The sequence below is a fragment of the Homo sapiens genome, chromosome 8 (genome assembly GCF_000001405.40).
Source record: "Homo sapiens chromosome 8, GRCh38.p14 Primary Assembly".
Classification (NCBI taxonomy): Eukaryota; Metazoa; Chordata; class Mammalia; order Primates; family Hominidae; genus Homo; species Homo sapiens.
The window spans coordinates 79581531-79708774 of NC_000008.11; the positions used below are offsets into that span (position 1 = coordinate 79581531).

Below are 127244 nucleotides of genomic sequence, written 5' to 3' on the forward strand. Positions count from 1 at the left end.
GGAGGAAAGGTAAGTTACTGACATCCCAAGTTAGAATTCCAAATGTAATTTTTCAATAGAAGCAATAATATAAATAAAAAATAGATATTTAATGTTATTAGTATTGTTCTTCAGTTTCTTTCACTCATTTTATTAATTTATTGATTTAACAAAACATTTGCTTGTCTTCTGCATTCCAGGCACCACTCATGAGTCTGGGGATAAGATCATATGCAAACAGATAAAATTATGAATGTTTTATGGATTGGTTTTAATACATAAGCATGACATATAACATTGATTCTATAGGAAATTGTGATAACCAACTTACAACATATAAAAATCCTGTCAATTATTTGAGGAATTCATAGATATGTCCATATCTGTGCATATATAAATGCTAATTTCTCAGTCAACAATGTAATAGTCCATTCATTCATAGACATATAGATAAATATGCATCTATCCATATAGTACACCATAGGAACTGGTGTCCAGACCTCAAATCACTGGACATAACCTCATCTCATTTTTCTCCAAGACACCATATCAAATTTCTAAAATGTATTTTAAGTCTAAAATAAAGTTCCAAATCTAAATACTTTTTAGGTTTCTCTATGAATAATGCATAGTTACTAAAGGCATGTGCTTTAGAATCAGACAGACCTGGGTCCAAATCTTAGTATTTTTGTTACTTTGCACAAGTTATTAGACTCTCCCAAGCACTAAACTTCCACTTATTTATATTACCTACTAATGTTTGCCTATTAATATTAAGTATTCACCTATTAATATTAAATGGGAACAACAGTACCTATCTCATAAGGTTGACATGATAATTGAATCAAACCAAATATAAACATTACAAATGTGTATATCTTAAGCCACTAGTACAAGGTAAACATTTTAAAAAATTATACATATTTATATGAAATGGTTATACCTCACTTATTTGTGAGCCAAACATCAGAAAGAACTAATTGATTTGGAATCCAGTTGGAACAATAGGCTCTTCATCCTCTTCTAATGAAAGTACATAGGAACATGAAAGTAGATAAGTCCTATTTTGTAGTTAGGTAATTTTATTTTTCTTTACATCTCTAATTCTTACGATTTTATCATGCTTCATAATATGTGTTTAAATATTCCCTTTTACCAGGCTTGAAGGAGGCAAATATAGTAATTCCATGAATACACTGATATGGTTTGGCTCTGTATCCCCACCCAAATCCCACCTTGAATTGTAATAATCCCCATGTATCAAGGGCAGGACCAGGTGGAGGTAATTGGATCATGAGGGCAGTTTCCCCCATGCTGCTCTCATAATAAGTGAGTGAGTTCTCACAAGATATGATGGTTTTATAAGCAACTGGCATTTTTCCTGCTTGTACTCACTCCATTCTGCTGTACTGTGAAGACGGTGCCTCCTTCTCTTTTGCCTTCTGCCATGATTTTCCTGAGGCCTCCCCAGCAATGCAGAACTGTGAGTCAATTAAACCTTTTTCCTTTATAAATTACCCAGTCTCAGATATTTCTTCATAGCAGTGTGAAAACAGACTAATACAGTATATTGGTACCAGGAGTGGGACGCTCCTATAAGGATACCCAAAAATGCAGAAGCAACTTTGGAACTGGGTAACAGACAGAGGTTGGAAAAGTTTGGAGGGCTCAGAAGAAGACAAGAAAATATGGGAAAGTTGGAACTTCCTGGAAACTTGTTGAATGGTTTTGACCAAGACACTGATAGTTATATGGGCAATGAAGTCCAGGCTGAGGTAGTCTCAGATGGAGATGATGAACTTCTTGGGAACTGGAGTAAAAGTGACTCTTGCTATGCTTTAGCAAAGAGACTGGCAGCATTTTGCCCCTGCCTTAGCAATCTGTGGAACTTTGAACTTGAGAGAGATGATTTAGGGTATCTGGCAGAAGAAATTTCTAAGCAGCAAAGCATTCAAGAAGAAGAACAGAACAGAAAAGTTTGAAAAATTTTGCAACCTGACAATACAATAGAAAAGAAAAATCCATTTTTTGGGTAGAAATTCAAGCCCACTGCAGAAATTTGCATAAGTAATGAGAAACCAAATGTTAATCAACAGGACAATGGAGAAAATGTCTCCAGGGCATGTCAGAGAACATCACAGCAGCCTGGAGGCCTGGAGGGAAGGCTAGAAAAATGGAAGGAGGCCTAGGAAGAAAAAATGGTTTCCTAGGCCAGGCCCAGTTCCCACCTGCTCTGTGCAGCCTTGGAACATGGTGCCCTGCATCCTAGCTGCTTCAGCTCCAGCTCTGGCTAAATGGGGCCAATGTACAACTGGAGCCATCACTTCAGGGGGTGCAGGCCCCAAGCCTTGGGAGCTTACATGTGGTGTTGAGCCTGGATGTCCAGGCAAAAGTTTGCTGCCGGGATGAAGCCCTCATAGAGAACCTCTGCTAGGGCAGTGCAGAAGGAAAATGTGGGGTTGGAGTCCCCACACAGATTCCCCATTGGGGCATTGTCTAGTGGAGCTGTGAGAATATGGCCACCATCATCCAGATCCCAGAATGGTAGGTCCACTTACGGCTTGCATCGTGAACCTGAAAAAGCTGCAGACACTCAATGCCAGCCCATGGAAGCAGCTGGGAGGGGTCCTGGACCCTGCAAAGCCACAGGGGTGGAGCTGTCCAAGGTTGTGGGAGTCCTGAATGTGAGACATGGAATCAAAGGAGATCATTTAGGAATTTTAAGGTTTAATGAGGGCCCTATTGGATTCCAGACTTGATGGGACCTGTAGCCCCTTCATTTTGTCCAATTTATCCGATTTGGAATGGGTGTATTTACCCAATGCCTGTACTTCCATCGTATCTAGGAAGTAACTAACTTGCTTTTGATTTTACAGGCTAAAAGGCAGAAGGGACTTGTCTCAGATAAGACTTCGGACTTTGAGGTTGGGGCTAATACTGGAATGTTAAGACTTTGGGGGACTGTTGGAAGGGCATGATTGTGTTTTGAAATGTGAGGACATGAGATTTGGGAGGGACCAAAAGTGGAGTGATATGATTTGGTTCTGTGTTCCCACCCAAATCTCACCTTGAATTGTAATAATCCCCACATATCAAGGGCAGGGAGCAGGTGGAGGTAATTGAATCATGGGTGCAGTTTCCTCTATGCTGTTCTTGTGATAATAAGTGAGTCTTATGAGATCTAATGGTTTTATAAGCATCTGGCATTTCCCCTGCTTGCACTCACTTCATCCTGCTGCCCTGTGAAAAAAAGGTGCCTTCTTCTCCTTCCCCTTCCACCTGATTGTAAGTTTCCTGAGGCTTCCCTAGCAATGTGAAAATGTGAGTCAATTAAACCTCTTTCCTTTATAATTACCTAGTCTCTGGCATTTCTTCATAGCAGTGTGAGAACAGACTAATACACATACAGACCTGAGAATTCATATGAACACTCCATTCAAACTCCAAAAAAACAGCTAAAAGTCGTATTTTTTTCTTAATTAAATCTTTAAGTCCATTTGACCAAACCTAGGGGTCAGAAATGGATCAAAATGATATATGAATTGTCAAATAACCACTCCGACAAATGATCTCCTTACAGGATTTAGAAATGACATTGATTGAAAAATGGCATGCTATTTATCACATAAGGCTGTTAGCTAAGACATCTTTTTAACACAGCTTTCTAACACCTCTCTCCCCAGGGTAGCATTGCAACATACACCACTAGCCTAGGATTGAGATAGTTCTGAAGGAGAAATACGTTTGTCTGCCACTCTCCCTGAAAAGCTTCTGTGTTGAGGACACAAGTTCGTATGTCTTTGTCCCAGGAATCCGTCCTCTAGATCATTTCTTCAGCTTTTGACATCTGAGGAAAAGTTCTTGTCACTCAAACACCAAGCAGGAAAGAACCAAAACTGATGTTTAATTAACCTTCTTAGTGGAAAATTAAAACGACTCTTTTCCCAGTAATAAGAGTCTTTTTAAACCCTGAGAGAGGGAGCAGTGGAGTCAATTAAAATCAAAAACCTTAGGCAGAAGCAAGAATACCTAACCCCAGGGTTGAAAGTGTTCCATCTAATCTGGCATTGTCAATGCTGGAGGTGGTGATTCACCAAAGGGAGGAAACCTCTTCCTAAGTGGTTGAACTTTTAGGCACTAAATATAAAGAGAATTCAAAGTTTCTCTAATTTCACACAGTACCCTGGCCTTAAATGTGAAGGGCAGAATTCCTTCTTCACCAGAATTTTAAGAATTTATTATCCTTGTGCCCTGCCTTCTGCACAAGTAATTTTACCCCTCCATATTTGTATGTTGTGCTTAATCTACTCAGCTTGATTTGCTAGTCTTTTAGGTCTATCTTGAAAATAAGAATTAGGACAACGCTAATAATATCAAAGTGTAGACATAAAAGAAGCACAATCATTTTGTTTTACCTGCATAGTTTCTTCCATCTTGTTTTTGCAGAATCCATATCCATATATGTATCTTTGCAGATTCTGTGCATAAACCAATAATAACCTGTATATAGAAAAATACATTGAAATAATCTCATTGTATATCTCTTTCTCTCATTAAGCTATAAGATCCTAATTACAGAGTCTGTGTCTTATACATGTTTGTAGCATGACATATGATAATATCTGGAAATTTTACTTCTGTTTTTAATATATTTGCATTTAAATAAGAGCTACCATGAAATATTTATAGAAAATTCAAGGATGAGTTTGGGTTGACACTATTTAAAACGAAGGCAGTTCGTGTCTGTCAAATATTAAAAACAACATCTAGCTCTGATAACCGAAATGTTTGTATGAACTTTTGAACTTGAAAAGTACATCATTTTCTAGGACAGAAGTGGCATTCTAAATCAGTGAGGGAAACGTAGGCACAGTGGCATGCACCTGTAGTCCCAGCTACTCAGGAGGCTGAGGTAGGAGGATTCCTTCAGCCCAAGAATTTAAGGCCAGCCTGGGCAACTCAGTGAAACCCCATCTCAAAACAAAACAAAACAAAAATCAGTGAGTAAAAAATGGATGCTTTAAAATGATGCTTGAGAAAAAAAAGATAAAACTAAATCTTCATTTCAAACTGAAAACAAATAGATCAAAGATCAAAAATGTAAAAATTTTTAAAACCATACAATAGAAAAATAAATGAGAATAAATTTTTTTTATAACCTGAGAGTTGGAAATATATTCCTAGTTCAAAATTTAGAAGCAATAAAAGAAGTAAAGTCTGACTACACTAAATAAGAAATTAAAAATTGGTATAAAAAAAGATTATAAACAAAGACAAAGGACAAACTAAGAAAAAATACATGCAATTTATGTCACAGACAAAGGGATATTTCTATGGTACATAGAAACATGGGTAAAAGATGTGGACAAACAGAACACAGAAGAAATGGAACACATGAGAAGATAATCAACCTAACTCACAAATTAAAATTTAATTAAGAGATCACTTCGCACCTATAAGAATTGCAAAAATCCAAAAATTAGACAATATATTATTTAATTGTCATGGAGCAACCACATGAGTTGGAAATGCAAAAGTGTAATATAAATAGAGGGGGATTTGACAATATCTAGAAAAATTACTTATACATTCTCTTTTTGACTCAGCAATTTCATTTCTAGGAATCTGCCCAAAAAAAAGTAAAACTATGAAGTGTTTTATGCACAAGATTATTCACCATAGAATAATTTTAATACTTAACTGGAAATAATTCAAATGTCCATTAATAGAGACTGGCTAAATAAATTATGGTAAACTAATACTATATAGCCATAAAAAGGAATAAAGAAGAATGCTATACACTGATATGAAATATTCTCTAGGATATACTATTAAATGAAAAAATGCAGAATAGCTTATATAATGTGCTATCTTTATATAAGAAAAAGAATTTGCATTTATTTAGCAAATTACATTTGTAAAGGGAATTTTTTTACTAACCAACAACTGGTTATAAAAAATGAGTAGCTATAAAAAGAGAAAAGAAAGAGAATACAAGGAATTGCAATTGAACCAAAAGCCCTAAAATATGAAAACAAAGCAAAAACAAGCTAATTGTTTATCAAATTAGAGATATAAACACAAAAAAATTCTTTTTTTTATTATACTTTAAGTTTTAGGGTACATGTGCACATTGTGCAGGTTAGTTACATATGTATACATGTGCCATTCTCACTCATAGGTGGGAATTGAACAATGAGATCACATGGACACAGGAAGGGGAATATCACACTCTGGGGACTGTGGTGGGGTGGGGGGAGGGGGGAGGGATAGCACTGGGAGATATACCTAATGATAGATGACGAGTTAGTGGGTGCAGTGCACCAGCATGGCACAAAAAAATTCTTTACATAGTATTTCTATTTTTTATATTTAGTGGAATATAATATATTTCATAGAGTTTGCAAGAAATCTTAACAGCAGCCTAATCATTAATCATAACATTGTTAATTTTATTTTGATATTCTATACATATTAGAATAATGCAAATATATAATTAAATTTAATGTTAAGTAAAATTTGATTTCACCTAAAATTTAATCATTCCATTAATAATTTAATATTTGATTTCACCTAAATTTAATATTGTATTAAAATTAATATTTTAATATCATTACATAAATTAATATTACAAGTAAAACTTAATATTATTAAGCAATAAAATATCCATGTAAGAGAAAAGCAATAAAAGTATATAATCAAAAAGTTGAATTAATCATATCACCAGACCAGCATTATCCTAATACCAAAGCCAGAGAAAGACAGAAAAGAAAATTACAGACCAATATTCCTGATGATAAGCATAAATGCAAACATACTCAACAAAATACTAGCAAACCAAATTCAACAGCCCATAAAAGGATTATACACTCTGACCAAGTGGGACTTATTTCTGGGATGCAAGGATGGTACATGGTACAATGCATGCAAATCAATATATGTGATACACTATATTAATAGGATGAAGGACAAAAATCATATGATTATCTCAACAGACGCAGGAAAAGCATTTGACAAAACTCAACAGCCTTTCATGATGCAAACTGTCAACAAATTAGATATAGAAGGAGTGTTCCTGCATATATTAAAGCTACATATGACAAGCTCATAGCTATCATCAGAATCAGTGGCACAAAGTGGGAAGGTTTTCCTCTAATATCAGGAACAAGACAAGAATACTCACTCTCACCACTTCTATTTAACATAGTAGTGGAAGTCTTAGCCAGAATAAGGAAGCAAGAAAAAGATAAAATGCATCCAAATTGAAAGGAAATAAATAAAATTGTCTCTGTTTGGAAATGACATTATTTTATATATAGAAAATCCTAAAGACTTCACTGAAAAATTATTGGAACTAATAAACTAATTTTGTAAAGTTTTAATATACAAAATCAACACACAAAAAGTAGTAACATTTCTGTATACTAACAATCAACTATCCAAAAAAGAAATCAATAAAACAATTCAGTTTATAATAGCATCAAAAATAAAATAAAATACTTAGAAATGAATTTAACCAAGTAGATGAAACATCTATACACTGAAAACTACAAAACATTGATGAGAGAAATTGAAGAAGTAACAAAGGGAAAGTTATTTTGTGTTCATGATTAGAAGATTTAATATTGTTAAAATGTCTATACTGTAATTTTAATGTACAGATTCAATGCACTCCCTATCAAAAATTTTAATGGCATTTTTCACAGAAATAGAAAAAAAATTCTAATATTCATAGGGAGCCACAAAGGACTCTAAATAGTCAAAGCAAACTTGAGCAAAAATAACAACGCCAAAGGCATCACATTACCTGATTTCAAAATATACTTCAAAGCTACAGTAATCAAAAATACTGGCCTAAAAACAGACATGCAGACCAATGGAAAAATATAGAGACCCAAAAATAAACCCATGCATTAATGTTCAATTGATCTTGAACCAAGCTGCCACATGATGAAGCTTTATGGGAAAGAGACACACAATAGGGAAAGGATAGTCTCTTTCAAATGATGTTGGGAAAACTTAATATTCACATGCAGAAGAATGAACTTGGACCTTTATCTCACATCATCCACAAAAGTCAACTCAAAATGGATTAAAAATCTAAATATAAGACCTGAAACTATAAAACTACTGAAAGAAAACAAAGGGGAAATATTCCTTGACACAGGCCTAGTCAATGATGTTTTATAATATGACTACAAAAACAAAGGCAACAAAACAAAAATACACAAATAAGATTGCATCAAACCAAAATCCCGCAAAGCAAAGGAAATAATCAGTAAAGACAGTTGGAGAAAATATTGGATTTCCTATGGAATGAGAGAAAATATTACACACCATATATCTGATAACAAGTTAATACACAAAATATATAAATAACCAACTCAATAGCAAAAAAAGCAAATAACATGATTTTTTAAATGGGCAAGGAACCTTAAAAGGCATTTCTCAAAAAAAGACATACAAATGAACAGGGATATGAAAAAATGGTCAATATCAGTAAATACCAGGAAAATTATATCAAAAAACTGTGAGATATCATTTTACACTTGTTAGAATAGCTGTTATAAAAAAGATAAAAGATAACAAATATTGGCGAGCATGTGGAGAAAAGAGACCCCTTTTACACAGTTGGTGGAAATGTAAAATAGTACAATCACTAAGGAAAATAGTACAAATGTTTCTCAAAAAATTAAAAATAGAACTACCCTATGATCCAGCAATCCCACTACTGGGTATATATCCAAAGGAAATGGAATCAGTATATCAAACAAGTATCTGCACTCTCATGTTCATTATAGCATTATTCACGATAGCCAAGATATTGAATCAACCGAAGGGTACATAAATAAGTGGATATAGAAAACATATTGTATATATACAATGGAATATTATTCAGCCTTAGAAAATAAAGAAATCTTACCATTTGTGACAACATGGAGGAACCTAGACACCTTATGTCACCTGACATAAGCCAGGTACAGAAAAACAAATACTGCATGATCTCAGTTATATGTGGAATGTAAAAAAGTTGAATCCGCAGAATCAGAAAGTATTGGTGACTTTATCAGAATTGTTGCCAGGGGCTGGAGGTGGAGGGTTGGAATAGAGAGATGGTCAGATGGTACAAAGTTTCAGTTAGAATGAATAAGTTCTGGAGACCTATTGTACAGCATGGTGATGATACTTAATAATACTATATTATACACTTGAAAATTGCTAAGACGGCCGGGCGCGGTGGCTCACGCCTGTAATCCCAGCACTTTGGGAGGCCGAGGCGGGCGGATCACGAGGTCAGGAGATCGAGACCATCCCGGCTAAAACGGTGAAACCCCGTCTCTACTAAAAATACAAAAAATTAGCCGGGCGTAGTGGCGGGCGCCTGTAGTCCCAGCTACTTGGGAGGCTGAGGCAGGAGAATGGCGTGAACCCGGGAGGCGGAGCTTGCAGTGAGCCGAGGTCCCGCCACTGCACTCCAGCCTGGGCGACAGAGTAGACTCCGTCTCAAAAAAAAAAAAAAAAAAAAAAAAAAAAAGAAAATTGCTAAGACAGTAGATATTAAGTGTTCTCACCACAAAAAAGAAAGATAAGCATGTGAGGTGATGGATACGTTAAGTCGCTTGATTTAATAATTTTACAATATTCTTGGAATCTTCAAAAAGTTCATGGAAATGCATATTACAAAAAAACTAAGCATGGAAATGTTTATGTACCAAAATAAATTCGTACAAACTTGTTATAACTTGTCTGAATAAGCTCTAGTTCGAGGCAGTAAGAATAATTCATCAGTTGAAAAGAGCCCCTATCACAGCAATATGGATTCTGCTAAAATTAAAGTAAGAACAAACATCAAATTTGTGGTGAAGCTTGGGTGGGAGAATGATGAAATCACTGATGCTTTACAAAAAGTTTACAGAGACAACGCCTCAAAGAAATCAGCAGTTTACAAATGAATAACCTGTTTTAAGAAGAGACAAGATGATGAGGATGAAATCCGCAGTAGCAGAACATCCACATCCATTTGTGAGGAAAAACTTAATCTTGCTCATGCCCTAATTGAAAAGAATTGATGATTAATGCCAGAAAAAATAGCCAACACCACAGACATACCAGTTGGTTCAGCTTACACAATTCTGACTGAAAAATTGAAGTTGAGCAACATTTTCTTCACTGGGTGCCAAAACTGTTGCACCCAGATAGTTGCAGAAAAAAGCAGAACTTTCTACGGAAATTTTAAACAAGTGGGATTAAGATCCTGAAGCATTTAATTGAAGAATTGTAGCAAGAGATTAAACACTGCTTTACCAGTATGATCCTGAAGACAAAGCACAATCAAAGCAATGGCTACTAAGAGGTGGAAGTGGTCCAGTCAAAGCCAAAGAGGACCAGTCAAAAGCAAAGGCCATGGCAACAGTTTTTTGGAATGCTCAAGGCATTTTGCTTGCAGACTTTCTGGAGAGCTAAAGAATGTAACATCTGCTTATTATGAAAGTGTTTTGAGAAAGTTAGCCAAAGCTTTAGCTGAAAAATGCCTAGGAAAACTCCACCAGAGAGTTCTCCATCATGACACTGGTGCTCCTGCTCCTGCTCATTTCTCTCATCAGACAAGGGGGCTATGTTGCAAAAGTTTCATTGGGAAATTATTAGGTATCCACCTTACAGTCCTGATTTGACTCCTTCTAAATTCTTTTTGTTTCCTAATCTTAAAAAAATCTTCAACTGGCATCCATTTTCTGCAGTAAATAATGTGAAAAAGAATGCATTGATAATGCTAACTTCCCAGGACTCTCAGTCTTTAGGAATGGACTAAATAGCTGGTATCATTGCTTACAAAAGTGTCTTGAATTTGATAGAGCTTATGTTGAGAAGTAAGGTTTGCACTTTTTATTTTTATCTTTATCTTTTAATTTCATTTTCCACAAACTTTTAAAGTCCCCTCATACATATAATAGAACATCACATTGTACACCATAAATATATACAATGTTTATTTATCAATTATGATTTAATAAAGCTGGGAAAATTTTAATTTTACTTAAAATATTTTAATATTAATTCTGAATTTTAATTAATATTGAATTAATATTTGAATTTGAAATATCATTATAAATCCGTGATTTTTTTCTTTTTTTAGAAAATACAAATTTCCTAGCTCTGTCCACTGAAGAGGTCTAGAGGCCTCTTGAATGACAACCAAATAACACTAATTCTCTAAATACCATTCCCTACTAAAAGAATTCAGGGCCTTCAAAAAATAGTGGATTCTAAGTGTGTATCTGGAAATATACAAGATGAACATTTTGTTATCCCAAAAATCAAGTAAGTTATGAAGGTCAAAGGGTCATTTCCAAAGACAACACAAGCCAACATGAAAGAATGACCCTTGGGCAAATTTGAAATGATTTTAATATCAGAAATAATAATGAATGTAATAGTTTAAAACACATTGAATATAGATATGTTAAATGAGTAAATAATAATAATAAAGAGAGAAAGTAAAAAACAAAACCTACTTACTAAACAGCATTTTTAAATTTAAAAAACATCAATTAGAAGGATGAAATTAAGGGTCCATTCTTACTCTATTAACTATATTTCAGAGTAACAAAATAACTCTGCTTCATGAAGGACAATTCTTCTCTACGGATTGATGTGGGGGAAATTATAGAATTCTTAACACCACATTTTATTACTCCAAATAAAATAATCAATTCAATCATCATCAATAGATGAATCATTAGATTATGGGGAACTTTACAATGGAGGGATCAGGCCATCACCACCCATAACCTGCTGATCATTCTTAGCATCACAAAAATATGGACAATTCATGATTCTTAATTTGTTAATTTTTGCCAAAATTTTTGAAGGAATTATAATTAAGGATATGATACATTCTTGGCTTAACTAGAATAGAGATACTAAAAGCCACACTCCAGTAGCCACTATCTAGAAATTTATATACCACACATATTCTACAATCAACAAGATTTCTTGAAGATCCCATAAAACTGAAAATGCCTTCTCTGATAATTCCCAGTCAACTCCCAGACAGACAGCTCTCCCTGAGATTTTTCAGCCAAGAAGAAGAAAGGAAACTTTTTCATGAAAGAGTCCATACTCACCAAAGCAATCTACAGATTCAGTGCAATTCTTATCAAAATACCATCATCATTCTTCACAGAACCAGAAAACAACAATACTAAAATTCATACAGAACCAAAAAAGAGCACCCACAGCCAAACCAAACCTAAGCAAAAGGAACAAATCTGGAGGCATCACATTACCCAACTTCAAATTGTACTATCAGGTGGCCGGGCGCAGTGGCTCAAGCCTGTAATCCCAGCACTTTGGGAGGTCGAGGCGGGCGGATCACGAGGTCAGGAGATCGAGACCATCCTGGCTAACATGGTGAAACCCTGTCTCTACTAAAAATACAAAAAATTAGCCGGGCATGGTGGCGGGCACCTGTAGTCCCAGCTACTTGGGAGGCTGAGGCAGGAGACTGGCTGAACGGGAGGTAGAGCTTGCAGTGAACTGAGATCGCGCCACTGCACTCCAGCCTGGGAGACAGCGAGACTCTGTCTCAAAATAAATAAATAAATAAATAAATAAATAAATAAATAAATAAATAAATAAAACTACCAGGCTATTGTTGCCAAAACAACATGGTACTGGTATAAAAATAGGCACACAGACTAATGGAACAAGATAAAGAACCCAGTAAAGCCAAACACTTAACATTCAACTGATCTTCGACAAAGCATACAAAAACGTAAATTGGGGAAAGATTACCCTATTCAGAAAATGGTCCTGGGAAAACTGGCAAGCCACCTGTAAAAGAATGAAACTGGATCCTCATCTCCTTATACAAAAATCAACTCAAGATGGATCAAAGACTTAAATCTAACACCTGAAACCAAAAAATTATAGAAGATAACATTGGAAAAACTCTTCTAGACATTGTCATAGGCAAAGAATTCATGACTAAGACGCCAAAAGCAAATGCAACAAAAACAAAAATAAATAAGTGGGGCCTAATTAAACTAAAAAGCTTCTGCACAGCAAAAGAAATAATCGGCAGAGTAAATAGACAACCCACAGAGTGGGAGAAAATATTTGCAAACTATGCATTCAACAAAGGACTAATATCTAGAATCTACAAGGAACTCAGACAAATCAGCAAGTAAAAAACAAATAACTGCATCAAAAAGTGGTCAAAGGGCATGAATAGACAATTCTCAAAAGAAGATATACAGACAGCCAACAAACATATGAAAAAATGCTCAGCATCACTAATTATCAGGGAAATCCAAATTAAAACTACAATGAGATACTACCTTATTCCTGCAAGAACGGTCGTAATTAAAAACTTAAAAAACAATGGATGTTGGCATGAATGTAGTGGATAGGGAACACTTTTACACTGCTGGTGGGAATATAAATTAGTACGACTACTATGGAAAACAGTATGGAAATTCCTTAAAGAACTAAAATGATCTACCATTCGATCCAGCAATCCCACTACTGGGTATCTACCCAAAGGAAAAGAAGTCATTATATAAAAACCACACAGACACATGCATGTTTATAGCAGCACAATTTGCAATTGCAAAAGTATTGAACCAACATAAGTGCCTATCAACCAATGAGTAGATAAAGAAAATGTGGTATATATACACCATGGAATACTACAAAGCTATAAAAAGGAACAAAATAATGTCTTTTGCAGCAACTTGGATGGAGCTGGAGGCCATTATTCTAAGTGAAGTAACTCGGAAATGGAAAACCAAATATCGTATGTCCTCACTTATAAGTGGGAGCTAAGCTATGAGGATGCAAAGACATATGAATGATATAATAGACTTTGGGGACTCAAGGGGGAAGGTTAGGAGTGGAGAGAGGGATACAGGACTACATATTGGGTACAGTGTACGCTACTTGGGTGACAGGTGCACTAAAATCTCAGGAATCACTACTAAAGAACTTATAATCCAAAAACTATTGAAATAAAAATAAAATTTCCTAAAATAAAAAGATAGTTAAAAAATAAAAAAGAGCAAAAAGCAATAAAATATGATACAGAAAAACAGCAGAGAAAACCAACAAAACCAAACGCAAGAACTGTCAAGAAAAAGAGAACAGACACAAGGTACCAATGTCAAGAATGAAAGAGGAAACATAAATAGAAATCCTCTTACAGATATTACAAGGATAATAAGGAAGTAATATAAACATTTGCATCCTTGAAAAACAAATAACTCTATTTGTTGATAATTGTATGATTATGCTGGAAGGGGAATGCAGATGGAATATAACTAATTTGTTCTGGCTTTTCTGAAGCTTCATGATCTCCCATGAAATTTGAACTTTTTGACTGCATGATTTTTTCTCCTGTCTTCAGAAAAGAAATAGGGAATTCCACAGAAATACACAAAATAAGCCAAATTAAGGCATAAGGAAAGCTTTTAGTGTCAACAAAAATTTAAAGTTGAGCCCCTGGCTTGACTTAGGGAAGTCTACTGGAAAAGTACTAGAAAGCAGCATATAATGAAAGAGGGGGAAATCTCAATGTCTCTGGGAGTGTGATAAGGTTCTTCAACAGAGTGAGCAATGAGATATGTTTCAAACAAACACATTGCCATACCTTTGCCTATTCCAGAGAATATTAATAAATTATAAATTATCTCAAATTGAGAGGGGCGCCTATTATATGATTGGCTTCTAAAGCCCTTACGTAAACTAGCCTAGAGAAACAAAAACTCCAAGAAAGCAAAGTAGAAAATACTTTTAAAATCCTGGTTATTTAAGAACCGTAGGAACTAAAATTCATAGGAAGAAAAAGAAGGAGTTTGAGTTTTAACTGTGAATCCCACTAATGGGGATTTAGTTGCTAAGTCGCAATATAAAAAGAAAATAAATACCAGTTTATGTCAGGCTAACAAATTGTTTATCCTTTTTTCTAAGTAGAACTTTAGTTCTTTCATACTAAATTTAAATAACTTTTATTTTTGGACATATAAATACAGAAAAATTCCATTAGGGTATATTTGGGTAATATTCAAGCAAAAGTAAGTCCCACTAAAGTAATAAATAGTATATAGTAGTTCTCAATTATCTACTTTCCAGTTTTCTTTGTAAGTGGAAAGGATCAAAATTTACTTTTTTAAAAAAGTAGATATTAATAGAGATGATAGAGTAGTTACAAAGAATACCATAGTTGCATACTGTTATGTTAAATGGTGGATGTGTTTTATCTTCTTATCAAGGAAATAGATGCAATTGTATTAGAATGGCAAACTCAGTGATGTTATCAATTGCCCTGGACATGCCGATGAGGCTGCCGTTTTTTTAAAGTTCAAGTTAAACTCATAAGCAACTTTATGTAAATTTCTATATGCTTAATTTACTACAGAAAACAGCATATAATTGAAGAGGGAGACATCCTACATTTTGCATATTATTTATGCTTAAATGCATACATAAAAGGTTATCTTAATATTAAAGAAAGCTTTATATGTTAGTTCAGAAAAAGGTTGATCTTGAGTAGAACTTTTGTTATAATTCCAAATTGTTTTTTAAATTTTTTCTTTTATTTTCAATTGTGGCAAAATACACATAACAAATCAATTTTATTTTAAAATATTTGATTGACAAAATTATATATATTCAAAGTATACAATATGATATATTGATATAGCTATATATTGTATAATGATTACCATGATCAAATTAATTAACACATCCATCACTTTCCATAGTTACCACTTTGTGTTCGTGTGAGATGAGGACACTTAACATCTTTCCTCTTATCATATTTCAAGTAAACAATATAGTATTACTAACTATAGTCACCATGGTGTACATTAGATCCCCAGAACACATTCATTTTATAACTGAAAGTTTGTAGACTAACTTCTGACTAACGTTCTCCCCTTCCCCCACCTGTCTTCCCCTGAAAACACCCATTCTACTCCCTGATTCTACGAATTCGATTATTTTAGATTCCACATAAAAGTAAGATCATATAGTATTTATCTTTCTATGTCTGGTTTATTTCACTTAGGATAATGTCCTCCAGGTTCATAGATATTGTCACAAATGGCAGGATTTTTTTTATGGCTGATTAATATATTTGTGTGTGTGTGTGTGTGTAGAGAGAGAGAGAGAGAGATTTTTCAAAAGAAGATATACAAATGGTCAACAGGTATATGAAAATGTGCTCAATATCACTAATCACCAGTGAAATAAAAATCAAAACCACAATGAGATATCACCTTAGACCGGTTAAGATGGTTATTGTCAAAAAAATGAGAGATAAATTCTCAAAAAGGCAAGGATGTAGAGAAAAGGGAACTGTTGTACACTGTTAATGGGAATGTAGATTGGTACAGTCATTGTGGAAAACAGTATGAAGGTTCCTCAAAAATTTAAAAATAGAACTATCATGAAAAAAGTATATACACATATATCACTTCTGTGTATATATCCAAAGGAAATAAAATCAGCTTCTCAAATAGATATCTGCACCCCCATGTTCACTGCAGCATTATTCACAATAGGCAAGGTATGGAAACAACCTGCGTCCACCAATGGATGAATGGATAACTTAAATAATTTTTAATGAAAACTCTCTTTGTTTCTGAAAATGCTATTATTTCTAATATATGTTTGTACTCGCTATTGTGTTCATTTTAAACATATTGCCTTTTCAAAACCACGTAATAATTTCCTAGCTTCAGGCACCTCTGTCCTACGCTAATATAATGAGATTTCTCTGATACTGTCTTGCCTAAGTGTAGTCTCCAAATTCAGAATAATAAAACTCTTAAGATATCTTTTTAACTCAGGTAATCCTTGGTGCTTCTCAAATGGCCCACTTGGTTTACTTTTATACATTATAAGGGATGGATGCTGGAAATAATTAATATATTATATTCTTCATATATTAGTTATCTCACCATGAAAGATACTAAAATAAATAATCCAGAGACACCTGTTGGGCTCTAGTACCAAAAGAGTCCTCTCCTTTCTTAAGCAGGAATTACAATTCCTGAATTCCCCAGCTATGTAAAAACCCTTCTCATTATAGGTAAAAGAAAAAGCTATGATTTACGGTGCTTATCCCCCAAAGTGGAACCTTGTCATAAGCCCATTGCTTTTCTTAGCATGTCTCTTGACTCTGTTAATTCATGTTTGTTTGCACGTGGTAGTGGCAGCAGCTTAACTACTTGAAGCTTCAGTAGAAAGTGTTCTGGCCTCACCTCTCATACTATGACTCCCTAATAGAGTGCAAGCCTCATTACTTTAAAATAACATCCAACACCACCTAGCCAAACTTATTCCCACTTATAAAATTTTACTTTGCTGATTCCCATATAATAGTCAACTGCTGCTCCAATCTAAGGGCAGCTACCTTACTTCCTCTTCCTGGTAAAGATAAATTTCATGACTATTTAACAGTTTTTCATAATGCCCTATCCTGACTTGACTAATGTTTTCCTAAACACTTCAATATATTTTTGTTGATGACTCATGTCTTTACAATAGTCTATGTACATTTTGTGCTAGGCACTCTGTTACAGAAGCTCCCTTATTTAAAATTTTAAGTTAACATGCCTTGGAAGTTGTTCATGATTGCAGCTTTGTTGCAGGTTGGGTTCCCGAGAAACAAAATCTAAGACAGAGATTAGTTTGTGTAAGACATTTATCGGAGTGTACACTTGGGTTCAGCACCTCTGGAAGGGAAATGGAAAAAAGGCAAGATTGGACAGAGGATAAGATTGGGCCATGATGCATTCTTAAGCAAGACCTGAGGCAACCCTATGGAGAGCTCTGAAGCTGGGATGCCCTTTTAGAATTATTCCCCATTACAAAAAAAATCAGGCATTTTACTCAAAATCAATCAGTCACTGGATGTAGGCTTCCCCTGAAAAGAGAGCATGACCTTGGACAAAACAAGTAGAGAGAGCAATTTCTAAGAAGAGCTGATGGCTGAGGGCCTAGGTCCTTCAGTCCTAACGAGGAATGCAGCTGCCACATCGCAGTTTCTCCTATAGGCATGGCATAAAAACAAAGATATTTTCTAACTTCTTGAGATACCCCAATCAAACATAAGGAAAGAAATGACTTATTAGAGGCAGTTCTACATACAAAGGAAGTCTTAGATATCAATTAAAGCCCACACTTCTGATACTGAAGGGACTACTTTATCTGCAAACTACAATGCACAAAGCACTCCTGTGATGGTCAATGTTATGTGTCAATTTGACTGGGATACAGAGTCCCCAGATGTTTGGCTAAACATTATTCTGGATGTGTCTGTGAGGGTGTTTCTGGATAAGTATAACATTTTAATCTGTAGATGAAAGTAGAGCAGATTGCCCTCCCCAAAGTGGGTGGGAATCATCCAATCACTTGAAGGCCTAAATAGAACAAAAGGCTGAGCCCTCTCTGCCTTACGGTCTTCCAGCTGGGATGTCAGCCTTCTGTCTCCAAACTTGAACTAGAACTTACACCATCAGCTCTCTTGGTTCTCAAGCTTTTGAATTCAGACTGAAACTTACACCACTGACTCTCCTGCTCCTTAGGTCTTTGAACTGCAGAGCTTGGGTCCTCAGTCTCCATCATCATGTGAGCCAATTTCTTATCATAAATGAATGAATTAATTAATCATATTTTTAGATATGGATAGGAAAATATATATATATAACATATATGTGCTATTGGTTCTATTTCTCTAGAGAACTGTAATATAACTCCCTACTGATTTTTATATTCTTGGTGTTAAAAGCTTCTCCTCTAATTTCATGATTCCAGAAGTACTTATTCAAAAATAACAGTCTTTCCCTCCCGAAAAGAAATCTCAGCATTGTCTCATGAACAGTGATGAATTTGGACATTCCCAAGACATTTACTCAATGGCACCCAAGTATATGTCCAGCCCTTTGGTGCACATGCTACATGAAATACCCACAATGGCAAAAGCAAATTGGTTCAAACTTTTCAAAAATATTTATAAAGACATTTCCCTTGAAAGATTCACAAGTGGCAAAATCTTGCCTTTTCTGTAATTATCATAACACAGGAAAAACTACAAAGGTAGAACAAAACTCACAACTCCACTTCAAGGATAATTTGAGTATTTACAAATGGATTTATTTACTTGCCCAAATCACAAAGCCTTTAAGTAGGCTTTAAGTTTTATGGTTAGATTGAAGCTTTCCCTTGCTGAAAGTCTAACACTTAAACTTTGCAGGGAGAGAAAGGGAGTTGTGTACAGTTGTATACTTTACTTCCGTCTTTACAGGTGAAATGCTTAAGGGGCTACATAAGGTTTTTCCTTTAAAACAGAACCTTCATTGACTTTCACTCTCAAAGCCCTGAAAATGTAAAATGATATTTTTTATATAATCATTAAACAACTTTTAATGTTTTTTATATTTCTATTTTGAAAAAATCCAAATTTATAGGAAATTTATATGAGCAGTTTAATGAATTCTTATATGCCCTTCACCTACACTCACATTTGCACATTACTTTATATATTTCTCCTTTCTTTCTATATACATTCATATATTCATATAAATAATAAAGTTATTATTGCTAATGTTCATTGCCATTACCAACGGTTGCAAACGTCCCAGCCTTTATTCCTAAGTACTTCAGTGTTTATCTTCTCTAAGAATAGCAACATTTTCTTACATAAACCAACATAAAGTTATCAAATTCAGAAAATCTAATATTGATATAATATCATAATATAATATGCAGTTAGCATCCCAATTTCACCAATCATCCCCAAACAATCTTTACGTGGTTTCTTTTTCTTGATCCAGAATCCAACCCAGGATCATCTATTGCAAGTAGTTATCATCTCTCTTCAGTTTCCTTTAATCTGTAATAGTTCCTCACCTTTCTTTGCTTTTATGACATTGATATATTTGAAGAGTACAGGCTAGTTGTTTTGTGGACCTTCTCTCAATGTGAACTTCTCTGATGTTTTGTAACAATTCGCTTTTGCAAGTTTGGCAGGAATACCACACAACTAATATTGCTTCCTACTTGATGCACCTTAATACCGAGAGGTACATGATGTTAGTTTATCACATTACTAGTGATGCTAACTTCAATCACCTGGCTCAGATGGCATCCACAGGTTTCTCCATGTAAAATCACCAATATTTTCTTTGTAATTGATAAGTGATCTGTGGGGAAGTACCCTGAGACAATGTAATTATCTGTTTCCCATCAAACTTTCACACAGTAGTTTTAGCATTTATTAATGATTTTTTCCTGAGTCAATTATAATTATAATAGTTGCATAATTTTTTAACTATCTTTTCTTCTATGTTTATTATGTAACATTATATCATAATGAAGAATTTTTCCTTCTCTCCCATTTGTTTATTTAGCTTCAGCAGAAAGCTATAGATTCTTATTTTATTCAGTGGGTTACCAGACATTAGTTATATTTCTGCTGATGGTTAGATTGTCCTATAATAAATTTAGCCATCAAGAGCCCTTCAAGCTTGTTCTTGTGACCTTTAAATAATATCCATTTTTTTAGAAATTCCATACTTTTGGAAACAATAAAGTGCTTCAGACTCAGGTTGAGTTTTCTGTCTCAGCTCTGGATTCAGCCATGGCTTCAAACTATTCAGAAACCATTACGTGCTTTATTTATGTCTACCCAGAGTGTTTGTTCTCTACAGTTACATCAATAACTTTTGTCCCTTCAATATGCTCCCTTAGGAACTCTTTTTCCTGTGTAATTAGAAGGCTTTCCTATGCTGATCACATGAAAATGTGACCTATAGTTTGACAAGATCATCTTGCCTTTCCAACATTCATCTTGCCCTAGTTTCTTTTAGTGGAGAATGGTATTTCAAAAACAAAATCTGGGTGCCAGCTGTGCTCATTGTACCAAGGTGTAATTGCTTCTAAGCTCATTTAGTGAATAGAGCTAAGAAATATAGACTTTTATTATGAATAGGATATCCTTTAAATCATGAATTAAGAAATATATGTGTGTATTATTCTATCTCTAACTCCAGTCTAATGCCACAAGATTCTTTCCTACTTTCCCCAATTCCATATATGTAGTTCCTTCTTCCCCAGTGAGAACATTGGCTCCCAACAATGAGATTATGTTTACCCATTTTCTTAATCCCACTAGATACATAAAATAGTTCTAGAATTTCCACAGCCATGCTATACACACAAGAAACTATTAAAGAGTGTTCGAGATTTTTTTGCAGGTTTTTTCATCTTTAAGGATATGTAGCAAAGCGCTGTTTAAAAGTATAAACTAATAATATTTAAAATCATAACAGTTAATATTTACAGAAGAATTCAATATATCTTATCTAAAAGTTCCACCCTAGCCTTAATGATAATGTAATCTACATCACTAAATCCCCATAAATTCTCACTTTCCTTCTGACCACATTACCTTATTACATTCTGATCTTGTCAGGTGTTTTGAAAATCTAATGTCATACACAAGAGTCGTACCTAACAGGTACAAACTGCATTTCCTAAAGAGACACCAATGAATACAACCCTACAGAATACACAACCAGTAGACATTATATAGGAAAAGACACCAGTGAGAGTCAGCCTTAGAACTATATCGAAAAGGGCCATTTCAAGTGTTTCGAGCCGCTACTGCTGCTTGTAAACTCCAGAACACAGGACCCATGGACTTATACTTCTTAATGCAAACATATTAAGGATCTTACAACATGAATATCCATCCCCACTGGATATCTAACCCTGAGCTCACTAAAAGGCCTCCAAAAGTAAGAAACTTACAGAAGTAGATCATTGAAACAGACAGTTGCCACCGCTGCAGACACTGCCAATTGCACAATTTTTTATATGGCTCAGGCACATATAAAAAATATTAACTCAAACACATCTATTCCACATGCCTCAACTTAACTGTAGGTCCCTCCTCACAGTTGCTACTGTTACTTATATATCCAGAGCCTCAAAGTCACCTATGGGAGGTAAGGATAACAAGGAACACGTGACTAATAATGCAACTTATGATTGAACTGTTTTGTCATGAATTAATTCAGAAACTTCACGACTTGTTTAAATTTATGTAGAATGTTTGTTCTTTGCAATTAGACCAAATACATTTAGGTGGCAACTGATACCAACTGATTATTTTCATGTCCCTTCTATATTCACCCAAAAGATTATTTTTCCTATTTAATTAGATAGGCCTCTCATGCTAATGACATCAAAATGTGACCTATTCTTTGTCCAGATCATCTTTGTAAGGACTAAAAAAAAAATTCTACTATTTCTCATATTTTGTGGGGAGCCTGACATGGTAACTTACCAGAAAATATGCAAGACACCAAATATCAGTAGTGTTTTTTCTTTAGACTGAAATGTGTGATCCTCATTTTATAACTAGGACCAAAAAACAAATAAAGCAGCTCAAGTTTGAGAAGTCCAACCAACCAGCATAAATGTATTGGCTAGACTAATCTAGCTAATAAAATTTTTCCTGACTATTTACAGGTCAACCATCTATTGAGTCAATACAGTAACCAATACCTGGATAAACACTTCAGGAAAAGTGGAACCATTAATTTGATTTTTTTAAAAAAAGCATAAATAAGGTTGCCCAAACTGATCCATGGGACTTGTTCTCCTAGTTGGTTATAGGCCATTTCAAAACTAAATACAAGATGGGATTTCAAACGTTTCTTTTGACATTTATAATGGTCCTCATTTTCTTCTGAATGAGATGCAATTACTTTAAAAATTACTATAGTGCCATTATGCTAGGCTGACACTCAGCTATATCTGAATCCATATAGGCTGCTATGACAAAAATACCACAAACTCTTTAGCTTTTAGACAACAGAAATTTATTTCTCACAGTTCCGAAGGCTAAGAACTCCAAGATCAAGGTGCTGGCAGATTTGATTGCTGGCGAGGGCTCGTCTTCTGGCTCATACATGGCACCTTCTAGCTGTATCCTCACTTGTGATAGGAGCCAAGGCAGCTCTCTGGGGTCTTTTGTATAAGGTCACTAATCCCACTCATAAGTCACCCCCGCTCACGACTTTATCATCTCCCAAAGGTGCCACCTCCTAGTACCATCACCTTGGAGGTTAGGATTTCAGCATATGAATTTGAGTGGGGACATAAATATTCAGTTCATTACAATTCTGCATCAAAAAGACTGAAGCTATCACAGCTCACTCAGCAGACTTTGGCTAAAAGAGGAACAACTTTACTGTAGTAGAGAAATGGTGCACTCCTAGCTTAACTAAGGTGAAGGGCTCAGCAGAAGTCCAGCAGAGTTCAACAGCAGCCACACCTAGAAATAAAACATCACTTTCTGTCACTTTTAGTAACAAGATTTCTCCAAAGCCTCATAAATAAAGTTGCCTTCTGTGATAACTGCCAGTCTGCTTTGGGGAAAATGCTCTCCCTGATAGGTTTTAATTAATCAGCTTGCCCATAGACAAAAAACAATATTTCACTGTTCCTCAGGCTGCTGTAGGTTTTGTTTTTATAAATCCCCCCTTGTCTGGTTTCATGACTGATCTCCAGCACATGTGAATAGATATCAGCCATGCTTTTAATTAAACTGAGTTATTCTTTGGTGAGATGGTCCTGAATTTAATCAAGCTTCAAAATTGACTTTCATTTACAGAGGACAGGAACAAGTTAAGTGACCACATTGGAAGCAAAGAGTCACATCCAAAATGTAAGAAAGTTCATAGGACAATTGACCCAGTTTCTACAAAAAGCCAATGGTGGGAATTTTAAAAATGAAGGGAGGATTGTACCAGATTAAAAGAGATTTGAGAAACATAAAAGTGAATAGAATATGCGGACCATATTTGGGTCCTGTTTTAAACAAAGCAACAGTATTCTTGAGACAATCATGAAAATGTGATTATAATTGTTAAGTATTTTAACAGAATTGTATTTATGTAAGAAAGGTTCATGTTTTATAGAGATACATACTTAACTACAAAGAGTGAATTTAAATGATTGTCGTGACTTCCTTTTAAAGTTTTCAGCAAAGATGAAAAAGGAAAAAGAAACAGAAGCAATAAAGTTTTGGTAATTTCTTAACTTGACTAATACAAGTTCATTATTTGCTTTCTTGTGTCCATTTGAAATAGTTTATGACAAAAATATAAGTACAATATTTTTATATTTTGATGTAAATATTCAAGCTATTGAAATCCTCTTTCCAAAAGAGGACGTTTCCTGCGCATTCTAAATAAACCCAAATAACACATCTGCAAATCTCTGGGCAATTTCTTTTCTGCCTCAAAAGGCAGCATTTGCCGCCTAACTGCACATTGCTCTGTTTTTGCTGAACTGAACTAAAAAGATAGGTGTAGTTCAGGAAGTGATCAAACCAAAAACAGAAAAATCCATTAAATATGTGACGAGAGGAAAAAAAAGAGTGGAATGGGGTTTTGTTGTCTCTAGTTGAGTTCAAGTTTAATGTGTTTTTTTTCTTTTTTTTTTTTTTTTTTTTTTTTTTTGGAAACGGAGTCTCGCTCTGTCGCCCAGGCTGGAGTGCAGTGGCATGATCTCGGCTCACTGCAAGCTCCGCCTCCCGGGTTCAAGCCATTCTCCTGCCTCAGCTTCTGGAGTAGCTGGGACTACAGGAGCCTGCCACTATGCCCGGCTAATTTTTTCTATTTTTTAGTAGAGACGGGGTTTCACCATGTTAGCCAGGATGGTCTCGATCTCCTGACCTCGTGATCCACCCGCCTCGGCCTCCCAAAGTGCTGGGATTACAGGCGTGAGCCACCGCACCCGGCCGAGTTCAAGTCTAATGTTACTGTCAAAGTAAATATTTGATGAAATTGATTTTTAAAAATACTACCTACATCCGTTAATTCAATTCCATTTGATAACACAGCAGGATGTGGGTGGGGGAAGTTCAGAGGGTCAGAAAATTAGTTAATAAATGACTAATGAGAAAATCTCCCAGGAAGGCAGTATACTAAAATGCTTTTGCTTTTCTCTTCCCTAAATCCTCCTCCTCCTCTTTTCAGCTTGATTTAGAAAAATAAGGTTCTTAGGCAACTGTTATTGTATGTATAATGCAATGCTCACAGTAGGGGTTCTGTTTAAAAAATAAAATAAATTGAGGCTTGTGGGATAAACAGAGTGAGTCACACTTCTCCCAGATTTCTCTTCCAGGCACTTCAGTGTTGTCTCCACTGTTTGGTTTGTAAACTAAGATGCTGAGTGAAATCTCAAGGGGAACCAACTTCCCAGCTTCAATGGTGTCCAACTAATGTTCTCCCTGGACTCAAGCTGTAAATCAACTCATGGAGAGAAGGAAAAAGTTAGTTACAGTAATTGCTGCCAAGATAGCGAGTAGTTTTCAACATTATCAATTTAATGTAAAGATTCAGCTCATTAAATTTATATCAAGCCTTTCTTATGATTAGAACAAGTTTATTTCCAGAAAAGTTCAATTATAAAACTATCAATAGGATTTACTAATTTCAATAAGTCATTTTGCTTCAGGGTGAATTATACTAATTATTAATACATACAAGTCCCATTTGGACATAAAGAAAACCCTAGGTAGAGAAAAAATAATAATAATTAACTAATCATTGTTTATTTTTAAATAACTAATTTAAGAAGAAAACAATGAAGTGTGTTTGTTCCACACTTCAGAAATAACTCTAACACACTGGCAAATTCCTGAGCAATACAGAGCTCACTGCTAATAAAGAACACCAACTCTCCCTCCTTGGAATGACTTTCCTTTTGAATAAACCATATTAGACAGTTCTATTAAAGGACACATGATCCTTTTTATTTTTCATTAATCTATAAGAATTTAAACATGGCAAAATAATCAAAATGTTAAAAAGTCAACTATTTTTTCATGTGTGATTATTTTAGATGCATCTCTAAATATCTTCAGCTATAACTACTTTATATCCTAAATTTCTAAACATCTAAAAAAATTCAATGGATTTTATCTCTCACATTTCTTTTGTAATCACCTGAGGTCAGATCAAAACAATTAATTTGACCTTAACAATGTTTCTCTTATCTCACTAACTTTTAATAATTACTTTAGGATTCTTTCCCAGGCACTTGATTATGAATAGCAGAAAATCATATGACTGTGTTAGATGGCATCAGCTAATCCTCCAAAGCAACTGCTTCTCTCTGGTTTGGAAAGAAATCAACACCTCAGGCCTCCTCACAGAGATAATACACACTAGGCTATAACCCACAATAATTAAAATTTCTGTTAGCAAGTCTGTGATTTCCACAGCTCCAGCTTACTGCTGGCTGTTAAAGATAACAAAAATTAACAAGGGCCATCTACTATTGTGAGCTCTACTCATTTAGGTTCTTTGGGAATAGGGCAGGATATAAATAAATAAACACTGGTAAACAGCCTAATACCTGCTCCCAACACAAGCTAAGCAAAGGAGGTTAGAAGTGTCAATATGGTCTCACTGGATTCATCCATTTTGAATCATTTTCAACACTGTATTATTTATTATTTCACAAATTGTTTTTAACTGTCTACCACGTGAATCATGAAACCAACCACTAGGAAGGGTATAAAGATATACACTATTCATTCTCTACCTTTCAAAGGTTTAAATGTATTGGAAACACTAAATATAGTCATAGTACTTAAAATTACTATATATCCATGATGGCTTAGACAGTTCATACATGATAACCCTTCAGTCTACCCAAATCCCCACACGACAGATACTGGTTGTCCTTAGTTTATACTGTGCAAATGTAGTACCTATTCTTTGAGTGTCCACCCATTCCCATCAAAACCATTTCCTTCAGGAAAAGCTGATCTCACCTCCAGACCTCTAGGGCCAACTCTATCTATATGGTTAGACGAAACAGCAAATGCACTTTTATTATTAGTGCCAGTTTGGGTTATTTTTTCAAATTTTTGCAACAAAGTGTGATCCACAATACACAAGATCATATTCACTCCCCCAAATTAATATTTTCTTAAAGAGATGGGTGTTATATTTTCCTTCACTTTCTATTTTTCAGACATTAAGGAGAAGCTTGGCTGGCATCACAAAAGCCTGAAACATCATCAAATAAATATTTGTTGAATAAATTAGCTGAACAAATGAATAAGTGAATAACATATTGAATATGAAATAATTTTTCTGTTCATATTTCACCCTTACTTTCCCATGTGAATATGCATGATACCATATTGTAATGATAAAAGAAAACAAAAAACAATTTGATAATGGCACAGCCCTTTGAATTTATTTGTGTTTTCTTAGCTGATTGACAATTTTGCCTACTATCTTTTTATTCTATGGTAAATCATATTGACCTACTCTCTTCCCTGTTTGACATTATTTAAAAATCATTCATAACTGAAGTTAGGTGGCTAACACCTAGAAAATCGGAAATAGAAAAGAGTCACATATGTGACCCTTAGGGCAGTAGAATGAGTGTTTTGTTTTCCTCATAGTCATCAAAAGTGCAATCGATTTCATTCAGCAGCCAACTGCAGTTGTTAAAGAAACTAATGCCATGACTTAGGGCCCTTGTTCTCCAAGGAAGCTGAAGAATGTGTAGAGATGACACACAGCCTGAGGGGAAAGGGTGTGGTGGGGAGAAGAGAAATACTTTGAAAATATTAGTCACACAGACATGCTGAAGATCCTTCACCTCATGAGTGATAACTACTCCAGTGAGAGGTGATTAACTGTTACATTTAAAGTGGGAAATGCCTATATATAGAGAGAAAATGGTTATTTATTTCCAGACCCTGCCAACTTCCATATTGCTCTCTTGCTGTGTCATAGTCACAGACCTGTTCAAAGATAGGAAATATAATTTCTAATCTTCCTGTTCAAGAAATAATTTTATTGATCTCCACTTCATCTTTTATTTTCCCCATGATTCAGCAGGTCAAAACTGTTCCAGTTCCAGTAGCATCCTATCAGTCAGCAAAATGTCCATGAGGTTAAAATGTCTTACAAGTTAATAGGAGGTGAAGAAATTCATTTCAGCACCAAGGAGAGTGCCCTGCTATTTTCAATTGGTTTTATGTATTTGAAACTGTGTATTGTTCCTGAGGATAGAAAAAAAAGTTGAAATGTGATTGGACAGAAAGCTGCTAAAAACCTATTTTAATAAGAAGAAAAAAATACATTCATTTTTCTGAAATTAAAAACTTGCCAGGGTTTCATACCTGTTCATGATTGCAACAATGTGCTCTTCTTTTGGCTTTCAAACGTCGGAATTAGCAATTCTTTGCCTATTTTTCTAATATTAAAACCAGTTTCTGCATGGAATTAGACTGGCTCAATAAAGTTACAGAAGAGTTAAATTAGCAGTAATTAAAAACTTCATGCAGCAACTCCTAAACTTTTTCTCACCATTTTCAGAGCTGTGCACATGGTAAATGCTCAATACATATTTAAGTCAAGTGAAAGAGAACAAATGAATGACTGGCATCCATTAAGTGAGAAGGAGGAACTAATAAATGCCTTGTTTGTAATGAAAGTCATTTTTTGCAACTAGTCTCAAAGATCCTCACATACGACATTGCTCAATCCGAAACTTGAACACAGCCTTCCTGGGCCTACATAAACGTAGTCTCTCTGGATCTCAGAAAAATAATGACCCAGACCACACCTTTCATCTCTTCTAAGTTTTCCATGTAAAGCATTCTCCTTAGAGCCCTGGAAAGGTTACTAAAATTTTGACCCACTTAATCCTACACCTTCAGGGCAACATGGCATTCACCTGTGGTTTCCTTAATGCCCAAACCAGCCAGCCAACCTGTTTTCTGCCGTGTTAACAAATGGACAGGACACAGGCACCAGAGGTTAAACTTTCTTCCTCTTCCCCCATGTCCCCAGGTGGACCATTATTACCATCCCTATTCCCAAGCAACCAGGTAGCCCCTTCCTCTGTGCCAAGGGAAGAAAACACCATGCTTCCCTCTCCTGAGAGACCTTCAAGAGTTTAGAGACGCCTAAGTCCAGCTGTGCTAAAAGATAAAGGACAATAATGCAAGTCTGCTCTGAGCTGCCACCATAGCCAGACATAGGGTAGCCCTGAAAGACTAGAACCAAGGACAGAGCCAAAGGTGAAAGAAAATATGAAAAAGTGAAAACACAGTATTTAAACAGAATTTTCCAACAGCCTGCATATAGTGAGGACTTCTCAAGCTTCTGAATCCTTTTCCATTGAATTGTGCAATGGCACATGTATGAGCAAAGTCAAGCCTCCTGGCTCCCAGGTAGGCACAGCCCAGTTCTTAGCTCCTAGGAAGCTTCAGGGCTTAAAGCTCCACTCTACTTGGACTGTACTATCAGGCCCCCAAAATGGGGGGAGCCGACAGGGAAGGACTGATTTCCATTTCAAACTGCATTCTGGTACTTTGTACTCCAGCACCATTGGCCGATCAATATTTAATGCTTGGAGATTCTGACTCTGCGGGAGTCATGTCAGGGGACCTTGGGAGCCAATCTGCTTGAGCTTCTGAGTGATAATTATTCATGGGCTCCTGCCTCTTGCTCTTTCTCTAGCACGGTCCCACTCTGCAGACTCAGTGCCTTATTCAGTCTTCTCTCTCGCTCTCTCCGCTGCTGTAGCCGGACCCTTTGCCTTCGCCACTGCTCAGCGTCTGCACATCCCTACAATGGCTAAAACAGCAATGGGTAAGGCACTGCGCCTCGTTCTCCGTCGGCTCTACCTGGAGCCCACCTCTCACCTCCTCTCTTGAGCTCTAGAAGCATTCAGAGATATTTTATAAAGAAAAAGATGTTAATGGTAACACAGGACCAGGAAGGACAGGGCAGTTCTGGGGGAGGTGGGAGGGCAGAGAAGAGGTCTATGGAAATCTAAAGCGAAGAATTTCTTTTAAAAGGTAGAAGCGGGTAAGTTGCCCTCCTATGGGTAGAGAATTTATTCTGTTTCCATATTTAAAATTAGGACTCAATCGTGAGGGGAGGAAGCTACCTTAACTGTTTGCCTTAAATGGGCTTAAGGGACATTTTGGAAAGTGCTTTATAACGACCTTTTTTTTTTTTATTTCTTCTCTAGTTTAAGAAGAAAATAGGAAAGGGGTAAAGGGAAGGTGGGAGAAAGGAAAAAGAAAATTGCAAAGTCAAAGCGGTCCCATCCCGCTGTTTGAAAGATGGGTGGAGACGGGGGGAGGGGATGGAGAGAACTGGGCACATTTTACGGTATTGTCTCGTCGAAGAAACCGCTAGTCCTGGGGTGCGGTGCAGGGAGGTAAGACGGCGGGGGACAGGGTGGGGGTAGGACCTCCGCTCCTTTGTTTTAGGGCAAGGGAGGGGAAGGAGAGAGGAAGTCGCGGAGGGCGTGGAGGGCGCGGGTGGGCAGCTGCAGGGGCGGGGAAGCGCGCGGCAGGGAGGGGTGGAGGGACAGCGGCTTCGAAGGCGCTGGGGTGGGGTTTCTTTGTGTGCGGACCAGCGGTCCCGGGGGGAGGCACCTGCAGCGCTGGGCGCACAATGCGGACAGCCCCACCCAGTGCGGAACCGCGCAGCCCCGCCCCCCCGCCCGGTGCTGCATCTTCATTCGAAAGGGGGTCGGGTGGGGAGCGCAGCGTGACACCCAGGAGCCCAACCCTGCGGGGACAGCGGCGCCACGCCCCGCGCTCCCCGCTCCCGACTCCCCGCCGCGGCTTCCAAGAGAGACCTGACCACTGACCCCGCCCTCCCCACGCTGGCCTCATTGTTCTGCTTTTAAGAGAGATGGGAAAAGTGGGTTAACATTTTTCTTTTCGGAAGCAAATTACATAGAGTGTTTAGACATAGACACAGATAAAGGGTTCTTTGAAGACCTTTGATCGTTTGCGGGAAAAGCTTCTAGAACCTAGACATGTGTATGTATAATAATAGAGATGACATGAAATCGTATATAAAGCAAAAGAGGTCAAAGTCTTAAGTTAAGCCACGCGAAATTTCCGTTTTGTGGGTCAGACAGTGCCAAATATCGGCAATTTCATAAGCTCAGAGAGACAAGACAGTGGAGACACAGGATGACCGGAAAAGATTCTGGATTCAGGGCCTTCATCCGCAATTGGTCTTGTGCCTTGAGTGCCCACGGTTCTGGCGCTCAGTGGCCCCGGGGTGAAAAGGCAGGGTGGGGCCTGGGGTCCTGTGGCAGCTGGAAGCACGTGTCCCCCGGGACTTGGTTGCAGGATGCGGAGACAGGGAAAGCTGCCGAAAGGACTCCATCTGCGCGGCTCCGCCCTGCCCTACCCTCCCCGCGGAGCCGGGGAGACCTCAGGCTCCGAGACTGGCGGGGAAGAGGAATATGGGAGGGGCAGTTGAGCTGTATGCAGTCCTGGAACCTCTTTTTTCAGCCCCGCAGTCCACAACGGCCCGAGCACCCCTTGATGTGCGCAGACCCCCGGCGTGGCTCTCAGCCCCAGCACCGAGCCCCTCCCAGCCAAGCGGGTGGCTCTGCAGAAAAGCTGGCTCGAGCCCCGCCCGGCCACACAAAGGCGCGGCCCCACCCAGCCCGGGCGCGAGACCGCAGAGGTGACCCCCTTCCCAGGGATTCAGGGAGGGCTGTCTCTTCTCGCCCACCCACGGTCCGCGGAGCTCGGGGCTTTTTTTCCCCCAGCCCAAGCCCCCCGCCCACCCTCTGTTCTCTATGATTTTCCAGAATGGAGACCCCGCGAGGGGCTTCTCTAAGGGAGACCCTCGCTCCTCCAGCGGGGCGCGGCTCGGCCCCACCCCTCCCAGCTGAGGCCCAGAGCCGCCTACCGCTGGCCGGGTGGGGGCGCACGTGGCGACTGGGTGTGTGGAGCGCAGCCAGCCCTGCAGAGCCCCGCGCCGCGCCCTGCGCTCCCCTCCCCGGAGTTGGGCGCTCGCCCCCGCGGTGCAGCCGGGGAGACCGGTTTCTGCGCAGTGTCCTGAGCTACCCCCGCTTTCCACAATTCGCAGTTCACTCGCACGTCCAGAAAGGTTCTGAGAATGGGTGGTGGGGGCGATCTCGCCTCGCTTTCTGCACCCCTCAGAAAGGTTTCCGCTGCAGGCTAGTGGCTGCAAACTCATCGTCATCATCAGTATTATTATCATTTCAAATCGTTGTTATTATTTAATGATTCAGTAGCCTTGTTTGTTCTCATTTGTTCAAAAGGGACGTGGATTGCTCTTGGTTAAGGATTAACCCTTGTTGCGTTCGCTTTGCTTCCTCCTAATTGCCCTCATCCCTTTCCCCCACAAAAAGGTAAATTTGTCTCCAGTTGTTCATTTTAAGTTATAAAGCAAATATATTTTTGCTTCCTGCCAGGATTATGTATGTTCATGTGGCTAAGATACATGTGCAAGTGCTTGCTAAGAGCAGGGTTTGTGTGCCAACGATTGCTGGAAAATTCTCTGCAAAGAATTGTTTGTGGCTGCAATGGGTGAGAATACACATATATAATTGAGATGATCTTCAACATAAGGTTATATCTATAAATATATAAATATAGTTTATGCACAAAATTTTAAGTTTTTTCCCCTGAAACTGTTCTTCCAACTGCTGATTCTTGATACAGCCTCAATCCTACACAGATACATGGATCGTGAAATGGTAGCCGCCATCCAAATAAAAATCCCACCCCAAATATGACAAACGCAAGCATCCTTTCTGGCCATAATTTAACTGCATTTGCAAATCATGAAAAAAACACTACTTCTGCAGTATTAAAATAATAGATTTTGAAATTAATTCCAATTTCAAAGATAATTAATTATCAGGGCGAGTGCTTTTTTCCTGATTCATTAAACAATTATGTATTCAGCATGATTGTAAGAGGTGCATATAATATTCCCCATTATCTTTTCTAATGAAGTGGGCACCTTCTGAATGGATATATAAGTAACTAGAAATGAAAAGCTGAGGATTTGGTCAGAATTTCAGGATAAAACTGAAAGAAATGGCAGTAGTTTATCAATTAATCTCATGTATTTAGTTTATACCAGGTGAGTAAGCTGAGCCTGCAATAAACACTCTCTGTCCCAGTGTAACACGTCGCAGGTAGCTAGAATGATAGGATAAATTAATAGACCTTGTGGTGTTTGTCTATGCACGTTAAAATTCTCTGAGAGAAAGTATATTTTAAAATGATAATTAAGATTGGACATTTGTGCTATTAAAATCTACAACTTTAGTCAAAATTCACAATGGTTTTTTTTTACAATAATGTGACTTACAGATTTGTAGTAAATTATTCTATTCTAAAAGAGAAATGAGTGTTTTTATTGTTACAGCTATTACCTCATTAATATTTTTAGCAAACTTTTATTTGTTGCATTGAAAGCAGTTTTAATTACTTTGGGTTTTTATTTTTCAAATTACTAATGGATAGATGGTGGAATAAGCATTTAATCATTTGGCACAATATGACTTCCATCAAATAGCTCATTCTCAGTGATTAAAAAATGCTACAAGAGGCTACAATTTACTCAGATTCAGGAAATGTCCTTTCAGAGTGCCATAAGGCTGATTCATATAATAAAATAGTTTTCTTCCCTATAATTTAAGATCAAATAGTTACTTAGTTCTGTGAATACCTAGCAGTAGCTATCAAACAGAATTTTAAAGTTAAATCTGTACAACTAACAATGAAGTGGAGGATGAATCGATACATATTGAATGGAAGACTTTGTCATTGATAAATTCAGGCCATCTTTAGGAAAATTCCGGATTTATCAATCACCATTATTTTTTACTTCAACTGAGTGTGACTGATCACATGCTCAGGCTACCTTGGTAGCTCATTGCTCACAGGAGGCTGAAAAAAGCTGGCCTCCGAGCAGGAGGAAGCTCAGAGCACAAACCTAGGCCTGGGCGTGGCCACTGGGAGCTGCTGATAGCGAACCCCAGCTCACACCAGTTTCTTTTTTGGTCGTGGGAAGAAAAACACATATTATCCTGTTGTCACAAGATCTGTGACCTTATATGAAAAAATGCTAGAATTTTTTCATTAAAAAAGAAAATACTGAACTAGCCAGTGACCCAGATGTTTTCAGAACCTAGACTGGTTCTGTCCATTGGAAAACCTCGGTGTCTGCATTAACTTTTCACCACACTAGAGGGCAATCATGTTCTCTAAAAAAGCAGATGATTGATGTAAACCTAGTTCCAAATATTAACTGTTTAATAAAATCTTTTCTTTTACCAGGAACATTCAAGTGTTTATTCAATAAGCTGATGCCATGCTTTACCCTAGTGGATGAACAGAGCTTGTACAATTTTCAAGGAGACAGGATGAAATGAGTGGTCATAATCTGAAAGTAGATACACGCCCTGGTTAATTATTCCCTGATGGTTTTACTTCTCAGTTTTATTACATTGTTATTATAATACCATTTATGTTACTTCTGAGATTTTGTAGTGGATAAATAGTAGAAAAATGTCAGTAGTAATAGCAAAGTTATTTAGCAGCCGAATATTTTAATGCTTAAAAATAAAGGAATAAATTAAAGAAAATCATTGTTTACTTCTTCATCGATTGAAATGTGCCCCCTGTTCAGAGCACATCTGAATATCAGAGTCTCCACCTGCAGAGAACATGCAGCTTAGCGAGTAAAACAGGCAGGTATGTGATACTGAGGAGGTGTACCAAAAACTGACTGCTGTTATTTTTCCCATCTTCTAAGTCTGTCTTTCTTTTCCATTTAAAGATACCTTTTTAAATCTAATCCAATGTGATTTCAATCTAGTTTTATCAGATTTCAACAATTATTGAGCATCTCCTTGTAGTGGTTTTCTGTTTATTAGAAAATCGATGTTAATTTTAACGAAGTAAGAAGAAATATATAAGTATAAACTAATTTTGGGTATCATCAAAAGTGGATTTTTTAAATATGCATTGATAGAATTATTTTTTGATTACATTTTATGTAATTCTAATCCAGCTATAAAATATTTAATAGTGTCATATTACTGTGTTCCTCAAACTTTGATGTGCATATGAATTACCTTTGATTTTCATTAAAATGCAAATTCTGATTCAATACATCTGGCTTGAGGCAGACATTCTGTCTTCCGAACAAGCTCCCAGATGATGCTGATTCTGACCACTAAACACATCAGTTTTAGGGATATTAACTTGTAATATACAGGTATCCCTCCTGGTAAGCTCTGGTATTATGTCTTAACATTTTTAAATCTATGGTAATCTTTACAAAATATTTTACTTCCGAACTCATATACCTGGGGATTTTATTACTCTGGGAATTATGTGTTCTGCCCCATCACTCTCTCTTAATTGGATTTTTAAAATTATATTCATATTGCAGGACTCGGCAGAAGACCTTCGAGAGAAAGGTAGAAAATAAGAATTTGGCTCTCTGTGTGAGCATGTGTGCGTGTGTGCGAGAGAGAGAGACAGACAGCCTGCCTAAGAAGAAATGAATGTGAATGCGGCTTGTGGCACAGTTGACAAGGATGATAAATCAATAATGCAAGCTTACTATCATTTATGAATAGCAATACTGAAGAAATTAAAACAAAAGATTGCTGTCTCAATATATCTTATATTTATTATTTACCAAATTATTCTAAGAGTATTTCTTCCTGAATACCATGTGAGAAAATTCTTAAGAATTTATTGAGTATGACTGTATATTTGAAAAGAGTGTTTTCTTCTGCTTATCTAAGCCAATAAAGGATCTTCATTATTCAATTCTAACTTTCTAAGGAAGTCAACCTACAGATCAGAAAGAGGATCTTCAAGGAATAGCATCAAAGACATAGTCAGGTCTCCCATGCAGTGACTGGCTGACCATGCAGCCATTACCACCTTTCTGGAAATATTATGCTGCAAAAATGATACAATACACGAAATATCTCAAATTAAAAAATATAACATTTCCCAAATAGGGCACTAAAAACATGATCCCAAATAAAACTAGCTTCAGGGTTTGCAGAATATACTGTTACTCAACACAAAGTTGGACTAAGTCTCAAAGTTAGCCATTCAGTTGTTGTTAACAGTTCATTTCAGGGTCTCTCAGAAGCTGGGAAACTTTCCATTTTTGCAATTTCTTGTACATTGAAGGAAAGGAAGACACACTTAAGACAGCATTACAAAAGTAATTCATGTTTTAAATGTTTAATTCTGGCAGTCGGGCAGGGCTCTCTGTATAACCTCATTTGGAGATGACAAAAATCTAAACTTGAGGGCCTCGAGCCAATAAGTCTTCCTATTTCTTTACTCAAACATTTTCCCGCAATGGTGCTTTCTTTCAACTGTTTTTCTGGTGTATTCATAAATTCCAGATTCTCTATGGGAAGTAACTTTTATTGATTGATTTAACCCTTGTATAGCACATATAACATGCAAGGCATTGTTCTAAGAACTTTCCACATATTAACTGTGTTAATCACTTAATAATCCTAAGTAGGTTCTATTACAGATATGGAAACTGAGGCACAGAAAGTTGAAGTATCTTACTCAAGGTCACACAGTTAGTCAGATCCAGAATTTGGGCCCAGGCCATCTGGCTTCGGAATCCATCTTTCACCGATTGCTGCTAGTCTCATATCTGTTCCATGTTAGAGGTGAGCTCCCATTGCAGAGGTCACACCTGTGATATCACCATTTTATTTAAACAGACCAGAGATGGTCTTCTCCTTTCTGATCACAGACTCACCTTGAAGAGAAAATACTTCCAAATTGATGCCTAGTTTTAATAGCTTACCTGGGGCTTATTCAAATAATTGCCATGATTTAGGCTTTGGGAGAAAGAGAGCTATGAGGCCGTGTGGGTTGTAACGTATGAGACACATGGCGTTCTGCAGGCTCAGCACAGCATCGATTTCTGGTGGGAACACACTCTGATGACCAGTTCCAGAAATAACATTGACTTAATCTCCTCAGTCCCATCATGGTTAGCACATTTCAAAATGCCTCCTTAACTACTTCCATAGGCCAGAGATATTTAGTTTTAACATTTTGTTGAATAAAATAAATTTACACATTCACATTTAATATAACTATTAGATGTTATTTCAAGATTCTCTTCATATTACCATCAAAGCAGGCAGGCAGGCAGGAGAGAACTGTAGGAAGGTTTTGAATCCCTTGTGAAACATTTTTAATTATCTTTTAATAAAGGAATCAGGCCCTGTCATTTGTCAAGGAGACATTTGCAGTAGTAAAGCTTGTGTTTATAATATCCATTTTTATTAGTCATGATTAAAGATAACATTTGTGTACATTTGTTCTCACAAAACACTTTTATATGAGTGTAAAGGTTAATTAATGCATTTCAGCCATCATTTTGCTGGTCATGTGGAAATATAGCTTCTTTAGGAATTGTACTTAGAGTAGGAGCCACATATTATACTATAAAACCATAACAAAAATATTTTAAGTTTGTTCTCACTTGTTGTTGACCTCCAGAGTAAAATATTTAATACTCTGGAAAGTTATGGGTTTCAAAATTTATTTTATGGCAAGAAATAGATAATTACAGTTCTCATAGAGCACATTTAAAATAATTTATTTTTATAGGGCAAAAATATTGCCTAGGACTGAATGATTTTTTTTTTTTTACAAAGATTGTAAAGCAACGCCTGCAAGAGTGCCCATTTAGCAGTTATTCTTCTGGAATAATTGTATTTTGGATGTTGGAGTTCGCACATTAACCATTAGTACAAGTACCCAATATAACAATAGATCATCAGGATAATAAATCTGTCCATCTTTTAGTTGTATGTCTTTATATCAGGATAAAGAGAATTGAGTGAAATTTATCTAAACCTAGTCCCACAAATACTTTTACAAGAGAGCATGTTAAAGTGTAAATTAAATTTTTATTAGCATTCTACTCTGTCTTTGGAAGTTTTTTTTCCTTATGAAATGCAGCCATAAAGTTTAACTTCCATTAACAAAGCTGCTCACAGTAAACCTATTATAATAATAGTTTCCCAGTTTGGGCTTCCTAGTGAGGAGCAACCTAACTCACACGAAACAACCCCAACTTATAATATATTGACTGTTACAAAACTGAGACCAGAAAATCCCATCAAGATGGTACTGTTATCATTTCCAGACTCTCGGGAAGAACATTAATCATCTCAGGCACTTTTAGGATAGACTTATTGCAGCCTCCCTGGGAACTCTGCTTCAGAACATAATTATTTTTATTAATGCAGAGTTACTTTTTATTTCCAACAAAAATATCTATTGTTATTATTTAAGTCTTACAGCTTTATCTGAGAAATTCCAATTAGCACCCTTCTCATAATAAATATTCAAACACATGAAAAATTACCAAAGTTGTTCTAGTCTTTTAATGACATATTACATGATCCTGCACTCTTGTCACTTTAAAAATTATCTTTTTATTATATTTCTGATGATTTTTTTCTTATATAGTTTTTTAAAAGGAGCAGGCAAGCATAGAAGACTAAAAAATGTTCAAAAGAAAAATTAAATCGCATGATCTATCTATATGGGACCTTGTCATTTTTAGAAAACATTCACCTGCTTCATCCTTTTGAATCTTCATATAATCCCTCTGAGATGGGCATACTATACAAGTTGTCTTATTTAAAGATTGGTAAATTTAAGCTCAAATAATTTATTCAGTGGCAAGCCTCAGAGGCAGACTCGGAACACAGGTCTAATATATATTATATATATATTATAACATATAATATATATATTACATATAATAAAGTTGTGTATATTATTTACCTATCAAAATATTTATATGTAATATATAAATATGTTATATATCATGTATGTGCCTATTTCATACATATATACACATTCATGCAAAATAAGGTTTAGCACTCCCTCCACTGTCCTGTAATAAAACATGCACAGTGAGAATAGTCATACACGAGGCATATTTGTCTTCAGTTTAAAGTCATTGATAGTCAGTGTCACTAACTAAAGTAAAATAGATTGGAGCACCAACTTTGTTCTGAAGCCTGTGCCAGGTATTATGAGAACAAAAATAAAAATGTTCCTCACCCTTGGTGGATTTAGTCTTTTGCAGAAAAAAAGATCCTGTACATGTCAGAAAGTTCAATAGTAATAATGGTAATTTATAACTATAAATGGAAGTCACCATCTCACAATTTCACCATCTTAACAATTTTGTTAAACTGCCCTACAATATTACAAGATAGTACATAATGATACACTAGTAACATCAACTAGGAAGTACCAAGATCCACCAAAAGGCTGAAAAATTTAAATATTTAATGAGTCCATCAACCAATCTGGCCAGAGAATTCTTTAATTAAAATGCTTCCCAAATTTTACTGAGAATCAGCAGCGTTTGAGGAGCTAGCCTCCACCCCCAGAGGTTCTCACTCTATTAGGTCTGAAGCAGGTCCCATGGATTTGCATTTCTAACAAGCTCCCAGGTGGTGCTGATGAGGCTGATTCAGAACCACACTTGGAGTAGACCTAAAACAGCAGTGACCTGTAGGGTCCCCAAGCAGCAGGCCAGGACAGCATGTGAGTTACGTCCTCTGTGGAGCTCTGCAACAAGGCGTCAAGAGGTCAGAGTCTAAGTCCCCATCAGCTCTGCCCTTCTCCACCAGTGCTGCTGGTGCTGCATGGAAGGAAGAGCCCAGAAGGGATTCTGAGTTTCAGTCTTTACTCTTGCTGACGCACCTTGGTCAGGTCAATTTTCCTGTTTGTTCCTCTAATTCAGCATCTGTAAAATAGCCATGTGAACTGCCTTGTCCATATCAGAGGGTCTTTTTCAGACTCAAGGAAAAAAACGTGAAAGTGATTAGTGTCTGTCAAGTAGTATATAAATGCAAGAAGTTGAGTTTTTAAATTGTCATTAGATATAAATACCCATGTGCATGCATTTAGAATGAGTAAAGAGGGAACAAGGAGCGCAATCAAAAACTGCGTCATTTGCTTTTTGAAAAATACTTTCTATGTAATGAAAAGTGAAATAAAATGTTAATTGAGTCCCTCTGACAACAGCATCAGACGTTTTGCAGTTCTTGTGATTAGAACCCACCTGGCCAGCCCTTCTTCCTCCTAAAGAAGAGCCTTCTTCTTCTTAAATGAAGGTTGGCTCAGAAGAAGCAATTAACTCATTCAACGTTTTGTTACAGTCAATCCACATCCAACTTTTCCCCAACTCAATCTGCTTTAAGGGAAGGATGGTAAGTGGTGGCCCAAGATGGCAACCATCAAGCTTAGAGAATCTCTAGAAGCAGGGGTGTCCCCAGCAAGTAGACACTGAAAATATGAGAGGGCTGATAAGCCAGAGATAAAACTCAGTACTTACTTTGCTTCTAGTCCATGTCTACCCCTTTCTTGGCACCACCTTGACACTACCCTCTGAGTCCACCTTCCTGAGATGGTACAAACTCTGCTTAGACAAAGCAGCCCATGTCCAAAGGTGTTAGGGCTCAGTTTAAAGCTGCCTTCAAAAGTTAAAACAGAAGTGTAAAGTTCTGTGCAATTAAAAATAATCAGCTTGTCTTGGAACTCAAACGAATGTAAAATCCTATGAAAATTAAAAAGCAGTACCACAAGTTACCCCAAAAGTCCTTAGGTCAGTAACTGTTCCTGTTACAGGTAAGAGAGAGCATGGATTAGAGGTGGGCGTGGGTATCCAGTGGACATGGTTTTGAACCATGCTCCACTACTACTCACTATCTGAGAATTCTTAAATTTATTAATCATTTCTATATTATAATTTTCTCAGTTATGAAATGGGAAAACAATACCTAAATCACATGGTTGTTAAGTAAGCAATTGATTGTTAAGCATTTGGTCATCAAAAATATTAATCCCCTTCCCTGATTCCCTAGATAAATGATGAAAATACTAAATAAAAATAATAAAAATTTAAAGTGAACATCTCAATTCTTATACTTTGTTAATTTCTACATGTATTACAAATCTACTAGAAATTACTTGGAATTGAGGAAATGATTACTGCTTAATAATTCTTTGTGGTAGAGGGAGAGTTGGTATCATATTTATGAGACAGCAGCCAATATAGTATATCTCAAAGGAAAAAATCCATTCTACATAATGCCAGAATTTAATAGTTAAGCATTTTATCTAGGTCACAGCACAATAAGCAAGATGGATAATTAAAATAAAAGTATATTTCTCTTGCATATATTTCTCATTTCATGTTTCCCTATCATATTTTATATCTTACCTTACTTCAAATACATATATACCTTCAATAAAACTGAGCCTTCTTGCTTACCCAGGAAGTTTCATCATTCAGTAGAAATAAAAGATGACTTTAGAAATATTAAAATACAAAAATCTACACTGAGGTCTTTTGAATGCAGGAAAAAGAATTATATCACACACACACGTACACGCACGCATGCATACACACACACAGAACCTCTCGTTCTTTCTTAACATCTTATCAATCCATCAGTTTCACTCCCACTCCGTATCACCTGACTGTGCACAATATCTCATTGCCACCTCCCAGTCTTCTCCCTGCCTGGCACCCTCCTGCTCTCCTGCTTCCACTTTAAACACCCTTCCTTCAGCTAGGTCTTTTCTTTCAGGGATCCTCCCGTTGCTTTCTTATCTGGATCAATTTAGCCTTCCTCTTCTCCACCCATTAGTGGATAAGCACGACAAAGACACTAGAGTCAAATAATACAAACAGAATATACCTTAGATGAGTATGGTGATGAAAAGGATATGGATACTTAGAGTTTAGCACTATTCTCTCAGCCACTCAGGAAAGCAACGCCTTTACAATCAATAGTGTTTCAGGTACCAATCAATAATCTGTTATTGCTATTTTTAAAATCTATAAGGTATCAGTAAAATGTAATTACTAGAGCAACAAAGATATCTTGTGAAATCAAATTAGTATTCATCCAGCAACTGAGTACAAAGGTTTAAGGGAGGATAACTACCAATACCAAAACATTTTAAGCATTTTGTTTTGCCTCCTAAATATCAAATCATGTAAATGTGTGGTACATAAATTAGGAATTATATTTATGACATAGCTGCAGACATATTAAGAGAAATATGTGCTTATATTTACAAGTATAGTACAGTTCTTTTTCATATTAGATACTGTTGATGATAATCTGCATATAAAAATGCTCAATATTTTTTCACATTTATAAGCCATAAAATACAGCTAATAAAATGTGTTTCTACTTTCTCATAAACATGGAATAGTGACAAACAAGGAGCTTTATATGAAAGCACCATTACAATTTAAACTCTCACAAGGTCATAATATATTGCACTAAGCAGGAGAGTTCAGCTTATTTAAAAAAAAAAATAAACTCTAATGAGGTTCTGGAATGCAGAGCCAAAGCATAAAGATGGAAATAAAAGAATTGCATGTCTTCTGAACTGACTTGGTTGATGATTTTTTTAAAAAAGGTTTTGTGTCTTCTGACTTGGTTGATGATTTTTTAAAAAAACGTTTTGTGGTAGAACAAATAAGGTAAATGAAATTCAGTATTTAGGATGAAAAGTTTTTCTAATTTCAGGAACAACATTGAAGAAATATTGAACTAAGCAGCTTTGAAAGAATCAGATTCCATTTGTTGAAATTTTTCTGAGAATGAATTTTTTTAAGACAGTGTACACAGTTGCAGTGTGTATTGGTTATGGATTGTGGCAAGCTATATTACAACTTACCCAAGAAATAAGGAGGCTGGGCGTGGTGGCTCACACCTGTAATCCCAGCACTTTGGGTGGCCGAGGCGGGCGGATCACGAGGTCAGGAGATCGAGACCATCCTGGCTAACACGGTGAAACCCCGTCTCTACTAAAAGTACAAAAAATTAGCCGGGTGTGGTGGCGGGTGCCTGTAGTCCCAGCTACTCGGGAGGCTGAGGCAGGAGAATGGCGTGAATCCGGGAGGGGGAGTTTGCAGTGAGCCGAGATTGTACCACTGCACTCCAGCCTGGGCGACAGAGCGAGACTCCGTCTCAAAAAAAAAAAAAAAAAAAAAAAAAGAAAGAAAGAAAGAAGGAAAAAAGTCACTTGAAAAGAATACTGGACTTTGTGTCCAGCTTGCATAGCTGAAAAGAATAAAAACCTGTCCACTTAAACTCATTGCAAAAAGAAGATGTCACTCCTACAAATAGCAAAGAGTCATGAAATTATTCTATCCAGAAAAGTATACATTTCATCCCTTTGGATAAATTTTAGAAGTGAACTATGAATACATACGGTGAGGATAGCCAGCTAAGAAGTCAAGAAGGATTTCTCAAATTTGCTGCTCAGAAAGATCATACTCTCCACAAAACAAATAATAGCAGGCTTTCCAAGTCAACCTTGAATCCAGCTTTCCTTTATCTTTCCTTCTTGTGAACTTTCACTAGTTTACTATCTAACAATGAATTTGACGATAGCCACATACCATCTTATAGCAATATTTGTTATCATATCCCTTGTTATTTATCATTCACCTGCTCTGCTTGAGCCAGCTACAAGTCACATGTCCCACGCACTTTTTCCTGTTTGATTTTTTACAGCACTTTGAGACATGTCTCATTATTCCTACTTGACAGGAAAGAAGCCATGGAAAGTTGAGTGACTTGCTCCTGATCACAAATGCTGGCCAAGGAAGAGTCGAGTTTCAAATCTAATGATCTTTCCACTGCACTCTAGATTCCTCATTTTGAACTATTTTTTTATTTTTTGCACTATAGACTTTTTTCCACATTTTGAACTGTTTTTTATTTTTTGCACTATAGACTTTTCTCTTATACCCAACTATATTGATGACTTCTTTTAGGCTAGAAACTTGTTTCACTTACTTTCCCTTTCTTCAGATTGCTGCAATATTGGCCAACATGTATTGGGTACTTACTGAGTCAAGTACTGTGATTGTGCCAAGTATCTTATAGGAGGATTATCATCCTCATTTTTACAGGTGAGAAAGGAAAGGAGGTAAAGTCACACACAGCCAACAAAAATGGTAGCACCAGGATTTGAAACAAATCAGTCTGACCCAAGTTGACTTTGTTAACCACTGTATGCACAGTCTTCTTAGACATAGTAAGAGCTCTAATTGTGTTTGGTGATTTGATTATTATGACAAAGTAAGTAAGGGAAGCAGGGAGAATTATAAGAAATAAGGCTCCACAACACTTGGCTATAGCAAAGCCCCTTAAAACTTCAAAAGGTCACCCAAAGAATAAAGATCAGGCTGGGAGCAGTGGCTCACGCCTGTAATCCCAGCACTTTGGGAGGCCGAGGTGGGTGGATCACCTGAGTTCAGGAGTTCGAGACCAGCCTGGACAACATGGTGAAACCCTGTCTCTACTAAAAATACAAAAATTAGCTGGATGTGGTGGTTGCCGCCTGTAATCCCAGCTACTTGGGAGGCTGAGGCAGGGAGAATCGCTTGAACCCAGGAGGTGGAGGTTGCAGTGAGCCGAGATCATGCCACTGCACTCCAGCCTGGGCAACAAGAGCAAAAAACTCTGACTCAAAAAAATAAATAAATCAATCAATAAAATAAAGATCAATTTGGAGAAATTAATGCTTATTAATAAGCAATGTCTTGCACAGCACTTCAGTTTCTCAATACATTACCTAACTCAATCCTTACAACAACACCCTATCCCCATTTTGTGGATAAATAAACTCATGTTCAGAAGGTTGAATAAATTATCTAAGGTTAATAGTTCCTGACCTAGAGCTCAAATCTTCAGTTTCTATCATATTCTTGCCCTTACCCTGGGGTAGCTAACATTCACTCACTAGTATTGGAGCTAAAATAAGGGAGAGAACATATAAATGAATACAAAGGAGACATTCACCTGCCTTCTCTTTCTCCTTACATAGAGAAGGTTGATTATCTGCTATTGTGAAGTTTGCCTTTTGAAGGATAGAAATGAGAAGACTTTCTTAAATTTTGCCTCTACGCCAAGAAATTAGAGTGGTACCACCAGTAGTTCCATTTTCAAACTATCACTGTAGCTAAAGCTATGTGGTAAGGGCCAAGGAAAAGAAGTATTCTTGCACTTCAAAATGCACTGAAATACCAGTCAGTAGCATAATATAAAGGAATTTAGTGGAGAGAAGAGTTGACCTCAATCTGGCTCCAACATCTCGGCTCTTAACCCCTACCCTACACTTGTTCTTCATGGGGAAGCTAATTGGGCCACTGGAAGATTCAGCAGCTACCATTTGCAGCTGAGGGACAGCCCCTCCCTGCTTAGCAACCAATGGATATGCATTTATGGAACACCTGCTAACTGCGACACACACTCCTATGTATGAGGGAAAATACAAAAAATGTTAAAGGAGATGCCTTCCCTTGCCCTCAGGAAACTTAAGTATAGTTGCAAAGAAATGATTAGCAGCAAACGAAACCATGGAGAAGTAAGGGCTAAGGTCTGTGAAACAAGCCTAGAAAATAACCTTGTCCTTGAAAAACACAAAAAGAAAGAAAGAAAGAAAAGAAACTCCAAGGCCCTTGTGAAGGAAACCATTAAGTTTGCTTCACTTCTGTGTTTAGGAAGACACAAACCCAGTCTTAATGAACCTCAAGGCCACAACTACTGGAGACATTTAGGAATTGTCACCACATTCTAATGTATATATCCTCTGTTTGGCCCTTCCTATTAATATTTTGTAAAATTTTTGAAGATATGAGCAATGTTTAAAACCATGAATCCCCCTTTTTTTATAAGTAATATTTAGGCTGAATAAACAAGAGAAAATAGGACATAAAGGGGAGCCAACGTGTGCCTTCATTTATAATGTATTCCCAAGTTGTGAGTTTGGTTTATCAGCAATTTATCATGCCAAATTCCAAGTCATATTTATCTATGCAGATCAAACACTTGATTCTATTTTTGCCTTAATTTTTTTATTGGGTATGTTTATGACCAAGTCATATGGTATTTTCTGTGACAGATAAAATGCACAGGTTATTCCAATCTGGCTCAGCCAGTCATAGCAACATGTAGTCCTTCTCATGTCTTAAGAATGAGTATCAAGAATTCAAAGGGAGTTCCAGATGGCATCCAAAAAGCTTACAGTTTATGCATCACTTATTCTAACAGTAGAAAAAGAATATTTGAAGCCAAAAATAGACCTTGCATGTAGCATGTGGAAGAGTAGAAATTGCCCTGATAGTTAAACAATTTGAAATTCAAGACATTAATTTCTTTATGAAGCATTTGTCACATCATAGGTAATATTTTATGCCTATCATATATATACTTATTATGAAATACAAAGAAATTATTCATTCTATCTAAGACTTTGTATCCTTTACCAATATCTCTCCATTCTCCCACCTCCACCCTAGCCCCTGGAAACCACCCTTCTACTCTCTGCTTCTATGAGTTCTTTTTTAGTGAGATCATGCAGTATTTGTCTTTCTGTTCCTGTCTTATTTCACTTGACATAATGTCCTTCAGGCTTATCCATGTTGTCACAAATGACAGAATTTCCTTCTTAAGGCTGAATAGTATTCCATTGTGTGTATGTAGCACATTTTCTTTATTAATTCATTTGTTGATGGATACTCATATTGATTCCATATCTTGGGTCTTGTGAATAATGATGCAGTGAACATAGGAGTGCAGATATCTTTTTGACATACTGATTCCACTTTGATGGGATATATACCCAGTAGTGGGACTGCTGGATCATCTAGTAGTTTTATTTTTTTTTATTTTTTATTTTTTTTATTTTGAGACAGAGCCTTGCTATGTCGCCCAGGCTGGAGTACAGTGGTGCCATCTAGGCTCACTGCAATCTCTGCCTCCTGGGTTCAAGCAATTTTCCTGCCTCAGCCTCCTGAGTAGCTGGGATTACAGGCACGCACCACCATGCCCGGCTAATTTTTGTATGTTTAGTAGAGACGGGGTTTCACCATGTCTCGAACTCCTGTCTTCAAGTGATCCGTCCACCTCAGACTCCCAAAGTGCTGCGATTACAGGTGTGAGCCACCACGCCTGGCCTAGTAGTTCTGTTTTTAATTTTTTGAGGAGCCTCCATACTGCTTTCCATAATGGCTCTAGGAATTTACATTCCACCAGCAGTGCACAAGGATTGCTTTTCTCCACATTCTGGCTAACCAGTCTCCTGTCTTTTTGAGAACAGACATTTCAACACGTGTGAGATAATATCTCATTGTGGTTTTGATTTGCATTTCCCTGATGATTAGTGATCTTGTGCCTTTTTTCATATAACTGCTGGACATTAATATGCCTTCCTTTGAGAACTGTGTATACAGGAGAAAATAATCACTTCTCAGAGGAGCTTTCATTTCAAAATATCCGGGAAAAAAATAGAAAAAATGGAAAATTTATCCTAGAGTAAGTTGTCTTTTATATTTTGACCCTGTTTGTGACATAAACTGGATGATACAAAACTGGAATGCAAAGGCTTTAGGAGGATTACTTACTTACTTGTATATTGCTTTAGGTTGTTTGCAGAAAATTATACTAATTGAAGTTCAGGCTATGATGTGATAAAATCTATGTCAGGAGATGAGTCTACATGCAAAGTTTGAGGAAGTGACATTTGAGTTTCAAAACAAAAAAGCAATTTTCAATGTCATATCTAGGTTAACCCAAAAGATTTCTTTCACCCTATTTAGCTGCCTCTAAGATGGATGCTGAGGATAATTACACTGTAGAACAATAGGACGATGCTTCACACTCACCTCACAGGCTCTGTTATTCCCACATACTGCCAGAGATACTCCAAAATAAAATCACTGCAACATCAGGCAGTTATAAACCTCAACGGTATTATTTTCTATTTATATACAGTATATTTTATATTTTACAAGTATAAAATAGAATATATTTATTCTATTCTCTTTGACACAAAGTGACCATAAGACATATTACTTAAGTATGACTAGCAAAGTCATGGGGCTTGTCATTCAGGAGGAAACTCTTAACTAACTGTTCAGTTTTTGTTCACTGCACCATTTACATAAGCCAAACTAATGCTTCACACTGTGCAAAACAATGCACAGTGTTGTGAATGAATGGCTAAAATAAAACTCTAATGAGTGGGGTTTGAAAAATGCAACTTTAGAAAACTGTTGAGAAAATGTTGCACACTGCGCATTTTACAAAATTTCGTTGAAGGACACTGGATATTCTTTTTAGGATTATGGAGGGAAGCAAAATTTTGGCTCCTACATGCAGTTTTTGTGGCCTTTGCCTGAAATAGTCATCTCCCATTAATTATTTAGATATCATTCATTTCCTAAGACAACATTTAGGGAGACTGCCTTAAGTACAATTTGTACACTACCCAGATAAGAATTCTTTTTGGTGAAACATCGATAAATATTACTTGGCAGTAACACCAAGTTAAAATATTTGTTTCACAGTCGACGTTAATAACTATTATAGATAAAGTGAATTTTATAAGACATACTCAGATCTAAAACAGCAATATGGAGCTCTTCAAATCCATTGAAACTTCATACCAGCCTACGGAAGTAGAGGTTTTTATGCAAACTCTTCAAGAAATATGCTCTGAACTTTTAATTCCTTAGATTGATAGAGGAATTAAATCATGATATAACTAATAGGTTTGTGGTACAAATTGCTGCTGCTTAATCTGACTCTGTGTCTTCCCAGTGTTCTATATGAATTAGATATTCCATTATCTAAAGACAATCAACCCCATCCCACGGTGATAGCTCTAGGACTCCCTTTGAGTTCATTAAATCTGTATTCTCAGTCTCCAAACTTCTGGTTAATTCAAACAGAAAAGTCAACTGGCCCATGAACTAAAATAAAGTCATCTGAATTTTTTTTTTATTTTGCAGTGTGATAAAAGTCTCGCACTTTTTATTTCTGAAAGTTTCTGCTTTCACTGAGAGCATAATAGGCTATCCACCCTTATGCAATCTTACATACAAAGTCATAGTCAGGCTAAATTCAAAAACACATGTGAGATAGAAGTCAACGTTTATTTTCTGGAGAAAAGCCACACATTACAACAAAGTGAACAATGAAGCTGGCATCCTTATCACTGGTGACCAAAACATTTGTGACTCTGGACATTGGCCCCACAAATGCGATAAACATTCTGCATAGGAAGTGAGTTTTGCTAATTAAAAATGGATCCAAAATACTTTCTACTCTTCAGCCAAGAATTAAAAAGTAATAGGGAGGAATTGAAATCACTTGGGTGCTACATTGAGCCATTCTGGAGAAGCAATTCAGAGAATGTCATGGCAGCCTCAAATTGCTGCTCAGGAGCATCCCAGCTTAGAAGATTGCAGGAAAGGAAGAGCAAAGTCATTCTTACATGAGAACTGTCCTTAACCAGATGAATAGACTCTCCATTTTTTACCCTGGCTTTGTCTCATTTAAGTCCCAACCAATCTAGCTATCATTTTAGGTTTTACTACCTGCTAGTATTTAGGAGCTTAGGGGGATAAAAAAATCCCTCAATACTCAGAATTAGACTTGGTGATAAAAATCTTGACACATAAACAGAATAAAGCGCTTTCATTACTCCTCTAAACCACAGTGTCATTTGGTCTCTATCAAGGACTGTAAGAATTTCTTTCATCAGGGGAAAGAAAAAAAGGACAAGAGCCTGCAAGATGTAGCGGAACTCTCATTAAACACAGCAGGAGCTTTAACTGGAATCCAGAGTAAGGTGAGGTACCAGGTTACAACAATTTACTGCTTTTATTACAATTTTGATCACAAGGACTGATTCATGTCATCTAGTTTCTTTTCCTTGTCACTATCACTGGTGCTAAGAATACATCAAATTGAAATTTAAGAGCCTCATATGTTTCTGTATAACCCAGTGATGGGTTGTACTGCTTTGACCTTCTTAAATGTCCCTTTATTTCATTTGATATCCATTCCCATAGAAAAACTATAATGCTTTGGTTGGTCAAAATATTAATCTTTCAAAACCTCCCTGGCTTAGAAAACCAAATTTTTGTAGAGAGAGATGGGTAGAATCTAATTTTATTCTAAAGCAATTAGCATTACATCATCACAGCAGAAATATCTAGAATATTACCTCATGTCAGTGATCTTCTGATATGTTAAAAAGGGTATTTTAAAATCTGAGTTATTTCTTTTTCTTTTTAAAGTTACATCATTAATTACATACTCATCAACCAAAATATTTTATGCTCCAAATTTGAACCGATATAGTATGTAAGAAGTGTTCAAAATGAAATTATTTTGGTCTATTTTGTCTTTGAAGAAGATCACAGGGATGGACCTCCCAAAAGGATTTTTAAATGGGATTACATATCTGACTTTTAAAAAAAATTATCTGACCTTGAGTTATAGTGCCCCAAAGTAAGCAAAGTTCCAAACACACAGTATCATCAGAATTGAGTTAAAATTATCACCAGGGGCTTAATTTCTGAAATTAAAAAGGAAATGTTATTTCCTTATGAAAAGAAAAGGAACCAAAAATGAACTTCAAGGTAGCTGATTTCTGTCTATGTTAAGACTTAGGTAATGGGAGAAAGGGAAAAGGAAGGACAGAATTAGGAGAGGAGCAGTGTTTAACAATTGCGGGTGCAAGACTCAAGTTTTTTAGAATCCATTAGCAGAGAACCCTATTTCTCCCATTAACTGCTGTCCTTTTAAATCCTGGCACCAGCTCTGAGGACTGCAGGGTCCATAGCTAGTGCCCCACTCTACCCAGTTTAAAGACACCACTGCCTGGAAATGACAGGGGTTTTTTTCTTAAGGAAAGAGGTGCTTTCTGCCACGTATATATAAATTGGTAAGCTTCAAATAAAGTGCTTTTGTCCTTTCTGTCTATCAGAAACTGTGCAAATCGAATTGCTGTAAAACCAAGGGCAAGAGACATCAATCCTGCATTCTATAGCATCTGATTTTATCCTTTATCCCCAGGCACATTTCAAAAGGAAAAAAATGAGGTTGCATTTAAATTGAGTATTTGGGACTTGCCAGGAAAACCTCCCGCTAGACTAATATGATTGCAGGGAAAACAAGAGAAAGGAAAAGTGGAGAGGGAGTGTGCTAACAGATCCTGGGCCTCGTCAGCAGAGCCGTCCTGAGCACAAGGCCATGGTCAGACATCTGGTCCCGCGAATGACGTTTTCTTTATGGTCATTAAGAACACCAGTGTGTCGGGACACAAACAAGTATTCCTTTCAGGGATTATGACACATTTTCTCCCAAAGTAGTATATTAATGACATTTCCAGAGCATTCTTTACTATCTTTTATATGTGATCAGGAAGACTAATACATATCACTACTTCTTTTACACACAGCATTAGCCAAAACTAAAGTGTCAAATACAATTTTGCCTAGGATGAATAAACAGAAGAAATTTTTATGATACTGCACTATCAATTCCAAATTAAATAACAACAAAATGATAAGTGTTAAAATTCATATTAATGATTGTTCCCACACAAGCCGGAAAAAATCTTTCTAAGAAGTCTTTCATGAGTTAATCCCATCTTTCAAAGTGTTCAGTGGCTCCGAATTCAGTTACTGTTTCCTATCAGTTCTTCTTTCATTAAGTCTCTTCCCTTTTTTTTCTCTTTGCACTATTTCCCTTAGCCGGGTACATAATCTGCTGTGCTTTATTCATTTGTGTCTTAAGTTTGTTTCCCGATGACATACCTTTCCAGCAACGCCATCTGGGGAGTTTGGGCAACTGTACCACGTTAGGAGGAAACCCTTCTTCACAGGAGAGTGTGCCTTTGCTGCAGGGAAGGAATTAGGATTTGCTTGGACTGTGGTTGCAGCTGGCTTTTAAGGATCTCCTTAGAATGCAAGCAACTCATCAATGAGAATCTCTGCAATGGTTGTCACTGGGTAGAGTCATGCTATGTGGGGTCATAGCCTTTGAAACAAATAACAGTAAAGATAAAAATGCTATTAAAGGAATCACCACCCACAGAGGTTAACTGGGTTTTGTCCCCAGACCACCTCGAACAAGAAAGAACATTTTTATCAGTCATTTTCTTAGTTTTAGCTGATAAAACAAAGTACCATAGACTAGGTGGCTTATAAACAACAGAAATTTATTTTTCACAGCTTTGGAAACTGGAAGTCTGAGATCAGGCCGCCAGAATGATCAGATTCTAGTTAGGGCCTACTTTGCTTTTGCAGACTGCCAACTTCTAGCTGCATTTTCATGTGGCAAAAGGAGATTGAGCTAGCTCTCTGGTCTCTTCTTATAAGGACACTAATCCCATTCATGAAGGCTTCACCTTCATCATCTAATTACTCTCCAAAGACCCCACCTCCAAATACTATCACATTGGGAATTAGATTTCAAATACAAATTTTGCGGGGACACAAATATTCAGTCCATAATAGTAATGATTACTCATTATACATAGGGCTCTAAATGTGCTAGCTTCTGATAGTTTTTACACTCACTTCTCTTTATTAGCTTGTCAAGCATAATTAGGGCAGTGGCCTTACTGAAAATTATTGAATTTAGTTTCCTAAGGACAGATATTGAGGAGTTTTTTCTTCACTAAAAATTCACGTTCCGATACAGCTTTCATCTGTTACTACTTTGTGAGATGGAAAATCTTTTATTTTATTTTTATGTTTGGATTGACCCTTCTTAATAAAGTCGGCATGTAATATGCTTCATGTGTTTCTAATATGTGCTTAATTTTGCAAAATGTTTTGCATACCAGAATGCATTTCTCTTCCAAAAAAGGTACCAGCCTACAAAACCTTGCTGTTACTGTTTTCAATTAGTTCATGGAATTAAATGTATTAAATGTTTTATGCTCTGGCAGAAATTATGATTCTCACTTAACTCCATATAAATCTGGATCTGCCTGGGCCTTTATAAGTGACACAATTTCATTAACTGAATAAACAAATGATACAAAGAAATTTGGTTTAGCCTTCTAAAATTCCAAAGGCGTTCAACAAAATATCTCAGAATGGATGTTCCAGGACTTTTATGGCACAGGACAACATGTATTGCTTATTTTAAGAAAATAAGCTAAATAGTGAGGGGATTCTTTTAGCAGATCCTCAGGATGTGTTAGGTTGAATCATAGGCAAATGATATTTGATCATTGCACCTGTTAACACATTGAACCTCATCCTAAAATTGTAGAGCTAGAAGAAAGCCTTCTGGCAGTTTTTAAATAGATTGATTTACTGCAATTTATCCAGAAGCTTCACCGTTGTCACTGGCTACATGTGACTTTGGCCTCTGTGGGGCTATATCCTCATTTGTAAAATTGGTGGTGAGGTAGGTGGACAGTTGACTAAATAATCTCTTAGAATAATTCTAGTATCTGTGGATCTAAAGCATCCAGGGGTTGAATATGTTTCTTTCTGGCCAAGAAAAGATGCACCTGTCAATAATGCCCAAACTCATCTTCTGAGAATCCTCTTTCCCAAGATACCCACTCTCCCTTGGGTTATATTATAGTAATGATCAGAAGCCCCTGCCAAGAAGAAACTGTTAACCTGGGAGGTCTATATTTTATTTCACAGCCATCTGTTTATACTTTCTCACAAGTTAGTGCACAGTATACCCATCATTTTCTACCATTTTCCTTAATTTATTAATTTTACTAATTGCATAATTAACAAAAGTAAGAAGATTTTACCTCCTTATCCCCATCTGGTAGTTTGCAGATACTTGGCCTGATGACAACTGACAGTGATGAGATACTCACCAAGTTTACCAGGGCAGGAGGCTTCCTAGAGAAAAAATGAGAAAATGAAATGGGGAAGGGGAGTGAAGGATTGAGGAGGTGACAATCTGGACTCTTGCAACTGCATGGCAAGGTTGGCACACAAGCTGGGTTGCAACGGAGGGAAGGAGATCCTTATCAGATGTAATCAGAGCTCAGATCGAGGGCTTTGGTGTGTGTAGAAAGAGGGAGAGACAAAGAACTTAAAACAGAGCTGCCATTTGACCTTGCAATCCCATTACTTGGTGTATACCCAAAGGAGAATAAATCATTCTATTAAAAAGACACATGTGCTTGTATGTTCATGGCAGCACTATTCACAATAGCTAAGACATGGAATCAAACTAGGTGTCCATCTATGGCAGATTGGATAAAGAAAATGGGGTAAATATAAAGCATGCAATACAACATGGCCATAAGAAAAAATGAAATCATGTCCTTTGCTGCAACATGGATGCAGTTGGGACCCATAATCCTAAGTGAATTAACACAGGAACAGAAAACCAAATACAGCATGTTCTCACTTATAAGTGGGAGCTAAACACTGAGCACACATGGACATAAATATGAGAACAATAAACACTGTGGACTACTAGAGGGGGGAAGGAGAGAGGTTTGTAAAACTACCTATCAGGTGCTATGCTCAATACCTGGGTGATGGGATTTACACCCCAAACATCAGCATCATTTAATATTCCCATGTAAAAAGACTGCACATATACCCCTTGTATCTAAAATAAAACTTGAAATTAAAAAAAAAAGAAAGAAAGAAAGAGGCTGGAAATAGAGGCTCACACCTGTAATCCCAGCACTTTGGGTGGCCAAGGTGGGTGGATTGCTTGAGCCCGGGAATTCAAGACCAGCCTGAGAAACCTGGTGAAACTCTGTCTGTACAAAAAATACAAAAATTATCCAGGCATGGTGGAGCGCACCTGTAGTCCCAGCTAATGGGGAGGCTGAGGGGGGAACATCACTTGAGCCCAGGAGGTGGAGGTTGCAGTGAGCTGGGATCACACCACTGCACTACAGCCTGGGTAACAGAGCAACTCTGTCTCAAAGAGAGAGAGGAAAGAAAAAAGAAAAGATGGACAGATAAGAAAATGCACTTGGAGATTAAGAGAAAGCAGCAACATAGGACCCTGGATAATGTGTTTGCTTAATAACTATCCTGATGAGTTATCTGACTATTCCCAAATGAGTACGTGGCAATTCAGGCTGAACCATCAGAGTAGCCCTCCGGAATCTTACTTATGTACAATAGACCTGCATGCACATTTACTAGAATGAGCCTCTCTCTCTGGTAATCATGTCTGCTTCCACTAATTCCATCTGTTTCCTCTCTCTCCCTCCTATCCTGCTAGATCTTAATTCCTTCGACCTTCCTTTGTTTTTCTAACTCCCTTTCTTTCTCTTGTTATTTAACCTGCTATACTATGCAATTGATCTCCTCTGCACTAAGGAACATGCACTTCAGAATTCTGTTGACATCTTGCATTCCTTTATATTTAGTGAAAGAATGCAAAGGAGTCTACCTGGCAATATTCACTCTGCAGGAGGCAATAATTATTATTCAAATTAAAGGAAGCAGTAAAGAGAAATTCAGAAAAAATGAAATATACTAATCTTCAGCTTTTCATTTCAGCCTACAAGGAAAAAATGAAGGAGCTGTCCATGCTGTCACTGATCTGCTCTTGCTTTTACCCGGAACCTCGCAACATCAACATCTATACTTACGATGGTGAGTAACCTAGGATAGACATACCCCTGCTAGCTAGATCATTTGGAAAGGTTGACATATATTTGTTTCTTACAGCTCCTGATATAATTACATCAATATTTTGTAGCTCTCACTATTGACTTGCCGTGTCTAGCTATTATGTCCAATTGATTACCTATTGCTGAAAACAGTTTGAATTTGGTGCTAATAACAACACATCAATGTCTGTTAAGAAATGTGGATGGATTCTTATTAACAGCCACATCCAGCATATCAACATCCACAATATGTCTAAGGTCTTTCTTTGCAAATAATTTAATAGGCTAAGCCATAATTGGAGTAGATCATAATTTGTAAGAAAATGCTTTATACTTAGAAAACTCAAGAGAAAGAATCAACAACCATAATTGTTTTTGCTTTATTGTAGTCTTTATAAAGTTTCTATACTTTGTATATACATGTCAACCAGCTAATGATAATAATAATTGGCTCAATAAATAAAACTGACTTACGACTGAGGCCCTAGATAAAGAGGGTCTGAAAAGAAAAGCCTAAAGAATTAGCATGGCAATTAACATGATTGAGGTGCAACTCTTTAGGTTTGATTTATCCTGATTCATTTTGCTTACTTTGGCTCTGCCACAATCCACATGATCTTGGTCAAATAGATACTTGGATTCTCTAAGTCTCATTTAACTCTAGCATCTTCCTCTTGGAGTTGTTGTGAGGTTTAAACGGTTTAATGTAAGTCAAATATGCAAAACCAAGCCTAGCTCATTATATCACTCTACAATGATAGCTATCATTATCAACATCATCCTTACCTAATTCAGTCAATTTAACTAAAATATTTTATACAGTTCTATGTATCCTAGATATCCCTAAGGCATATTTTACTAACTCTCAGGCTCACAAATATTTTTCTTTTCCATATATGTAAAGAAAGACATTAATGACAAAACAAACTGACCTTGTGGCAGTTAACCCCTTCTGCACCTTTAAAGCCTATTCAAGGACTCAAAGGCATTTACCTTCCAAAGTTATTCTATCGTAGCACAAAAATCATAAATGCTAATTAACTGTTCCATAAGGAAATGTCCTCCATGTGAAAGGAATTCTGTCTCCAAACAAAACATTCATTAGAATGCAGGGCCAATGCCTACTTTGTACAAATTCATTCGGTCAGCAAATAAATTAGACAGACCTTTATTATTTGCTAGATGTAGCTGTGAAGAAGGATCCAGCTATGTTTCTTATGAGACTAATGTCGAACTATGGGTTGTCACTGAGGATCCAGAGTTCCATAGGGCGTAGTCCTCACCTTCAAAGAATTCAGGGCTTAGTAGAAGAGTCTTACACAAATGACTAGAATGTAGAACACAGAGTGGTTAGGACAAAGGAGCCAGGGATGGTTTTTGCTGGGTTAGGGAATGAAAAAAGGGGAAGAAAATATGTGAAGTTATGTGTGAGCTGATTCTTGAAATAAGCTGTTTTTATTTGCCTGCGTTCTCTTATAATCCTTTTCCATAGGCTTCCATAATTTTTATTGAGCTGTATTTAAAGTTGAATAGATAATTCAACATTTCTCGTAAACTGTGCTTCCTAAAAGAGTCCGTAGAGAATTTCAAATTTCTGCAGTCTTTAACTTGACCTGGTATTTCTATGTTAGATAATAACGTGACTTGTTTATTGCAGGCAAACATTATAACAATAAATTATTATTATTGTTTACATTTGTAAGCACTAAGTATATGGCTTGTGCTTTGCATTCAGCATCCTTTATCATTTAATCTTCACAACCACCTTAGAAGGAAGGTACTCTTTTTATTTCCATCTTTTAAATGAGGAAATAAAAGCATAAAGAAGTTAATTAACTTACCTAGTGTCACACAGCTATTAAGAGGGGCTTACTATTTGGATGCAAATATAGGCAGTTCTAATTCCAGAGCCTCTAATCTAAGGCATTTAAAACCCCATCACCTTATCAAATAAGCTGTTTTTATTTGCCCGTGTTCTCTTATAATCCTTATCCATAGGTTTCCATAATTTTTATAAAATTGTATTTAAAATTTAAGTATAATCTTGGATGCCATCAGGAAAATGAAAAACATTTTTACATTTGTGAAGGAAAAAGCCCACATCATTTCCAATATAGTTATTGAGTTAGTATTATCTAGACTATCTATTAGCAGCTAAGGATCTGAGGTCAAGGCCTGCCAGCCTGGCATTTTACTTGACCACAACCTCCATGTGCACTAACCAGGCTGCTAAAAGAACATTAACGGGAACATAACCTGCTGGCTTGGTTGCCACAATTTTAAAAAGACGTTAATAAATTAGAGAGCACTTAGAGGTTAGGAAATAATATGGTGGTAAAGATCTAGAAACAGTGTCATTCTGGGGCACTTGAAGATGTTTAGCCTGGGGGAACAACTTGAAATGGAACATAACTGTTTTCAAATACTTGAAAAATGGTGGTGCACCACAGAGAATGGCCTAATCATGGGTAGCTTCAGACTTCAAACAAGGATCAGTGGGCTAAAACCAGAGAGATGGAGTTTGGGACTCAAAGAATGCTCATCTGAAATTGAGGGCTGACCAGCGAGGTTCTTTTAAAAATCATTGCATTTTACTAAATTGTGAGTTCTGTAATTATAAATGTCCTAGCAGGTGCTAGCTGTCATCTTTTCTATTATAAATTATACTATTTTATGTTATAATTTGTATTATACAGGCTTAAAACATAAGGGTCTGATAATCTGCTTATCTTTAATACATAAGCCACTGATAGAAAATAAGTGGCTAACCATTCTTCAGTTCTTTTTTTAATTGACAAAAATTGTATATGTTTGCGGTGTATGGCATATTTTGAAATATGTATACATTAGAGAATGGCTAAGTGAAGCAAATTCACATATGCATTACCTCACACACCTGTCATTTATTTGTGATGAGAACAAAAAATCTACTCTTTCAGTGATTTTCAAGAATACAGTACATTGTTATTAACAATAGTCAGCATGGTGTACAATAAGTCTTCTGCGGCCGGGCGTGGTGGCTCACGCCTATAATCCCAGCACTTTGGGAGGCCAAGGCTGGCAGATCACGAGGTCAGGAGTTCGAGACCAGCCTGACCAACATGCTGAAACCTTGCCTCTACTAAAAATAGAAAAATTAGCTGAGTGTGGTGGTAAGCGCCTGTAGTCCCAGCTACTCAGGAGGCTGAGGCAGGAGAATTGCTTGAACCTGGGAGGCGGAGGTTGCAGTGAGTCGAGATAGTGCCACTGCACTCCAGCCTGGCAAAAGAGGGAAACTCCGTCTCAATAATAAGTCTCTTGCATTTGTTCTTCCTGTTTAACTGAAATTATGTATTCTTTGATCAACATCTCCCCAGTCTCCACCCCTAACCCCTGGTAACCACAATTCTACTCTGCTTCCGTGAGTTCAACTTTATGAATAGTCCACATGTAAGTGAGATCATGTGGTATTTGTCTTTCTGTGCCTAGCTTATTTCACTTAGCATAGTGTCCTCCAGGTTCACCCATGTTGTCAAAAATGACAGGATTTCCCCCAACTTTTTTAAGGCTGAACAGTATTCCATGTGTATGTGTATAAATTAGATTAGTAGATGTTGCCACTCCCTCCTCCACCACAGTGGCTCTATCCCTGGCTCCTGGCTCCAGCCGAGTACACTAGAGGAGGATATTCTAAACAGCAACAACACAGGAGCAAAGACATTACAATGGGGTGTTGTCTTATTGCCCCCATTAGACTGTAAGCATCTTGAAGACAAGGACCCCCATCACAGAGTGATGTTGTCATCCCTGGAGTGGGCACTGTGCATGATTGATGACTGGAAGCAATGAACATACAGAAGGGCAAAACAGAAATCAGCAGGATGCTTTGCATTTCAGCATTGACTTTGCCAAATATGCCCAACTGTTCAGGGAGTTACATTGGTTCTAACGAAGCTCCTGTGATTCCTAAGCACAGGAATGGTGATAATATATATAATGGTGCATGCATATATACGCATATCTAGATAATGATATCTCATTATATGTGAGAACTGAAGAACTCCGTTATGTTTCTCGTCTAACCAAAAAGGGCCTACAGCTACGATAATTTCCAAACAAATAAATCTGTGCTACTTGATTTTCATGCAAAGCTCATATTTGTTCAAAAGGAAAATAAAGCTTAATTTAAAATCAATTTAGGCTATTTTTATCTAAGTATGCTTACCGTTATTCAACTCCCTGCAGATATTGTCAAATTTCTCAATATGGTAAATATTTATTCTGTTAAAATATATCCATAGTTACACTAAAGACAGAGAGGTCTTATATGTTCTAAACAACATAGAGCAAATGCTCATAAACAGCATTTTATTCCTATCTCCCGGAATAACAACGCTACTTCCAATTGCTGGAATCTAAATTATTAAAATAAACCCATGCTGCAAGCTTTGTATGCTTAACATTCTCAAATGTTCACTTTTCAGATATGGAAGTGAAGCAAATCAACAAACGTGCCTCTGGCCAGGCTTTTGAGCTGATCTTGAAGCCACCATCTCCTATCTCAGAAGCCCCACGAACTTTAGCTTCTCCAAAGAAGAAAGACCTGTCCCTGGAGGAGATCCAGAAGAAACTGGAGGCTGCAGAGGAAAGAAGAAAGGTAACTTTTTCCATAGGTTTTCCTTCTCTCTCTCCCTCCCCTGCTCCTCCCTCTCACACACTCGGGCACACATGCACGCACACACACACACACACACACACACACACACACACACACACACATACAGAGAGCAATGACAGCTGAACCTGTGCCATGCCAACATGTATAGGTTTTCAGTAGACACAGAGCCAGGCTAGTTGGGGTAAAAACTGTAAGATAGATGCTAATTTTAGGCTAGCCAAACCAGAGCTCTCAGAAATCCAAAGAGCTTCAGTGCTCTAGTGCCCCTTCCCGTATATTGAATCCCCTTATTATAAAAGCCTCCCTTCCCTAGACCATCAGGCAGAAGCACTGTAGAGAAAACACAGCCCTGGCGAACTCCAGTGGTGGGGAGGGGAAGAAGTGCTGCTTCCTCCCTCTCAGGATCTGTGTCACCCCCTTTGTCAGGCGTGGTTTTCCTTGGAATTACAAATTACCAGATCTTCCCTCCAAGATCTTTCCTGCCCAGGGTAAGGGCCAAGAGCTTGCCCCTTTCCTCTTCAGAGTCCCACTGCCTGCCCTGGAAGTTGGTCCTTCCAAGATCAGGACCTTCTCTGAGTTCTTTGAATATGTTCTTTATCTTTTTCTAAGACTTGATGGGGATTTTTCTCTTTTTGCCATTGGTCCCTGCTTATATTAAAGAGCTTTCCTTTTGCCAAATCTTTACTTTTCCATAATCACATGGCTAAGAAGAGCCAAGGGTATTATTTGAGAACACTTAGAAATCCTAGGGACTGTGTACACAAACAGAAGTTGTTTGAATGTGTCTGTTCCAACCATGTGGTTATGGTAGTTAATCCCATCAAGGTACTCACGATCATCCAAAAATGGAATTCTTTTATGTAATTCATCCCCACATTGTATTTCCCAATATTTTTTATGATATAATTTTAGAATCAGGTAATCACTAAGAACATGTTCCCTGCACAGTTTTATGATGTTTTCTCTAAAAAGTCAGCCAAAACTTTGGACACTTCTATGTTGGATAATTAAAAACAGAATGAAGATAATCCTCCTCCTAAAGATTGAATTCTCCAAGAGAGAATGCAGGACAAACACAGATGTGCTGTGTATAGTATATGTGCATATATACATGCATATATGTACACAAATATGTGTATTATCAAATAATGAGGCTCAAACATTAGAAATCCTTAGATTAAATTTTCTAAACAAGAAAACACTAATCTTTGTAGTTGAAAAAAAATCCTCCTATGATATGTAATATGCTGATCTCAATTTTCACCTAAGAGTGATGTTCTCCAAATGTCCGATGAGCATGTCATATATATATATATGAATTTTTATATATATAATTACAATGGTAATTGGTATATAGAGATATCTATATTATAGATATATATAGCTATCTCTATATATTACATATACCAATTATAGATATAAATATAACAATGGTAACTGGTGTATATGTGATGTGTATATATGTATATGTATACCATAATTATATATTAATATTGTATATATGCCATAATTATATATTAATATTGGTATATATACACCATGATTATATATTAATATTGGTGTGTGTATGTGTGTGTGTATATATATATATATATATAAAATACTAGTTATCATTGTTCTAGATTTAAAAAACAGGAACCTGAGCTACTAACTCGACTATATATATATATATATATACAGGAAGTTGCTTTAAAACATTTTTATCAGCTTTTTTATTGTTATTTTTAGCTTTATTCTCATAGTAAAGCTAAAATAAATTATTCAACATTATCAAAACTTTGCTGCCAGCAGATGTAAGCAATACCTAAAACAGTGGAGAGCATGTTGCACCCAAAGCAGTTTAAGCTCTGACCCAAGCACTGGCATCTTATAGGCACTGGGTAGAGATAAGAGTCATAGGTCGACATATATTGAGATGCTATGACTTGATTAGAATATGGAGTCAGTGACTGAGGTGAAATTAAAACTCAAACCACAATTCAACATCCTGATTTAGGATGTTGCTGGTGTTTCTAGGTACTACACTTAATTTGAAAGAAATTATTGAGGATAAAAAAAGAACTGGGATCAACAAAATTAACTAGGTGTTCTTATAAGAGTCCCTGAGGTTACTAATTAATGAAACTGATAAAGCTCCTGCACCCTGACAGCAAGAAATTATCAATGATTATACATTTAAACAATTGAATTGAACTAGAAACTGGCCACATGGTTAAAAGACATTTACAAATGTAATCATCCAGTGTTATGATGCCCAGAAAAAAAAAATTCCTTAGAATGCTTTAAAAGCCGTATTCCATCACCTTTCCAGTTATTTGTTAAACATTTTGTAATGCAAAAATAACCATATAGATTATGCCCTAGTGGTCGGGTTTTATTTTTAGTTTTTTATGGTTTTTTTTTGTTAATGGTAGAGTTTTAATTAAAAGAAAATACAACTAATTAGCAGAAAGTGCCAACTTTAAAAAATCACTAATTGATTTTATTCTATTGGGTTATACTGACTTAATTAGCACTAATTTAAAGAACTATTAATTATCTTTAAAGAGTCTTTAGCAAGTGCATATATCTCAGTAATTATGTTAGTAAGGACATGCCTATAACCAAAACCCAACTCAACTAGTTAAAACAAAAAGCAAATATGTGACTAAAAAGTCTAGGAGTGGCTACAGCATCAGGAACAGCTGGATCCAGGGATCACAGTATTATCAGAAAACTTTCTTTCAGTGCCTGTCATCTCTTCCTGCATTTAACTGGTTTCATTATCAAGAAAGTTTAATTTCAATAGTCAGTTCCAAATTATTTTTCTCACAACTTAGCAACTCCAGCAGAAACAGAGCTTCTTTTTCCCAATAGTTTAACAAAAGTCCCGAAATTGAGTCTCAATGGCCTGGCCTGGATCACAGGCCCAACCCAGAACCAATCATTATGGCCAAGAGGATGTAGTAGTTTGATATGCTAGCCTGAATCACATGCCCACCACTGACCTGCAAAGGATTTTAGGTAAGATCCCTGGGGTAAGAATTGTGGAGGGGTAGTTCCCCAGAAGAAAATCGAGGTGTTCTCACAAGAGGAAGGGGTAATGGATCTTAAATAAACAAAACTATAGATGTCCACATTTTCTATCTATAAATGTTTAGTGTTACTATAACAATTAGAATAATTATTTAGTTCATACACTATTCAATTTGTATCTCCCTTCTGTTGCCCTGTTGCCGTTATTTTCTTACAGATAGAATGAAAAATATTAATCTAGGCAGCTCTGTGAAACAGTACTGTCCAAGGAATATAACGTGAGCCAGGCCGGGTGTGGTGGCTCATGGCTATAATCCCAGCACTTTGGGACGCCGAGGCAGGTGGATCACCTGAGATCAGGAGTTCAAGACCAGCCTGGCCAACATGGCAAAACCCCATCTCTACTAAAAATACAAAAATTCGCAGGGCATAGTGGCGAGTGCCTGTAATCCCAGCTACTGGGGAGGCTGAGGCAGAAGAATTGCTTGAACCCAGGAGGTGGAGGTTGCAGTGAACCAAGATGGTACCATTGCACTCCAGCCTGGATGACAGAGCAAGACTCCATCTCAAAAAAAAAAAAGAAAGAAATGTAATGGGAGCCATATGTGTATTTTTAAATGTTCTAGAAGCCACATTTTTTAAAATAAAAGAAATATGAAATGAATTTTAGTAAAATATTCTTCACCCAATATATTCAAAACATTATTTCAATATGCATGTAATCAATATAGAAGTATTAATGAGCTGTTTCACATTATTTTATTCATACTAAGTGTTTGAAATCCAGTGTGTATTTTACGTTTACAACTCATTTCAATTCATGTTAGACATATTCCTAGTGCCTAGTAGCCAAAGGCAGCCAGTAGCACAGATACGGATATTAAAACAGAAAACACCTAGTGAATAATGGGGAAATTTTAGGCCTAAGTTTTTAAAATCCATACCAGATAATTATTCAGATTCAAATTTACTTTGTTTTTTCATATATATTCTTTAAAAATTACATTAATATGGGAACTCAGAAAGTTCAAAAGAAATTTCCATTCTATGGTTTTAGTCTTTACATTGTCAGAACTAATGCAAGTGTGAAGTTTAGGATGTACTGTAAGTAATAGGATCTTCTAAATCTCATGCCTTCTTCAGCTACCTACTCTGTTTCTATTTCAGTTCCTCACTGTGGGGAGGGGACTTCTCTGAACCTAGGTTTCATCTCTCACTCTCGTTCATGGTAAACAGGTTTTCCTTTGTGGCACCTAGCACAATTAGTAAGTAATTAGTATTTACTGGCATATTAGTATATATATGCATATGTATTTATTTAACCCTATGTCTTCTACTAGATTATAAACTCCATGAAGATAGAACTTGTCTTTTGTTTAATAGTGCTTGGCAATAGTTATTACTGTAAACATTTTTTTTCTTTCTTATTCAACTCCTGTTAGTCATTGCCTGAGTACTACAAATGTTTTTAAGTAAATTAATAAATAATAACTTTCAGGGCCAAATGTGAAAGCGGCAATATATAGCTTGTTTTGATTTTTTATTCCACCCTCCCATCCTAAAACAATTATAGTCACTAAGTTTCCAAATGACATCTGAAATTGCACTAAGGAAATCCTAGTCTGGGCAAAATCACTCAGTCAACAGATATTTATCAAGCACTTACTATTTGGCAGGCCCTGTTCTAGACACAGGGGATACTCATCAAACTTACATTCCAGTGGGGGAGAAAGAGCTAATAAATACATACACAGCATATTAGATGATGCAAAATTAGCAGGACAAAGAGAACTGGGGGTGTGGGGGTGAAAGAAGCTAATATTATATGTTATTATTACTATATATAATAATATAATTATTGGATAGTCAAAAAAAAACCTCTTGAATAAGACATTTGAAAAGAAGCACAAAGGTAGCAAGGGAGTAGGGCGGGCAGCTCTTCTCTGGGACCTGAACATTCAAAATGATGAGAGCAGCAGGTGCGGAGGCCCTGAAATAGGAATGTATGAGGTGTGTTTGAGAAATAACATGGAGGCCAGCGTGGCTGAAGCTGAGAGCAGGGGGAGAGTGGTAGCAACTGAAGTCAGAGGTCACAATTAAGGACTTTGACTTCACATGAAATGGGAGATCATGAAGGATAATAAAGCCATTTCACTACTTTATGTGAATCACAGCATCTTTTTAAAGAAGTATCCTTTTTTAAAGGGGGAGATGACTAGAAAAATAAATAGTGTTAGATAAATAGAGAAAACAGGAAAACATTCTAGACTAAGACAGTGATTCCAGAACTAAGGATCCACAGAGGCGAGAATGCAGAAAGTGTAGGTTTCAGAGCAGTGGGTAGACTAAGGGTTTGGACTAGTGGATTTGGATAGGGAGTTGGAGAGTAGCGAGGTGGGATTAGGGAGGGCTGTGAATGCCAGGTTAGTGTGCAAACTCCATTATATAAGCAGTAAGGAGTCACTACAGACTTTTCAAAAATACATACATGTTCCACCTGGCCCACGGGTTAGCAACATTTTCGTTGCCCTGGACCCATTTCCTTCCCAATAAGTTACAGGTTTGTGAAGATTCTACCTAGCAAACATATTACTTTTAAATAACTATTAATAAATTATCTTACCATGATTATAATCAAAGGAATCTGTAATTGCTAATTATTTCTGATTATTAAAAGATAAGCAGTATTGCACTAAATTGACATAATTCTAACTCAAAGTAAATATACAGATAGACATGGCTATAGATGTGAAATATGATTTCTGTTAGGGCTTTTTAAATTTAAAAAAACTTACGAGTTCTCCTCCCTCCCCCTACCCTTAATACCTTGAAGGCCTCTTTGTGGGACTTCAGGGACCCCTTCAGGGAACTATGACCTAGGCTGTATTTGGGGGGCTTTCTGGGTTTATAGCTGGAAGGCTGCCACAGAGGCATCGCCACTTGGGCTCAGATTCACTTTGTGTTCAATGTTTTGGCAATGTCCCCACCTCCCCATTCCATCTGTTGACACTATTGCAGCACTGACCATCTGGTTACTAGGTTGGAGGATACTCCCTCGGGCTCCTTTGAACCAGAATTAGTGCTCCAGTGATTAGATAATAGAAGAAGCTTGTCATAAAAAGAATAAGCCCTTTCCCTGCTTTTTCTCCATTCTTTGATTATCGCTGGTAGTCAGTGATGATCATCTCTATGAGTCTATATCAATCTCATCAGGTCAGTTTGAACCTCATCTCTTGAAATCAAAGTTTCCATAATGCAACTGACCCACAAGGGTGAAATGACATGAATGCTTTAACCATCCATTTATCATTTATTCATTCATTCAACCAACATGTATTTAGCAAGAGGCAGCAGAGTTAGCATAACTATACATCCCAGTTGGCCCAGGACAACTCCAGCTAACTCTCGTTGTTTTGATACCATTATTAATTATTTCTCTTTACTCTCATAAGTGTTCCACTTTGGACAATCAATTACATGAGCATCCTTAGCAGGGCACAGTGTTTAAGGGCATCTTTAAAATATTGTCTTTAAGAACATGTGGTTAAGAGAATGTCTGTGTTCAAATCCTGGTTCCACCACTTAAAAGCTGTGTGACCTCAAGCAAGTGACTTAATCTCCGTATGTCCTCCTTTGTCAATCTGTAAAATGAGACTAGTAATAGAACTTATGGAGTTAGTGTGAGAATTGGAAGGTTACTCTACAATAAAGACATATAACCAGCATGGTAAAAGGGTTAGCAATTACTATGTGAAGAAGCATCCAGTTTCTGACCTCACAGAGATTATCTAGCAAACTCATGATTTTATAAAGAAAAGAAGTTTCTCATCAACAGAGACTGAAATGCTACCATACAATATACGTTGCTTTTTTTTTTTTTTTTTTTTTGAGACGGAGTCTCGCTCTGCCACTCAGGCTCAGGCTGGAGTGCAGTGTTGCCACCTTGGCTAATTGCAACCTCCACCTCCCAGGTTCAAGCAATTCTCCTGCCTCAGTCTCCCAAGTAGCTGGGATTATAGGCACCCACCACCACACCCAGCTAATTTTTATATTTTTAGTAGAGACAAGGTTTTGTCATGTTGGCCAGACTGGTCTCAAACTCCTGACCTCAGGTGATCCACCCACCTCAGCCTTCCGAAGTGCTGGCATTACAGGCATGAGCCACCATGCCCGGCCAATATTTTTAAATATTATAAAATATTCTTTATCAAATTGCATAGAAGAAAAGACAGTTTGATAGGTAATAGATATATAAATAGGTCAGGCCAACTAAAAGTGTCCTGAAAAAATTAATATTGTGAAAACAAAAGGATTTTAATGACATTGATAAAATCTCACCCTAAAAGAGATTAAATTAAAAATCACCCTACTTGAACCAGTTCAGTGAGATTTCATTAGCATGCTCTCATTACTGGCATAATCAGCTTCAAAGTCACTAAGCCTCTGAAAGGAAGATGTGTTGCTTATTCTTAATAAAATGGCATAAAAGTAGATCATTAGTCACCAAACATGATAGACTTACCTTTTCCATTTGTTGGCATCTCACATTGTAGATGGCAATTAAAATGGAATCCAGGGAAAGAGGGGGTGGTTTGTATAGCAATGGATTATGAAACAAAGTACTGGATTATTCACCGCTTGACATTCAGGAAACATTCTGCTCCTTACAGAATATGGCACGTGGGCCACAGAATCTTCCGTGTGCTACCTTCTCGGTGAAGAAGAGCACCCCCAAGTTTCTTTTCCTAGGAGCTAACCACAGTAAACCCATTACACACTTTAGCAGAAGGGCTCATTCTAAAGGTCTTAGGATTTTAATCATTTTAAATTTCCTGTTATGCTTCAGGCTCTTCAACACAAAGTGAATATTGTACTCTTTGGTTTTACATAATTATATTCAATTGTCATATTTCAACAGGACATTATTTGTGACTTTAGATGGGTCAATAATGATTTTCATTGTCAGCAGTAAAGTCAATAATTACAGACACATCACCTACCCTACTTGTGTAAAAGCATTTTTTGGTACTAGGAGATTTAGTGTCTGATCAACGGTCCTGGATAGCAAGTAATATATCCCCCAAATAATGAAAAGTGACAAGAAAATAAATATGTTTACTTCAGAAATAAATGGAAAATTAGTGCTATCTAAAATGTAGTCTTAAGTCTCATCTGTGTACATAAAGTAAAATGAGTTTTATGTACTAGTTACTCAAATTTATCTTCCACTCCATTTGTATAGTAATTAAACTCTTACACTCAGTAATATACAAATTGGTAATTAACCTCTTTGCAAAATGTTAAAGTGTTCCTAAATGTACAATAAGTCTCCTTTCCTGTCTCATTGTTTTTCGCTTCACGTACCTCTCATGTAATTATTTCAATGATTGAGTTCAGTGTGAGGAGGTTTATGCCTAGAAAAGGTGCTCACCAATAACGTGCCTCAGTTCCCATAATAGCAAGATCGAGAAGGTTCTTTAGTCTCCCGGAACGTCACGTTGAACATCTCAGTTCTATATTTTGCCTTGACATTTGCATTATATCAGCTGATCATTGTCTTGCCCTAATTTTCCCTTTTAATATTTTAGTGACCTTCTATGTTAGGTACAGGTTATTTAGAAGTGTTCCTCCAAGGCCAGATACTTTTTCCTTGAACAATTTATTTTTAACAACTTTTAGCGATTTTCTCACTTCACCACCCTCCGTTTCATAAGTCCACGCAATCACAATTCCTTTCTGCTAATCTGCACAGTCAAGATATAAAGTAAGAATACCTATTTGAACATGTAGTGAGAACTTTACTTCTCTGCCAAAAATGAAGGAAAATGCTGCCACTTTTGTATGTCACATGTTTTTTATTCTACAGCCTCACTCACTTCATGTCATGTTTTAGTGCAGTTTTCTGGACTAACTGCTTATTTTCTCATTGATTAAACTGCCTATTTGCTCATTGGAATTAGAGCCAATTTTTTTCCTTGAGGGTCTGACTAGAAGATTAAACTATGTTCATGTGAGAATCAATTTCTACCTAAGAAATGAGTTAGAGGAGTTATGGGCAGCAATATCTATCTGGATGCTACACTGTGAAAAAGGAAGCGAGGTTATGCCTTTCTACCCCAATGGGGTAGCAGAGACCTCAGGAACTGAGGTAGATGCCCCCCTGGTTATTAGCGCCCCTGAATAATTTGTTCAAAAATTGACTGCTGGACAGGTGTCGTGTTGCACGCCTGTAGTCCCAGCTGTGCAGGAGGCTGAGGCAAGAGGATCTCTTGAGCCCAGGAATTTGAGGCTATAGTAAACTAAGGTCACACCACTATACTCCAGCCTGAGCAACAAAGCAAGACCCTGTCTCTAAATTTAAAAAAAAATATTGAATGCTTATGAATAGAGACTAATATAGGAAGTCATAAGTATTTCCTTGGGATAGAATGCTTTCCACCATAATTGACTTGACATCCTGTATTTTTGTATGTGTGGACTTAAGTTTTAAATATTTGAAACACAGACAATTATTAAGTCCTGCAAATGTGTGAGTTAATAGTGGATATAACATTCCCTTCCAGGGTGTAAGAAAAGGTACCACAGAAGTGAGCAGCCCTGAAGCACAGCCTGGCCTAGTTTGGCAGGTCTCTGTGAGTTAGCAGCAGACTCACGTGACCACACTCTGTACTGCCTTCTGTTTCTGTTTCACCCCATTAATTGTGCTAAAGAAATGCACTTGACACCTATGCTGTGTAATCTCATTTAGCCCCAATAGCAACAAAAGTACTAACCCCATTAAATTGAGTCATTTCAAACTGAGCCAAATGTTGCACTCCAGTAAATGGAGTAGGCATTGGTTATAATGGGAATTCTCCATTATTCATAATGGAAACCACAGGAGTTTGTTCATGCAGATCAAATGTGTCCCACCAAGGCAAGAAGTATGGAAAAGTGGTGTTGCTGTATTACCTTGTAATTTCAAAGCCTTCCCGTCTGAATCTTATTTCCCTGCTGTTTCCTCTTGACTTTGGTTCTTTCACAAAGGAAAATTAAGAACACAAATATAAACATTAAGTTAAAACACAACTGAACAAAGTGCCAAACTTAATTGGAGCATCTGAAAATGAAACATTAGGCAGTTGCAGTGGCCTCTTGATAATAATTCACAGTAACTCTCTGTAAGCTGATCCTGTCTGAAGAGCAGCAGGCACAAGGCCCCTGGCCATGAAGTCCATCTCAAAGGGCCAGGCTCAGCAAAGCAGGATGCAAACCCAGGCTTTCCAAATACCAGGTTGGGGCTCATGTCACTGTGCCACAGGAGCTTCTGTAGAAAGGCTACTTGAAAAAAGTGGCCATTAAAAATCCAGGTGGATCCTATCTAGGGCAGTGTTGGAAACACTGATCTATGGGAGGAGGAGCAGGAAGGAATTGTTTAACCACTGAGCAGAAATGTTACATTGCTACCTGCCTTTAGCAGCTGTGGCTGATGGGTACCAGTTGCTAAGAAGAGCATTACCTAACAGTGTATTAAGATAGAAAAATGATTTTAAAGCACGGCACTTAGAGAATGTTGAAGTTTTACTTTGCTTTATTTTGATTTGTTTGGTTTGACTTTGTCTCCTGGAGCATCCTCCATGGATTTCTGTTCATTACAAGAGAAACCTAGGGCTCTAACCCAATTCCTAATTCTTGGACACATTGCACCCTTGTTTTGTGATAATCCAGCCTTCTTCCTTGAGAAGGTTTGCTGGACTGGAGGTTACATGTATTGAATTTTCTAAAATGAAGGTGCAAAGCTGTCTCCTCTTATTTCTTTGTGGTGCTCACTTCACTGTGAGATTTCCTATCAATACAGCCCAAGTCAGTGGGCATGCATGAGGTGGAGATGAGGGAGTTAGGAAGGACTTGGACTCTCATCAACCATCAGGATCCCTGAATCCACTAACTGTTCATAATCAAAGAAGTTTGAACAAATACTTCACACACATGAAATTGCCAAAATTTTGCATTTGAGTTGTTATACCAGTAAGTCCAGTTGCCATCATCTCCTTGTCACAAGTGTCTTAAATTTTGCTTTTGATAATAATGATTACCACTCATTCAGTACTAACTTACTTGATATTAGACACTGCATTAAATACCTTGCAAACATTATTTTGTTTGATCCTGACAACCATATGAGATAGGTACTATTCTTATCCATTACCAAAAAAATTAATTTCATGAAGACTTTTCCCAGAGAGAGAAACTTTAAATATTTACACACACACCTCTCTCCCTGTAACAATTCCGTAGTCCTGATAACAGCAAATAAGCAAAGTCTGTGTAGGATGCTTTACCAACAGTCCCACCTAGAGGCAGGAGAGTGAACCAGCTAGAAAATATTTTATTCATATTTCTTCCAGAAAGGCTCCATTGGAGTTTGAACTCAATTTATGTTATAATTTTCTTATTATTTTTGTATTGGTTTTCCTGAAACCAATACAAAGTAAGAAAGCATTGGTTCCACTAAAAATGTCCTAAAACCAGCCAAGCACAGTGGCTCACACCTATAATCCCAGTACTTTGGGAGGCCGAGGCGGGTGGATCACTTAAGCCAGGAGTTCAAGACTAGCCTGGCCAACATGACGAAACCCCATCTCTACTAAAAATACAAAAATTAGCAGGGTGTGGTAGCACACACCTGTAATCTCAGCTACTCAGGAAGCTGAGACATGAGAATCGCTTGAACCTCAGAGGCAGAGATTACAGTGAGCAGAGATCACGCCACTGTACTTCTGCCTGGGTGACAGAGCGAGACTCTATCTAAAAAAAAATAAACACATAAATAGTAAAATGTCCTGAAACCATTATGGGGTTAAAGCAAGAGGCAGGGCTGGTTCCCAGGATTTTCTGTCTAATCTCCAGTGAGCCACAGACCTATTCCTGATCAACTTGAGAATAAACACATCAGTAAAGATGTGTAAGGCTGTCTGACTTTCCCATTTCTGTAGAATTTTATTTGAAGAGAAGTTTCTCCTTTCTCCAGGCCCCATATTGTTTATACAAAAAGACCTTTCCAGTAAATGTCCACAACCACTACCATCAACTAAAATGTTTTCCCACTAATGCTTTCAATGGTAATCAGTATTTAACAGGGCACTTAGGATTATTTTTTGATCAACCATTGTTTAGATATTCCCACTTATAATTACTCCTGTGAAGGATTGCCTCGGGGCATCAGCTGATCCTGAGAAATTATCCAGAAGCCATGAGTGTGTAATAATTTAGTCTTAAACCTAAATAGGTCAGTATTGGGTGGGACTTTTCTCAGCTGCATAATGGGGAGAATAAAAAGAATATGGAAAGAAGTTACGTAACACATCCTGGGTCACAAACAGAGGTAAGACTTGAACACAGGCCTGACATCAAAGCCCATGCCAGTATGACTTACAAAAGGTAGACTGGACTACCTGCATTTGAGTCACTAGTGATGCTTATCACTGGGCCTCACCAAAGAACCTTGGAATCAGAATCTTTGGAGGTAGATGCCAGGCACCTGCATTGTTATCAAGTGCTCCAGTGATTACCATTCACTGTACAGAGCCAAACAGACTCCTGATGCTGGAAGAAAATTACAGTGCTCAAAGTGCAGGGCAGGGTGTACATCTGGATCTAAATCACTGAGCAACCACAGGGTTTCAAGAGAGGGTCAAAACAAGGACTTTCTGCTCTCTGTGGCCAAGGGGACACTAAGTTTGCACTGTTCTCAGATCTCCAAAGAGACTTTGGTGTATGGGGGATAGGGAGGGGGGAAGGGGGTGTGAAATAAAAGGAGAAAGTGAATTTGATTATTTGATTGATGAAAATTGAAAAGCTTATTGTAGGGCCTAGCCTACAGTTGATGAAAAAACAATGGATCAGGAAGAAGATCAGAACTTGTCTCAGTCCTCAACTGTTTTCCTCAGGCTTTGGTTGAATATTGCCATCCTGTAATTCATTATAGCATTTTCTGTTGCATAAACGCTTAGCAACAAAGCCTTTTTTTAAAAAAATTTGTAACTCCTCAATGAGGATTAAATGCTTCTTCTTCTAAGACAGTCCGAAATATACTCACAGCTGAAAATTCAGCTAACCGCATTTCCCAACTAGCCACATTCTATAGAAAACTCTAAGCCATGCAGATGAGTACAGACTTGACAATAGTGCTCAAGGCTGGGAGTACTATTCATCTGAAAAGAATGCTCCCTCCAATTGGTGGGCCGTTATTCTGCTAGGTTTGTGTTTGGATAATTATAAGATGGCTATGTTTTTCTTCCCCAGTCTCAGGAGGCCCAGGTGCTGAAACAATTGGCAGAGAAGAGGGAACACGAGCGAGAAGTCCTTCAGAAGGCTTTGGAGGAGAACAACAACTTCAGCAAGATGGCGGAGGAAAAGCTGATCCTGAAAATGGAACAAATTAAGGAAAACCGTGAGGCTAATCTAGCTGCTATTATTGAACGTCTGCAGGAAAAGGTAATCTCAGCAGAGTCCTGAGCAGATGGATATATTCATATGCAGCACAGCTGGGTGAACTTCCATATGCCTGAGCACAGAGACGAAGTCAAAATTTGCTGCAGGTGTGAGGACAACTAACTCCCATGGGCAGGGTCTCACAGTGTAGCATTGAGTTAGCAGGAGGTGCAACATGGTAGAGAAATGGGAATCCATCATGAAAGCTGGAATTTTGTCAAATTTTCCCATGGTGAGTGGATTCAGGGAGGCTGATTCATGCTTTTGAAATGTGTAAGACTTCTATACAAGCCTCACGAGGCAATCTGTAGGAAAAATGTTACACTGGAAATATTAATGTCTATATATTATATTGATATAAGTATAAATAACATTTGATTTAATATTTGTTTAATATATGACATTAAATATATATTTAATTAAAATATTAAATTAGAAAAATATATTTGCCAGAAAAGGCCAGGGTATTTATGAACACTGGTAAGCCCATTCTAGGGTATAATAGCATCACATGGGACCATAGCAAAGATTAGCTCATAGGGGATGTTTCATCCAGTTCTGGTATCCTGGTGCCCTTCTCTTCAACAACCTAAACATATATTCATTCCCATGAGTCAGGAGGAGCTGTGCTGGAGTTCTTCTGAAAAATGCTGTCTTTCACTTTTGTACTCTCTATGCTGTCTCCCACCTATCCCCTCAAAAAACCTTTCCTTTGAAAATATACAGTATAGCTGTGAGTAGTTTAGCTGTGTCCGTTTCCAGAAATTGGAATAAGCATTGAGAAATGGGATGTTTGAGAAAGACGCCTCAATCCTTTTCTGAGCAGTCAGTCACCCTTCCCGCCAGTAGCAAGTGCCTTTGTGTGATAGGCATTGGAGATGCAGAGCAAAACAGGAGTGTGCCTGTCATCAGAGCCCTGAGAGTTTAATTAGATGAGCCTCCTGTTTTCTATTTCTCAGAGTTTCATGTCTTCTGTTAGAGATGGCCCTTCTCATCTAAGGTTCAAAAAACCTTATCCTGAAGTTCTGATGATTCTGTTTTCATTCTCAGTCTCTGACTGCAAATATCCAACTAGAAACAAAGGAAATCAGGCATGAAAACTTTTAAAGATATAATTGCATGGAGATCTTCATTTGTGCTCGTGAGGAATTTTTGAAAGCATTGCTGGGGAAGGGTGTGTGGGCTCTGATGCAGCAGTAAGACACTGAGGCTCTCAGAGGTCCGTGGACGAGTACTGCTGACTTGGGCAAGAACCGGAATAGTTACCTGATGCCTTATCCGAAACATGAAAGTTCGGATTAAATTTGTATTTATAAGCTAGTGTTTTTATACTCTCAGAACAATGTCATTGCGTTTCACCCAAGTGAGTCAAGTCACGATTTGGAAGAGGCAACAGAATTTGGCTCTCTCCAGGTGATTTATGGCGGTATAGGAACACATGTTTTACTCAGATACAGGGGAGCAAAGTTCCATTTGCTAAAGTTTACTCCCCTGACCTTCAACCAGTCAGTCTTCCTCCATCTGCCACCACTTTGCACTTCTCCAGAGAACTAAGGATGTTCCCGCTTGACCAGTGCTCATAACATGGACAGCAGAGGGCCACTGTGTGATCTCTTTGAGATCACTGTGACTCAACCTTCTTCTCACATCCTAGGCCCTAAAACAATTAAGTGAAGTTGCTAGGAACGGTACCTGCTGATCTTATTGCAGCATTCTCAATTAGGCCTCAATGCAAGATTTATATCACTGGCAGTCCTGGAGCATTTTTGTTTTTCAAATTACACATACCCAAACACACGGCATAGCCTCCTTTTTTGTTTGTTTGTTTTTTTGAGATAGAGTCTCGCTGTGTCGCCCAGGCTGGAGTGCAGTGGCACGATCTCAGCTCACTGCAACCTCTGCCTCCTGGGTTCAAGTGATTCTCATGTCTCAGCCTCCCAAGTAGCTGAGATTACAGGCGTATACCACCACGCCCAGCTAATTTTTGTATTTTTAGTAGAGACAGGGTTTTGCCGTGTTGGCCAAGCTGGTCTCAAACTCCTGACCTCAAGTGATCCACCCACCTCGGCCTCCCGAAGTGCTGGGATTACAGGTGTGAGCCACCGTGCCCAGCCAGGGCATATCCTTCTTGATTTCAATTGTAAAATAGTTCAAAAATTTTCCATATTTTATCTAATATTTCCAGAAGTGCTAGCTTTTAACGGACCATTTTTTTCCTCTGTGTGTTTTTTTCTCTTCACCTAGCCCAGCCATGCTCAGCTCATTTTTGTACTCTTTCCACTCCCAACCAAATTTAGTGCCCTCCCCCATACATGCATACATGTACATCTGCACACCACTTTTCCTGCAAATAATCAACCCAAAGAGTGCTTAAAATTCCTGACATCAACCCACAGAATCTCCAAGGATGGGACCCAGCATCCATACATTTTAAAAACTCTCCATATAGTTCCAATATGCAGCCAGATTTGAGAACTAGTGGTTCGTAGCCTGTTCTGATTTAAATCTCAGCTCTCAGCAGTCTATCCCACGTCACATAATGCAGCCCAGAGAAATTCTAGGACCACATTTTTTTCTGGTATTTCATAGCTAATGAGGTGCTTTTCAAATCTAATAGGATCTTTGGCCAGTGTCAGTCAAGATCTTTTATCTCCTCAATAAAAAGGAAATACCATATTTACTTTGATTTGATGTATATCACATAGGTGGATTTAATACAAAATTGTGGTTTACATATTGTGAATGTGTATACTAAAACTACTTTGCTTTTTCCTAAAATAAGACAAAGTTTTATATTGGAAGTAATATTTAGCATTTTGTTTGAATGAAGTTACTCCTATTAAATTAGAAATTTAAAAGAGGGTCAGTAATAACAGTAAAGCCAAAAGGCATGACACTGCCAACGTAACATAAGCTGCTCTGAAATCTACCATATCAAAAGATAATTATGCTGGGCATGGTGGCTCACACCTGTAATCCCAGCACTTTGGGAGGCCAAGGCAAGAGAATTGCTTGAAGCCAGGAGTTCGAGACCAGCCTGGGAAATATAATGATACCTTGCCTCAAACAAAAATTCAAAAATTAGCCAGCAGTGGTGGCACACTTGTAAAAATGCCTGTAGTCATAGCTACTTCAGAGGCTGAGATGAAAGGATTGCTTGGGCCAAGGAGTTCGAGACTGCACTCCAACCTGGGAAATATTGTGCCACTGCACTCCAACCTGGGAAACAGAACAAGACCCTGTCTCTAAAATAAAAAGAAAAAAAAAGATGACCACTTCTGAAATGACACCTATCAATGAGTTAATCATTCAATGAATATGTATTGAGTCCCTACTATATGCTTAGGAACCTTTGTAATATCATTACCAACCATGTCTTTCCCAATACAGACAATACAAAATTCAGCAATAAATAATATAGCACCAACAATTAGAGAATAAGACAACATGTAGTATGGTCCAATATAGACAGTAAATACAAAGACACTGAATAATATCAGTAAAAGTAAATTCACATCAAGGTCACTACACCATGCGCCCACCCTTATGATAGCCCTCACTGGCCCTATCAATTAAGCAAGAGACATGATACAACTCTGTGCAAGCTTTTCCACAATCTGCCTACCATTCAGCACTCAGTCGCTCTTCCCTTCAATTAAGAGAATTGAGCATTCAAGCATATTTTCACCATGATGCCCATAATGGTATCTTCAATGTCACTGACTGATAAATTCCCAGAAACCCCTCAGAGCCCCAGCCATGTTAGCTCAAAGCCTTTAGCTAAAACTGAAAGCCTAAAGCAAAAGCAGCCCTGGCTGCACTTCGGAATCTACTGGACAGCTCTTTAAGGGATTCTGATTTAATGTCTGGAATAGGGCCAAGAACCTTGTATTATTTTAAAGGCTCACTAGTAGGCTCTAATATTTAGCCGTGGTTGAGAACCACTGTGCTAAATGTTTCTTAAATATGCTTTGTGATGTCATCATAAATTATATTTTAGTATTTTTTGTCTTTGTTGCATAAGTGTTCTTTCTTCCTCCAAAGAAGAATGTTACACTCATTTCTTATTTCAGTTTCCTGTTTTCATAGCACCTCATCTTAACACTCCAGGCTATTATATAGAAAAGAATCAAATGTGGAGAAGGCTGTGGGAGAAGGGATGCCTGTGCCACAAAGGCCTGCATTAGGCTGACCTATTGATGTCATATCCAGGACTCAAAAGACTAGTCTGTGGATTATGACTGGTGAAGTTCAAAATGTTCTTATTCTTAGAGTGGTATGAGAAGTAGAAAGAGAGAGAAACAGAGAAGGGGAGGAGAGGGGAAGAGAGGAAGATGAGAGAAAGGAAAGAGAGGGGGAAACACCTGTTCTTGACATACAGGAATGATTCAAGACATTTTCTTCCTCCCCTGATGTGTCCCTTTCTCCCCTAACGCACTATGCAGCATCCTGCAGAAAATTCACCACCTGACCCTTTTAGAAACCCTGAGTAGTAGGAGCGCCAAATGACCCAATCAAGAATTGCAGTGAGACAGTTAGTTTTGAAAAATCAGTTAAAGCATGTATAATCATTTTAACAACAATACATCTATTCACTAAACATATAATTTTAATGTCAAATATTTACGTGTAAACATATTGACCAATCTTTCGATGTAGTTGGGCCCAATACCTTTTCCAAAAATTGATCAGTTAATGGGGGTTCTATGGGGGTTTCTTTTCTTGCCATTATTCACACTTATGTCACATTAGCTATGATTTGCAGTTTTAATTTCTTTAAAATTGAGTAGGGACTAAAGACATCTCCAAAAAGCCTGGATATAGACTTTTTACAACTTTTCCATAGCTTTTATAGTTGACTCACCCAGTATCTACTAAATACTTCACTTTCTCACGTATTTCCAAAGGTTTCTCTCCACCCTCACAATTTTCCATTAATGTAGTACTTAATTAAATTAGATAGTTAAATTTTCAAATGTGAATTGCTAAACAGGTGTGGAAATACCATTGGCTATAATCAAGCATATAACACAACCATTTGAGAAGGAAAGTATGTGGCAATATTAGGGAAGAGCCCTTTCCTCTCAAGCAATTCAGCATTTAGGAACCATCAGACAGCAGGACGATGGAGGGAACAGAGAGGGTTAACATGGCAAGTTACTGAAGAGGACTTCTACTGAATCTTGTTGAATTCCCCACTTAATCCAGATTGTATCATATCTTCTTTCTTTTGTAATTCTACCATATCATCTTAGTCAATGCCAAGACTTCTGAGCTCATAACATGGTAACAAATACCAAAGGAGCTTTCAGTATCGTTTAGAAAGGAGAGAAGCAAGTAACCCAGACAAACTTGACAACTGCTTTCCCCTATCCAACCATGAAGTACAGTACTTAGGAAATAAAAGAAATTGCTTCACTATAATTCATCATTTCACTTCTAATATCTAGAAAATGTCAAATGAAAATATTATAGCCATATTTTAGTGGCAATAGTAGCACATAATATGATGCAACTTAAAATGATAAAAATATTTTCAGGGAATAAGATTCTGTGATTCTTTCCCTAAGAGGTAATTTTGATAATATGTACCTGTTTTGTAAATGTCAATAGTCTTGGGGATACAGGTGGTGTTTGGTTACATGGAAAAGTTCCTTAGTGGTGATTTCTGAGATTTTAGTGCACCCAATACCCAAGCAGTGTACACTGTACCCAATATGTAGTCTTTCATCCCTCGCCCCCACTCCCAACCTTCCCCCACAAGTCTCTAAAGTCCATTATATCACTCTTATATCTTTGCATACTCATAGCTTAGCTCCCACTTATGAGAACATATGATAGTTAGTGCTCAATTCCTGAGTTACTTCACTTAGAATAATGGCCTCCAGCTCCACCCAAGTTGCTGCAAAAGACACTATTTAGTTCCTTTTTATGGCTGAGTAGTATTACATGGTGTATATATACCACATTTTATTTATCCACTTGTTGGTCAATGGACACTTAACATTAGTTCCATATCTTTGTAATTTCAAGTTGTGCTGCTATAAGCATGCATGAGCCTGTGTCTTTTTCATATAATTACTTCTTTTCCTTTGGGTAGATACCCAGCAGTGGGATTGCTGGATCAAATGATAGTTCTACTTTCAGTTCTTTATGTTTTCCACAGTGGTCATACTAATTTACATTCCCATCAACAGTGTAAAGTGTTCCCTTTTCATCACACCCATGCCAACACCTATTGTTTTTTGACTTTTTAATTACGGCCATTCTTGCAGGAGTAAGGTGGTATTTCATTGTGGTTTTAATTTGCATTTCCCTGATGTTGACAATATTTAACTCTTTAGTTATAGATTCCAGCTATTATCAATTTACACCTATTGCATTCTTCTCATCTTTTGTTTTCTTGTGATTCTGATGCACAAATATCATTTGTGCAACCACTTACTGTTGAACATGTCTGATGAACACTTACTATTGAACATGTCTGATGAATGAATAATGAAATAGGAAAAGGGATTAAAACTAGCCTTTATTAATTGTTTGCTATAGGCCAGACATTTTTGGATGTACTATCACATTTCATCCAAACAACAACCTAAAAGAAAATACTGTGATTATCCCCATTTCACATCTAAGGAACCTGGTCTTTAGGAAGATTAAGTCATTTGGCCAAGATCACAAGTAGACCACAGAGACTAGATTTGAATGCAAGTCTGTTTGACTCCAAACCTTTTTACTATCTGCCCATGACCCCTGATCACCAACATCTCAATGTATGAACATGTGCTTTCTTAGCTCACACAACTCACTCCTGACCCCTTTTTTATATTGCAAGTGCATAGTCATTAGTAAAAAGAAGGATTTTTGATGATACTGACCTCATCTTGAATTTAATTAGGCTCATATGACAGAATTCCATAGATGGAATTGACATCCTAGGTCATATAGTCCAAGTCCTTGTTTATATTTGATACCTAGTGAGATTAAAGGGACATTAAAAAGTAAAGAAAGGAAAGACCTCATATTTCTTACCTTCCAGTAGAGAAATCTTTCTATGAAATCAGAGGAAAGAATTAGAGGACCAGAATTTTTCCTAAAATCAACTTTCATACATCTTTTTTCATATAAAAGGCATAGCTGCATACAATGCTAAAATATTGTATTACATTTCCTTTATATTGATGGGAGGAAGGGGGTAAATTGCAGAAAACATTGTAAATTTAGATATGCTTGGGCCTCTGACAGTGCCTAGCAAATATCAGGAGATCAATAATGAAATAAATATTATCAAAGAGTAGTCTTCTTGATGAACCTTCTCTGAGTATCACAACTGCTTTAGGAACCTCTAGATTCAAGGTCTAGTAATTGCAAACAGTGAGCTGATAAGAAAAACAGACTGTATGGGAAATTACATGCTTCCTGCATGACTGCCTTTTGTTCTCCCACATTTTGATATAAAGTCACATTAACAGTTCATGAGTAAATATTCGATAATGTGAACGTAAAGTGTTCAAATAATAGAGTGACTAAAATGCCTGAAAACAAATAATTTTTAATTAGAAACTCATAATCATTTATTTTCTCTTTTTCCACATTATCTCAAGCTCACAAATTATATTTATTCTTTCCTATGGCAAAATCCATTTTGTTAACACTAATTTTGAGTTTAACAAGAAGTGTACTCCAAAGTAGCCTAATAATACTAATTATAATGTTTCCTGCTATGTTATCAGTTTGAATTTATATGAATCTTTAGACTTGAGGCTTCTTTTTCCTAGCATAGTGATGGTCTGGGCTTTTTCTCAATTTTTGCCAGAGCTCAGCTCTCACTAATTAGTTTCTTTCTGCATGAGAAAAAGATTTTGCTTCATCTTTTTCCTTATAATAGCAGAACAAAAAGAAGAATCAGCTGCATCCATGCTAATTTCCCCTGTGACATTTCCAAACAGGATTTGATTTCTCTATGCATGCCTCTTTCCTTCTCTTCATGGTTTTTGAACATATACAAAAGCTCATTTAAACCAATTAAATAAAATTGTTTTTAATCTCTTTCTCTAGAGTCAACTTCCTGCTTACTCCAACTCTGTATCTTTGAAGGAAGTATAGGGTGGTCTATGCCTTTTTTCTCCCAGAATCTACACTTGAAAAGACACATTTTTCCATGCAACTATAAAATGTTCTCCTCACTCAACATTGAAATTGTATAGCAGTGATTAAGAGAGTGAGCTGTAGAGCCAGGTTCCCTGGGTTTAAATCCCACTTGTTAGTATCATGAAGATGGGCAAGTTACTTACCCTTCCTGTGTTTCAGTTTCTTCATCTGCAAAATGGGGACAATAATAGAATGTCCACTATAAGATTATTGTGAGGATTAAGGGAATTAATACAGGTAAAACGTGTACTGATGCAGGTCTGGTACACATTAAGTGCCTAATAAATATTCAGTATTATGATATAAAGAACCCTATAAGTGTAGACTCCTTGAGATTAATAGAGTTTAACGATAAGTTTTACTTTATAGCTGGTCAAGTTTATTTCTTCTGAACTAAAAGAATCTATAGAGTCTCAATTTCTGGAGCTTCAGAGGGAAGGAGAGAAGCAATGTAAGCAACATTCTACAGAAATATAAATAATACTACTAATAATTAGCATCTTAAAATTTCAATTCAATGAACATTTATTTAGCGCCTATGATATATGCAAGACAGTTTGATTTTAGTCATCTGATGTATAGCCACATACTAAAAAATACTGATTTTAGTCATCTGATGTATAGCCACATACTAAAAAATACTTCCTCCATCAGTTCCCTCCTCAGGAAGTTCAGTTCCCAATCCCAGGCTAGTACCTTGGTTCCTTATGTAAATAAACATCCACCAATTACATGCTATCTGCAAAGCACTCTGCTAGGCCCTGCAAATGGAAAAAAAAATGATAAAACATAGTCCAGGCCCTCAATGAGCTTACAGTCAAATATAATAGAGGAGACAAGAACAGAGAGGCTCATAATACAACTAGAATAAAATGACTGCCGAATAAAAGGAAAGATTTATGCAGGTGTTCAAATGGAAAGTGAGATAAGTTTGCAGGTTAGTCTTTGCAGTCTCATAAAAATCTTTATGGAGAAAAGGACAATGGTCATAGGGCTTAAAGAGTAAGTTTATAATCCTGACCAGTGGAGATGAAAGACTAGCATTGAAAATTGCATGACAAGACAATTCCATTAAACTGAAACATCAAGTGTGTGTAGGAAAAGATGGGGGTTATGACTGGAAACGTCACTTGGACTGCAATTATGAAGGGCCTTGACAAACAGGTCAAGAGTTTAAGAAGCAGTATAGAAAGTCTTCGTCCTGGATCTAGCCCTCCCAGAGTGTCCATCAGGATTATAAAGTCCTTAAAATATTAGTCAAAAGGAACGACATCATTAGAAATGATAGAGAAACAATAATGTGATGTTTTATTACCTTTCTCTGGATTTATACTCTGATCCTAATATTCAAAACTATCTTAATAACATGAACTTTTGGTCATAGTTTTAAACAAAAACAGTGTTAAATATATTTTTTAAAACACAGTAAGTCTTGTAAGATCTTTTCTAACATGACATTTTGCAGGGCCCATATTTTCCTTCTGAAATGGGAAAAATTCATAAAAGTAGACACCAAACTGGGTTACTTCTAGTCAAGCGCATGGTACGCAAAGGACCAGACAAAAAGGGCCTGTGACATTTCTTCTTCCTTTTGTGTTTTTTAGGAGAGGCATGCTGCGGAGGTGCGCAGGAACAAGGAACTCCAGGTTGAACTGTCTGGCTGAAGCAAGGGAGGGTCTGGCACGCCCCACCAATAGTAAATCCCCCTGCCTATATTATAATGGATCATGCGATATCAGGATGGGGAATGTATGACATGGTTTAAAAAGAACTCATTATAAAAAAAAAAAAACAAAAAAAATCAAAAATTAAAAAAAATCAATGCGGTCTCTTTGCAGAATGTTTTGCTTGATGTTTAAAAAATACCTTGGATCTTATTTTGTAAATACTTACATTTTTGTTAAAAAATACAAGTATTGCATTATGCAAGTTATTTCATAATCTTACATGTCCTGTAACAGGCTTTTGATGTTGTGTCTTTCCACTCAAATGAATTTGCTAGGTCTGTTCTTTTTGAAGCTCCCCATGTCTAACTCCATTCCAAAAGAAAAATGAGGTCAGTAGACAGTCTATGGTGCTAGAAACCCACCATTGCCTAATGACCTAGAAGGCTTTGTTGTCTCTGAGCTTGACTAAGACCATACCTAGATCACAGGTATTATGACTCCACATGAACCTTCACATTTGTTCGCTCATAATCTACTTACTGCCTAAAAACTACAAAACCAGGCTAAGAAATACCACCAGTCATAGCATTTACTTCTGCTTCTCCTGGATTATGTGCTACAAATGTGCTTTGGCTTTAGAAAGGGATGGATGAGAAGACAGACCTGAGACCAATCTGGGTAGAAGCAAAAAGTTGAACCTTTTAAAGTGCTGAACACAAATCCAAATTCGAATGGTTCAAGCAGCCGTGAAATCGCTCTTCATAAAGTGGGCTTAATTCTCTAGTTTAAGTTCTTTTGATGGAATGAATTAATTAATGTGTCAGGTGGCTTATTTGTGGATGCCATGATTGATGATGTTCATTTTAAGCTCTTACCTATAGTACAAGTACATGATGCTACTGAATATTTTTCCACTTGGAAACTGTGAGCTGGTTGTTGCATTAAAACACACATACAAACAAAATCAAAAACACTGCGGACTTTCACTCAAGCTGGTCTTTCTTCCCCAGTGTAAGGCAATCCTGCCTACTAACAACACCAACAACAAAACACTCCATCTGTGAAGCTGACGCAGTTAAGGGGGCTAGGCAGGGCATTTGTGCCAACTAAGAATCACCAGATACCCACCATAAGTACCTATCGCAGTTTTGAAGTCGTTTCTCCCCAACTCCCAACTCCTGAAGGTTGCTGCCTGCATATTTACTCTTCATTAGTGCTATTTTCCTGTATGTCATTGTGAGCAAGCTGTGATTAATAAAGAATTGGAGTTCTGTGAACTAATAAAGGTTTGGTCTGTTCTCTTGCCTCTTCATGTGTCTGACCCTGGAGTTCAGATTTTAAAAGGGCAGCCACTGAATTAGACAATCTCACAAGCAAAGAGATAATAAGGAGAGTTTGAAGGAAACCAGTGCCCTGCTGAGTCATTTCCCTTTGGGAACAGCAGGCCGCATCTCTTTTCTCTTGCCCTCTGATGGGCCAACACTGTGGGAGAGGTCTTCAATCTGCTCCCTTTAAAAACATACAGGACTGAACAAGATACCACAAAATGCAGACTGATAATTCTGAGGAAGTGAGCCCTTTTCAAAACATTGAAGGTTCCTGGCATTATCTCAAGTTCTCCCCTGTGGCCCACAGAACGCCTCCCCCAGCCTAGGCCGTCTGTTAAGATGTGATCCCTGACGTACTGCTGAATTTTGTACTGCCAATAAACACACTGCACACATGGGCGCAGCAGGGTCCTGTCAGTGACCCAAATGGATCTTACAGGACCAAAGGAACCACATCCAGTTTTAGCAGAAAATCATAAATAATTGAAACCACACAGATTTGTGAATAAGTACAGTGGGCTATGGTCCATAGGAGCTCTAACAAGCCAAGTTTAGGGTTGCGGCCACCTGGTCTCTATTTTGAATATCCTTTAATATTTGTGGGAATCTAATACTGCTACAAACAATGCCTGAGCTTGATGTGAAACACATGAGCTTCCAATGAGCATGAAATGAGTTGTCTCTTCATACTGGTTTTCTATAGCTTAGTTTGGAAAACATTACCCGAATTACTCATTGGGTCAGACCCTATGATAAGCCCTGGAAACATGAACATGAATGACCACAAGAAGCTCATAATCCAGTAGCTTATTTGGGCCCCAAAACAGCAAACATGATATGTTGGTCAGCCCTCTGCAGCATATTTGGGGAAAATGGATCATTTCTAAGAAGTTTCTGAAATATTAGAAATATTTGACAAACTTCTCATAGTACTTTGTATGAGAACTGAAACTGCTGACCAGTCCAGCTGCCTAATCTCAAAGATGAAGAAGCAGGCCGGGCACGGTGGCTCATGCCTGTAATCCCAACACTTTGGGAGGCCAGGGCAGGCAGATCACTTGAAGGGAGGAGTTCGAGACCAGCCTGGGAAACAAGGTGAAATATCTTTTCTACAAAAAAAAATACAAAAAGTAGCCAGGCATGCTGGGGAGTAACTGTAGTCTCAGCTACTTGAAAGGATGAGATAGGAGAATGACCTGAGCCTGGGGAGATCAAGGCTGCAGTGAGCTGAGATCACACCGCTGCACTCCAGCCTGGGTGACAGAACGAGACCATGTCTCAAAAAAAAAAAAAAAAAAAAAAAGCGAAAAAGCAGAGGAGGGAAAGGTGAGTGGTTGGCTCCAGACCACAGTGCCCACATCTCATGACTTCTTCTTCCCTTATTTGAGGTCCTCAGAAGAACATCTCCAAGTTGGGTGCAGCATATACTGCTTGGGTGATGGGTGTACCAAACTCTCACAAATAACCACGAAAGTACTTACTCATGTAACCAAATACCACCTGTTTCCCAAAAACCTATAGAAATAAAAAAGCAAAAAAAAATTTAAAAGAAAAATAAATAAATAAAAGAGCATAATTCACAATGGGGGGAAAAAAAGAACACCTCCAAACCTGCCAGACCAGTGAGGCCAGAGGGCCTCAAATGTCAGTGTGCTTCCAAGTTATGTGAACGGCTTGTTAAAAAGAGATTTCTGAGTCCTGCCTCCAGAGCTTTGGATTCCTGAGGTCTCTGGAAGCCTGAAAATGTGCATTTCTAACATATTCCCAGAAGATGCTAATACTGCTTGTCTGCAGCCCTCACTTGAGAAGCCCTGCTGTCAACAATGCAACTGATCCAGGTGTGTGGATTCTCTGTGGCTGCCACACTGAGGGAATCTGTTTCAATCAGGGCATGTTCCATTGGAGGCAGGGCAAGAAGAGAAATGCATTCACTCTTATTCAAAAAAGTTCGGGGGTGGGAGGATGCAGAGAAATCCAGAAAAAAGCAAGATAAACAGCTGTGCCTTGCAGGATAATAAAACAATGGAAGCAATCAATCGTGCAGCCAGGGGCTGGGATAGAGCTAAGGTGGAATCAGAGTACCAATGACTCGGCATCTCTCACACAACATGATTTCAGTAAGGATCAAAAATCTGAAGACGCTCCCCACCCTTTAATAGATGAACTGAGTGCTTTTTGCAAGGATTTGCCATTCTGTGAATTACCCAGTTTGTTAGCCTGGTTCCAGTTACAGATTTTTTGTTTGTTTGTTTGTTTGTTTTACGGAGTCTTGGCTTCTTCAGTACTGTGTTTAAATTGCTTAAATGTCTTTGAAATGTTCTGTGAAAATTCACAAAGTTCCATTAGTTTGATGATTCACCCTCCTCCCCTATCTCTCCTACACCCAAAAATGTATGGAACAACTGAATGTTGACAAAGGTCATTCTCTTTTCTAGCAAGAGTCTCGCCTTTGTGCTCTTCATCAGCCTTCACAACACCTGAGAGGAGAAAACAATGGGGGTAAAAGTGCTAATAGGCGTATTGTGGCCCATCTACCCTCCTCCTACTGAGGGAGAGGATGAAAAGGGGGAGACGTGACTTCTGTGGCTTTAGCAGCCAAATAACACATCATCTCTCTCCTCCCAGCCCCTGGACAAGACATCCTTGACGTCTAATCAGGCAGTTTGCTGAAACTGCTAAGGCAAGCACAGAGCCCAGAACAAAGCTAAGGCCCCCAAGCTCCCCCACATTACCTGAGTCGTCTTGGATTCCTCACTGTCCCCCACCACCCACCTCCAGTTGAATATCAAATGGTGTCAATTTGACCTCCACACTGTCCTGCAGTCCTTGCTTCTTTTCTACTTCCAGAACCACCGTCTAGTTTGGGTCCTGGTAGACACTTGCAGCAGCCTTCTAACAAGTCTCCTTTGCTCCAGTCCACAGCCCCCACACATAGTGACCAAGTCTCTCCAGGACTCTACTGCCCGTCCCCTCTATCTGCAGAATGCAATCTGCACTCCTCTACATGACATTAAAGTGTTCCACCATCTCTCTTTCCTCAAGAACACTACTCTCGGCCAGGCACCATGGCTCACACTTGTAATCCCAGCACTTTGGGAGGCCGAGGTGGGAGAATCACTTGAGCCCAAGAGTTCAAGACTAGCCTGAGCAACATAGCGAAAACTTGTTTCTATGAAAAGTTTAAAAATTAGCTGGCCAGGTATGGTGGCTCACACCTGTAATCCCGGCATTGTGGGAGGCCGAGACAGGTGGATCACCTGAGCTCAGGAGTTCAAGACCAACCTGGCCAACATGGTGAAACCCCAAGTCTATTAGAAAAAAAAATTAGCTGGTCATGATGGCATGCACCTGTAGTCCCAGCTGCTCAGGAGGCTGAGGCAGGAAGATCGCTTGGGCCCAGGTTGTCGAGGCTGCAGGGAGACATGGTTGTGCCACCGCACTTCAGCCTGGGCAACACAGAGAGACCCTGTCTCAAAAAAAAAAACAAAAAACAAACACTACTCTCGTTGAACCCCAAACAGTTCACTCTGACGTGCCAATGACATGACATTTCAGGCTTCCACACACACCTTGTACTCTGTATGAAATTATCTTCACTACAGTATAACAGAAAAGGCTAAGTCAGGCTGTCATAAAACCCCCAAATCTCAGTAAATTAAAACTACAAAGGTTTATTTCCGACTCCTGCTACATGTCCAACCTGCTCACTGTGGATTATTCTCTATGTTGTGCCTCACTCTGGAGCCAAATGAGATGGAGCTGCCTCTATCTGGAATGTTGCTGGTCACTGTGGAAGAGGGAACGTACATGCATGGCAAATCACACACAGGTTCTCTTAAAGCTTCCACCCAGAAGTAGCACACATCACATCTCATTGGCCAAAGCAAGTGATATGATCCCATTTAACTCTAAATAGGGAGAAAAGTGCAGTCTCATCATAAGTTCAGGAGGAAAGTCAGAAATATTTATTTGATGAGTCATAACAATGACTGTCACCCCACTGGTCACTAAATATTCAGCTCACTCTCCTTCCTCCATGTAAAGTACACTCACATTGTCCCCAAGATATAAAACCTCCAAGTATCATTTGATCATGGCATCAAGTTCAATGTCTTGGGTAATATACAGTTCTTTCTCTCTCTCTCTCTCTCTCTCGCTCTCTCTCGCGCACACACACACACACACACACACACACATTTAGACATGGGTTCTTTCGACCTGAGAAACAAATAAATTAAAAAGACAAGTCATCATTCCCTGAATATTCAATATGTAATGGCAAAATGGGACAGGATAATCACAATAAATATGCTCATTCTAAAGGATAAGAATGGGAGCAACACCACATTTACTGATCATATAAATTCTGGCATTCCACTGGCCAGACATTGTGAGGCCCTTTACCATTGAGACAGGGCACATTCCTTGACTCTGTCTCCATTATGCTCCCAGAGAGGAGCTCCTCAGTCCAATGTTCTTCATGGCTCTTGGCTCTGTTCTCTAAGCAAATCTTCCTATTTCTTTATTCTCCTTGGTCACATTACAAGGACATTGAGAAATATGCCTCCTTGGAATCTGAATCTCCTTGGAAGCAGATTTCTTGGTCTGTTTGCTGTCCACCAAACCTGGGGACCCAAGAGTCATTAGGTTTTTACTGATCACCATATTGGTTTAGATCCTAGCAGGAAACAGAAGGCACAGTAAAAAGGAGTAAATAATGAGAATTGAATGACAATTATATTAAAAGGGTGTGTTTTAGTACATTTTGTGTTGCTGTAAAGGAATACTTGAGACTGAGTAACTTCTAAAGAAAAGAAGTGCATTTGGCTCACAATTCTCCAGGCTGTACAAGCATAGTATCAGCATCTGCTCAGTTTCTGATGGGGCCTCAGGAAGCTTTCACTCATGGCAGAAGGCATGAAGGCAAAGGGGGAGCAGGCATGTTACATGGTGAGAGAAAGAGCAAGAGAGACCCCCCAGGCCCTTTTAAACAACCAGTTCACACATGAACTAATAGAGCAAGGACTCTCTCATTACCATGAAGAGGGCACCAAGCCATTCATGAGGGATCCACCCTGATGACCCAAACACCTCCTGCCAGGCCCTACCTCGAACACTGGGGATCACATTTTACCATGAGATCCAGAGGGGACAAACATCCAAACTATATCAGGGTGTTGGCAGATTAAGAGAAACCAACAAAGGATGATGAAGCACTGCCTGACGAGAAGTTATGACCTTTAGGAGAGGAACTCAGCCTCCAACAAATGCAGCCTAGCAAGGAAGGATTTGGGAATAAATATCTAAATATCTTTCTTCCCTCACCCTTCAATCTCTAGCCAAGGTTTCACACTAGCCAAATCCAACCAGAAATTAGAGGGCAAGGGATCCCAGTTGTCCTGTGTGTAGAACTCAGCCTCTGAGGCCAAGCAGGATGAAGAAAAGCAGAGAGAGAATCCTGAGGGGTAAACAGAGTGTTTCCTGTCTCTCCCATGAAGACACTGCCCCATCTGCAGTCTTCTCAAGGAGGTATGCTGAGTATTGTCCTTGCTCTCATATGTGACTTCTAGATCATTCTTAGTCCTTTCTAAGACACTCACTCTTGAAGCTCATGTCTCCAATCTATTCAACCACTTCACTTCTTTGTTGGTGTTCACTACTAAGTATCACAATGCTTCCATTATCTCCATTCCATGCATGCCACTTTCTGACCACCATCTACTGTCTTTCCAGCTAAATTTCTTAAGTAGCTTGACCCCTATCCTTCAACCTCACTGGGATTTCCATCCATTTATAGAAGCTTTCCATGTCCCTTATCATCTTTAGTCTTCCCTCCTTACCCAGATTAAATTCTAATCATTCCATTATTGTAATCTCTCTCATATAACCCAATAACTCTCTCTCTTAATGTATTGTTTTCAGAAGGTCAAACCCACAATGCTAGCTAAATTAACTCTCCACCTAATCTATGCCTGTACCCATATAGATGAACATAATTGTAGAAATCAAATAGCCATGCTTACTAGTATCTCTTTAAATTCATGAACATGAACCTCATGTGAGCCCTTAATTTTTCCTGGCAATCACACTATATGTCTCTAGTCTTATACTCTCTTAAACCTCCTCAAACATCCAACACCTCCTCTCCTATCCTCAGCTAATGACTTTTCTTCCTACTTCACTGGGAAAATGAAGCAATTAGAAGATAGTTTCCATAGACTCCCTCCAACACATCAACCCACCTACCACCCTTATGCTCTGCCTTCCGACTACTACTGCAGATGAGCTATCTAAAGCCAGTGCTTCCTTTTGTACACTAGATCCCATCTCCTCTCACTATCTCAGATGTATTGCTCTGGAAATTCTCTTCTCTCCCTCCCATTTCATCATTTTTTCTTTCTACAAATTCAGCATAAAACATGCTATTATTTTTTGCATCTTAAAAAAAATTTTGGATTCCATTTTTCCCAGCAGCTATTGACATACTTCTCTAGTTCACTTTACAGCAAAACTCCAAAAGCATTGTCTCCACTCTCTGTCTTTCATTTATTGCCTCTCCTTCTCTCATAAACCCTTTCCAATAAGTCTTTTACCTTCATTCCACTGGATCTACACTATTCTTGTCAGGTTACCAATGATCTCCATGGTGCTAGATCCAATGGTAAGTTCTCAGTCCTCATCTTACTCTACCTATTATTTGACATAACTGATGAGTCTCCTCTTTGATATCTTTCTTCACTTGGCTTTTCCTACCCCACACTTTCCTTGCTTTCCTGTCATCTCAGTATTGCTGCTTCTCTATCTCCTTTGCTGCCTCTTCTTCTACCCAAACTCTAAATGTTGGCATGCCCCAGGGATCAGTCTTTGGTCTCCTTCTTTTCTGTATCCACACTTACTCTTACTTCATTGGGTGATCTACACCCATCTTGCAGTTCAGACATCATATATATGCTGCTAGTTCCCAAACTCATTTTTCCAGATTTGTCCCCTGAACTAGTCTCATGTGACGAACTGACTACCTAAACATCTTCGTTTGTATACATAAGTGGCATCTCCAAACACATCCAAAACAATACTCCCAACATTCCCTCCCCATCTCTTGCATTTTCATTCTTCTAATTGCTCAGCCAAAATTCTTGTACTATCTTTGATTCCCCTTATTCTCTACATGCCCCACATACAAACATAAGAAAATTCTGTTGCCTCTATTCTCAAAATCTGCCTATCTAGATGGAGATATAGATATAGACGCTATCACCTCTGTCTAATCTACCATTATCTCTTGTTTGGATTATTGAAATAGCTTCCTAGCTATTTGGAAACAGCATGATGTGCTAGACAATACTTTGGACTTTTGAACAAAATGCTGGATACAAAGCCCACCTTTGTTACTTAGCAGTCATGTGACAATAAACAAATAGATTAAACCCTTTGGCCTCTGTTTCCTCAGATGTAAATTGGAGGACGATAATAGTACCAACCTCATAAAGTTTAGTGAGAATTCAATGTATTAGCAACTTAAAGCTCTGAAAGCAATGTCTGACCCCTAGTGAATCATACATACTATTATACTCACAAAGTATAAAGTATTCATTCTTTTTGTTATTTTTATCTAAAAGGAACTGAGAGATTCAAGCTCTTTAAATATAATTTCAACTTTATTTCAGATCCAGGGGTACATGTGCAGGTTTGTTACATGGGTATACCACGTGATGCTGAGGTTTGAGGTACAAATGATCTCGTCACACAAGTCCTAAGCATACTACCCAATATTTAGTTTTTCAGCCCTTCCCCCTGCCTCCCACTCATGTCTAACTAGTCCCTGGTGTACACTGCTGCCATCTTTATGTCCATGGCCACCCAAGGTTTAGCTCCCACTTATAAGAAAGAACATGTGGCATTTGGTTTTCTGTTTCTGCGTTAATTTGCTTAGGATTATGGCCTCCAGCTACATTCATGTTGCTGCAGAATACATGATTTAATTATTTTTTATGATTGCATAGTATTCCATGTTGTATGAGTACCACATTTTCTTTATCCAGTCCACCACTGACTGGCACCTAGGTGGACTTCATGTTTTTTGCTATTGTGAATAGTACTGTGATGAACATGTGAGTGCATGTGTCTTTTTGGGTTTTGGGAAGGCAATATGGTTTGGCTGTATCTCCACCCAAATCTCACCTTGCATTGTAATAATCCCCACATGTCAAGGGTGGGGCCAGGTGGAGATAACTGAACCATGGGGGCAGTTTCCCCCATGATTCTCATGGTAGTGAATAAGTCTCACAAGATCTGATGGTTTTATAAATGGGAGTTGCCCTGCACAAGCTCTCTTGCCTGACACCATGTAAGATGTGACTTTGCTCCTCCTTTGTCTTCTGCCATGATTGTGAGGCCTCCCCAGCCATGCGGAACTGTGAGTCCATTAAACGTCTTTTTATTTATAAATTACCCACTCCAAGGCAGTCCTTTATAGCAGTGTGAGAATGAACTAATACAGGGTGTTTGGTTTTGTTTTATTTTTTTGCTTTTTTGTTTTGTTTTGACACAGAGTCTTACTCTGCCGCCCAGGCTGAATGCAGTGGCACAATCACAGCTCACTGCAACCTCAAACTCCTGGCTCAAGCCATTCTCCCACCTGAGCTTCCCGAGTAGCTGGGACTACAGAGGTGCACCACCATGCCCAGCTGATTTTTTAAAAAAAAATTTTGTAGAGATGGAGTCTCACTATGTTGCCCATGATAATCTTGAACCCCTGGGCTCAAGTGATCCTCCCACCTCAGCCTCCCAAAGTGCTGGGATTACAAGCATGAGCCACCACCACCACACTCAGCATTTTGGCAGAATTTATTTTCCTTTGGATGTATACCCAGTAATAGGATTTCTGAGTCGAACTGTAGCTCTGTATTAAGTTCTTTGAGAAATTTCAAAACTGCTTTCCACAGTGGATGAACTTATTTACATTCCCACCAACAGTACATAAGTCCAACAGTACATAAGTGCTCCCTTTTCTCTGCAGCCTCATCAACATGTTATTTTTTGCCTTTTTAAAAATAGCCATTCTAACTGGCATGAGATGACATCTCATTGCGGTTTTGATTTGCATTTCACTGATGATTAGTGATGTTGAGCATTTTTTCACATGTTTGTTAGCCACTTGTATGTCTTCTTTTGAGAACTATCTGTTCATGTCTTTTGCTCATTTTTTCATGGGGTTATTTGTGTTTTGCTTGTTCAAATGTTTAAGTTCCTTATAGATTCTGGACATCAGGCCTTTGTCAGATCCATAGTTTGTGAATATTTTCTCCCATTCTGTAGGTTGTCTGTTTAATCTATTGATAGTTTATTTTGCTGTGCAGAAGCTCTTTAGTTTAATTAGGTCCCACTTGCCAATTTTTGTTTTTGTTGCAGTTGCTTTTGAAGATCAGTCATTAATTCTTTCCCAAGACTGATGTCCACAATGGTGTTTCTTGGGTTTCCCTTTAGGAGTCTTATAGTTTAAGGTCTTACATTTAAGTCTTTAATTCATCTATCTTGAATTAGTTTTATATATGATGAAAGGTAGGGATTCAGCTTCATTCTTCTGCATCTGGCTAGCCAGCTATCCCAGCACCATTAAATGAATAGGTAGTCCTCTCCCCCATTCCTTATTTTTGTTGACTTTGTCAAAGATCAGATGGCTGTAGGTGTGCAGTTTATTTCTTCATTGTCTCTTCTGTTGCATTGGTCTACATGTCTTTTTTTGCATCGGTACCATGCTGTTTTGGTTACCATAACCTTATAGCATAGTTTGAAGTTGAGTAGTGTGATTCCTCCAGCTTTGTTATTTCTGATTAGGATTGCTTTGGCTACTCAGGTTGTTTTTTGGTTCCATATGAATTTTAGAAAAGTTTTTTTCTCTTTCTGTGAAAAAATGACATTGGTAGCTTGATAGGAATAGTGCTGAGATACAAACTTTTCTTTCATGAACTTTAAACTCATTCCAAATAGCTATTCAAAAGAATTTTTATAGTTTTACCTAGACAACTTACATTCTCTTAGAAGTTTTATTAGAGATTTAATTTTCAAACACATATTTGCCTGCAATGAGAACCTGTGTGTGTGTGTGTGTGTGTGTGTGTGTGTGTGTATGGCCATTTTGGGAACATAGTAAGGTATAAATAAACATATTTATTCTCACAATTTTTGTGGCCACAAAGAGCAAACATATTAGTCACATACCTTTACTTTGCTGAACGAATATATCACCCAACAAAACGTAAGAATCAGTTACAACCTCAAACTGTTGTCAACAACTTTCTATATGTAATTCATTTACTTACTCACTAACAAGCACTCACTCGGAAACAATATTTTGCTTCTATAGCTCTTTCATTATCTACTGGGAGATGAACAATTAATGGTAAATTATATACTCTAAGGAAATAGTGGGAGTAACAGAATGACTCAAGGATTCTCCCAAAGTTTCACATCTTGAGTAATATCTATCTTGGAAACTGTTAATGTTCACACATTCAATATGAAATTAATGGTTACAGAAGAAAGGAACATAATTTCTAGTACAAGGCTATAAACCAAGCATAGTTATATATTACCACAAAAGAGATGGGAAAAAATCTATTAAACGTGAGCAATGTCTACTGTTACAGAATATGTATTACAGAATCAAATGCAACCTTCTTAATTAAACTAGATTATATTTTTTGGCTAGGTTTTCATTTTTGTAAAATGATATTAACACCAAATGTAGGAGAAGAGCAAGAAAAAAGTGCTAGAAACAAGGCGGTCTTTTGGAAAAAAAAAATTACCCACCTCCAATCTGTTCTACACACTCTAACCAAAGAGGGAGGGAGGTGTCTAAAACTGAAATCTGATTGTGTCACTTCTCCACTTAAAATATTTTGGGAGATTGTCATTGCCCTTAAGATAATCTAAATTCTGTAGCATAATTTACAAACTTGTGATCTCACTGCTTTCATCTCTTACCAGAGCCTCATAACCTATGTAGCAGCCTCATTTCCTTTGGTTTCTGGAAAATACTGTGACTTGCTATTCCTAACATTTAACAGAGTGCCTAGTTTATAGCAGGAGTCTTATAAATACTTATGGAGCGAATGAATGAATGAAAATGAATGGATAAAATAAAGAGAACACATACTTTTTAAATGATTTTGATATTCATCTTCTCTTTTCATAGCTATAGCCCACAACCATAGCCAATGACAACTTTTTTTAAGTGTCTGGGTAGTAAAAAACAAAACAATTAAAAACTCAGATTTAAAAGTAATTTCAACAGATTAACAAGTTGATTTTTCAGTCACTGGGCAGGTCTGCACGTGACTGCAGACAGAATAAAAACTTTGTAATTTTGGTGCTATAAACCAAGGATGATAATTGTGAATACACATGTTTTGAAATCTAATTTTTTAGTTAAAATGTTTAAAGTCAATGGTGAGTTCCTTTCATTTCAGTGATACTATAAATGATTTAAGGAACAAAGTTTTTAAAAATCATAACTGAGAAGTCACCAGTTGGATCAAGATGTAGGGCTGGATACATTCATGTATCACTGCCTCTACTCAAAACCTGCGAAATGGCATCAAAGATATTTAAAGATAAAATAATTCCACTGCAGTAATGGAAAACAAAGTTTCTATAACCAGGCCAGAAATTTTGAGCAACCTCCGAAAGACAGATGGACTCAGATCTATAGAGAAACCCAGCTGGTGGAAGCCATGTATTGCAGAGGTATATGCAATTTGGGGGAGCCCTAAGCCCAGAGTCAAGAGGTAACAGATGCTAAAGCAATCAGATATGAGTGCATATTTAATTGAGAACATGTTTCTTGAGCATCCAGTCCAACTGACTCCTTTCCCCTTTCCAGGTTTTGCTGAGCATTGGGCAGCGATCACTCTTTGGACTCACACTAAAGCAGTCCTAAGAGTATAAGCCCTAAGGACACAGAGGCAGAGTAGTGCCTCAGATAGCTATTCCCGCCAAAGAAGCATAGGAGTCCACATACCCACAAACAAACCCTCCCTCTACACAGCACACCCTCCCCCTCTCTATATTCACCGCGTGAAGTTTATGCTAAATAGAAACGGCATTCAAATGCCTGCAAACAAAAGCTCAGAAATAAAGAAGAGCATGCCACAGAGAATCACAATGTTTGAGAAAAGCAAATGCCATAAAATAGAGACACTAAAATAAAACAAACAGAAACAAAAACAAATGAACAGAAAATCTGAGATTGGCTTAATGAAGAAAATAGAGGGCTTTGAAATAAGAATAGCTAATATCCTCAAATGAAGAACAGAGCATATCACTCCCATTAAAAGAAAAGCTAAAAAGAAAGAAGGATGGGTGGAGGGTTCCAACATTCATCTAAAAGCTCTTCTAGATCATTTAGGTTGGAGAGGGGAAGTTCATGTACAAAATAAAGAAATAACAGAAGAAAATGTTCTAGTACTAGTGTGAGTCAGAGAATAGAAAGAACCCACCAAGTGCCAAACAGAGTGAATAAAAAGAGACTATACCCACACAAATGCTCATGTTTGAAACTTCAAATCCTTTAAATTTCAACAGAGGTAAAAATAACTTACTTATGAAGTAATAAAGATCAAATTGCCTCTGAACTTTTGGCAACTCTAAATGCTGAAAGATAATGGAGTAGTATCTTTTTTTTCCCTTTATATATACATATATATATATATTATTTCACTTTAAGTTCTAGGATACATGTGCACAACATGCAGGTTAGTTACATATGTATACATGTGCCATGTTGGTGTGCTGCACCCATTAACTCATCATTTACATTAGGTATATCTCCTAATGCTATCCCTCCCCTCTCCCCCCACCCCACAACAGGCCCCGGTGTGTGACGTTCCCCTTCCTGTGTCCAAGTGTTCTCGTTGTTCAATTCCCACCTATGAGTGAGAACATGTGGTGTTTGGTTTTTTGTCCTCGCGATAGTTTGCTGAGAATGATGGTTTCCAGCTTCATCCATGTCCCTGCAAAGGACATGAACTCATCATTTTTTATGGCTGCATAGTATTCCATGGTGTATATGTGCCACATTTTCTTAATCCAGTCTATCTTTGTTGGACATTTGGGTTGGTTCCAAGTCTTTGCTATTGTGAGTAGTGCTGCAATAAACATACATGTGCATGTGTCTTTATAGCAGCATGATTTATATTGATTATCTCAACAGATGCAGAAAAGGCCTTTGACAAAATTCAACAGCACTTCATGCTAAAAACTCTAAATAAATTAGGTATTGATGGGACGTATCTCAAAATCATAAGAGCTATTTATGACAAACCCACAGCCAATATCATACTGAATGGGCAAAAACTGGAAGCATTCCCTTTGAAAACTGGCATAAGGCAGGGATGCCCTCTCTCACCACTCCTATTCAACATAGTGTTGGAAGTTCTGGCCAGGGCAATCAGGCAGGAGAAAGAAATAAAGGGTATTCAATTAGGAAAAGAGGAAGTTAAATTGTCCCTGTTTGCAGATGACATGATTGTATATCTAGAAAACCCCATTGTCTCAGCCCAAAATCTCCTTAAGCTGATAAGCAACTTCAGCAAAGCCTCAGAATACAAAATCAATGTGCAAAAATCATAAGCATTCTTATACACCAATAACAGGCAAACAGAGAGCCAAATCATGAGGGAACTCACATTCACAATTGCTTCAAAGACAATAAAATACCTACGAATCCAGCTTACAAGGGATGTGAAGGACCTCTTCAAGGAGAACTACAAACCACTGCTCAACGAAATAAAAGAGGGTACAAACAAATGGAAGAACATTCCATGCTCATTGATAGGAAGAATCGATATCATGAAAATGGCCATACTGCCCAAGGTAATTTATAGATTCAATTCCATCCCCATCAAGCTACCAATGACTTTCTTCACAGAATTGGAAAAAACTACTTTAAAGTTCATATGGAATCAAAAAAGAGCCCGCATTGCTAAGACAATCCTAAGCCAAAAGAACAAAGCTGGAGGCATCACACTACCTGACTTCAAACTATACTACAAGTTTACAGTAACCAAAACAGCATGGTACTGGTACCAAAACAGAGATATAGACCAATGGAACAGAACAGAGTCCTCAGAAATAATATCACACATCTACAACTATCTGATCTTTGACAAACCTGACAAAATCAAGAAATGGGGAAAGGATTCCTTATTTAATAAATGGTGCTGGGAAAACTGGCTAGTCATATGTAGAAAGCTGAAACTGGATCCCTTCCTTACACCTTATACAAAAATTAATTCAAGATGGCTTCAAGACTTAAATGTTAGACTTAAAACCATAAAAACCCTAGAAGGAAACCTAGGCAATACCATTCAGGACATAGGCATGGACAAGGACTTCATGTCTAAAACACCAAAAGCAATGGCAACAAAAGCCAAAATTGACAAATGGGATCTAATTAAACTAAAGAGCTTCTGCACAGCAAAAGAAACTACCATCAGAGTGAACAGGCAACCTACAGAATGGGAGAAAATTTTTGCAATCTACTCATCTGACAAAGGGCTAATATCCAGAATCTACAAAGATCTTAAACAAATTTACAAGAAAAAAACAAACAACCCCATCAAAAAGTGAGTGAAGGATATGAACAGACACTTCTCAAAAGAAGACATTTATGCAGCCAACAGACATATGAAAAAATGCTCATCATCACTGGCCATCAGAGAAATGCAAATCAAAACCACAATGAGATATCATCTCACACCAGTTAGAATGGCAATCATTAAAAAGTCAGGAAACAACAGGTGCTGGAGAGGATGTGGAGAGATAGGAACACTTTTACATTGTTGGTGGGACTGTAAACTGGTTCAACCATTGTGGAAGTCAGTGTGGCGATTCCTCAGGGATCTAGAACTAGAAATACCATTTGACCCAGCCATCCCATTACTGGATAATGGAGTAGTATCTTTAAAGTCTTGAGAAAATAATTTTGAACCTAAGATCCTGTATCCATCCAAATAATCAGTCATATGTGAGTTCAAAATAAAGATATTTTTAGACATATAAAACTCATAAAAGTTACTTTTCAATTTCTGAAAAATTAGTCAAGGATATACTGTGTCAATATAAAAAATCTATAAATTTATAACTATTTTAATTATTATTGATGAATATGCCAGATATTATCTAATGTCATTCAGCATCATTTCCATTTCCTCCCGTAGTCTTCCCAGGGACTAAAAGTCTGTGAGCTGCATTTCCTTGTCTTCTTTGCTACTGGAGTTTCTGATACTCTATAGATTCTTGCAATGCCATGTACCTGCACCAGATCTGGAAGATGGAAGGGGAGCAGAGGCCTTTCTTGTAATTGGCAGTGAATGTGTGGATTTCAGCAAACATGGTCTTTTAGGTCAGGGATGTTCAATCTTTTGACTTCTCTGGGTTACACTGAAAGAAGAATCATCTTGTACCACACATAAAACACACTAACACTAAGGATAGCCGATGAGCTTTAAAAAAATCATGCAAAAAATTCATCATGTTTTAAGAAAGTTTATGCATTTGTGTTGGGCTACATTCAAAGCTGTCCTGGGCTGCATGCAGCCCATGGGCCACAAGTTGGGCAAGCTTGTTTTAGGTAGTTATGTTTCCCTGACAACCTGTCACTTTAGCACAACTGTGCCATGGCGGTGGCCTTTCCTACCATCTCCTGGTTCCTGGGTGGTGGCAGCAGAAACTTCCTGATTTTCTGGATCACAGTTAAAGCGGTTGCCTTCTGACTTTCACTCTTTCAGCACTTCCAAAGTTCTAGTAAAGCACCTAATTTCTTCTAATCTCTTTCTGTTTGGCATAATTAGAGTAGTTTCTGACATTATCGTGATTGCTAATGGTCTTATTTATTTATTTATTTATTTGTTTATTTATTTATTTATTTATTTTGAGACAGGGTCTCACTCTGTCAACCTCTGCCTACTGGGCTCAAGCAATCCTTCCACCTCAGCCTCCCAAGTAGCTGAGACTACAGGCACCTGCCATCACACCCAGGTAATTTTGTATTTTTTAGTAGAGATGGGGTTTCTCCATGTTGCCCAGGCTGGTCTCAAACTCATGAGCTCAAGCGATTCACCCACCTTGGCCTCCCAAATTGCTGGGATTACATGCATGAGCCACCCCACCTGGCCATGTTAATCATCTTTTTAAAGGCCATAACTATTAGGAATTTTTTTAAATGCCACCCAAAAATTATTTTCATAAAGAGAAACTCTCTGGAGTCTAAATTCAAATCAGACTTCTTTTCAAATCTCATACCAGGCTCCTCCCACTCTGTTATCACTAAAGAATTCAATACACTTAAAAATATAAGAAACCTCACTAAAAACAGATCATTCCTCAAGAGTTTTACAAAATCCGGAATATTTGTAAATTTTTGTGCCGGACTCAAGTTTTCATGTCCTCCAGCAACTGCAATGAAATCTAGAAAGGTTTTTGCCACACGGTGAAACTTACTCTTATGTAATATATTTATTTTAAAACCCATGAATTTCAATGTCTCTACAAAGAGAAAAACATGCAAAAACTACCCCAAAATGGGTTTTGTTCTATCTATAAATTTAAGATAAAATTCTACCCCATGAATGAGCCAAAATTTAATTTTCATAATAGCACACCAAGAACAAAACCTGTAAATTTTTAGGTAGGGGCCAATTTCTGGGAGAGATACTCAGATTTCAGAAGAGTTTCCTTACTTATTTCATAGTTGAAACCTTATGAAGTGTAAGTTAAACCTAAGTAAATCAACGGTCTAGGTCTTTAAATGGCATATACAATAAGACTCTACAGAGTGAGCAATACAACAAGCCCAGAACAAAAATAGAACTTGTTTAATGCAACTGGCTCTGTGCCTGGCAGGCAGCAAACTTTGCAGAATCTGTAGAATTTCATTGCAACAACTTCAGCTCCATATTTCTCTAGTAACTAGCTCTAAGGTTCATTGATTCATTCAACAAACATTCACTGAGGATCTACCATGGAGTTTACTCATTGGGAGAAAACTTTCACCTTCATCCCCTATCCTTTGCTCTTTCTTCTACACACAAACGTGCCCATTCTCTTATCTTCTACTTGCAATATACCATCCCCCTCATAACTGCCCTTATTTCACTCCTTCTCTTTTTTTTTTTTTTTTTTTTTTTTTTTTTGAGACAGAGTCTCACCATGTCGCCCAGGGTGGAGTGCAATGGTGCCATCTCGGCTCACCGCAACCTCGGCCTCCCGGGTTCAAACGATTCTCCTGCCTCAGCCTCCCAAGTAGCTGGGATTACAGGCACCTGCCATCACGCCGGTGGCTCATACCTATAATGCCAGCACTTTGGGAGTCCGAGGCAGTCAGATCCCGAGGTCAGGAGTTTGAGACCAGCCTGGCCAACATGGTGAAACTCCATCTCTACCAAAAAAAGACACTCCTTTTCTTTCTAGTTCATGTTTGCATTCAACATGTGTGTAGTGCTTCCTGCATGCCAGGCCCTGCACATAAATGAATAGAACCTGATCCTCAGCTTTGAGGTCATGCAGATGGTGATCTGCAAAAAAGCAAACCTAAAACACAAATGTAGCTATCTCATGCTCTTACAAAGGTTTCCAGTTACTCATTGGAAAGTCTTAAGCATGGCATACAGGAATTTCCACAACCTGATCTCTGTCCTCCTAGCCAGCTTCACCTCCTACCATACCTCCCTCAAACTTCACCCTCCCACGTTACCAAACAATACTCACAGCTCCCATATACTCCATGCTCTTCCTCAGGCCCGTGCCTCTGCTCATGCTGCCCTCCCTGCTTGGGATGCTTTTGCTCCTCCTCCTGGTTTGCCTGCCTCCTCCTGCTTCTCAGACATCCAACGGCCTCCTTCAGGAACCTGTCTTGAACACATCTCCATGTTCCCCACTTCCCCAAGTTGGCTGGCTCTCCGCTCTCCTGTTACCCTCTGTGTTTGCCTCTATCAACAGTTATCACATCGCAGTTGAAATGATTTAGGTTTTACCCATTCACTCCACAAACTTTATTGAGGAACCGTTAAGTGCCAAATATTTGTCGAGGTGCTCAGTACACAATAGTGATCAAAATGGACATGCTCCTTGCTTTCATAGACGTCAAATGATGAGGGGAGGTGGACAGCAAATAAGTATAAACGTTCACACAACTTGGGGAAATGACCATGAAAATGATGAGAACCATGCTCTGTTAGAGAGAAAAGGGAGAAATCAACTAAGATGAAGTGGCCCAAAAATTCCTGTCTGAGGTGGTGACAAATGCCTGGCACATAGTAGGTACTCAATAAATGTTTCCTTGACTATAAACTGAACAAGTAAGTCTATTCAGGAACGAATGATAAAAGTGTACATGGCAGATATGATGGTGTAAAAGAACATGGTGGATATAGGAAGGACAGTAAGTAGGAAAAGAAGTTGTGGTGGGGCAGAGAAATGGGAGAGAGGGAGAAAAAGAGAGAGAGAGAGATTGGTCTGTTTCCTTTGGATTGATTCCCTTTCTTGAGAAAAATGTGAGATCACTTTTGACCACCAGGGGGCAATATTTGATCACAGGTGACAACCACAGTTTTGACTCAGGCCATCATTTTGTAAGGAGGCACTCCTGTGTTAAGAAATAGAGGACTCAGACCTAAAATGTTATTCATTTTTTTACATTACTAATAAATATAAAATCCTTGAAGATGACAAATACTGTGTTTGGATTTAAATGAATTAAAATGGAAGAAAAAAAGGCTTTTCATATTCATAGTTCTCTAAGTATCCTTATCGAATGGAACAAATCTCCACTTCCTAATCATTTATAATTCCCATCACTCAGCTATAGGTCACAGCAGGTATTAATACTGGATGAGAAGGAATCTTCTGGTTTTTATTCAGTACTTATGCTGTTCAAGCACTTCCAACCTGTGCTTCCTTCATATTGAATAGTCTTGTTTAGCTTCCTCATAACTCATTGAGATAGATGACAGGCAATTATCGTTTTTGTTTGGCAGATAAGGAAACACGCAAGAGCTCTCTGCTGGTTAAGGCAGAATTGAACATGGCCACCCAAGTTCGACAGGCTGCCTGGGAATCCCTTTTATTCACCACCAGCCAAAATGAGCAAGCCCTGGAGCACTGCCATTTCTTGGAGAAAGTCAATGACCAGGTGCTTTCAGAGTGATATCTGAGACACCTAGAGATGTTATTCCTGTCAGAGCACATCGGGACCTGTATAAAGAGCTTAGAGCCTGTGCTGGGCCCAAAAAGGAGTGTTCCCAGAGGCCTTGGCAACATTTTCACCAGAAACCATTAATAGGAGAGACCAGATACTGTTCCAGGAAGTAAAATGTCATAAAAGTTGGAAGGAAATAATCCAGGCTTTGCTACCTGGTTATTCAATCAGAGGCCATTCATTCAACAGCACTGCATGAGTAACTGTGGGGATAGCAACGTATAAAAGATTGCTCTTGGCCAGGCGCGGTGGCTCATGCCTGTAATCCCAGCACTTTGGGAGGCCGAGGCAGGGGATTCCACTTAAGACCAGGAGTTTGAGACCAGCCTGGCCAACACAGTGAAACCCCGTCCCTACTAAAAATACAAAAATTAGCCGGGCCTGGTGGCGCATGCCTGTAATCCCAGCTACATGGGAGGCTAAGGCAGGAGAATCGCTTGAACCCGGGAGGTGGAGGTTCCAGTGAGCCAAGATCACGCCACTGCACTCCAGCCTGGGCAACAGAGCAAGACTCCATCTCACTCATATAAATAAAGTGCACCTATCCTGAAAGAATGTAAATCTAATTATGAGAGCATGGCATATATGCATTAAAACATTTTCAAATACTATAAAACACTTTCTGTGTGGCAGAATTTCACAGAGATTGTCAATAAATATTTATTGATCACCTACTAAGTGAAGAGCATGAGTGAGATGAAAAGTATGGAAAAGGCACTGTGGTTGCCCTTGCAGACTTTATACTCCAGTTGTAAAGAGCATGTTTGTTCTGTTTATTAACTTATTCAGTGAATATTAATGGACCACCTACGATGTGTAAAGCACATGCTAGATAAGAAGAATATGAATAACCCACAATTACCCACAGGAAACTCACGGTCTGGATGGGGACTGGCAGACCTATAAACATACCATTTAGTTTCTTTCTTTCTTCTTTTTTTTTTTTTTTTTTTTTGAGACAGACTCTTGCTGTGTCACCCAGGCTGGAGTGCGGTGGCACGATCTCGATCTTGGCTCACCACAACCTCTGCCTCCTGGGTTCAAGCAATTTTCCTGCCTCAGCCTCCCGAGTAGCTGAGATTACAGGTGTGCACCATCATTCTCAGCTAATTTTTTGTATTTTTAATAGGGATGGGGTTTCACCATGTTGGCCAGTCTGGTCTCAAACTCCTGACCTCAGGTTATCCTCCCACCCTGGCCTCCCAAACTGCTAGGATTATAGGCATGAGCCTCCGCGTCCAACCCAAATCATTTACTTTCAATGCAGTGTGTGTGTGTGTGTGTGTGTGTGTGTGTGTGTGTGTGTGTACTTATATATACATATATTCTTACAGGAAGGTAGAGGAGGAGAAAAAAATAATTTATATATATACACACACATATAATTTTACAACAGTGAAGATTGGACTATTTGTTTATAGATAGGTAGATAGATAGATAATAGTCATTAAGGTGGGCATGAGAACTAGGAGAAATATCACAAAAAAGGTGACATTTGAGGAGAGTCTTGAAGGTGTTTTCCAAGTAGACTCATAAATGAAGGGTCTTCCAGGTAGAAGGAACTGAGTGTGCAAAATACAGAGTGAGGAAATGGCATCGTGCTTCAGTCATCACTGAACCACAGCCAAAGTTGAGCAATCATGGGACATAATCACAGTAGTAGGTGAGACCAGATAGCAAAAAGGAGGGGGATTTCAGCTTTACACAATAGGAAGCCTTTGAATATCAAAAGAGACTCAGACAATCACATTTGCATCTTCAAAAAACCATTTTAATTGCTGCAAGGAGGATTGTTTGCCATGGAACATGATTAGAGGAAAGGAGATAATTAGGAATGTATTTCCATAGTCCAAACAAAAGCCAATGAGAGGGATGGAGTAATTACTTAGGATATAGAACCAAGGTGACATGATAGCCAATTAGTGTTGAGAATATGGGATGAGAAGTGTCAAGGACAATGTATCTCTATTGGGTGTTCTTAATTTCTACCGGATCTCGACTGGGTGTCTTCAACTCACACCCTGGTTGGCATCAATAGGAGAAAAACTGTAGGAAAATGAATGGGAAAAGTGGAGGTTAAAGTCCTCAGATTTAAACACGTTGCGCTCAAGGTGCCAGCAAAACATCTGGTAGAGATGACCCACTAGTTGAAAACTAAGGTAGCCATAGAATACTTTCTGGAAAACTTTGGATTACACTAGGCCTGGAAGAATAGGTAGCGTCTGTAGAGGGAGGTGCAGAGGTGGAGGTGGAGGGTGGTTGGCAATGAAGAACATTCCAGGTAAAGGAATATTCTTATATTCTTAAGGAAGTCAAAGAGGTAGAAACAATGATTGTATATGAGACCAACCTCAACAAAGCAAGTTGTGAGGAAAAAAGATGATGTTCACAGACAGAATGAATCCAGGGTCAAGCACACTCTGAGGAAGGATATTCTGATGATAAGATGCAATCTATGGTTGTAGGGGTGTCCAAGGGAGAGAATACAGTCATGGGTTCTTAGTTTCTGCTTCCGATTGGGCCAGTAAAGCCCCTTCCTCATCCCTCTTTTCTGCTTATCACTAGAGACAGAAACTATAAACCATGGCTTCAGGCTGCTTAAAGCCTAAAACAAACAAACAAACAAAAAACCAGAACAACAGCAACAAAATAAGTTAGGTTAGACAAGCTTGGTTTAGAGCCTAGAAAATCTAGCGAGGGTGACAAATGGGAGTTTAGTATATTTTTCAGGGAATGAAGGATATAAAAGAAGGTCATCTTCCTTATCAGAGTAAACTGCAGAGTCTCCAAAATTAAGTACCCAAAGCATAGTCTCCTATTACAAAGGAGAGGTGATATAATAATGATACTTGTGAATATTTACTATATGCTAGTCACTGTATTTTAAGGACTTGACATACTAATTCATTTAATGTTCCCAGGAACCATGAAGTAGATATTATTATTATTATCACCTATGGATAAGATAACTGAGGCACAGAATTGTTCAGAGACCTGCTGAAGATTACTGTATTAGTCCATTTTCACACTGCTGATAAAGACATACCCAAGACTAGGTAATTTGTTTAAAAAAAAAAAAAAAGAGGTTTAATAGACTCACAGTTCCACGTGGCTGGGGAGTCCTCACAATCATGGTGGAAGGCATGTCTTAAACGGCAGCGGGCAAGAGAGAACGAGAGCCAAGCAAAAGCAGAAACCCCTTATAAAACCATCAGATCTCATGAGATGTATTCACTATTATGAGAACAGTATGGGAATGGGAGAAACCACCCCCATGATTCAATTATCTCCCACCGGGTTCCTCCTACAACATGTGGGAATTATGGAAGCTACAATTCAAGATGAGATTTGGGTAGGGACCATATCAGTTACACAGCTAGCAAGTGATGGAGCCAGAGCCTAGCTGTGCCGCCTGCATCCTCCATCGCTTCACTGCATTGCCTCCCAAGTACTTAGCTGCTCTCACTCAGTACCTTCCCTTTTTCCTTGAGCTCATCCATCAGCATCTTTGTTAACACTACCATGATGATCCCAGTAGCAGTCTGCTGCCCTGTCTCCTTAGCAGTGCTGACACAAGCCAAAACTTGTTAAAAAAAAAAAAAAAAACTCATAAATGAGAATAGAGTGGAAACACAGGAAGAATACCAAGAAAACCAATTCGACTTATGAAACATAAATGTCTAATCCTTTTCTAGCTTGCTTACCCTGTTCCTCATGATCTCCTCAGAACACTTTACTCATTCCAAGGGCTGATATCCCTGAATACTTCTTGCCTGATACCCTCACCTTCCAGCCTTTTTCATGTGGTAAAACCATCTTTAAAACATGCAAAATGGGAGCAACTATCTGGATATCTGACTTAGAGAAGATCCTTCTTAGTGGAAGTTCTTTCTCATTTCCCTGGACGTACCTAGGACTCACCTGCTCCCCAGGTGATTGGCATCACACATGACTTCATTCTTCTAGTGAGGTTTCCTGTCCAGGATCCCCATGCCCACAACTCTCACCTTGAACCATGTTTTTAACTCTTCCAAGTAACAGAGCATTTCCTAATACACTGCACCAAACATTGTGTCCATGTAGGAGGAATCACACACCTTAAAAATGGAAGTATTTCCTCACAAAGTGCCAGGTGTTAGACCAGGGAGGAGGCATTGGGCAGAGAGAGGAAAGGACTGGGTTGAAAACCCTTAAGTGAGTTGGATAAGAATTGAAGAACCCAAAATCACAAGTCCAGGTGACAGATAACTAATTATATTGAGAAAGAATATAGAAGAGAAGTTGGTGGGAAGAAGTGCTTTTGGCAAGGGGTTAAACAAAGAATTTCCTCTTACCCAAGTTGTCTGAGGTACGGGAGAAAGATCCAAGTGCAGATGCCTCATGGGGAACTGAACACCTAGGACTAGAGGTTGGTGCTAGAGTTACAGATAAGGATGTCTTCAGCATAAAGGTGAGAAATGACAAAGAATTGTTCCAAATTTTGAGAGAAGAAAAAAATACCAACAGGACAGAACTCACAGCTACTGGATAACATGAAAAAAAAAAAAGAAGAGGAAACCAGGAGATAAATGAAAAAGGAAGAGTGCAGGAGAGAGGGGGAAAACAGAAATATTGAAGCAGCACAGATAATAAAAAGATTTCTGAAAAGAGAGAGCAATTGACTTAAAAATTCCCATGTGGCAAGGAATGCCATAAATAATAGAAGATAAACAGCATACTGGGAGAAAACATCTTGAATTAGTCCTTTTGAGCTACTATAATAAAATACCTTAGACTGGATAATGTATAAATAACAGAACTTTATTGCTCACAGTTCTGGAGGCTGGAAGTCCAAGATCAAGGCACCAGCAGCTTCAGTGTCTGGTGAGGGCCTGTTCCTTATGCCTTCTATGTGTCCTTCCATGGTGGAAGGGTAAACAGTCTCCCTTGGGCCTCTTTTAGAAGAGAATTTCACTCATGGGGACAGAGCTCTCATGACTTAATCGCCTTCTAAAGTCCCACCCTTTTGCAGTACAATACTATTGCATTGAGGATTATGTTTCAACATATTAATTTGGCAGGGAGGGACACCAACATTCAGACCATAACACATCTAAACTACATAGAGCAGATGCGTTAATATTAATATGAAAAAATCTGCCATACAAAAAGACCAAAGACTATGAACAGTAATTCACAGGAATGGAACTGAAAACAGTCAGTTTACATCTGAAAAAATACTCATAATCTTCCGTAATCAAGGAAATGTAAATTAAAACCTATCAGAAGTATTGACAGCATCTGTGGTAGCCAGGGTGTGGGGAGTCAGGCTCTTTAATATATTGCAGGTGGGAGTGGAAATGGCTGCAATCTATTTTTAACAGTTATCTTGTGGCACCTAATACTTCCAAAATATATTGACCCAATGATGCACCTCAACTTTGAAAAACCTCCCAAGTCACAGATAAGAAAATAATTGCATAATTTATGGTATATTCATACTATGAAATATTATGTATCCATTAAAAATAAAATATGTTTTAACCTGAAGGGATGTGCTATATTTTTAAAGCAAAATGTAAGTTGCAAAGTAATATTTATAATATGATTTCCTTTCTGTAAAAAATAAGGGGGAGAAACCCATATTTATGCATGCACAGTTAAGTGCATTTGCATGAGCACAGAGAAAAGAGTGGAAGCATACGACCAAACTAATAACTTCGATTACTGAAGTGGGACAGGATTGGAGGGGAAGGGAAATTGATTAAATTTTTCTTTATACACTTCTGGATATAGTTTGATCTGTCACTGTGTACATACATTTCATAGGTTTTTTGGTAAAATCCAAATAAGTAACGGTAATCAAGAAGATGTAAAAAGTATCAGAAGCACATTCTTCTAGAAGGATGCACACTGTAATGGCCAGATGGGTTCTTCCTGTGCAGTGCACAGAAAAAAACAATTCACTGTGCTATTGCAGTGGAGAGAGTTTCATTAAATCTGGGTCGGCCACATAGAAGATGGAGTTATTACTCAACCCGTCTCTCTGAAGGCTCAGAGGTTAGGACAATTTGGTGGGCAAGGGACTAGGGAATTGTGCAGCTGATGGGTTGGGGATGCAATCACAGAGGTGTGGAAAACGGTCCTCATGCACTGAGCCCATCTCGGTGGGAGACTGACCACAGGACCATTTGAGTCGTAAGTCCAGATGGAATTGGTCTGAAAAATATCTCAAAAGACCAGTCTTAGGTTCTACAATACTGATGTTATCTATAGGAGCAACTGGGGAAGTTACAAATCTTGTGACCTGTGGCCACATGACTCCTGAGCAGTAAGGGATCAGAGAAACTACACCTACATTTTAGTAAAATTCAGGCCCTCCCATAATCTCATGGCCTTTCATTAGTTTTACAAAGGCAGTTTTGGTCCCTGAGAAAGAAGGGGGTTCGTTTTAGAGAACGACTATTATTATCCTCATTTTCAAGTTAAACTATCAACTAAATTCCTCCCATGGTTAGCTTGGCCTAGGCCCAGGAATGAGCACAGTAGCCGGCCTGTGAGGCTAGAAGCAAGATGGAGTTAGCCATGCTAGACTTCTCTCACTGTCATAATCCTTGTAAAAGCAGTTTCAACACAAAGACAAAGCCACTGGCCATAGCAATAAGGAGACAAAGCTCTTTAGAAAGCTCCTTAGGAGAGTGGGGTTCAGTAGGTGAAACAGACAGCAGGAAGAATCCTGGTTTCAAAATATTCCAAAAGAAGTGAGTAGTAGAAAGATTCTTACAGAAAGTTAATATTCCCATGGGGGTTGAATACTTTATATATATATTTCTGTTTGCATAAAGTTTTCCATTTTATGAAAATAAACACATATTTTGTGGGAGATTTCACACAAAGAAATAAAAATAAAAGAAAAAAATGCACACAATAATTTGTTAAAAGCTTTAAAAGGCTTTCTGGTGCATTATCCTGTTTGGCCCTCACAGGAACCCGGCCCTGTCATCAGGATTACCTTCCCATTCTACACATAGGAAAACCAAATCACAGACAATAAAGTGACTTTCCCAAGACACACAGCTGCTGAGAGGCCACGATGGCCCAACAATCAGCTCTCCTGGATTAAACCTCTGTATTTCATTTAGCAGAAGCCCCAAAGTGCAAAAGTTCCTTCTGGCATCCAAGGGAAGCAGGTTGAAATATGGAGAACTCACTCCCATTGTTGGATAAAGAGTAGATCAGGGGAATCCGATCTGAATCAAAATTAGCTTCACTGTACCCAAGCTGAGGCAGGGGGCTGTAACAGAGAAGCCAGCCAGATGGAAGCTTCTATTCCTTTCTGCCACGAGCTCCCCATGACCTCAGGAAAGTAACTTCACCTCTGTGTCTCAGTTTCCCTCTCTCTAAATGGGATACCCTATCTTCCTCCAAAGAGAAAGTGTGCTGAGATCAATTGGCCTTTGTCTACAAGAGCTTTGAACTTGTTAGTAGAAAGTAGTACACAGGTCGCCTGATCCTGCTCCTTTAGAAGTGACTCTTTGAGAACATGTTCAGGAAGATGATTTATGGCCTGGCCATTCCACCCTCATTCACCTCATGGTGCGAATAAGCCTGCTAAGGGCGTCTAAGAGACTAAATATAAATTGAAACCACGCCTGCTGAAAGCTGTTGGGTGCCAGGAGCTGTCAGAAAAACCTGATATCTTTAGTAGTCAGGTTTGTGTGAAAGAATGTGACAAACCAAGGCCAAGGCCAAAGGGGATCCACCTTAACCAAAAAAAACCGTGTGTGCGTGTGTGTGTGTGTGTGTGTGTGTGTGTGTGTGTGTAAAATACAGTCATGCAGATAGATACCAGTTCCATTAAGGAAACTTCATTTATCTTTCCTTGATTCCAGAAAACAAATAGTAACAGCCTCAAAACACCTTCTTTGGGGTTACTGAAAAGCTAAGAATGAGTAAACAACCATATATACCATAGGTGTTGAGAGATGATGGGTTTGTGTGCATTTCCTGTTCACCCAGCAATGTGGTAAACTCCTGAAGCAAAAAAAAACCTTTCTTGTGATGGTCTATTTGGTGTCTGCTCTTTCTCCTGCCCTGCCCACTCCTCACACATGGCATATAAGGCAGGGCTTTGCACACAGAGGCTCATTCAACACTGACGTTCTGATGCTACATGTTCACAGCTTAAAGATTTCTTGGGCATTCTACAGAAAAAAATCTGACAAGTGACAGACATTGAATTCTAACATATGGGATTATAACTAAAATATTACCCAGACTAGTAGCACACATTTAGATGGTTATAGCCTAAGCACAGTAAGGGTCCTTTTGTTACTTAAAAGAAAATTTTTTTAGTAGAATAGATTACCTGACATTCTATGACTCTCTACTTACATACACACTCAAAAGCAACCCAGAGGTGTTTATGCACATAAAAATCAACCTTTTCATTGCTTATCGAGCCCAAGACATGTACTATGGGTTAATTATTTTGCTACATGGTACCCAGTATGTGGAACCTAAAGTTTTGGAGGGGTTGCTTGTTTGTTCTTTTCAGGATTGTTTGCTTTTCTAAAACACAGTTCCTTTCTTCCAGGAGGTCACTGAAGGTCGAAGGAGACCAGTAGTTGAAACTAATATCTTCTATGTCCACTGTTAAAGTTGAATGAGCATCCACTCTGTATAAGACACTATGTGAGACTCTAGGGCATGAAAACGTATAGGTAAAACTTCTGCTTTAGGGTCTCCATGGATGGTTACATTTAGTTTTAAATACCTGGTACACCGCACCTTTCCAAGTTTTATTTCTTGCCTATCAAATGCGCCACCCAAGACAGTGGATGGCATAGCTATGAAATGAATAAAAGCCGAACAGTGTTTTTCCTAATCCCTAGATCCATAATCTTTGATAAGCATCATAAAAGAGCAATGCAGTATAAATAGAGCACTCAGGGCATCATAAAGCATAATGAATAATTTGCACAGATCTACTTTTCAATGAAGAAATAACTTTCCTTGGAGCTTTCACATTAGGATATAAGAGAATTAAAATAAAAAAAGAAGAAAGAGAGGCAGCAGAGGAGGGAAGAGAACAAGAAAGAAAAAAAGAAAAAGAAACCTTTCTGTTGTTTTGAAAATGGGATCAATTCTTTTTTTTTTTTAATTCTATTGATTCTTAGAAGAAATGAAGTCACTGGATCATGTTTCTGCTTATTTTGGAGCCAGAGTAGTTTCGTCGTCAAAGTTACAAGCTCTTTCCTCCCATTAAAGGAGTCCCAGGCTCCAAACTCATTATTACTTCTTTCCGTCCTTGAGTTTGTCCACAGAAGCGGCCTCCCATCCCTTGCTTCTGTACCTGTATGATGGAATCAGTGTCAGATTTCAACTTGGAAACCTGGTTAAACTCAGAGGCTGTATTAATCCTGTTTGAAACCTACCAACCACATGACTAAAAAAGAGGATGAGAAACTAAATTCCTGGTTGAATGAGTTGAGGATTTCCATGGCCCCAGAGACAAAACAGACTGAGGAAAACAGAAAACATCTCTAGCACGTGGCTAGAGGCAGAACAAGCCTTGACATTTAGACTTTGAAGAACCATAGCTGGGCCTAAGGGACAATCTGGAAGTGAGCACATCAAGCTCTTCAAAGAAGCTTCTGTTAATGAAGGCTGCTGCAGGGCCAGGCTGCAGCTCGGGCTGCAAGCCGGCCATCAATCAGCACTTAGTTCTCCTCCTGGGCACCCTGACACTTCACACATCAGTCCAGTTTAGGCAGGCTGAGTATTCCTAAAATTAAAATGCCTGTGTTACACTGACCCTGAAGATAAAGGAGGGGCAAGAGAAAGAATGAAGAGGCAGAAGGACTCAGGCATAGGACTGAGATCGCTGGGCAAAACACTGCTGATCCCAAGATCTGATTTCATTCCCAATGTCCAAGTCACAAAAAAGTTCTGCTGAAATATACAAGAACTCCAGAGTAAAAACTCCAGGAGATGGAAGAATATTCATTGCCAAAATTGAATCCCTTGGCCATTCTAACTCCTCCTGAATTCTTACCCTCGGAGCATTCAGGTTTGCAGATTGGCACCTGAGCACAGGAGCTCATCAAAGTCTTGACAATTCGCCAAAGATCATTGTTAGTCTTTGGTGACAATACCACTAGTGGGCACAGAGCCACAGAGTCCTAAGTGTCAATGAATGATTTTGTTTTCTTTGGAAATATTGATCTTGAATGATCAGGGGTCCTACAAGCAGAGGGGGAAGAGATCCCAACGTGTGTTTGGTGGCTGGCAAATCATGTAAGCACCCAGTTGTTTACTCATAGGGTTCCTGAGTTCACATGATGTGGCAGGAGGCACTGTTGCAGCTCTCGGCTCCAACTTCCATCCCCTCTGTGTTACTAACTCCTGTTAGCATCAAATCTAACCCTTTAATTATTTAGGAATCTCATAAAGCATTAATTGTTCAACCTCTCTCATTGTATAGAAATTTTAGTTCAAATATCTATGAGAGTATACAGGAACAAATACCACATTATGTTTTATATATATATATATATATGTATATATCTGCAAGTGAAAACCCATCAGTTCTTATCATGAGAGGGACCCACATCCCTTATTTGGTTAGTTAGTTTAGCAGGTGCTATGACACTGAAAAGAAATGGTCAAGGATGAAGCAGAATTTAACTTTTTTTTTTTTTAAGACAAGCTCTTGCTCTGTTGCCCAGGCTGGAGTGCAGTGGTGTAATCATAGGTCACTGCAGCCTCAAACTCCTGGGCTCAAGCAATCCTCCTGCCTCAGCCTCCCGAGTAGCTGGGACTATGGGCACGTGGCACCACTCCTGGCTAATTTTTTTTGTTTGTTTGGTAGAGATAGTGTCTCCCTATGTTATTCAGGCTGGTCTCGAGCTCCTGGACTCAGGCAATCCTCCTGCCTTGGCTTCCCAAAGTGCTAGGATTATAGGAGTGAGCCACCGCATCCAGTCAGAGTTTAACTTCTTACTCCATGTTCTACTTCCTCAATATTATGTGATTCCTCTACTCCTCATTACATATGCCTTGTTTTCTTCCACCATTGAAATTGCTCTCCAGAGTTTCCTCCACAATCTAACATCCTGTGGGCAGCACTGAATTAGATACTCTTAAATGACTTGCAGACCTTGGCCCGGAGTAACCCAGAGCCTCCCTAGGAAAGGCAACTGGGCTTCAAGCAGCACCTCTACCTCGCCTTTAATCACACCTCAACCCCGATGACACAAACCCTGCAAGTATTGCCCCACCCTTGCAATCATGTTAGGAGTTTTCCCAGGCTGTTGGGCAGAAGTACTCCAGCACAGAGTTTGGTATTATAGCTTTGCTCATAATATATTCTGAGTTCCCCATGAAGTTTCCAGACAGAAAGATGACAAGATAACTAGGCATATGGAGTCTGAAGGCAATGAAAGAGCTACTAGTGATGAGGGGATTTATGAGACTCTTTCCATAAAGAGGGGAGAGACTCTTACTACTCTCCCCACTTTGTCACAATGACTAAGACAAAGTTCTGGTGAACTCTCCTGCAACATTCTGGCCCTTCCCAGTAACTCATAGGCCACAAAAAATTATAAAATAGCCATAGTGCATCTGTCTGACATGCTCATTTCTCCCATTGCTGTTCACAGCACTGTAATGTAATTTTTCTTTTCTTTTCTTTTTTGAGACAGTCTCACTCTATCACCCAGGCTGGATTGCAGTGGCACAATCTCAGCTCACTGCAACCTCCACCTCCTGGGTTCCAGCAATTCTCCTGCCCCAGCCTCCCATGTAACTGGGATTACAGGCACCCGCCACCACACCCAGCTAATTTTTGCATTTTTAGTAGAGACAGGGTTTCACCATGTTGGCTAGGCTGCTCTTGAATTCCTGACCTCAAGTGATCTGCCCACCTCAGCCCCACAAAATGCTAGGATTACAGGCATGAGCCACCACACCCGGCCCTAATTCTTTTTCTTTCTTTTTCTTTCTTTCTTTCTTCTTTCTTTTCTTTTTCTTTTTTTTCTTTCTGTCTTCGCTTCTTTATTTTTTTGAGACAGGGTCTCACGCAATGGTGTGATGTCGGCTCACTGCAGCCTCGACCTCCTGGGCTCAAACAGTCCTCCCACCTCAGCCTCCTGGGTAGCTTGACTACAGGTGCCCGGCCAATTTGTTGTTGCTGTTGTTGTTGTTGTTGTTGTTGTTGTTGTTGTTGTTGTTTTGTAGAGATGGTGCCTCGTTATGTTGCCTAGGCTGGGCCCAAGTGATCCTCCTGCCTCAGCTTCCCAAAGTGCTGGGATTATAAGCATGAGCCACCACATCTGTCCTTGTAATCTAATTATTTCTAAGGAAGAAACTATAGCAGAGAGGGAGAAAAAGAAGAGATGGAGGCATCTTTTTAAAACACCCAGAGTTGGAGATTTCCTAATCTACAAATTTATAACCTCTAAGTGTTAGAAAGAGCATAAAGAATATATCCTCAGCTGGGCACAGTGGCTCACATCTGTGATCCTAGCACTTTGGGAGGCCAAGGTGGGTGGTTCGCTTGAGGCCAGGAGTTCGAGACCAGTCTGGCCAACATAGTGAAACTCCGTCTCTACTAAAAATACAAAAAAAAAATAGCTGGGTGTGGTGGCACACGCTTGTAATCCCAGCTGCTTGGGAGGCTGAGACACGAGAATCACTTGAACCCTGGAGGCGGAGGTTGCAGTGAGCCGAGATAGCACTAATGCACTCCAGCCTGAGTGACAGAGCAAGACCCTGTCTCAAAGAAACAGAAAAGTATCTCCTCAAAGAACACTACACTTGTACTTACGTGTCCTCTGCCATTTTCCTGCCCAAGAGTCCACGTCCTGCATGTGACTGCTACTGAAGAAGGCAACACCCACTGAGCTGGCCATCCCTTCCATGTCAATACAGTCCAGCATCTCAAAAGGGGATGACTCTGAGGCCCAATCTCAGCTATCCTACTACCATTAAAGTGTTGTGTCAGCATGCAGCCTGAGTTCATTTTCTGAAATACATCTCCTCTCTTCATGTTCTAGGTCAAATACAAGTGACTCCCGGCTTGGTCTTATTGCTGACATCTTTCTTGTTCCTTCCCAGCTGAGCTATGCATGATTCTCTCCATATATTTCTCATCATAAATCAATCCCTAATTCCTTAAAGTATTAGCAGCTACCTCAAGAGCTTGTATGGAGGACCAAATTAAGCATAAATAGAAAGTATATAGTGTGGCAGCCAGCACATACAAAGATCTCTACCAATATCGACTATTATTGACTATTATTATCTACGTGCATTTCTCTTTATTCCACCCATATGATCATTTTTTGAGGATAGGGACAAATGAGTCTAAAAACTGGACCTGGCATTCTCAATGCAATTGTACCTAAAAGACTCAAGAGAAGGACTGGCTCTCCCTCCTCCATGAGACATTCCAGCCAAAATAGCCCTGCCCTTTCCCACCAGGAGGTCACATTACACACATGCGTCTTGTTAGCATTTCGTTCACCATGACTATTTTGACATTTCTGTTGTTGTCATTGCGCCTAGATGCTTAATATATACTTTGAATTACTTTCCTTGAAAACAAACAAAAACCCTCTTTACACAGGTTTTGATTGGTTCAAGTCCTTCACTAGTATTTGCTTCTCCTTCAGTTTAGCATTACCAACAAGTTGTGATGTACTGATTATATTTCTTTTTTGAGGATTAAAAGGTGCTAATTGGAGTAAATACGCATGAAGGCATCTGTAGGAATATTTAATTAAAACACATCTGGGCAGTTAATTGATTGCTTGGTGAAAGCAGAACACTGTTTTTGAAAAACACAATTGAGACTCAATATTTATTGATTCTACCATGTGCAAGTTATTATGGCAGGTTTCCTATGTGGAAAAAATGTAATTTTATGGGAAAAGATGGTTGTTAATTGAAATATAAGTCTATATACAATGTGTAAGATGCACAGAACAGACCTACGATAAAGAATCACTGGAGGTATTTCTCCATCAAGCACCAGCAAATACCTGGTATTCCCCACACTGAGCTCACAGCAGATACCAGGAATGGATCATGGCTCAGCCCAGACAAAGCCCTGGAGCCCTCCTCAACACAACTCCTTAGGAAACCTACATGAATCAATCAGAGTTTATCTAGTTATTCATTTGCTCAGCAAATATTTATTGCTCACTTACAATGTGCCAGGCATTGTCATAGGTGCTGTGCTGTAGCAGCAGACAATACAGAATTTGGTCCCTGCCCTCCTGGAGGGCTTGTGAGATGAGGCTGGAATTTAATACAAAAGCTTTTCCCATTCCTAACTTAGACTATCTTGTGCTATTATAATTTGTCTATTAAAAGATATAAGATAAGAGAAGGAAAGCACACAACTACTCTGTCTGTAAATTCCAGGATCCTGGAATTGAACTGGGTCAACAAACTGGAAGAGGAAAACTATTCTAGATTATGTGCTAGAAAGAGGGTGTATTAATCAAGACCTTTGTCTACAAGTTAATAGAAAGTCCAATATAAACTCATTTTAAATGGGAAAGAAATTTATTGCTTCACCGTTTCAGAGACTGACTTGTCCCCCAATATCTCATAATCATATAACTCCTAATTATTACCTGGGCATTTGGCCACTTAGAATAAAAACTACTTTTCCAAGCCTCCTCCACACTAAGCTTTAGCCAATAAGATATAAATAGAAGTCTATTTGGCAGCTTCTAAGAATCTTCCTCAAGAGACAGGGTGCACATACACTTCACCTTCTTCTTTCTTATGTCTTCCTCCTTCTAGCTGCCTGGAAAACAGAGGTCATTATCTTGGACCTTAGGATAAAGGTCATATCCTAGGGATAGTGGAGTGATGATCTGGAAGACTTCGGAGTCCGTGAGGACTTTACCAAGTGGAGCTGCCACACTAGCCCTGCTCTGAGTTCCTCCAGACTTTTACATGAAAAAGGAATTAAGCATCCATTCCACTTAAGTCATTGTTATTTTAGGTCCACATGACTCACATTGAAGCCTGGCCCTGATGACATACTCACATGATGGGAAGAACTGCAGTAGGGTGGGCTTTGGGAAAGGTGTGCTCCAGTGACTCTAGCTCCATTCCTCTGCAATACTCTTGGCCTCTGCTCTCTTCCATGAGGAAGACTCATCTCAGACTGGTAATGATATAGGTGTAGTGGTTCTAGACCCTACGTCTGCACATGACAAGATCTAAAAGAAGAGGGTAAAAGTTGCTTCCAGAACTTTTCCCAGAAAAAGAAAACAAATTAAGGAGTCCCCAACAAACCTGTCCTCTTGCATTTGGATCTGAATTGAATCCTGAAACAATCAGTAGCAAATGGGACAGGATTACCCTTTGACCTTGTGATAGAAAAGAGGAAAAGTGAATTTTCCTTGCTCAGTGGCAAGGTTCTGGAAGAATATGTGACACTGGAATTGTTGTTGCAACTTCTTTTGGAAAATGAAACCTGCCACAAGGAAAATGGGAGCTTGATAGGCCACCAAAAATATTCATCACCAGCAGGTAAGTCCTGTATACAAACACCCACCTGCTTGCTGTACAAAGTGATAGGTGCTTTAAGGCATAAGATGCAACCACAAAAATGTAAGTATGAAAAGTAATGCTTAGCTTAATTATCTTGATTTAGCCATTTCATAATACATATATATGCCAAAACATCATGTTATACACCATTAGTATATATAGTTTTGTCAGTTTAAAATAATAATAAAATTAAAAAGCATGCAAAGTGCTAAAACAGTTCAAAAATGCAAGAGATTATATTTCTGATTGCAGGGGTGTGCAGAGAAGACAGCATTTGTAAGTGAATCATGAAGTATGGGAAAGGTGTGTATATGGGGAAATATAGATAAGAGGATTCCAGTGAGAGATCAAGTAAGTAAATCCCAAGACACAAGAAAGTGTGTGAAAAATAGAATTCCAGATTAAGGGACTTCCATAGGTAAATCCAGAGGAGGAGGTGTCTAAGCAACAGTGTAAAGTTCATTCAAACAATCGCTCATCTCTTATACTTATTAAAGATTTATAATAATGTTTTCCTAAGACTCTCCTCTGAAAACTGTTGGCAAAATAATATAAGTAAGTAAATTGAATAACAGGTAAGCAGGCCAGCAGACAGGAGAAAAGAGAAGTGACAGGGGGTGGTGGAGAGAGAAAGAAACAAAGCACATCCATAGTAGGCACCCTCTGTTGGAAGCCACCAGCTTACCTGATTGACCTAATGGCTGCCTACACTGACTTCATGGCACTCGGGCTGATGACCCATCTTAATTGATTTTGTGCCACCATAACAAAAGACCTGAGACTAGGCAATTTATAAATAACAGAAATTTAATTCTCACAGTTCTAGGGGCTGGGAAGTCCAAAATCAAGGTGCCAGCATCTGGTGAGGTTCTTCCTGCTGTGTCCTTACAGGGAAGAAGGCAGAAGGGGCAAGAGAAAGTGATCCCACTCCTGCAAGCCCTTATTATATCAGCATTAATTCATTCATGAGGGCAGAACCCTCCTGGCTGAAACATCTCCCAAAAGGTCCCATCTCCTAACACTGTTGCATTGGAAATTAAATTTCCAACACATGAGTTTGGAGACACATTCAGACCATAGCACTTTCTATAAATGAAAGGGTTGATTTTAAACCACCAGGTGTTCTCAGCCTATTTCACATAGAAAATAATCATATTTCTTCATAACCCAGATAAGCAGGATTGAGGGCTAGAGGTGACCTGCTCCTGCACAGGGGCTGTAGCCCCCTAAGAGCTGAGAAGATCAATACCCCACCACACATGTAACATGGCTTAGACTACAGTGGGTCCCAGCCTCAGTTGCATGCTGAAGTCCCTTTATGAATTTTTACAAGATTACTGATGCAGTAGTATCTCCCAATATTGTGAATAATTGATCCTGGATATAGCCAGGCCACAGAATGTTTTGAATATTTGCTTCATGGTTTTTGAATACATTGCTCTACAACCTGATCATCAAGAACTCTCTAGAATTGACTCTTACAGAATGAAGTCTTGAAGGCTTAATAGTTCAGAGTTCATCTTCACAATTGGAGTTTCTACCTTGTAATAGCATTTAATCATTTATCTACAAAGGAACAGGAATAACTCTGTGACTGGAGGGGAAAAGCTCACTCTAAATGTTTGTATTATGCTAAACTTCCAACTATGTAGAAGTATCTGGACAATTTTTTTAAATTTCCAATCCAGATGTGTGATTTTATTTAGACTCCCAGGGGAAAACTCTGTTTCTGACATTCCTAATGAGAAGAGACATTTTTGTTATTAGACATTGAGGAATTTGGGCATGAATAACTCAGGCTGGGAGTGCTGTTTGTGACTCAAATGTATGTATCTCCAAATTGGTCTCTGCCCATGATAAAATAGGGGAAAAAAAAACTGCTTAACTGCCTATGACATAAGATTTTCACTGAGTTGGCAATACATTTTCCAATAGAGGAGTCAGGGGTAACTTAGGTAATTTTAGTAGCAAAGGCCCACGGGAAGTTTCCTACCATGGATTATATTCTTTAGTTCATCAGTACAACCATATGAAGGGTGAAGAAATGCTTTCAGCCACCAACCAACAGTGAATTCACTTCTTCTTGGGGTCTAGACAACCCTGCTATGTGCAGATTAGATCCCTCCACCTCCACCAGAAGGTTCGTTTTCCAGATGAATCTCAGCCAGCTGCATGCTGTTGTCATTCTAGTCTGGTGAAAAGCAACATGTATCTCTTTATTTTGTCACCTGAAATACAAAAAGGATTATGACATTTTGGGTAGTGTTGTGGGTTACTGGCCATAGATGGAGATAGCAGCTCTGGGGTGATTCTGTAGTGAGGCTCAGGAGGAAAGGGGGCTTTCTGCAGTCTAAAACTTGGGTTGTAAGCTGTTGATGATACATTTGAAGTCAGACTACCTAGGTTCAGGTCCCTGCTTAACCAATTATTAGATATATCTTGGGCAAGTCATTGAAACTCCAGACTCCTCATTTGTAAGATATAGTTTGATCATGATTAAGTTTTACAACTAACTCAGAGTTAAAAATACAGCAACTGGAGGAGTTTGGTTTCAATAGTAAGCCACTCTAAGGGTCAACATGCTATAGTGCGAGGTATATGGGCTTTTGAACCATAAGACACAGATAAGGCTCTCAGCTTCTCTGAGCTTCAGTTTCCACCTCTATCATATGGGTAATGTGAATCAAAGGTGGTCAGTCAGGAAGCTTGGGGTCATAGCCAGCACTTGCATTTGGTAGCCTTAGGCAAATCACTTAGCCTCACTGAGCCTCAGTTTCCTTCACTGTTCAGAGAAACTAATACTGTCTATTTTTGTAGGTAACTGTATTTTTAAATTGAATAATGAACACATATAAAGAATCTTGTAGGGAGACACCTAGCATATAGGAGGCACTTAACAAATGGAAACCACTATTATTTTTGTCATTGTACTAGTCCATTTTCACATTGCTATAAAGAACTACCTGAGACTGGGTAATTTATAAAGGAAAGAGGTTTAATTGACTCATGGTTCCACATTGCTGGGGAGGCCTCAGGAAACTTACAATCATGGTGGAAGGTGAAGGAGAAGCAAGGCACATCTTACATGGTGGCAGGAGAGAGAGAGTAAGGTGGGAAAGTGCCACAGTTTTAAACCATCAGATCTAATCAGAACTCACTATCACGAGAACAGCAAGGGCAGAATCCGCCCCCATGATCCAATCGCCCCCACCAGGTCTCTCCCCTGACACACGGGGATTACAATTCGAGATGAGATTTGGATGGGGACACAGAGCCAAGCCATATCAGTCACTATATGTAAATATATCTTGTAATTGTGTACAAGGCTTTACACATATCTGTTAGTATTATCTTTTCCTCCACCATGCCTAAGAATGCCAACATAGTGAAATGCCTAAAAGTATTACCTTATAAAAGTAAATAAGTTAGCTTGGAGTCAGAAACAATAATTCAAATAAACATATTTGAATAGTCAAAAGCTTGGGAAGGGAATCAGGCTTCTTAGGCTAAATCCCAGCTGTGTGACCTCAGACAAGTCACTTACCCTCCCTGTGCTTCAGTTTGGCTATCTCTAAAATGGGATGACAATTGCAGTGATCTCATATGGCTGTTATGAGAATTAAATAACTTTAATAAATTAAATAGTGACAAGTCCCTAGAACATGTCTAACTCATAGTAAATTTTCAGTAAGTGTTGACTTTTATTTCTGTGTGCCAATGGCTATGCCAGCCCAATTCTTCACAGATCTTCACAGATCATTATGCCAGCCTAATTATTCTCCTGAAGGGCTCACAGTCTAGGAAGACAATAGACTCTATAAACAGCTTTGGGGCCACCCCAAATGGTACACTGCAAATTTGAAAAAGCTGTCCCTTTTTCAAGACTTTTTAAAAAAAATGTTTAATATTTGTGAGTACATAATAGGTGTATATATTTATGGGATACATGAGATGTTTTGATACAGGTATGTAATGCATAATAATCACATCATGGAGAATGGGGTATCCATCCCCTCAAGCATTTATCCTTTGTGTTACAACAATCCAATTACACTCTTTGGTTTATTTTAAAATGTACAATTAAGTTATTATTGACTAAGACACTTTACTGCCATCTGCCAGAAATTTTCAAAATAAATATACAATCATTATTTATATGAATGATGCCCCCCAGGCTTGTGCAGTGCACAGCTTTAACAGCCACATATGGGGACCTTGTATAACTGTACATTAAAAATGCATGCATGTGCACAAGCACACGTTTTATTAGCAACAGAATAAAGAACCAAGGGAAAGGGGAGCACTGGGAAAGAATGAAGGAGACTTTGTGGAGAAAGTGACATTTAAATTGGGCCTTGAGGGATGAGTAGAAATTTACCAGGTGGAATTGAGAATGGGGGAATGAAAAGGGAAATCCAAGCAGAGGAAACAAAATAAGCTAAGTTCAGAAGCATAAGCTCATCTACAGACTGGAGAGAGGAGTCTAATTTGTGAGCAGAGAAGAGGGACAGGGTAGGCCTCATGGGAGAGGGTAGGAATCAAGAAGAAATTGTAATTGGGACATTAGCTCTCAAAATGTAGGTGCCACCTACAATAGAATCACCTGAAGCATGTGTTAAAATGCAGATTCCTGGGCATCACTCCAGACCTCCTGGAAGTAAAGCCTGGGAATCTGCATTTTAATAAGCATCTCAGACAACTTTTATGTTTACTAAAGATTGAGAACCACTATTGCAGAAAGCAGAGAGCCATCCCAAGTTCTGAAATGGAAAAAGACCCCCCAGTAAGTTAGTTTAATCTGATGTTTTTCTTCCATTGGATGGAAGGGAAGATCTCCATGACATGAGGTGTCCCAAGTGTGCTCATTTAGTCCTTTATGGCATTGCAGGGACAATGTTTGGGTACCAGGATCGCAGTGGTTAGTACGCAGTGGTTAGTGACCAACTTCAGGAGGTAGGAGAGAGGAACAAAACTAGAAACAGTATACCTGATCATCAAAGCCAGAAGGGCTAAGTCAACCATTGTATATACACCACACCAAGAAAACAACACAATAGTTTAAAAGAAAGGAATGAATACATGTATATTATATACATGTATTTCCAGGAAATATTGTTGATTGAAAGAAGCAAGTGGCCAAGCAAAACAGATAGTATAATCTTCCTTTTTGTAAAACAAACACAGGTACATACACACAAAGTGATGTCCCAAAGTGCACATGCATGTATGTAAATGCACACAAAATGTTTTCAGAAGGATCCTCAATGCACGGATGATAACAGTGACCTCTGGGAGTGGGGAGACCTGGGAAGAATGATCAAGGGGACCTCAGACTCATCCTAACATTCCATTTTCATAAGGAGAATGTATTTGGGTACTACTATATAATTAAAAATTAATTTTGAGACAAGATCACAGATCAAAACAGATCCGGTCTGAAAACAAATTCAGCCCACTTCCCAGTTTTTCTCCTAAGGTAGCATTGACCAAGCTCCCACATACGTCCCACCTCAATCAAGTCAGAGCTAGAGATCAGGCCAGACTATACCAGGGCCTTCTGCCTCCCAATAATCCAGGGCCAAGCTGAAGCTACTAATCTGAATAAACACAAGAAATAGAAGATTCTTAAGTGCACCATCCCATTCTACACAGGATTTTCTCTGTAACCAGCATGAAATCGTCCTCATGTGCTGAAGTGCAGCTGTTGCTGAGCAACGTAGCAGGAAGAATTTTCACTGCAGCAAAAGCTTTATGGCTTTGGAAAAAGGAGAGCATGACCACTCCACTGAGATAATAAAGAACGAAAAGCCCAAGTATGCATTTTTCCCTCATATGTTTTAAGTTCTGTCTCTAGTATCACGGAACTGGAAAGATATTCTGCTAGGAATAGCTCATGGAGAAGCAGGTCTTCCATTGGGATTTGCACCAGGGGATATAGCAATATAAATAGCAAGGTAACACTTAATTTTCTCTGTGCAACCATCATTAATTCATGCAGTACCCCTTAGAAATGCCCATAGTCAACTGAAGAAAACCTGTTGAAGTCACACACGAGAAACTGCCTAGAAGCCAAACTTTGTTGTTAAATTGAATTAAGTGTTTTATGTGTCGCTTTTTGAAAAATAAACTCCATGACACATTTACCAGACCAGAAACTGCAGAAACACTTAAGGTGTTGCCCTCTCCCAACTGAAACTAATGCATGTCTTCATTCTTCTATCGCAGTATGTTTTCCATTGAAAGATCACAGAATGGATTATTTAAGGTAAATACGGGTTATCATAAAATGGGTCAAATAATGCTGTCTAGTCAGTGATGCCCAAGGCAGAGTAGCAATGCCCAATGAGCCCCCAGGGGTGACACATTACTTTGCAAATTCTGTTCTCTCTGGTGACTCAGCATGTCACTCAATGCTCGCAGAATTGTCAGCAGCATTCTATTTCCTCTTCTTACTCCTCTGCATGTTACGACAGAATGGAACAAAATAAAGCTTTAAACAAGAAACCATTTTGAGTTTTCCATTTTAAGTTATCTTAGTTCATAGTTAAGATGGGTTTATAGATAAATATCAGGCTTCTCAACAGACATGTAATACAGTATAAAAGATGCAAACACTTTATACCAGATGGGGCACTAGTAATCAAAAAAGGCAGCAATGAGAGTTCTAGTATTCAGGGTTGGGGTTGAGATGCAGAACAGTTGAGTACTTTAAAAGCAAGATCCACCTTGGTGATGAGATCGCAGACTTGGACTCAGTAAAGGTTTTGAAGCAAGATTTAAATTACATGAAAAAATTTCAGGTCAGTTTCGGGCTGCTGGAGCAAAGGTGGACTCCTCTGCTCAAGGAGCCTTGGAAGTCGTGATCTCCCTTTTGAAGGGTACTTCCTTAATAAATAAGCTATAAAGGAGAGTGTGGCTACAGAGAAGGGATATATAGAGATACCCTCCAACTTTTGCTTTACCTTTCCTCTAGGGAATATGTTGATAAACAACATTTATTAACTTGTGTAATAACTATCATAGAGCATCTACTGTGTAAGTGCTGAAGATATAAGTGTGTATTAAACACAACTCCTGTCTCTGGGGACTTTATGATCTATCGAGAGAAAAAAAGAACAAGTAAACAATGAGTGGTATGGTAGAAGTAGGCAGAGCTTGCTATAAGAGCTCAGAAAAGAGTCCTAAACCCATCTTGGGGCCCTGGGAAGAGGAAATGCCATGTAAGCAGATAAACTGAATTTAGGAATGCTTTCAGCTGCAAGTAACAGAAACTCTAACTTACAGCAGCTTTAACAAATAGTAAGAATTCTGGAGGTAAGTAGCTGCTACATTTGGTGAGAAGTTGACAATGTGTTGCAGGCCATCTTGTGTGTTTCTTGGCCTTTTTTTCATGTTTGTTGCCACATGGTCGAGAAAGGCTGCCCCAGTTCCAGGCATCACACCAAGGAAGCATGGGAAAGAACTGAGTCAGCTATATCTGTCCCATTTTCATCAGGTTAATAAAAATCTTTCCCAGAAGCACCTCCCCAATAAATGTATTAATATGATCTATGGCTCATAATAAGATTACATGACTTTCCTTAGCCACTGGGGAAATCTGGGGGTATAAACATTAAATAATTTAACTTCTAGAGTGGGAGATGGCAATGGGAGATGGTGACTTTATGCATGAACAATGACTGCCACAAACAAACAGCTATCAGTCAGAAAAAAAGTATAGGTATGTCAAGCAAAGACAGCAATGTGTGCAAAGGTC

The 127244-nt window shown here is 38.3% G+C and overlaps 1 protein-coding gene and 1 long non-coding RNA gene across 5 annotated transcripts, besides 5 other annotated features; one reads left to right on the forward strand and one right to left on the reverse strand.

The window, feature by feature from the left end:
• The first annotated feature begins 29586 nt into the window (after window positions 1-29586).
• STMN2 (stathmin 2) lies at window positions 29587-84628 on the forward strand. 3 transcript variants are annotated; one of them, NM_001199214.2, is made up of 6 exons: window positions 29587-29684; window positions 55272-55367; window positions 59848-60020; window positions 73341-73532; window positions 82050-82131; window positions 83285-84628. In NM_001199214.2, coding segments are annotated over exons 1-6 (564 nt in total). In that variant the 5' UTR covers window positions 29587-29665; the 3' UTR covers window positions 83287-84628. The 3 variants fall into 3 exon arrangements, with proteins under 3 accessions (NP_001186143.1, NP_008960.2, XP_005251199.1); XM_005251142.3 differs by lacking the exons at window positions 29587-29684; window positions 82050-82131 and adding exons at window positions 39412-39432; window positions 49904-49907; NM_007029.4 differs by lacking the exon at window positions 82050-82131.
• Window positions 31837-31896: a silencer, noted in NCBI's record as "silent region_19310". NCBI's record gives its function as "represses an Ori minimal core promoter by ATAC-STARR-seq in GM12878 lymphoblastoid cells {active_cell/tissue: GM12878}" and the evidence as "EXISTENCE:reporter gene assay evidence [ECO:0000049][PMID:35858748]".
• Window positions 39602-56636, reverse strand: LOC105375916 (uncharacterized). 2 transcript variants are annotated; one of them, XR_007060974.1, is made up of 3 exons: window positions 56551-56636; window positions 53543-53636; window positions 39602-39674 (listed from the first exon to the last, which is right to left on the reverse strand). It is a non-coding gene; the product is annotated as an uncharacterized LOC105375916 (long non-coding RNA). The 2 variants fall into 2 exon arrangements; XR_001745974.2 differs by lacking the exon at window positions 39602-39674 and adding an exon at window positions 51730-51795.
• Window positions 64205-64354: an enhancer, noted in NCBI's record as "active region_27547". NCBI's record gives its function as "activates an Ori minimal core promoter by ATAC-STARR-seq in GM12878 lymphoblastoid cells {active_cell/tissue: GM12878}" and the evidence as "EXISTENCE:reporter gene assay evidence [ECO:0000049][PMID:35858748]".
• Window positions 84388-84930: an enhancer, noted in NCBI's record as "H3K27ac-H3K4me1 hESC enhancer chr8:80578153-80578695 (GRCh37/hg19 assembly coordinates)". NCBI's record gives its function as "activates a minimal SCP1, AML or CMV promoter by ChIP-STARR-seq in primed H9 embryonic stem cells {active_cell/tissue: H9 hESC(primed)}" and the evidence as "EXISTENCE:reporter gene assay evidence [ECO:0000049][PMID:30033119]".
• Window positions 111304-111598: an enhancer, noted in NCBI's record as "tiled region #13175; K562 Activating DNase matched - State 9:DNaseU". NCBI's record gives its function as "activates a minimal TATA promoter and a strong SV40 promoter by Sharpr-MPRA in K562 cells {active_cell/tissue: K562}" and the evidence as "EXISTENCE:reporter gene assay evidence [ECO:0000049][PMID:27701403]".
• Window positions 111304-111598: a silencer, noted in NCBI's record as "tiled region #13175; HepG2 Repressive non-DNase unmatched - State 3:PromF". NCBI's record gives its function as "represses a minimal TATA promoter and a strong SV40 promoter by Sharpr-MPRA in HepG2 cells {active_cell/tissue: HepG2}" and the evidence as "EXISTENCE:reporter gene assay evidence [ECO:0000049][PMID:27701403]".

Excerpts from the sequence above, each read along its gene's own strand:
- STMN2 (NM_001199214.2), top strand. Across the intron at positions 55,368-59,847 it reads CAACATCTATACTTACGATG|ATATGGAAGTGAAGCAAATC; the intron begins GTGAGTAACCTA and ends TTCACTTTTCAG. Across the intron at positions 73,533-82,049 it reads TTGAACGTCTGCAGGAAAAG|CTGGTCAAGTTTATTTCTTC; the intron begins GTAATCTCAGCA and ends TTTACTTTATAG.